The sequence below is a fragment of the Rhea pennata genome, chromosome 5 (assembly GCF_028389875.1).
Source record: "Rhea pennata isolate bPtePen1 chromosome 5, bPtePen1.pri, whole genome shotgun sequence".
NCBI classification, from domain to species: domain Eukaryota; kingdom Metazoa; phylum Chordata; class Aves; order Rheiformes; family Rheidae; genus Rhea; species Rhea pennata.
Window position 1 is genome coordinate 35,965,960 of NC_084667.1, and position 144,179 is coordinate 36,110,138.

Here is a 144,179-nt window from a genome sequence, read left to right on the forward strand (position 1 = left end):
TTTATGTCTCTGCCAGTCTGTATACTTTAAAGAAGATAAACACACCTACTGTAACACAATCAGGCATTCCAAACTAAAGCTCTTCAACTGAAAGCATCATCTCCTGCTTGTTGAAAAGCCCTTTTGCAAAAGCTCAGCATATATTCACTACTCTACTTCACACTTCTTTTTTAGAGTAATTGCTTCAGTTTCCAAAATACTAGTAAAGCTGTCATGTGACTAACTGAACTACTATACCATTAGGCAAAAGTAATTTTACCTATAAATTATTCAGATTTCATCTGTGATTATCTCTTCGTATGAGCAATGTTTTCTGTACAGGATAACTCTTCTTTTTTAGGGAATTGCAGCACGATAAATAAATGAATAAAGACTCATAGCAGTGTATTTCACCACTTATGCTGTGAAGCGTTCCTATCAGAAAACTTGGAAATCACAATATTCCCCATGGTCCCCCCAGTCCGCATTAAAAATAACTAAAGACTGTAGTCACATTTTTTTTCAAAACATGAAAAGCATTTTATGCAACAATGCATCACATGAGACATGAACTCAACAGAGCTTACAAATATTCAGCATTACCTCTTTTCATAATGTTACTCTAGCTAAGAGGCCTTACTGGTGATAGCAGATGCTCTGGTATTTTTTAAACCTAATTTTTAGATTAAAATTCATGATAGCTCACTTGCATAAATAAATCAAGGATGCAAAAGTAAAGTTTAAATATCCATACACTGCTACTGTCATTTTGCCAAAATGACACACAGCATTACTACAACGTCTTCTGTAATACAGTAACTGAGAAGAAAATTCACCTTACTGTATAGATGGGAAAGGTAAATGTATGTGTATGTTGTGTGTCCATGCCTAACTTCTTTAGCATTACTGAGCACCCACAAATCCTACTAAAAACTATGGGAGAGGAAGATAGACAAGATCTCTCAAAAATCTAGTCTCATATGCCCCATACACGGCGCATGCACACCCAGAGCTAATGAGTATCTGTCGCAGTGAAAACAGATACCTTGTCTCACAGCCAGCTGACAGATATTAATGCCTAATCCGATTGCAATAGCTAAACCTGCCTATATGGGAAAGATGCTAGAAATGTTGCTCTGATTTAAACTTCTATACAACATTAATTACTTAACTCATCATACTGATCTTGGTGGTCTTAGAACATATTTTTAAGCATTAACACTCAACCTGTCTGGAACAGTTTTGTCATACAGTGCTGTTCAATCAGTAATTTTTTTATAGGGGGAGATTCATTGACTTAATCAGTATTTTTACTGAAAACAGGCCTTACACCCATGGCTGATGTTCTATTTGAGCAAGACAGAGAGAGAGAGAGAGACGGACAGAGAAGACCACAAAGTATAAAATACATTTGCTCAAAAAACCAAAACTGCCACACGTTTCCACGTTATAATCTTGTTCTCTGTAAGCATCCAGTATAGCTATTCTTACATAATGTTAGCTTTTCTTCTGGTGCAGGAACTACAGGAAGGTCCTCACTTTCCTTCTCTGGCTCTACTTAGTCCCTTAGAAGCCCATGTAAAATCATAGAATTGGTAAGGTTAGAAGGGATCTCTGAAGGTCATCTAGTCCAACCCCAAATGAGTGGCCCATACAGGGATCAAACCTGTGACCTTGGTATTATTACACCATGCTTTAACCAACTGAGCTAAACCTAACCCTGCAGGAGGCAACCACTCTGTCAGGCCTTAGGGAGAAGGGGGACAATTACTAGAAGAGCTGTAGAAAAAAAAGTTTAGGAGTGCAAACTTACCCTGGTGGCCATAATCATAGAATCAATAAGGTTGGAAGGGACTTCCGGAGATCATCTAGTCCAACCTCCCTGCTCAAGCAGAGTCACCTAGAGCATGGTAGACAGGGTTGTATCCAGGCGGGCTTTGAATATCTCCACAGACGGAGACTCCACAACCTCTCTGGGCAACCTGTACCAGTGCTCTGTCACTCTCACAGGGAAGAAATTCCCCTTCACATTCAGGCAGAACTTCTGTGCTTCAGTTTCTGCCCATTGCCTCTTGTCCTGTCGTGGGACAACCAAAAAGAGTTTGTCCCCGTCCCCTTGACACCCTCCCTTCAGATACTTGTACACATTGGTAAGATCCCCTTTCAGTCTTCTCTTCCCCAGGCTGAAGAGGCCCAGCTCTCGCAGCCTTCCCTCATAGGGCAGATGCTCCAGCCCTCTGATTGTCTTCGTAGCCCTACACTGGACTCTCTCCAGTAGCTCCATGTCTCTCTTGTGGTGGGGAGCCCAGAACTGGACACAGTGCTCGAGATGAGGCCTCCCCAGGGCTGAGTAGAAGAGCAGGATCACCTCCCTCGACCTTCTGGCAACACTCTTCCCAATGCAGCCCAGGATAGCATTGGCCTTTCTGACCACAAGGGCACATTGCTGTCTCTCATGGTCAATTTGTCATCCAGTAATACTGCAGATGCATGACGTTAATTGTTAAAACAAGAAAAAGGTGAAGATTAAGAGAGATGGTAACCGGTACTGCTTTTTACATATCCCTCAGAATAGCAAAAAATATTATTTTGTGGTCTTCTATAATCAGTTACAATACAATACAATATTGCCGTTCAGCAGCCCCTGTCTTGTTACATGTTTTTTAGGTACTTATTTTTAGGTACCTCCACTTGAGTGTGCCTAATAAAAAAGACCCTTTCTTTTGGCCAGTGTATGCAACTACACTTTTGGGAGTGTATATGCGGTGGCAGGTGAGTAGGACCCACAGAGTCTTCTACACACAGGCAGATGACTGCCATGTACAGCTGTATGAAGAATTCACAACAGATAGCCTTTGATGATTGCTGTTTTTTTTTTGTTTTTTTTTTTTGCATTCACCAATTTTCTATTTTCTATGAACAGATTCAAAACAATTACTGGGCTGCAGATCACTGTTCATGACATCCAGACTGGGAACAGACAAGTGTAATAGCTAACATACAACAGATTCTCCAGCCTAATTTATGAATCCTCGGAAAGAAATCCACACTCAACACCTAGCTGTGTAAGTCTCTCTCATGGTGACAAATTCACTTTACAACTTGATTATCATCATTAGTATCAGGAAAGTAAGTACTGATAGTAAATGTCTGCATAGTTAAAAGAGAATGATGCCAGGCTCTTTTCAGTGGTGCCCAGTGATGGGGTGAGAGGCAGTGGGCACAGACTTGAAACTCGGGAAGTTCTGTCTGAACACGAAGAAAAACTTTATTTGTGAGGGCTGCCCAGAGACGTTGTGGAGTCTCCATCCTTGGAGATACTCAAAAACCATCTGGACACAGTCCTGGACAGCCTGCTCTAGCTGACCCTGCTTGAGCAGAGAGGGTTGGACTAGGTGATCTCCAGAGGTCTTGTCCAATATCTCAACCGTTCTGTGAATATTCAAAATTAAAAGATCCAGATTTCATAATACCTGTATTATTATACTTAGAAGTATAGTTAAGTGTTTCAGTGTTTGCAGATGATAACAAGGAAAAAACAGGTTTTGCCTTTGCATCCATAAGCATATTTTTGTCCATGATTCATGCATTGTGTGATTCCGCTGCCTCCTTTAGCACAACCTCATATGGCCCAGCAAATCATCGCCTCCACAACTTGCTGCTTTTTTCTTCCCCTGTGGTCTTTCATATACTAGGTCTTGTCTGATTCCCTCCTTCTCCAATAGAGCTATTTCAACACGTCCAGCTGCGTGAGCTGTAACCCTGTCCTTGCATGTCTGCTTAACAAAGTGTTGGAGGTTTTATGTTGGCATCTGAGGTGAGCATGAGAGGCTCAGGAATTTTTTTCTACTGTGTTTGTTTTTTTTTTTTTGCTTTTTGGGGTTTTTTTGCTAAGGATCTGCAATAATTTGGAAAAAATTCTGTTGAAACTTCAGAATTACAAAGAGAGGGTCAGTAAGTGATGGTGGTGGTGGTGTTTTTGGGGGTTGTTTTTTTCAATTCGAGGCCATGCTGCTGGACTGCTAGCTCTAGGAAGGCATCTGTTCGGATACTTCTTGATCGGCAAAACCATTCCATAATGGAAGTACTTCAATAGGTCTGTGAAATAATAGTCAAAGCAATTGAGATTTTTCTTCCACTTGAACATGCTGCATTGTTACTATAAACTTGTCCACAAGTAATAGATTGCTATTTTTATGTTCTGAAAGAAAAAAAAAAGTGTTGGGGTTTGAGGGGTTTTTTTTTAACTTTATGTGTCAAAGGGATAGAGTTCTCCCTCCCTTTAGACACTTGGAAATACGATGGAGGGTGGTAGTACTGTAATAATTCCATGTAGTTCCATGCAGTTCCATTGCAGTTGTTGTAATGGCTGATTTTTTGACAGAGTTCCTTCTCTTTTGACCACTGACCTGCCACTACGTAAGTCTGAAGTTTTTAGGCAGAACACTATGAATATACTTCAGTCCAGAACCCAAAGAAATGAGCTCTAGGCTGAAGGGGATTTTATGCCATCTAGCAGTAACAGTGTCCTCCATCAGGAGACCTAAAGGATCCATCCAGAAGTTCTGAATGAGCTTACATTTGTTAATCGAGATAAAGGTTTGTCGTCATCTCCTCTTCTTCACAGGCATTAGAACAGTTGCAACAGTCTTCACTTGGTTCTGCCATTAGAGAGAGGGACCAGGTTCCTCCCTAAGGCTGTATGAATTGTAGGTGCATTGCTTTTGACACATCATCAGTGACAGTGGTTAATTTCATCTGAGATAACTGATTCTGCACACCACCTGTGCAGAATGGTGGTCGCTAATGACCTACCAAAAAATCCAGAATAAGAAACACTTTTTGATTACTTCAAATTAAGGTCAAATTCAGATGTGCAACCTATGAAAGAAGGACTTCAGAAACAACTGCTAATTTTCAGAATCTGATTCTCCTCTTACTTACGTTTGTTAAAATGCAGAATTCAACAGTAGTATAATTATACACATATATAAAACCAATAATTAGCCAAAAATGTTCATAATACACCTACTGACCCATAAAAAGTCTCTTCCAACTATCAGCTCTAGAGACCATCATACGATTTTTTTATATATTGGAATGACGGTAGATTTCTGTGCATGGTCCCGAGAGCTGTCTGTCCATGAACTATATCACAGAAAGTGATTGATGAGCATATTCAAAGCACCACGAATAGAAAGTTACTCTCTCTTGTAGCTAAGATAGCCGAGAATCTGTGATTTCTTTATTTACCATGCCTTTCTCAAAAGACAACTGCATAGGAGGAGGAAAAAAAAGTCAAGACAACAGGAGTTTCCAAACTTGCATTTTCAGGTCTGAAAAGTGAACATGAATGAACAGCTGTGATGTGTGCAAGACAGCAGAGCATTTGCCTGGTACTAATGAACAGCATTCCCAGTAACACCAGTTTCTTGTTCTGAATATAGCCATTGAGAGGCTAATACAGGAATGGTGGATTACTAATACAAATTGAAAACTAAAGACATACAACCTTCAGTCTGCCTTTCCTTCTGTCACTTACTTTGTACTGTATGAGAAACATACATTCCTGTTTCCCCGAGATACTGTTCACTAGGGTAGAGCGAGCAGACTCAATTTCGCTGAAAGTAATGGAGTGAGATTATCAAGAATTATTTCCAGTGGGCTGAGCTTGCTACTTTCCTTCTGTTGTGAGAATATAAGTAAATAACTGAACACCTTTCCTGAAAGCTGAGAATCTTCATAGTCATCACCTCTTCGTATTTCCTTGATTAAGCTAGCATTTTGATTTTAGCCGTGCTCAATTAACTCATCCAGGAATTGGTCCAGTCAGAAACAGTTGATTTAAGTGAGATAAACTGGGCATCTGTTTGGAAAAATATGATTATCCAAAATATGCCTTTCATCATGAGAAAATGAACTGTGCTGTCTCCGTATTTAAAAACATACTCTTCTAAATAGGTTACCTTCCTCTGAAAGCTTAAGAAATAGAAACTAGTAACCACAAAATTGAAACTGAAACTGAAACAAGGAGATACTAACCCCAAATGAAGTAACCAGCATGTTAACATTTTAATAGAACTTGAACTTGCTGCTAGCACCTTCATCAAACTGTATAAAAACTGTATTGAGATAATGTGATTAAAAGAAGTAATAAAACCAACCATTACAGCAGTGAGTGAAATGTGTGTGGGGTGCTTGTGTGTACTGATACTAATAAAAATACTACCATATTTAGTCACTGATTTGCTTTAGGAAAGAAAATCAGCTGACAACACTCCCCTGTTTTATCTGAATTACTGAAGATTTTTTTTTGCCTTAAAAAAGAAGTATAAAATACTCATACTTAATACTTAATAATTAAGAGGTAATGTTCATGGCATTGGAGAGTACAAGACAATAAATAGCTTTTGTGGGTGGTTAAATGCCGAATTGAAGCTGAAGCATTTGAAAATCTCAGAAGCTGTTTATTGCAAGTAAGCACCAATGCTGCAGATATTATTGCTACGATACTAAAATATGAATCAAGAAGATACCATAATACTGAAAAGGAGATAAGTCGGTTCATTTTGTTGTTTTTTTCTTTCTACATATAAATGCAAAAGCAGTTGAAAATGTTTTGATGTTACTTTCTAGGTTGATGTGCCATTAGCTAAATAATCTGCAGCTAACAGTAGAACTGAAATATGGCATCTTCAGAGGGGCTTCGGCCCAGCCTTCAGCCACATATGCAGAGTTTTGGAGCGAAGCCATATACAGGTGCAGTGAGGCAGTGCTAAGTTTCTACATGTAGCCCCACAGTTACTGGTGTCCCTGTAGTTTAGCTTTGCATGTAAATGGAGGTCAACTGACTACCTGCTCCAAATGAAAACAGCTATGAATGTCGTATTACGCATTTAAGTAATTACAGTATTTAAAAGCACGTGTTGCCAGATAGAAAAAAGTTGTTTTATGTTTCAGGATGGTCAAATCATAATTTGTTCATAAAATACATGCTCTTGTAATCATGTTTTAATATACCTATTAAGAATGGACAGGACTTGACTGAATCTCAGTCACTATCCAAAACACCCATTTGCAAATAATAAAGGAAAAATTGCCAATAATCTATGGCAAAATATGGACAGTTCGGCTAATTCAGGTAGCACAGATGCAGCATGTGCCAATTTAGAAGCTACATGAAGCCAACAAGCTTCTAGAGTTACTCTAGTTTGTTCTGGAGTCACGGAAATGTTGGCTTTAGATGTTGCGTAGCAATGCGCAGTATATAAAAGAAAAGGGAAGGGAAATCCTTTCTTACCAGGAAAGCAGACATGCAGAATGCTTCCTAGAGGTGCTCATGCAATCCAGATCCAGAAGTGCAAAGAGGAAAAAATACTAGAAGGAAAGCATGTAATAACAGACTTAAAGTAAGCCCAGTAAAGTCATTCCAAAATGACTAAAGACAACTAGTGAACGAGAAATGCTATTGGATCCACTTTTATCCGTTCCATATTATACCTTTTCATCACAATTACTCGAAGTGGTACATTTTTATTTCGATAATGTGTGGAATTCATTACATAGTTTTGCAATGAAATTATCACACTGTGGCTGGGACATCTGCACCCTGTCATTTATCATTCTATTCATTTCTAGTTAATTTAATCCTAATATCTGCCTACATGATGACAGATGTTCAGCTATACTGTATCTTCCATAGTTTTCTGCCTTGAAGTAACTTTAAGTCACTGAAAGAAATGACATCTTTCAAACAGACAACGTACAGGTTTGAGAACTATGCATGTGCACATGTGCATGTATTTGTATGTGTTTGTGTTTATATGCTGTAGCCCTTTTTAAGAAGCATGTTTTACAGAAGTCTTGGGCAGCTAACTTAAAATATAAACATTTTTCATTTCACACATACGGGATTATTTTCAAAATGTGCTTTAGTAATACTCAATTTAATGTAATAATTTTCAGAAATACGCAGTGTTTCTGTTGAATTAACTTCTAAATCTCTTGCTTGAATGGGACAGCTTTTTCCATTATTACTGAGTAGAAGTCATGGGCCAGTGTTCATTTTTGACTTCTGAGCCCCAACCCTCAAAAATCAACAGGTGACCAGGCTTTAGGGCTAATAGTGCTATACTTCAGCTCAGACACATGAATATGGCAACCAGAATTCCATTTCATCATTGTGTTCTAAAGCTGTTTGTATGTTAACAGCATCGCCTTATGAACTTACATCATTGGTCACTTACAAGATCTATGGAGTCTTGTATACATCCATGCAGAAAAAGATGTATTGACCACAAATGCAAAGCATTTTTACTTTTCATCATTCTCACAACAGTTATCTACAAGTAAAGCTCTCAAGGCAGTCAGAGAGCTTTGTTGTCCTTTCTGCTAAGAGCAGACAGCCCCCCATTCACGAGTCTGGATCTTGACTTTAACTTGGACACATTAGGTTTGCTCATTTTATTAATTTGTTATTTTTTAGGCAGCAGAGCACCTGAAAGTTTGGCACTGCAGTTCTTAGGCATTTAGGTTTCCTTTCAGAGGTAACTCTATTTTGACTTAACTGAAGTCATGCCTGTGTCTTTAAGGCCCTATAACTATGTCAGCCAAATCCCTTTTTCAACTACATTCCATATAACCAATAGCAGTATTTGGCCTCTTCATGTTCAAACATCCATTTTGGGGGATAACCAAAAATATTTTAATTGTCTATACTGTAAAAGAGATTCTTCTGAAATCATACTGCTGTCATAGTGAAATAATACTGTCTGTACGTAAACACACAAGTGACATTTTTGGCATTTAGTAGAAGACGGTGTGCAACTCAACACCATATCATTGCTCCATGTAATTCAACACAGTTGGACACTATCTGCCTCGTTAAAGAACAGGACTAGAACACCTGTCTGCTGGTCAGTATTATATCCTGTATGTTTACAGTGGTCCCAAAATCTCTATGCTATCCTGTTGAGCTGTTAGCTGAATAAATACTGTGAATATCTTCTGGTGGCATTATGCTATCCTATCAATGTTACAGGTTATTGGCAGTAGTTAGAGGCCATAGGTTGGGTTAAAAAGGTGCGAAATGTACTGTACAACTCAGACAAAACAGCTAACAACCTCTTTCTAAGGGGTTACTTTCATGCTAATTATTTCCAACACTTTTGAGGAACATACAGGTTTAAATTCTATGCCTGTAAGCTGCCCGATAAGGCACAAGCAAGTTATATCCAGCTGTTGTTTTGGATGACAGCAACAGACTGCGTAATGGACACCCAGATAAATACAAACATGAATTGATTTTCAGTATTAATGATCTAAAAATGGCAACAGCTTTTCAGGTTGTTTGGATGATGATGTAGAGGGTGAAATAGTTCACTTAGCTTATGTGTACCTCTAGTATTACTGCGATTTAGGGAAAAATAGTTCTGAAATTGCTTCTAGCCCTTTGAATGGCTTTCTTTAATGTTTTCACACTTCAGCATCATGATACTTGAGTTTAAATAGGATTCCTTTAATGATGTAGCTGGTTTAAAACTAGGAATAGGCTGAACATAGATACCAGGCCAGAGACTGTCTAACATGTGTAAGTATCCATTTATACATTCAGATGGACCGTTTACTTCTGTGTGCTCTATAAATCAGTCAAAGCTACTTTATCTCTTGAATCTACCAGCTTCAAAAACCAAAAATCATCCGTTACTATGGTGCTGCTCATGTCATAACTTCATTTTCATAGCTTCATAAAAATCAGCTGATGAGGTGTTTCAAACCAACAACAATGCAAAGAACACCAGACTGCTCATTGATTATTGTTAGCTCCTCTGCAAATAATACAGAGTATGACATTTGCCAGCTGTTACTAGTTATTTCTGCCAAAATATGCTAAGAAAAGGCAATACCTGGTATATTCTGGCAAATACATGGTTTCCTGAGTATGTGGCATAAGGCATCCAGCTCTTCAGTAGTGACCACAACAGGTAAGGTGGCAACAGTGGAGCTTCAGTGAATTACTTTAATGAAACTTCACTGTCACCAAAAATCTCTCTAGCCATCAATGATAAGTTTTCAACAGCAGTCCTTTCCCCACTGAAAAAGCGTAATGGGATGACTAGCAGGAATTAAGCCAAATTCCAGCACAGAACGGTTAAGTGTTGGTAGTATGCCTTATACATCTGAGAGGTTTTAGATTTCTAATATGGAATGGATTAACGTTGGCAGTGGGCCTAACACCCTTGTGAGATATGAAACGGTAGCATAAGCCCTGGGCCCTTTTGTGGGTCTGTAGGATTGTTTACTTAAATATATTTACATAGGCTATTAAAAAAACCCCAAAGAAATGAGAACTCCTATCTGAGACTGCTCCTTAGGGTTCCCAGAATGGACCCTTGGGGACAGTTAAGTCTGTTCCACGACAACATGTAACAGGGTTGCTCAGTTAGAAACATATGTACTTGAATAAAAAGTGAGGAATAACAGGAGTGACAGAGAGTTGGTCAAATCAAGATACAAAGTTGGAGATTAAATTGTTAGGGAAGTGAAAATTTACAGAAAGAGTCATGAAGAGGTAACTCTTCAGAGTATACAGAGCGACTTTTAGAAATAAGCATTCAAGTTGGTTAGGTTGGATGGCTTAACTTAAAATTTGAACCTAAGTGTTGAATAGCATTAACATGTTTTCAGTCCTTCAAGAGATAATGTTATATAAGATATGGTTGTCTTGCAAGGATGGTTTATTTAGCTGTGTTGGTTGCGTGGGTGATGGTGGTACCTATCCTCTATGACAGACAGGGTATGGCTGTTACTTGGGCACAGATGATTTGAGGCCTGTTTGTTGAGCAGCTGTTGTTTAACCAGAGCTCAGTGGCCTTTTATGAGATACTCTGCAGAAGCGTATCTTCAGTAATAGATGTCACTTTTATTTATTACAGTTATTCTTCGGTGATGATGTAGAAAGTATTTGACCTCCTCTGAAAGTTTTAAAAGTTGGTCCGGTCTTCTGAATCACAGTAAGATGCAAAAATCTTTTAAGCTTCAGCAGAAAAAACATAAAGCATGATAACCCCCTCTGATCCTCAACTTTCGTCCTTATTCCTGTTTGAGAAAGGGCTTGAATTACATTTAGAGTTGCAAGTTGTTGCTTTTTTAATGGAGAGCAAGAAGGGAAAAAAGACAATGTTTTTCCAGAGTTCACAGGGGTCTTTTCTTTCTGTATATTGAAATATTATTGTGGTTTGCCTTTAGTACGTGTCATTCCCTCATGTATATGTTAAGCAGTACATACTGCCTGAAAAAGAAACCTAGAAGTAAAGCCTCCAAAATTCAGTTCCCAAACCTGAAACTGACTTAGTGTGCAATCTGAGCAGAACTGGTGATGTTCTTACGTAATTCAAGAGCCTCAGAAACAAGCTATCAAGGCACAGATTTGCAAAGTTACTAGAAGCCTACCACATCAGACAAATACCCTAAAACATGTTGGAAAAAAACAAAGGATTCTTCCTCCCATGTGCTAGTTACTGTGTTTACAGAGGCAACGTTAGGTAACGATAAGGAAGACTGACAGTGCTGAGTATTGTAACACATAATTCTTACTCATCTGAGACCTGAGGGAGGTTTCTTAGGGCTTAGTCTTGTCAGGACTAGCTTGAGCACATTTTAACAGCACATCTTTAGGAACTTCAGTCTTCAGTAGTCTGGCATCTAGGAACCTTAGGGTTCCAGGGTTAATAGACAATCAAACAGCGATTCCAAAAAGTTTTGAAGCTGAAAATAGGTATGCAATTTTTTTTGTGGAGCAACCTCTAAATGTCTTAAAGTCCATTCCTGTGAACATTAAAATACACCTTAAACAAATAAATACGTTATTTAAACAACACTTAAAGCCTGATGAAGTCAAAATGAGAAGGGCAAAATATATGCAAGGGGGAGTTTATGCTGTTTCAGTTGGTGTTTATACTAGTATAACTGACAAATCTGGCCTGTGAAAGTCAGAGATTACAGTAGGACAGAGCTCTCACTCAGCCTCCTTTGTTGAAACACTGGATAATTAAAATAAAAAGACACATCTTTTAAAGCAAATCACCAGACTAAATACTCCTGCATGAGTATAATCACACTGATTATAATTGTCATCCATCCTTCTACATATAGGTGCATACATAAAAGAAGTTTTTATACTCCTAATCTTTAGTATATTCGATAGAAAATAATCACAGAAGAAAAGCATAGGACAAATCTCATACCATTATGTGCAACTGTGAAGGCTTGTGCCTAGTTCGGCAGTGATGGTGAGTCTCTGCTTCTATACAGAGAAACTATGTGCAAAGGTCATTGGACTCTTGTCAGATACAAGGCTCTTACAAATCTAACTAAAGTCGGTTGGTAATGAGTCCCAATCCTGTAAGACTCTAAGCTTTATCCAGAGTAAAATAGTAAATAACTCTATGATGGTTACATCTAACATTGTGAAAAACATTTGTCATAAAACTCATCTGGTTTCAAGTTCTTTGCTACAAAACACAGACTTGAGTCTGAGGCAAGACTGAAGTGAGATGATGCTGATGGATGGTTTTGATACATACTATATGAAGCAGGTATTTATATTTCTTTCCTCACACAGCCAACTACAGTTTTAATAGCAAGGGACTACCTGGAGTGCCTTTGTCTTTTTTAGAAATGTATAAAACAGATAGCACAATGCAGCCTCTGTGCCTGCTGGGACTCCACAATGCTATCACAGTATAAATGTATAAAAATGTAGTCATGCTAGAAAACTTACTTTGAATGTTCAGTTTATTCAAACAAGTCAATGGATGAAGATGAACTGGAGAAAAATGCTTGTATTGACCAAAATTGCTGATTCCCTTTAAAGCACGAGAAGGGAGTAGGGAAGATTCTAAAACTCATTTCATGAGATGCACTGCAAACCTCTTAGTTGGTTAGACTGTAAAAATTACCAGAACAATATAAGTTACACAGCATTACAGTTCTTCATTGTCAAGGAGGGTATCCTCATCCGTCTGTAAAAGCCTCCAAATGATGAGGGCACATCTGGCTCATGACAGAGCCTGATTCTGTTTAGCCAGTCATCACACTGAGCACTCGGGTTCTTGCAAATCGCAGTGAGCGTCTCTGCAGGTGTAATGTCTCTCTGCCTGATGGAAGATCAGTAAAACCAAGGAAGGATTTTAGGTGGGCCATTGCCCAAAGGTATTCTACCCTTCCTCACTGAGAGGAAGTTTTCTTTTAGCCAGCCAGGGTAAAGGAGGGAAAAGGAGTACCAAAAACATCTATTTCTCCTCTGCATGAGACGAAGAAACTTGATAATTGTGGACAATAGTCAGTGCATTACCCACTGACTCTAATAGACTCTCTCAAAAAGTCTGAATTAGTGCCCTAGCATGCAAGCCATGAAAGAGAAATAGGAAATTTAACCCAATGTGGACTGCAATACTGTGTTTTCCAAGAATGCATAGTTGGCAGCTCTTAATACATCTGCAGGCAGCTGGAAGGAACACTGAGATAAAGATGAGCCTCTGTTACATTTTAAAGATATCATCAAGTTCTGAAAGATGAGTTATACATTACTTACTTGTACCCTGGGCTTAAAGGACTGCCCAGTATCTCCCATGACATTCTGAATATGAAGACTTTCCAAAATGCAAGGCTTCCAGTAATGACAATCAACCAGACACAATAACAGTAATAAGTCCTTTCAGTCCTATTTCCTGTAACAGAACTGAGTGTCAGAATTTGCTCAGGAAATAGCTTGGAAAATGTGAAAAATCCCATGAAAACTATGACATTTCTTAGTAGTCACTGTATTTGTTGAGAAAATCTAATAAATATCTGAGCACTTCTCGTAACATTTCAGGTTCGAGAACCTTAGATGTATTTAAAATTCTAAAAAATCATAAGGTTTAAAAATAATGCAGGAAAAAGGACTGTAGTCAGTTAAGTTTTCAAATGAGTTCTCTGAGAAATACACAGGTCTACTGTAGCAGAGGACCTGAGGTCCACATACAGCAAGCACTTAAAATCTTACCCTTCAAACGCAGTTGCATGCATGAATTTATGTGCACATATAGTATCACTCAGTCACTCTTATGTGTGAAGCCACGTGGTCTACTTGATTTAGTGTAGGTTGGCTGTTCAGGGCTGTTAAGGTATACCAAGTTGAAGATGAAATACAGCATGCTAAATGGATATGTTCCACTAATTCTTTGTGCAAATCCTTAGGTTTTATTCTTTGTTTTTAATAGTCCTGCCCAAAAATAGTAAGACCACTCGTTTTAAATGCTCTTCTAGATACTAAATACTTATAGAATTCTTAGAAAGCTTCATTTGGTACACTTAACCACCCACTTCAGCTACCTGCACAGTATGAATGCATCTGCTGAGCAACTAGACAACCTTCAGTTGTTCAAGATTCACAGGTTTGTGAGCCAGTAGGTAGCTCTAAAAAGTGCCCTAAAAGTTGATGATTCCATCACTGAATCCAACTCTGAATACATCAGTTTGATGCTTCAGTAACACAAAGTAGTTGCTGAATCTGTTTCATTTATAGTTTGTGACTAAGGGAGACTGAGGGTAATGGCTGACATGTCAACAATAATTAAGAAATATCCTGCTACAAACCCCGAAAGATACTCATTTTTATAAGTAATTCCTCATGGAAAACCTTTAAAAATGATGCACTTGTTCTGAAAATGCTTAGGGCACTCTCTAAACAGATTATATTGCTGGGGGTTTTTTAGGAGTGCGTGACTTGAGGTGCCCATTTTGCCTGTAACTCATAAAACTACAATGCAGTTATGTGAGTGGAACAGCAAGAATAATGTGCAGTGAGTTTCAGTGCCTCTCAAGGGATTTATCATTCAGGCAATAACCTGATTTCTAGTTATAGTCAATTGTAATACAAGCAGCATAACAGTTTCTTTGGCCAAAAACATACATGCATTTTTTTGACTTCACACTTAATACTTTCTTCCATTTTTCTCATTCAGGCCTCCCCCCATTTGGATTCCATAGATTAAATTTCTTTGTCTCTTTAGAGGTTGGTCTTCTAAATAATGTATTGCAAAATGGTTTTATATTGCACAGTGCCTTAAGCTTTTTGGTGAATGTGCCTTACACTCAGTTTTGCTAACAACTGCCTAGAATAAATCATACCACTTAACAGGGTATCAACTACAGATGCAGTCTGTAAAACAATAGCTTGTCTACCTGCTTGTTTTAAAGACGCTTCAATTAATTGGATGTAAGAAGTAAACCTGTTTTCCCTAATTTCAAATAAATGAACATCAGATATTAAAAAGTTGAACTCAGAACAAAACAGCTTACCACCCAGTTCCATCTTCCACTTAGGAGCCAGTGAAAGAAAAAGGAGCAAGGGAAGGCAAATATATCATAGATAAACTAAGGTAAAAACAGAATAGAAAAAAGAATAAAGGTTGTAAGAGAAAACTTGAAATAAAGACACTAATTCAGTAAACATTTACATTTCTTTGTCTGACAATCTTTGTTTCTGCCTAGTGATAATATCTCTAGCAAATATATGGTCTGCTTTTGGACACAAAGTTGTTAAAAACTCTTTAACACTTCAGGTACTCTGTTCATTCAGAAACTCAAATTCCAAGAAGTATAGTTACTACCCATAATAGGAGATGGGACCTGCTTTTCAGGCAATCCAACTTCCCTATGGTTGAACAAATGCTACATGTTCCTGAAATTAAGTTCCAATATTGAAAAGCTCACAGTAATGCCACAACAGCATTACAGTTCAGGGTAAGCAACAGGCCTCTGTAGCTGTTCAAGTGAAGATTATTAATACTATTTTGAATACTGGCAACATGCTCTATGAATTTCAAGGTAGTTCAGAGGCATGAGTGTAATTTCATAGCAAGGTAATGTAATAGATATTTAAATGATTCATCAGATGATTACGTAAGAAAGCTATGGCTGAACTGAAATCAGATCCCAGATAGTCTGAGTATGAAGATATCATTCATCAAGCTGTATTTTTTCCCTAGAAGGACAATGAATGAATTAATGTACTCCTGATAGTCTTTAAAAATGTTTATACATATAAATGTTTTTGTCAGACACAAAGAAATGGGTTAAAGCATTTAAAAATTTAAGAAACCTCTGTATTCTCTCTGCAAATCACAGCAAGTACGATACAATGATCTATATTAGCTATTTCAAAATACTGTTCATGGCACTGCTATTTATAATGCATATCAATGGAAGACAGGCAGTGCAAAGGTCGAAAGAAACAAATTCGAGAACAAAACTCGCCGTCCTTCAGGCAGTGAAAATCAGGACACATAATGGAACAGTCACACCAAACCTCCTAAGGGACATGCATTTGACAGACATTCTGGTGCTATTTTATGGTCCATCGTGGAGTTAAACAAAAAATACTGTGCATAGTTAAGAGACTGACTTTTGCCTACCTTCCAAAAGATGGAATCACAAAGATGGTTATATTTAAATTTCACATGCAATGATTAAGACTGGGCTATCCACAAAAAGCAAGAGCTCAAACAGCTGAGCAAACCTAGCGTTCAGGAGTTCGCTTTGCCCTCATCCCATCAAACCTGATTTTATTTAGAAATAATGTTCTGCCTTCCAGAGATACTGTGTGCCATTGGAAGATAACTAAGAACAGTACTATCACAAGGAAGTGACTGTGAAATAATAGAGACCAGTACATACCAGGATAGATACAGGAACAAGTGGAGTAGCATTCACAGAATCAAAGAATTGGTAAGGCTGGAAGGGACCTCTGGAGATCATCTGGTCCAACCCCCCTGCTCAAGCAGGGTCATCTAGAGCATGTTAAACAAGGCTGCATCCAGGCAGGTCTTGAATATCTCCAGAGAAGGAGACTCCACAACCTCTCTCGGCAACCTGTTCCATGCTCTGTCACTCTCACAGTGAAGAAATTCATCCTCACGTTCAGGCGGAACTTCCTGTGCTTCAGTTTTTGCCCATTGCCTCTTGTCCTGTCACACAAGGCAACTGAAAAGAGTTTAGCCGCCTTCCCTCAATATCCTCCCTTCAGGTACTTACAGACACTGATTGATAAGATCCCCCCTCAGTCTTCTCTTCCCAGGCTGAAGAGGCCCAGCTCTCGCAGACATTCCTCATAGGGCAGGTGCTCCAGCCCTCCGATTGTCTTCGTAGCCCTGTGATGGACTCTCTCCAGTAGCTCCATATCTCTCTTGTACTGGGGAGCCCATTACTCGAGGCCTCCTCAGGGCTGAGTAGAGGGGCAGGATCACCTCCCTCGACCTCCTGGCAACACTCTTCCCCAGGATACCATTGGCCTTTCTGGCCATAAGGGCACATTGCTGCCTCATAGTCAGTTTGTCATCCACCAGCATTCACAGGTCCTTCTCTGCAGAGCTGCTGTCCAGCAGGTCGGCCCCAGCCTGTACTGGTGCAGGGAGTTATTTCTCCCAAAGTGCAGGACTCTCTGCACTTGCCCTTGTTGCACCTCAGGAGGTTCCTCTCCGCCCAACTCTCTAGTCTGTCCAGGTCTCTCTGAATGGCTGAATAGACCTCAGGTGTATCAGCCACTCCTCCCAGCTTGGTGCCGTCTGCAAACTTGCTGAGGAGGCACTCTGTTCTCTCATCCAGGTCATTGATGAAGAAGTTGAACAGGATGGGACCCAGGTCTGAGCCCTGGGGAACTCCACTAAGCACAGGCCTCCAACTAGACTCCACGCCACTGAGGACAACCCTCTGAGCTCTGCCTTTCAGCCAGTTCTCAATCCACCTCACTGTTCACTCGTCTAACCCACACTTCCTGAGCTTGCCTAGGAGGGTGTTATGGGAGACAGCATCAAAAGCCTTGCTGAAGTCAAGGCACACAGCATCCACTGCTCTCCCCTCATCTACCCAGCCAGTCATTCCATCATAGAAGGCTATCAGGTTGGTTAAGCAGGATTTCCCCTTGGTGAATCCATACTAGCTGCTCCTAATCACCACCTTTTCCTCCATTTGCTTGGAGATGTCATCCAGAATATGGTGTTTCATCACCTTGCCAGGGATGGAGGTGAGGCAGACCGGCCTGTAACTCTCTGGGTCTTCCTCCTTGCCCTTTCTAAAGACTGGAGTGACATTGGCTTTCTTCCAGTCCTCAGGCATCTCTCCAGTTCTCCATGATCTTTCAAAGATGGTGTAGAGCGGCCTACCAATAACCTCCGCCAGCTCTCAGTACTTGCGGGTGCATCCCATCAGGGCCCATGGATTAGTCAGTGTCAGGTTTACCTAAATGTTCTCTAACCTGATCCTCCTCAGCCAAGGGAAAGTCTTTCTTTCTCCAGGCTTTCTCTCTTGTCTCCAGGCTCTGGGGTTCCTGAGGGCTACCCTTAGCAGCAAATACTGAAGCAAGGAAGGCATTCAGTAATTCAGCCTTCTCTGTATCCTTTGTCACTAGGCCCCCCCCCCCCATCATTCAGCAGTGGGCCCACATTTTCCCTAGTCTCCCTCCTGCTACTGGTGTATTTGAAGAAGCCCTTCTTGTTTTCCTTGACATCTCTTGCCAGATGTAATTCTAAGTGGGCCTTAGCCTTCCTCATCACGTCCCTGCATGCTCTGACAGCATTCCTATAATTTTTCCAAGTGGCCTGTCCACTCTTCCACATTCTCTGTACTTTCTTCTTCTGTCTGAATTTTGTGAGGAGCTCCTTGCTCATCCATGCAGGTCTCCTGCCCCCTTTGCTGGGCTTCCTTCTCCTTGGGATGCTCTGTTCTTGAGGTTGGAGGCAGTGATGCTTGAATACTAACCAGCTCTCCTGGACCCTTCTTCCTTCCAGGGCCTTAACCCACAAGATTTCTCCAAGTAGGTCTCTGAAGAGCCCAACGTCCACTGTGCTGAAGTCCAGGGTTGCAATCCTGCTTATTGCCTTACTTCTTCCCTGCGGGAGCCTGAACTCCACCATTTCATGGTCACTGCAGCCAGCGCTGCCCCCAACCTTCACGTCTCCAACGAGTCCTCCTTTGTTAGTAAGGACACGGTCCAGCAGGACACCCTTCCTGGTAGGCTCTTCTACCATTTGTGACAAGAAGTTATATCACTGATGCACTGCAGGAGCCTCCTGGACTGCTTGTGCCTTGCTGTGTTGTCCTTCCAGCAGATACCAGGGTGGTTGAAGTCTCCCATGAGAACCAGGGTCTGTGATCATGAGGCTGTTATTTCCAGCTGTCTGTAGAAGGCCTCATTGACTTCCTGGTCAGGTGGTCTGTAGTAGACACCCACAACAGTGTCCCCTATGTTAGCCTGCCCTTTGATCTTTACCCGTAAGCTCTCAACAGCCTCCTCCTCCACTCCTAGGCAGAGCTCGATGCATTCCAGTTGCTCTCTCACATAAAGAGCAACTCCACCACCTTGCCTCCCTGGCCTGTCTTTCCTAAAAAGCACATAGCCATCCACGACAGCGTTCCGGTTGTGTGAGCTATCCCACCATGTCTCCATGATTGCAGCGAGGTCATGGCCCTTCGAGCGCGCACAGACCTCCACCTCCTCCTGTTTGTTCCCCATGCTGCGTGTATTGGTGTGCAGGCATTTCAGAGAGGTGGTCATGCCTGCAGGTTTCCCAGGAAGGGTGTACGGGGGTCCCCCATCGGCCTGTCCCACAAGCACATCCCCAGCTGCCTGCACCCGTTGGAGGCCCCTCCCCCCAATCCAAGTTGTGTTTTATTGTCTGCTCTCTCTATAACTCTCCCCTTCCCCCTTCCTACCTAGTTAAAGCTCTCTTTACCAGGCTCGGCAACCTGTTGGATTCCAGTCCCCTCATTCCAGTTCTTTCACGTGGATAAAGCAAGAAGGATTAAGCATAGTAGAAACTAGTTATTTAGAGGCACAGGACTTTTACAGGACAAAAAAGTCCTTACGTCTCTTATGCACAGTTTTGCTCTGTGTGGTTAGGAGAAAGAAACTCTTTCTCCCAGAGTAGCAGTAGAGCCATGTGGATGGCAATCGCAGCTGCTGCATCTCTTCTTCAGTGGACATTCACATTCGTCATCCATGTAGTCATGGACTGCTTTGATCCATCTGCTCTCTGATTACAAATCTTTCTTTTCTGTTCAGCAGAGGGTAAACTACATCAGGCTGTATAGTGATGTCCAAAAGTAAGAAATTCTGTCTATCATCTCAGGTTCCCCATGTCTTGCCCTGGCCTTTCATAACAAATTTTCTCTGGTTCCATTATCAGGGCCTTCCTTGGATTCAAACAAGTGTCTCTGAAGCTGTGGCCATCCTTTCTTCTCACACGGGTACCATTTAGCTTGCCCTGCAAAACCCTTTTAAAAGCCAAAGCACGGCTGCCTAAGCACTCTTGGTAAGGGATTTAAGAATTTGGCTAAGGTTTTCTTCCTCTTTTTTTCTTCCTGCAACCCTCCATTCTCACATCTAGGCTTTACAGTTGTGATTTGATAAAACATGCAAATTAAGCTCACTTTTTAGGTATTTGGAGTGGAATGTTAGCCTGTGCTTAAAATTGAGCACAGGTGTAGAGTTTTGACAGACTTATGATCAACACTCAGACAATAATCAGAATTGATGTCAGTTTATCAGGGGCCTGTGTAGCCTGCTGAAGTGCTCATGTTATGTATCAGCAGTTGTGTTCTGTGGATCACCTCAGAAGTTACTTTTTTCCTAGATCAGATAACAAAACCTATGGTTATAGTAATTAGTAATTATTGTAATTATTCTAAAAATAGCATTAAAATTCTTATTTTTACATTAAAAATGTTGCTGTAATGGTAGAATTTCCTCTAAAGAAAAAGACACATTTCATTAAAATTGAAAGGCATCATCAAGATTCTAAGCAGATTATTATAAAAATAGAACGGTGCTTTAAATCTTAACTTAGAGTCTTTTTTTTTTTTTTTTAATCAAGCCTTGGTTGTTTTTTCAGTTCATGAAGAAACTGAGACATGCAAATGGCATTTTTAGCCAGTAACTCATACATTTAGATTCTTGGGTTTAGGTTTTGGAAAAAATGCACCTAGTTGTTTTCTTATTACAATACTGCTGGTTTTGTTCACTGCTCCATGTTTTTCTTGGAATGTGGCAATATGTGGAATGTTTTAAATTAGGGGTTTTACTTTTTACCATCCAGTGTCTACTAAGTCCATCATCTAATTCTAAAATTGTGAAGCAGCAAACATACACTTCTAGTCAGCAATACATATATATTTTTACTCCAGAGAAATGCTTTTCTGTTCTAAGTTTACTGCAGAAAGTTTCAGAGACAAAAGAAAGGCCCATTGCCAAACCTAGATTTGCTTCTTTATAATAATACTTTAGGGCTCTTGAAATATCATAACTAAATATTGTAAACTACTGAGAAGTTTCCATCAAGGCCATAATCAGTAATAGCAGTTACTAAACTTCAGCTGATACAAAATCAGAATCTTTTGCACACAGATGTTTAAAATGAAATTATGGAATAAATGAAGGCATTAGATCGAATGCAAATACTAATCAAAGTCAGATTTTTACTCTTAATTATAAACAGTTTTTGAAATACAAGCCATGAATTATATTAAAAAGATACAGGATATAATCCGTGCTACTGCAACCCACTGCATATCTTACCACCCACAACAATCACTATTGTCTGCTGAATGCACATTTCTGTTTGGAATATGTTCTGACAAACACATTAACAGTGTTGAGAGAACCTCAAGAGGTTTGGGTTTAGGGTTTGGTTTGAATAAGAAACTTAATGTATGTTGGAATTATAATTTAATACTTACCTGAAGCCCTGGAAGGTTACCCATATGAATCTTAAAGCCAGAATGGTTGGTTTTGTGATTGGGTCATTGGGCTGGGTTCTGCTCCCAGGTCTGCTATGCATTTGGGCAAGTTACTTCATTATTGAGAGACCTCTAGTCCTAAATTTGGGGCTAATACCACAGTGTTTCACTGTTCCCTTTTATGTTTTTCTCTGTTTAGATTCCAGGAGCAGGAACTGTCTCTTACCATGTGTAAAAACAGTGCACAGAATTTCAGAGTCCCAATCACAACTGAATCTTTTAAGTACTACTATAAATACTACTAGCCATGCCTAAATGCTGCTTCTTTTCAGAATTAAAAAAAAAATCTTCTCTCTCCATCCATTATTTCTTCAGCAGTTCTGGATTCCACAGCTTGCTGTCTTCTCTAATGTTTTTCTGGAAAGAAAAAAAAAAAACGGATGGCTGTGAAGGTACAGACGTTTTTTCCCCATGTTTTAGAAGCCCGTAGTCAAAGTGGACTCTCATGCTGATGAAGAAGAAGGAAATCATTCCCCACCTGGTCTTTTAGAACCCTGTGAATTGGTTATTGTCTTGAAGACCACAGACTTGTACATCCCAGATTGCACTGAGTGTGTGTTTGAGCTGTCCCCTCCTGTTCATCTCTCTCCCATTTCCCTCAGGTAAGGGTTTATAATGGTTTACGCTCCAGTAGTTTCTAGCTATAGAAAGTTCTGAGCAGGTGCATGTGAAAATGAGGATAGTTCTCATCTAGGTAGCATGGCTTGATTATCTCTGGAACTGGCACTGGTGCACTCTCAGGGTGATGGGCAATAATACTATCTTATGGGTAACATATCTTTTTGTTTTCATCTGTTAAGAATCAAAAAAAAGACCAAAACATAAACACTCAGAGGGTCCAGCTGACAGGGTCGTGGGCAGGTGACTGAACTGCCATCTACAGCTATGGATATTTTATTTTGAAACACAACATAGATGGGAAGTTCTGCTCTTTGAAATCCTGTGCAGATACCTTCACAACAAGAGAAATTCTTAAAATTTCTCACTCTCCAAGCACCTCTGTGTCAAACCAGTCACCCATCCCTCTCTCCCTCTCTTCCAGCAATATTGTGTTTGTAGATAACGAAAAATAAAGATTTAAGGGTTTGGTTTGGTTTTAACATAAGACCATAGTTAGGAATAACAAAAGTCTGATGGTTTATAAGTAAGTTCTGTGAGTGACATGAGCCTGCTGTGTCTATTAATAGGACTAGTGTTACCTTGAACTGCTGTTGGACTGGATTTGTTACTAGACTTACCCTCATTGCACACATTGATATGTGGAACTTGGAAAATGAAATGAGCAGGTAAGATGGTACTCGTTCTGTTCTTCCTCATATTTATACTTGAACCTTTAGTCAGCTTATATAATGAGTAACAGCTGCAGAATAGGCAGGATCTATTAAAAAAAACAACAAAATGACACATTTCTGTAGTATTAACTAATGTTTTCATGTGTGCACACACTAGAGATGATTGTGCAGAAATACTTTCTACTGTGAACATTCAGCTTTTCAAAAACTTTGAAATAATCTGACTGTCAGCTGCTTCTCACTCGTGTTTTCTTGGGAGGCAGGGTTTTCAGCACACTCATCCAAATTGCCCCAAATAATTGAAGAAAATAAAATAAACTGAAAATGAAGATTTAAAACAACAACTTTATTCCTAATAACACGGTAGCTGATGGTTTTCCTTCCACAAAAAGAGTTACTTTTTCCCTTTTATAAGCCTATTCCCAGAAGGCCACTAGACAGATGATACTCATGTTTGGTATTATATTTTCCTTATACCACTTTTCAGATATCCATATTTCTGTCAGAAATGCCATTTGCAAATAGGATAGAAAGGATTTTTAAAGAACAATGTGAAACTTACACCCGCATTCAGACTCACAATTCACATTTGCAGAATTTATTGTATATCAAATAAATGTGTCTTTCATAAAGACACTGTTTTTTCTTTATAGAGCAATGATGCATGGAAATTTATTTAATCAAACAGTTCTTTGTGTTCATTTCCTATGATAGCACTAGTACAGTGGTTATTAGAATAGTATCATCTAAACCATATGGAAAATCTGGTTAGGAAGACAGCTGGTTGTTTTTCAGTGGGGCGTCATCACTTTACAAAAAAAGGTGAATTTCCTTCTTTGGAAACACATTTCAAGATGAAGTTTGCTCTCAGTACACAGCAGTCAAGGGTCTTTCAGCTCTGTACTGGAAGCCATACAGGTAGGCTTCTATACGTGAGCTGTAAAGTGCTGCTCAGTAAATGTTTCAGTTTCCAGACAAAGATCAGATTTTCAATACCAGTAAAACTGAAAATTTCAGTTAGTAGGTGAGCTACTTCATTCCAGTATCAATCTATAAGCAACTACCTACATACACCGGAGGAATTTGTGATAGTACTGTGGAGGGAGGAAAACATGGTAGAGATCTTTTCATTGACCAATACACAATTTCAGAAACGCAAAAATGCACACACAGGTGTGCCTAGTTTTCCCTGCTTGAAGCTAGCATGGTAGGCAAAGAGTATCACATCATCAGCCTACATGCTGGAGGTGAGATTCCAAATTCTGCCACTAAGCTTGGTTCCACATAAAACATGGTAACTTAAGCATGGTGAAGATCTGAATTTTATTAAGCACTGAATAACAAATGAGCCAAAGAGAATGTGAAACATGGGACTATGCTGCTCTCTGGTTTAGGGCACTTTGCCTGGGATGTGAAAAAACATAACCAGGTTCCAGTTCTTCTTCAACTTAATAAATAAATAATTATGCAAAATTGAATGGAAGCCTTGTCTTGGCAGGTGAGGAAAAGGTTTCCTCATTACATTTCCGAGAAAATGATACTCCAGTAAAAGTACCTAACCTTCGGCTGAAACAAAGCAGAGTTAAGAGCTTTTCTTCGAGGGGTGGGACTAAAGGCATAGCTGTTCCTTGGCATTTTACGTTAGTTAGTCTGGACAATTTCCTCCACCTTGCCTTCCTTAATCCAATTTACATTTTTTTGAATTTTACTCTTTGGTACTTAACTTAGCCCTTGCATTGTATCCTAAACTTCATATGTGTCCTTAGCTGTCATCCTAATCATAATGTATAATTTACTAGCTGCCAAAATATGTAGAAGAATTGTGTTAAAATAAAAAAGAAAGTTACAGTCATAAGTTTAATTTGTGATTCTCCCTGTGAATACTTTATGAAATATATATTCTTTTGATCTGGACATGTCAATTAATATTTGGCACTTGCACATATCTTAGAGTGCAGATGCCTCAAATATACTTTTTCAGTGTCCTTTGTGCTAAACAATGCAGAAGCACAGAAAAGAAACAGTTCCCACTTCAACAAAGTTCCCCTATATGCACACAAGGAAAACAATGAGAGGCAGCTGTACTGCATATTTCAGAGTTAGGTTACATTTGCTTTAAAAAAAAAAAGAAACACAGCTCCTTTTTTCATGCCAGAATCATGCTGCTAAGACACTGTAGTATCACAGTGGTTTTTCTATTACTATTTTTTAAGTAGGAGTGCAGTTGACACATCATTGGTTCCTTTTTGAGATTTCAGTGGCAAATGTTCAGACGCATTATACATGTGTTTTTGATTTTTTTTATATATAGTCTGATTACAAGATGAGGCTTCAGCCCGAAGATGCCTTCATTAATTAAATGATGTATCAGTTTAACTTAAACACACAAAATTTACTTACAGTACTATCTTTTTGCATGTTATCCAGAGTTTAAAAAAAAACAGGAGGTGGGAATGTAATTTTATTTTTGAAATGTAAGTAGAGCAAAGAAGGAGGTTGTGTCAGAATGTACTCACCAGTTCTGTTGTGGGCTAAAGAACTCAATTTTAAAAGGTCTTCTTGGGCTGTGGCTTTTGTTTTTTCCTACAAGGACTGGGGTCCAGTTGTCAAAGGCTTATGTTTTCACACTAGCGGTAGATAGACACAATGGGCAAACTAAAGGAGGTTTAGCCACCATGGCACTGTATGTCTTCTAGGGCCATAACTAGCTCTCACTGCTCCAGGGGTGCTATGACTATTATCTTACCTCCCAAGAGGCTTTATGAACTCCTGCTGCAGAAATCAGGGTACAGTTGTTGAAACCTACTAGCTGGCTGCAGGAGATTCTGAACACTTGGGGCTGGACAAGTTAGGGAGGCCACGTGACAGAGGATCACTCAGGCACTACTTCCATCCACTGTTCTCTGCTAGTAATACTGTCACAAAGGGCTGTCTTTTGATAGCTTGAGCTATCTCTTTCAGCTGTTGCAATGACCTCATGGTTAACCCCTTCACTTGCTAAGGCAGCAAAACATCTCAAGCCTTGGAATGCGAGTGGCTTCCCCCGTTCCTCCACTCCCCCCCCCCACCGTTCCCAAGGAGTCGGCTGTCAAAGAATAGACTGATACAAGGTGATTGATTTTTCATTACGTATTTTCTATGTTGATGTCCTAAAGAAAGACTTTTGTTTCTTGTATGTCTGTCTGTAGCATAGTAGTATTTATAACATATTTTGTTACATCAAGTTCTTCATAGGGTTTTCATGTTAAACTTCTCTAAAGGTACAGATCTTGATGAAGTTGCTGGTTCAGAATATCAAGTTGCTGGTCAAATGTCAAGGTGTAAGCCTCTTTAACATCACTGGTTAAGTATGCCTTGTTGGATTATTTAACATTGGGAATAGAAAATGTTCTTGAGCAGCATGCCATCGTGTTGAAAACAGTGCCCCTGTGTGATGTTGGTTCTCTGGTACCTAGAGTGATGCGAAGGAGCTCACACTTCAGTTGATGATTTGAAGAATGCTATTTTAGTAAAAACTGCACTAAACCACAGCCTTCTGGTATCTTATTTACTCAGTGCATAGCTGGACTCTGTTCTTAAGGCGGTTTCTGCATTAGAGCCTGTGACAGGGCAGTGTTCCATACATATCAGCAATAGGACTTAGCAAAAACTAAGCTGAGCCCTCTCACACTTGCTTGTTATACCTCTGGTAACTCTGTCCCTTTGGGATTTGTTACAGGAAGACAAAGGGGAATCTCTAGGCTGCCTTGCCAGTACTTTGGTGAAACACTTGCCTCCTGTCCCCTGTTCACAATTTCCACCTTATTTCAAGGACAGCTCCCATTAGGCAATCACTGAAAAAACTAACTCTTTAGACAGTTTTACATAATTGAAAAGTCACTCTTTCTTTCTTGCTCAGTTAACAAAGAAATGGAGAGCATTCCTATTTCAACTACAGGAGTGTCTTTGCAACCAGAATACAGACACTGAGATAGACACATCTTTTTCCTTCAGTAAGGGTGCTCTACCAGGCAGAAAGCAGCATAGAGGCGAAAAAGAACAGAAGAATAGGCACGAATGATAGTTTTTGAAACTTTCTGGGAAGAGGATGAAGGGGTGATGTGAGTGCTATACTGTTATCCAGATGATATAAAGTCTTCTCTAATGGGGACTCATTTGAAAATATGAGAACATAGCTGAAAACACGATCTAGAACTCAGCATTGCAAATTTGTATGGAAATGTCCAATGGCCTCATCCCTCAGCAACACAAACATGCCCATTCTGAGCGGTCTTTTTATAATCTCTTGAATCACATAGATTCAGCGGGCACCAAAGTCTTAATCTTGTTCTGTATCCTTTTTTTTTGGGGGGTGCGGGGGAGGTGGAACTGAGGTTAGAAGGCACCTCTAGTGATCATCTAACTCCCAGGCTCAAAGCAGGGTCAGCTAGAGCAGGCTGCCCAAGGCCATGTCCAGCTGGCCTTTGATGTCTCTGAGCATGGAGACTGCGCAGCCTCCCTGGGCAACCTATGCCAGTGTTTGACAACACTCATGATCAAGAGATTTTTTTCTTATGTTTAAGTGGTATTTCTTGTGTTGCGATTTGTGCCTACTGCCTCTTGTTCTGTCAATGGATGTCACTTCCCTCAGTGAACAAAAGACTGCCATCTATGCCTTTATTTCTGCCCCAATATGCTACTGCTTAGATTAATCAATACTAAGAATTACACTTTTTTTCTTGTAGGGAAGATGGATTACTGGTTTATTAAGCCCTAAATCTTGTGATAGATGTGAAGTAGTCTTTCTTTTCTCCTACCTTCTAATTCAGTGGAAGTCCAGCCCTGACCCCATCCTAAAAGCCATAAAAGAAGAACCACAGTAAGAATTGCTTTATACTAATATTGAATTAGGCATTCATTAAGGGTATGAAGCCTCTCCTCCTTCGTTAGGCTTCTCACTACAACCTTCTCCACTTGTCTTCTAGTAGCATTTCTGTGACAGGAAATAAATAGCATAGGCCTTCTCACAGAAGGCCACAGTCTGATCACTAGAGCTCTCTCCATGAGGAGTTATCATCTCAGGCTCCTATTCCCCCTGCTAACTATCAAATAGCTGAGCTATTTAAAAATTAAAATCATATTTTTTAAGTATCTGCTAAACTGAGATCTTTTCCTGGTAAGTTCACGGCTGGAGTTAATTTTTATAGCCAGGTTACCAAACAAAATGAAAATACCAGGGGTTTATAATGGAAAACTTAACACCACCTAAAGTATAATGGAGAAGGCATGCTGCTGTAATAATTCTTTTAAGCCTACTGAAACTAAGCAATGTTAATTATTAATCAAAAGCAAGGCATCCATTTTAAACATTTTTTTCAGGGAGATATGCTCATTTAATATCCTGCTACTATGTATTGCTTCTTTGCATCAGTAACTGTCATTCAAAGCCAGCAACCCATACATGACTGTGAGGACACGGATCAGAAACCATATCCACAATGCAGGTGACAGAACCTGACAAATACATTGAACCGATCAGCTGTGCAATCTCACTGTCTTCCATTGTGCCTCTTCCTCCTCATGTCTTTGCCTGTCCAAACACACCATATTTACACAAGCTGCTGTGGGCTTTTTCTGCGAATAGTTCAGTGAGCAGCCCTCTCACTGAACAGTGTAGCAAAGAATACCTAAGAAATACACAGTAGGCCAAAATTACATGATGTTTGTTTTAAACTCATGGATACCATGCAGCTTACTCTAAAGGCTATTTTGTTCCACAGAGTTCTTCTTATTTTTTAGCTTTTGTTGTAGAATATAAACAACAGTTTCAGTTTATGTCTACCTCTTACCTGGAGGAGGTAGACTTTGATATGTGACTCCTTACATCTGAAGAAGTATCATCTGGGGAGGAGAGGTGAAAAAAGCCCAATCATGGAATGACAACTGTAGTCAATAAAAGCTAACATGGATTTTAAAATGGCACACAGACAAAAGTTTTAGAACGTATGCTTAAAATGGTCTTATTTTAGTGTTCGTCTTCTCTTACTACAATCTTGGTCAGCATTCTGGAACGATATATTATTTTCTGTTCTCACTACAACCTTAAGGTTGCTGTGAATTAATTGTATGCTTCTTTCAGGCCTCATTATAGTCTTCGACACAAGAATGACTTTTCACAGAAGTGAGTGCCAGGATGTTCTGATTCTCATTGAATATTCTCATTAATCCATTCTTAGGACAAAGACTAATGATAAAGAATAAGCACAGATATTAATTATTTTATTTCTCATGGCAATTCTGGGGATGTAATGAGAATGGAATGATCACTGTTTTTTGGTTCTTACAGTAAGTTTTTTTTTTAAGTATAGAAAAATGTTCAAAATTAATTTATTCTTGTAATTAAACTGCGATAAGACCAGAAGCTTAAAACGCACATTAATTCATTCTGGTGCCAATTTTAAGGACCCAAACCTGTAAGTGCCAATTAGAGTGCACAGAGCAGAGGATACAGGCCAGTGCAGAACAGAGCATCACAAATGAATTTTTGGAAAATTTATACACAGAAATAAATAAAGAACAGTGTAGCTCCAAGATGATAACAAGAGGTAATAACATTACGTTACAGGTTATCAGTGTGTTGACACTTCTGTTCATTTCCAGTGAATCTTAAGTGATGGTAGTTGTGCACTGACAGCATTCTTTACAGTTACAAATGTCTTTCATCTCAATATGGGTGCCATACTGACTTTCACTGTAATTTGTAACAAGTAACAAAGAGTTAGACTGTGCCTCATCAGACAGTCTTGTTATCGAAGACAGCTAATGCTATATCACTGTTATTTTTGAAAAGCTTAGCACAGAATAAAATCCATACAGCTTTCATGACAGATCCATTGTTGGGCAAACAAGTAAGTGCTGGACACAGGACAAACACCATCACATACATTCGGAACAACATTAAGGAAATCTAGGTTGCTCAAGTTGTTCAGAAGAGTACTAGGCCCTGATCAACAAGTTGCCTCAGCAGTTTGAGATGTGTAGATAGAATGCTATAATCAAAGCTAGATTTCATTCAGGTATTAGAACTGTAATCAAGAGAGGCAGATCCATTTGTCAGGTAAGTCATATGGCCCTCATTCAGCTAAGTTCATCCAAAGCAGTAAACTGAAACTGAGCCTGTATTTAAATCTTGGTTTATTCAGTGCAAATCTAACTTTGACTCCAGAGAGCACAAACTGGATCTTCTGCACTGATGCCTTTGGTCTGCAAAATGAAAATGAAAATAATAAATTTATTTTACCTGCCCTAGCCATTCAGGATGTAAAGTCTAAAAGGAAGAGAGGTAGTGTACACACTGTTCCTAATTTTATTTTGGTTTTGTTCATGTTCCTTTGTTGGATTTTCAGGAATACTCCAGCAAGCTTGTTGAGGAATGGGAATGTTCACCTATTCGTTGAATTTGGAGTTTGATATAAGTAACACTAAGAGTAGTGGAAGCCTTGAAGGCACCCATGTGCTTATGTGTAATGCTATAATCACAAAATTCTGAAATTCAGCAGTATCTTGATCACATTTAAAACTTAAGATATTTTTTTTCATCCACTTAGGAAACAGAATCATAGTGCATGACCCATTTATTTAATCAAAACAGCTCAAACATCAGTTTGTACAGGCTACATATTTGCATTGAAAAAGCCACAGACCAAAAACTTACTTTCCGAATAATTTCTAATTATGAATACATTGAAGAAAATTGTACTTTGCAGCCAGAAAAGGGGTGGAGATACGCAAAGTATTGTTACAGCCAAATCTAACTTCGCATCCATGCCAGAAATTTCCCCAATTTCTGAATAGTGTGATATGCACGCCAGAGTTACCTCTGATGTTATTTTATTGATTACCATTTGAAATGCTTTCTGTGGTGAATGTCATTTTGTGTCTTTTCATATATATTCTGTTGCTAATAAAAACACCATGAGAAGGCATTAAGTAGAGTGCTTTCCCACAGTACTGTAGCACTAACTAGGAGAGGCCAAACCAAGTGTGCCTTTGGGAGTAGGTAGAGAATTCACTGGGACAGGTAAAAGCTTAGAAGATTTTGCAACAGTAGATGCCAAAGACTATGAGAAATATTTTTTGTTTATAAGTGAGTAGTAGTTGAAATAAAAATTTCAAACTGGAAATTAAATTTTAAACAACGTAAGTGCCTCAGAGAACCAGGCTCTAAAGCAGTCCCTTAATGGGACTCCAGCACAGCCTTTATTTTTTAATGTGAAGAAGGGAAAGGATTTGTCATTAAACTTTAAAAATAATCAAAACAAAAATGCTTTTTGTTTTTGTGGGCTGGCAGTGCTACTAAGAATGATTGTGTTACTTGGGTGGGTGTCCATCGGTGAGGAGAACTTCTAACAGGAGCTAGATCCAAATCCAAATTTAAGCTTGCCTTGGCTTTCCTGAAATCTGTAGTTTTTCACTTACGCAGAACTGCATGTCTGAATTATCTGCTCTTTAAACAGTAACATCTTAACCAATGGTTTGTGTATAGGCTTTTATGGACTTACTGCTTTTAGAATATGAAATAAAAAATGGCATGCAAGACAATTGTGTTAAATGGAAGACCAACACTTGTTGTCATTCCTAGGATTTGCTGTGAGAAGTATAACACACTTTAATATAAATAATGAACATTTTTATGCTAGACAGTTACCCAATTCAGTACAAACCTGAGGAAAACTTAAATGGCCATCCTCCCGCTCTGGTAGCCAGGTGTCAAAATTTTCTACCTTGCATAAAGTTTGCAAAGAAGGGAAGATGTTACCACTTTTTGCCTTCCTTCTTTTCAGTTTCCCTGAGTAATGCAGCTGTTGTAGTAAGTAGAAACATAAAGAATAGAAACAGAAGATAAGGCACTTACAGCACTGAGGAAATAATGTCCATTCATAAAACACAAAGCAAGCCAGTCTAAGATCTCTGGAGTAATCCTTAATGTTGGTGGCCCCAAACATCAACATCAAAGCTGTTAATAGAGTAGGGTATCTTTTAAACCAAATCTTTAGGCCCTGTTTTAACTACCTCTACACCAATAATGAGAACTAAATGAAAATAAATGCCTAAGCAATACTCCTTGATCCACACAAGGTTTAATGTATGCTGATTAGCATCAGTAATTCCAGCAACAAAGTTACGTCTTTCTGCTCATCACTGGTGGACCTGTTCTCGCAGTATTGCTGCTGCTTACTTTAGTAAGAAAAGTCATTCAGAAGTTAAAGCTGTGAGTGAATGTACTGTGGTGTACATAGTGCATAGTTCCCATAAACTTAGCACGCAGGAATTTATTTCAGCAGCTACAGCTTTCAGTGGTTCATCAGTTTTGTTTTGCATGAATGTAATACACCTCTTAGCCACCAAAAGCTTACAGTACAGGACTTGTACTGAAACAAAACGAGCACTGTAACAGCACTCACATCGTGCTCCTGAAGAGGGGTGGAAAAAACCCTGGTATTTATTTCAAAGTTTTCCAAGCAGTTCAATGGAGATGTAGATCCCTGAACATCTTTACAGCAATGTTAACATCCTGGTTGCACAAGGTTAGTAAAATTACAGTTTCAATAATGCAGCTCTGATTATGTAATACAGTGATGCCTCCTCCTTTTTCACTCTCTTAAAAAAGACACCACAGAAAAGGAAAGGCTACCAAAATGCTTCTGTATTGTATTGTATATTCACAGATCTAATGGAAAAAGAAATGCAGCGGCCTAAAATGAAATGAATTATTGAGCTTCAGAGATAGTCTTATTTATTAGAAAAATCTATAAATGAGGGAGGAGATAAAAGTCCTTTCAGTTCTTCAAAGTGCAGAGAGTTGTGATTTTGTTTGGGTTTATCAGCTAACTTTCAGGAAGAAAATCCCAATTCACTACTGGAAATTTTACCTTACCTAAGCATAGAGAATTTGGTCAAGTTTCTTCTGTACATACTAGCTTCTTTATAAAATATGGGTCTGGTTTCTGTTGAAGTCACTGGGGTTTTTGACATTCATTATGTCAAAAGATGAATAGCCAGTGGGTCCTAAGCAGAGAATGTAAGGGAAAAGGCATACTACCTTTTACCCACAGTACAGTTCAGATCAAATGCTGTGAGCTTCAGGGGTGCATACCCTGATCCGCTCTTCATGCCTACTACATTTTTATTCACAATTACCACCTTCTATAGTCAATTTTACAACTACATTTGTATGTTAGAGAGGAAATCTAATACTAACCATGGAATGTTATCAATAATTGAGTAGATCAAGTGACTTTTATAGCATTTTATTAAAAAGAAAACTATTCAGGTAAACTGACAAGTCCAAATAGGAACAGGAAACCCGAACTAAGGGCATATGTTATGAATCATGGCCAGTATCCCTGCTAGGATTGAGACAGAATCACCAGCACAAAATGAATTCAAATCAGTTCACAGGGATTCTTAAAGCTAAAAAGGGAAGCCAAAATGTTGACAGCTTTATTGGAGCATATAACTCAAAATAAGCACCAATGTATTTTAAAAGACTTCAAGACTTATTTCAATATGAATCTGATTCCCTTCAAAATACTGTCAAACTTCCTAAATAATAACACTTCATACTAAAATGTAGGAGGTGTTGATACTTTCATCAGAATGAGGTATTTTGTTAGCTTGGCTAAAAGCATCTCTTCAGTAAGTAGTCCACTAATGTATGTTGAGTTTCAATAGCTTTTCATTCATTCAGTATTGCTGTGAGCCATGACTCTACAGTGTTCATGGCCATCTAAAAATCTACGTAGTCATGAAAAGATAGTGTTATGTTTTTGTGTAAAATAAGTACAGCTTAAAATGCTACGCTTCTCTGGTTCTCTTTATGTACAGGTCCTTTCTGTGAAAACTGTGGAATTTTGCTGAAGAAATGTTCTACAGCTGTAAAGACTGAGTACAACAGAGATATTTATGATCTGCTTTCTTTCCACAGTGCATGTGCCTAAATATGTATACACACACACACACACACACACACACACACACACACACACACACACACACACACACAAAGGTCTTTTGATCTTTCACTCGAAAGTCCGAAGTATTTGGTAGAGCACTAAAAAGCATTTTTTGTGGCCATGCAAGGAGTACAAAGTCAGTGTTGTATGGCCTTTCTACTGTATCCATCTGTGATTGAGGGGTGAAGGAGAGACACTGGAGTTGATGTTCTGCATAGTCCCTCTTATGCCTGTTTCTTTTGTGGTTTACTTGCCAGAAGTTTAATTTTAAAATGTGCTTAAATCAACATCCATCTCTATCAAGCAAGTGTCATGACAGGGGTACATTACAGTTAACTGACTTAAAGCACAGATTAGAAATACAATGAAATGTAGAATATATGAAAGTTGCTTTATTGCTATAATGATATGATAAGTTAATTATTCCATCATGGAAAGGTAAGATATCTGCAGTCTCACATATACAGAATAGATCACATTCTGAAGTCTGGATTTATTGCCAGCTTTAGCATCTTAGTAAGGCGGAGTGATTCTCCCTTAAACATTGCTTCTTTTAGATTATTACAATGTAATGAGTCCTCAGAATACTACTGGAGTGAAAAGAAAGTCATTTCTTGTTAAGCATGAAAGTAGAAATATCTCAACTAGGTTATTCTATTAGATGTCCCCATAGATATAGTGGATTATTTTAAGCTCACTGAAGGGCAAAAGCTTTTTCAGAAAATGCTTTACTACTTATGTTGCAAAGCAGAAGTCCAGGCTGAATTAGTGCAGATTCATTGGGATAGAACACGGTTCACTGCACCCAGTCACACAGCAATTTTTTTGATACTTGAGATGTTCCTCTTTCTCTGTCCTTTACCACTCTTTTTATACCCCCAGTTGTCTCCTGCTTCACCATTTATTTATTTTACAGAAATTTCATTTTGAAATGTACTGCAAATACCATTCAAACTTGTCACAGTGTCAACTTTGCCAACCAAATGTCTTGATAGGGATACAGGACAGGTTAATTAGCTTTACAAAAACTATCAAAATAGGAAGCATGTATACAACATTCTAAAACATTACATATAAAATTGTAAAATAACTGCAAGATTTTATTTTTATTTATTTATTTATTTATTAAGTTGCGGGGGCAGAAACAGTACTGACAGAGCTTGAACATACTTGCATTTGCTTGGCACGCCATCCAAGCCCTCGTGCCTTGTAACTACTGCCACATCTGCCTTCTAACCACCTTTATAACCAAGGTGTCTTGTCACAGAATATTGTTAAAAAAATCAAGGTCAGATTGGCAGTTGCCAACCTCTTCATCCACATAGTAAATCCTGGTTATTCTAGAGTTACAATTCATTTATATAATCTGATTGTTATATACTTTACAGAGATTTCACACCTAACAGAGTATTTTGATAACTGGATGAAAATGAAATTAATCATCTCTTAGGTGTGGTAGCCAGTAAATAAATAAATAAACTGGCAAGCAAGCACAAAATGGAGATGATAGCTGTAGACCTACGTAAACCACTCATTATGCAGCGAAGACAGTGAAATAGAATTAGTTTTTCCTCAGCACTACTTGTCTGTAAATAAATGCCTGCTAGTTTCCAAAAACAAAAAATTTAGATGAGAATATTTCATGTCAATGAAAGTTTCCTCACAGTGTTCTTGACCGGTCAGTACGGACAATAGATGTAAAAATCAGCTTGCACTAGTAGCAACCACCAAAAAAAACATTAGCTGATTCAAAGATGAGCAGTCTGTACTCTCAGGAACAAAGACTGAGGAGAGCACGCCATTTCCATTCTCTTCTCAATTGCCTGTGCTATCCTCAGTACTGTTTTCCACTGGCTTTAAACTGGTTTTCCTGTCCTTCATCTGCCACAAAGCCTCAGAATTTACCATATCTCAGTGGCTCAGAGGTGTGGGCTGCTGAACTTGAAGAGCTTTCCCCAACAGCCCCTTAATGCAATACATATGAACTTGCCTGTACAAACTATTCTGAAGCTGCTGCTGTTTGTGCTACAGATCAAACTACTGTCAATTAATATCCATACTATTGAAGATTTTTAATAGACTTTAAATGAGAAAAAAGTTCTGTAAATTTTTTTTCTCCTCAAAAATACTTAAAGTCTTAGCAAGTGCATTCATCAAAAAAAGAAAAAAAAGTATTATCTGTTTAAGACTGTTAAAAACAAAACTTGTTTTTTCCCCCATTCTCCTCAAAAGTTTTCTACAAGGGGGGAAAGGTCTTTTCAACTTTGGTAGTAGTTTTTGTCTTCATATATGTGTATTCCAAATAGTAAATTACTGTAATTACAACTCAAGTTTATATAGCCAAATAGAAACACAAAGCTACAGATCTTCTAGGACCATAAATGTTCTTCTTTATAAATGTCTCATTTTCATATCATTTTTTAATTCATAAACAGAAAATTTTAGTAGCTACTGGAAGTCATCTCTGCTTTCCTTTTCACTATCAGTAGAGTCTGAGATTTTAAGTGTCAGCTCTGCCTACGAAGGTCCAAATACAGTACAAGGATTATCTTAAAAAGTAGATGCCTGCGTGCTGCATCTCTGAGAGAGCTTTCTAGGAAATCACAGAAGAAACTCCAGGAAAATAGTTTCATAGACAGTGCAAAGACGATGACTTGAATAAGTCAAACTAGGAGGAGAGGCTGCAGGCATCCTGGACATCAGAGCTAGGATTCAAAATCGTCTTGATAAGAGACATATGGTCTAAAACATAACAACTGCTCTTGATGGGGAATGCCCAGTGTTCTAAACTCGCTACAAAAAAAAAAAAAAAAAAATCAAGAGATAGCAGTTTTGCCAAAAGCTATCCAAAGGGATGGATGTAGATCATTAGTCAGCAATATCACTGTTTTGGGGTGGTGGTGGGGAAGAGTACACCGGGGTAAGCATAAACGGAAGTATCATCAGAAAGAAACGTATGTATTCTTTGCACTTGACTCTGGTATGGCCATGGTCTGGTTTGGACATTACTTTTGAATAGAAATCTGGGCAGCCTACATTTGGTCTATTGGAGAATAGCAAAAATAATCTGGAAAACATGATCTCTGAAATTCAAAGATTAGAAGAACTAGGATTGGTTAGTCTTTAAAGACTTCAGGGGATATAAAAATGCAGTCTCTAAATACATAGAGCTCTAAGTAGAGAATAAAATAAGTTATTCTCCTTGTCCACTCTGGGTAGGACAAAAACAATAGACTTAAACTGCATCAGAAGAGAGAGACAGGTTGGGCATGAGGGCCTACAGCCTTCCAGTGGTGAGGGCAGGTTAGTACCTGGATAACTAGGAACACTGTGGCATCTCCAGGTCTGCAGGATTTTTAGACAGTCATTTTAGGTATATTCAATCCAGCTTAGAGGCTGGATTTGTTACCTAGTTCATATTAAATGACATATTTAAGGTCCCTTCTGGTCTTACGTTTTAATGAACATTAATGTCTCTAAAGCTCCAGGTAACCCAACCCAACCAAAATTTATACCCACTAGCAGCAGGGTAATTACCGACAGAAAGCAAGACAACTGTGAGAGAGATCCAGTATGATAATGGAAAAGGTTTCCAGTGAGCAGCACCCAATACCAGCTCTTGTATTCTTTGCTCTGTCTAGCTGTAAGGGCCCAGCTAAATGATTTCAAAATCCCTGAAGCACATGTTTGGAGAGATGTGAGGACTTCACGGCTTCTAACAGCAATTGGGAACAATTCACCTAGGATTAAACCCTTACACTGAAGCTTTGTCTAATTTTTTGGCCCAGTGGTAATTTTTGAGGTTTCTTCATGGTCTGATGTTTTTTTCCAGAGGAATCTACCTGCTGTCTACACATTTGGGAGGAGTTGTAAAAAATACAAAATCTATTGCTTATAGCATACCCAGAATTTCTCTATAAGTACTACTGATTTTATAGGGAAGCCTTATTGCATTCTTCTGAAGCTACAGTTTTGTGACTACCTGGTTTATATAGCCTTGAAGCTATGTTTCAGATTTCAAAAAGGCAAGAGAAGGTGAGTCACTGTTAGTGAAAGGATTGGATTTTGCTACTGGGAACTGTTTCTAAAATAGTTTGTTTCCTTTTCTCCTACCAGATGTTTAAGGAAAATCCATGTGCTTGTTTTGCCTGAAGTTCTTACAAAAAATATAGTAGCTGTCTTTTCTGCTTACTCTTAGCATGAAGACCACAGATTCAAAGAACTAAAATTGCATTTGTAATGCATGTGTTCACTAACTGAATTTAAATACAACCTTGATTGTCTCCTTCTCAGTATTAGGAACCTGACTCTGTAAATAGTGCTTGAATCAGAGCATGAAATGGTACCCACTTCACCCTGCCTTTAGCAGAATTACCCTGATGCTACCAGTTTAAGAGTAAAATAAGGTTCATTATTTATTGCTCTTTTATTTGGTGTTTTACTCTTTGTGTGACACAAATAACAATAGAATTACATGTTACTCACATAACCTAGTTCTTAAAAGACCATAGGACTCATGCACTTGCAGTAATTGCCTTAAAGGTATTTTTATTTTATGCTTATAAAAATTACCGTGACTTTGAAAACTCAGTGCTACTCTACAATGTTAGTTACATTTCTACTTAAATTATATTTGTATATGCAAATGCAATAGGGAGGAGGGTTCAAAAAACTGGCAAGTAAATCCTAGTGCACTCAGAGGTAGAAATTATTAGCTATATATCTATTATGATTAACAATTAAAATGCACTCTCTGATATTTCCTGTGTCTTAAGATAAATAGAAGCTTTTGTTTTCCTGAAATAAAAAGCCTTTTTTTTTTCTTTTTTTACTCCTCCCCTCCCCACAGTAAATGCCTTAAAAAGGGGCCACATCATTCTCATAGCACAAAGCCAGAGAAATTTAAAATACGCTCATCACATACATCATCAAAGAATAAGTTAAATTCATAAGCCTCATTTATGAGACATTAATACAAATATAGATTAAAAGATAGAAAATTATACTTTCCTATTATGTATTAACTTACATGGGGAACTACACAGCAAGATGAATAACAAGTAAGTGGGGTGGCTGCATGTAAGTTTTAAACCTCACCTCAAAAAGTCTGTGCTGAAAATAAAGGCATTTCAAGCCTTTCCACTGGCTGAGACAGGCCTTAGTGAAAGAGGGACCTGCTGAGATGGCGCGGTATCAGCTGTTTTAGGGGCAATATACGTCTGTTTTAATTGCACTTTATCTTCAGATATATATAGTCTAACATTGCTGATTTAGAAACAACATTTTTGGTTGGTCTGTATAAGAACAAAACAATGCACCAAACTCAGAAATGTGACTAGATGTCCTGGTAAGGGTTTAAGCATCCATGAGGAAGACAAAAATTCCAGTCACAAACAAACAGACAACATCAGAAAAGCCTGTTTGCCTAACTGATGTTGTGAGGAAGAAAGGATGGGTTTGATTTTTTTTTTTAATGGAAACATTTCTTCTTTTTTTATTTAGGCTTCACACTTTTCCTGGGGCCTCTGGGCTCCTGTCCAGGCCGAGATACTTCACAATTGACTTTGATTTTCTGAGGTAAGTGATCTGTCGCTTCCAGAGCGGTTATAGGAGGGGTCAAGAGGGAGGTGGCGCAGTATGGCCTCACTCTGCCTCCTGCCTCCCTGACATTGTACATGCTAATGCAATGTGAAGTAGCACGTCTAAATAGCCTGTCAAACTTTTTTGATGTTAGCAAACCCACAGATGGGATTCATTTCCACACTGTTCAAAAAACGTAAACGATACAAGGACATTAAAGGGCATTAAACTACTTGATGACATTTTGGTCACATTAATGAAAAGTGGCGTTTATAAACCACTAGGAAAAACTGGGGGTAGGGAGAACAGACGGGGAAGAGAGAGGAAAGGAGAAGTGAGATGGGGAAGAGGAATTAAAATCAGTCCAAAAAAAAAAGAACCCCAAATGAACCTGAACAGTCTCTGGACATTATCAAAGAAATTAGGACCTTAAAAACGAAATAAACGCCAGAGAAAACTTCTCCTGTATGCTAATACTTGGGTGTAAAGGCCCACCACAGGCAGGCATCTGCGAGGAAGCAGTGTAACTGCCTGTTCAGGGCTACGTATCAATCTGGTCACTCATCAGAGAGTCCTTTCCCACCTATGGCATCGCATCAGTGCCAGTGATCCAGGTGTTACTGAACGTAGGAAAGGGTATTAAAATCCTCACCAGCTTAGTTCCCCTTAGCTGAGGCTTAATTTGACATTCAGTAACTTGCATGAAAAACCTGCTGCAGTATTAAGCATTAAGAGCATTAAGTCACATCACAGACTCTGCAGCCAGAAGGGAGTCCAGCATGCAGGTCAAGAGGAGAGCTATCAGCAAGCAAGCAGCAGGCTACACAAAGCTCTGAGATCCAGTCTTGCCACTTCTGTGGCCTGTAAGGCACACTCTAGTAAGGAACAGGGCTCATCTGTGTAAATGGGATAGGCAGCTGCTACTTCAGTGGGCTGCTGCACGAGGACGCCAGCCTTGCAGAAAAGGAGGGCAGACAGGAGACATGCTGACCTGGCTACACCACTGCCTCTAGAAGCTGTGGCATACTTTTTTCCAGCATTTGTGGTTAAATCAGTTGTTAATGACAAAGGCAGCCCTCACTGTGTTTGCTTTCCTGCCCATATTTGGATCCTTTACAAGCCCCCCCCTTTTCTGCCCTCTCCTCCCCTCTCGCCATCCCCTCCCTTTCTCTGATAGGAAATGCAACCCGAGATGTGCGAAAAACAGTGCGCACATTGTCATTTAATTGGCCCCTTGCTCGGGCGCATCGGGCCTCAGCGCGTGTGCTGAAGGGTGTCTGCTCCACAACAGGAAAGAATAAACCCAGGCTCAAATCATAGGAAATTCATCAAATATGCTTCTTAGAGTTCTGTCTTTCAAGGTCTGTTTCCCTGCCATATGATCTCTATAAACCAAATTACTGCTGGCCTGAGTACAAGACTGGAGGCGCCTGGGGCTAACATATAATGAATGCCAAATGCGTGTGACAATAGACTGATCATGGAGAAGAATTGAAAAATTTTAAGTAGTACTTTTATTTCATTTATAAAAAGCAAACTGACTACACTTAATTCATTTAAAAGGAGCCAATCATGTCCCTGCAGTTCCAGACCCAGGTAACAAACCTTTTCTACCAACCCCATTAAAGTGCTAGGGCATGAGATATTTTGGAATAAGGCTGAATAAGGTGAAAAACAGAAAAAAAAAAAACATTTTAGGTTGGGAGTTACACATCATTGAATTAGTTTCATTTTTCCTTTTATAGGCCTTTGTAAAGATTCTGCCCTTACCTTTAAATGCAACAAGAGGGTAAATTCCTTCTGCTGGAGTGTATCATGTCAGAACTGTTGGATTCTAGAAAAGTAAGAAATCTGCTTAAAGGCTAGACTGATACAAGATGAATTATTTGTATTAATTTGTGCAATAAACAGACCAGAAATTTTTATCCCAACATCGCCAGTTATTCTAAATAACCTAACAACTTCAAGTATTGCTATTGCAAGATCACAGAAAATGTGAAATCTCCAGAAGGAAAAATATTACACGCTGTACTACATACAGAGGATAATTAATACAGCTTTTTAGGTTTTAGAAAATACTGCACTTAGAAGTGCAAGTCAACTAACAGACTGTCTATAATCTATAAATGCTTCCATATTCACAGACATCAGCAGTCTTAGAGCTAGAAAAAAGTAATAATACATACATATTAATGCATCACGTTTTGTCCTTTGGGGAGTATATTTTTGAAAAGGGCCAAGGCAGCAATAACAGTCCCTCTAAAAACTCTAAATGCCGTAATTGTTTTTTATGAATTAGAGTGCTAATATTAATTAATGATGAATGTTTTGTATATGTAACTATGATGAATATAGCCAAAGGAAAAAAAATAGCTTGTCCTTTAAGTTGACATACAAAAAAATGTTGCTGTTTAAAGGTTTGGAACTGGTTAAATACAGGATTATTTTAACCACATTTCAATGAAGAACATGAAATATGGCCCATGAGGTCATGCAATTTAGCAAAACATTGCTTTTCTTCCATTTTTTTTCCAAGTTACGTAGAAACAAAAGCAAAATTGCCAGAATACCTCTTTAGCCATATTTTAATCAAACTGGCTGTAGCTAATAAAAAGTTTTTTTCTCTAGGGCACCCCACAGAAAGCATCTAAAGAGGAATCAACCTGCATTCCTTGCGTTCCTCTTGAGAGCTCAGCTGTGTCGGGCATTCTGGGAACACACACGAACACTTGGGTGTCAGTCCTTACTCCGAGGAGCTGTTGGAGCTCAACCCTGTACAGAGTGAGAAGGAGATGAGAGACAAGAAAGAAAAGAGCTGCCCTGATCCACCACCACAGAACAGTTTGCAGGAATTGCAAAATGTTGTAAAAAAAAATTCCTGTAATTTGGAAGTCTAACTCTAATCTGAGTTTATTACACAGAGAGAGCAGAATTCATTCCTTAGGTACTGTGTGTGACTGTGGCTGTAGAGGGCAGATTCTGTTCTTCTGTCATTGTAGATCAGAAATAGCTCTACTGATGTTAGTAAGAAATAACTGATACAAAAGCCGCTAGCAGTGAGACAGGGATCAGTGCTAGAGTTTCTATTTGTAGAGTTCTTTAAAACCACTGTGGAAAATGGAAAATGTTTGGTCTGTGAGCAAGGTAAAAGCTTTTTCAAGTAACAATACAACAAAATTATGCCTTCTCTATTTTCCAGTTGAACAAGTGTAGAATTATTTTAAATTCAGTTTCCGGTACCCATTCCCACCCACAAAACCTCTTTAGCCCGGTCAGAGAAATAGGAATTTACAAGATAATTAGCTTGAACAGAAATACGTCAAATAGGTGGTTCTAAAATTCTTGTTTCTGATTTCATTACATCGATACTGCACAGGATGCTAGAATGTGGATTTACACATGACTAGTCACTTTGGACTATAGTGACAGCTAGTCGTGAATCACATTCTTTGTATTTCCCACATAGACATTTATATACAAACTAGACTACGTCTAAACCAATGTAAAATAAGGCACAGAGTGACTACAAATCCTATTCTTCAAGTGCAACAAGAGAGCAAAATATTTTGGATGGAGAGTTGTACTATCTTGCAAAATCCCTCCTATAATTTTAAACTAGCTTTGCTTCCTTCCCCTCACTGAAAGCTCTTTCAAAACTCACAGTCTAAATGTATTCATGACTAAAATATCCATTTCATCTTGTACCAACATTACCATATTCATCACCTGGTTTACCTTAATGTCAGTAAGCATGCTGTTCAAACAAATTTAGGACTGACAAGTCAGCCAAAGGGAACTTTTCTCCCCCAGCCAGGACCACAGTTTGCCCTGGAAAGAGGGAGGCCAAATAGAAAGTCCATCACATCATCTGCAAGGCAGCGTGATAGATAATGCTGTCCCTACCCAGCTACTTTGTCTACTGTTCACTGCCTATGAAATGCAGGATGCTCTAAACTTTTCAGACTCACTGCGTCAAGTCTCGTAACAGTGCCTGTCTCCGGATCATGGACTTAAAACCTGAGAGAGAGTTTGAGAGTACTAAAATACTTTGTTTGCAAGTGTAGCATACTGCTGTGTTTGAGATACAAGGCATCACTAAGTCCACAGAGATTCGGACATACATTAGTTTTATCAACAACTGTATAGTACAATTGAAACATCATTACTTGGAGTTGACACCTAAAGCTTTGACAGTCTTACCTACTTACGCACATGCTCTTGGCAAATTGACTGCGTAAACAGTTGGCAACAGATACAGCAATGTTTAAAAACAATCTAGATTATCTCACATATATTTGGTCTCCTTCTTTAGAAAGATGCATGCTTAAACTACTTTGTAAACATTCAGAACTGGAGAATTTCAAACTTTTTGTGTATTACATCCTAAGTAACTGTGTTAGGAGTATTATGAGGGCTGAAAATTCAAGTCTTCTAAGAGAATAGAAGTTGCCATTAATTCAATCTCCTTAAAACTTCATTCGTTAATTTTCAGGAAGATCCTACATCAAAGAATACAAAGGACTACTGCTAGTCAAAGAACAAGCAACTGTTCAAAATTTTTATTTTCTCCTGGCTATTCAGTGTACAGTCTGTGGCTTTATTCATGGAGTACTGTCCAAGTCCTGTTTTGAAAACAGAACTATTAATTTCTCCATGGAATTCTGGTGATGCTTATTGCTATAGTATTACAAGGTTTCACATTAGTACCCCTCTATGAGTTGAGCACATACTATCAACTCAATCTTCAGGATGGGAAACTTTAGCACAGAGAGAGAAGGAATCTGCCTTACTTCGGTTCTAAATCTCGGGTTCAAAGTGCCTGATTTAGACTATTTAGCACTGTGTTCCCTTGACCAGTTGCAACTGCGTGAACTTCAGCAAATGAAATTGTTGTGTCTCAAGTTAGACACACCAAAAAGACGACAAAGGAGTAACTACCTTTAAAAAGCACAGCTTGACTGAGATACGATAAAAATGCTGTGGTAAAGACCAAGAATCCTGTACCTTACTCAAAAGAACTCTTTAATCCTGCTTGCAGTCTGCTACTGAATATGTTGAATACCTTCCACTGCCACAATTTAAATACATGAATCAGGAACTCTAAACATTAAAATTCGTAACAAGATTTACAGAACTGATGTAATGTACACTATTAACACAAAAAGGATGATGTACAAAAAAGGTTTTAGTAATATTGTGCATGTTTCATTCATATGCCCAGGAATCATACTGTCTAAATGCTCTTCTAGGTAAGTGGTAGATTCTCAGTAATCAAGAGATGGGCTTTGCTGTGTGAGCACAGCAGCACCTTGATATTGAGTGACCTCTTTTTATAGTGAAATTCAAACAAACTAGCCCTAAATTAGCCCTACTACTACAAAAAACAAACTACCTTGCCCTAAGCAGGTGATTTCCTAGGAGAATATAATGATCATGACTGATTTGGCTAGCCTAACTCCTTTTTGTTAATAAATAATAAATGAACATTGCTGGGGAGGACATGATCACATTATTAACATAAATTTCTCAAAATTTATTAACCTAAATGATTGAATCTTTTTTCAAGTTCTAAGTTAAGCACCAAGTTAAGCAGTCAAGTTTCTTTTCAACAGCTATCTAATCCAGGAAGGGTTCATTGAACTGCTTCTTGTATTACTGGAAAATGCTTAGGATCCCAGCTTAATCAGTGGTCTCGGAATTGGACATGCCCATCTCCAGACCTGCAGTGTATGAGGAACACACTGGAAATGTACGTTACATCTGATCATTGTGGAACTATTTTCCTGGAATGAAAGGTAGCAGGAAGTTGCTCAAAAGCTGGAGCCATAACTAATCTTAATCCGCTATACAGCAAACTTTTAAGATTCCATTCAATAAATATAGTTTATGCCTATGTGGCTAATACCTTGCAGAATAATTTTTAAAGCACCGATGATGGAGGAGCAACAATCTCATTTCTACTCTTCTTCTCTTCCAAAACATACATAAGCAAAGTTTTTTGAGGGAAAAAAAACAGTAGAACTCAGAGGCCCAAATGAAGGCTGGGGCCAGCTGCAGTGCAGAGCTGTCTGAACACAACTTGGAAAGAGACTCCACTCTGAAGAAACAAAACTGACAAAGCAAAGGTGGCAAAAGATGGGAAGACACCAAAAGCACAGTGAGTGAAGGAAGTGACCAAGCTGTCCATCAGATAACAGGCTACAGGTTTTCTGAAACCTTATGTGCTGCTGTTCTGACAAGTGGCAAACGCTGTTACTTTCGTCATTCTCTTTCTAAAGGAAAACTCATCAAAACAAGGTACGGTCAAAGCTCTGTCCAGATACAATCACCTACATGTTAGTTTTTCAGGATTCAAAACTATCTTCTGTGAATGGCAATAGTAAAATAAATTCTTGATTTAGTGATAGAGATTTTTTTTTCATGAGACAGGATTGTACATAGACATAACTAACATTAATACAATAATACACACACTCTCCTTTGTAAGCTATGCATTATTCCCTATTAGTTATGTCTTCATGCTCTTAGACACTTACTACCTCAGCCAGGGAAGGAGACTTTGTTGTTTAGGAAAACAGGGTTTGTGAAAGAGTGTGTGGATTTTCAAAATCAAATTCTTCACTCAAATAAGTTCCTTAAGTTTGGGAAAAACAGGACATACAAAATAAGGAAACTCAATTCCTGCTTTAAGTGTATAAAAGCAAGCAATGTTAATCCAATGCATAATCTCAGTTTTGATAATAAATTATCACCATTAATACTGATAAAGACTTGACATTTATTGGTGTATAGTAATAGCTGTTAAAATTCAGCTTTTAACAAAGTTATCAAAATACTGTGAGAACAGCTGACAAAATTAACATTCTAACGGCAACCATTGAAACAGTAACTGTTGTACAGGCTGATTCTGGAGCCAATCCATGAACTATAGATGATTAAGAAAGAAAATTAAAAATCTGCCTTCAGTGCAGGAAGTGTGGAAGTTTAAGTTACACACATACAAAAACCTAAATGAGTCAACAAATACTTTAAGAGAGCCAAAAATTAGTTTAGTTGAACATGGGGCCCCTTGTCTATGCAGGCTTTTCAGATAATGTTTTCCATAAAAGAAATGTAGAACCATTTAATGCTCAGTCACTATGTTTCTGGGGATATGTCTTGGTGTCTTGGCTGCACTATGCTTAAGAGTTTAGACCGCTACTGAAGAAGGAACAGTCCTCTCCCAAGGTAGTTACAATTTAAATCTTCTGTTAGGACGGAAAGTTCATTTTATTGTGCTTTTTCTTTTTTGCCATTGTGCACCTTGGCAGTCTTCAGTTTCTTCCTACTCACTGTGAGCACAAATGACAATAGAAAGAAGCATGTTGTAGCTGCAGGACAAGTACATGAGTATCTGGACTTTCGAAGACCAAATGACGAAGCAAAATATTAGAAAGAAGCTCTTAACAGATCATGAATGCCAACATTTGCAAAATCTGTGGTCATGGGATGAACATTTGATCAAAAATGACAGTACATACAATAGAGATGCAAGATTTTTGCAATTTATATTATAATGGCCCTAGGAACAACAGGATTTTATTATGTAGCACTTACTTAATGCTTAGTACATTTTAGGTTCCTGTACCTCACTGGAGTTCTTCCATGCTATTGTAATTACATAAAAAGTTAGAGTTTCTGAGAAATAAGGAATCTCTTTTTGAGTGTATCCACTGCTTTTAACACCCACAAAATTTTCTTGCCATTTGAACACTTGCCCTTTAAAACTAGTCAGTGTGAATTGCTGGTTTTACTCATCATACATTTTTTCAAAGCATATATTAAATACTCTCAGTGAGATCTTGTCACCTCTTCCCCACCTCATTCCCCACTGAAGTCAATGTCAGTTTTGTTACTGAAATCAGCAAGATTGGGATTTCTTTCTTTCTCATTAAAAAGTATTCAGACACCACAGGTCTTTTTGTTTGGCAAGATCCTGTTTCCATTTTATCCAAACCATCAGAGCTCAGGGAACAAACCAGATCAACCTCCTAATGAATTCTGAGACCAATCTGGGTACCCCTCAGTCACTACACAGTCTTGCTCACCTGACTCAGCCTTTACTGTTCCTCACTTACACCATTCTTTCTTTAAGCATTAAACTAAAACAGTGGAACAAATTCTGTTTCCAGTGATCTTAACATAAATTTAAAGGACCTGTACTTACACAGCTGATGACCCTAATTCCTCAAGTAGCTTGAACCTAAATTACAATTAAAAAGTGCTTACACACCAGAAACACAGTTTGAGTACATCAGTTTGTCCTTAAAATGTATGCATGTCAAAATCTTCCTATACAGTGTAGCAATTGCTCTGTAAGCAAAATCGTCCAGTACATAGCTCTGCACACGATGGAAAGAAATTGGGCAACTGTCAAACTTCCCTTGTCTTGAATTTGAGAATCTTAGCTTTAAAGATGGCATGTCACAGCCTGTGAAGCCACCAAGACAAACTAGCTGTTTTACACAGAGGGTAATTCAGTTAGTGATTTCATGGCCATTTCGCTTCCAGAAGTGTTATATATGTAACTGGGTGAGGCCACCCACATGGTCTAGTGTTGTGGTCTGGTTGCTCTGTTGGAAAAAGCAGTATAAAGTCAGCTTTTTGGCTTCTGCCAGCAGATCCAGATGATTTCAATTTGTTCAGATTCCACTAGAGTGGTCAGCATTACTTTGACAGTGCTGTGCCAATAGGCAACACTGCGGCCTTAAAAATTTCAATACGTGCTGGGATCAGGCAGAGGTACAGCTATCTGTTTTACAATCCATTACCCATATGGCTTCTTAAATGTAGGTCCATTAGGTAACTGCCATATATGCAAGTGTTTATTGTGTGGCTTATATTCAATAAACACTTTCTCAAACTCACATTTCTATTGATGGAGTAAGGAAAGATTATAACAATAGCCATACCTTAGGGGACCGGACATTGAGTTTATTATTAAGTAGAGTTCAGAATCCTGAAACTTACAGTACCACATTTGAGTGAACTTACTCATTAGCAGTTAAATCAGTAAGTGCCAAAAGACTGACCCAACAGTTTTTATGGTTGTTTCTAAGTAACATAAATTGTGTATGGAGAATAGTAATACTACAGAGGAAATTTTATTTTTTTAACTTGTGTTTCGCAGCCTTGCCTATAAACATAAAAGACCTCAGGATAGTACAAGATTATCTGTTGACCACAGGACAGTTTAAACATTCAAAAGGTGTTCTTTGAATTTTTGGATGGAATTTTATTATGCAGTAAAAGAGAGGAAATCGTCTTGGCACTTCTGATGTTCCTGGTGTTCAGCAAGTTAAGCATCAGCATGAGTCCAACCTCATATTGGCAAGAATTGCATGTTCTCAGAGTTTCCATCTACTAGTTGCCATTTCATTAGAGAGATGGTGTGTGGAGAACAAATGGGTTCTCTTTCTAGACATTCGGGCTGTTGTATAGGTTGTTAAATCATCAGAGGAATTAAGTGTTTTAAAGCTATTCTGGACTCAGACTACAGTGCATGACATATAAAAAACATTTCTTAGCAAAGTACTGTTTGTACTTGGAAAAGTAAATAGCATTGCTGATGCCACTGATGAACTCATTACCTGCAACAAAGTTTCCAGTTTTTGGAACTAGACTGGGAGGAGCAGTTACTGTTCAGAACTGACATCAAATACCTTTCATTTTACTTCATCACCTTGTCTTCTTACCTTTATCAAAATTCATAAGGATCACTCACAGAAAGAGAGATGCTTTTACAATGAAGTGTAATCTACAAGGTGAGTGCAGGAATCAAGATAAAAATCATTTCCTGACACTCCAATTTAAGCAATCAGGGAACAAACCTATCAGTTAAAAGTTACCCAACTGGTATGCACACACATACTTTACTCATTTTTAGTAAATTTATAGGCTTTCTCAGCCAATTAAACAGCTTGTGTTTACAAAATTGCTAAACGCTTAGAACATTTTACAGACCTGACACTGAACTGATATTCTACCAAAGTTAGTAACTCTTATGCATAATACAAGTGTGTTTTATTCCCCAGTAACATCTAACCTGTTTATCAACAGGAAACCAGTATCATCTCAGTGTCTTTGCTAATTATTTGTAGAAGATAAAGACAGTAAGTAACTTTGAGATGACTGTGAAGAACAGGCCGTTACATGCAACAACAAAAAGACTGAACAGGTATCACTTCTCCTCCTAACTTGGCAAATACTGAGCCAAAGTCCAAGTATAGTGTAAATAAGCAAAGTTATTACAGTAGTTCCGTCTTGTGAACAAAGCTAGAAACAGGTTTATGAACTCTACAGCTGCTGTGGCATTTCTCAAAATTAACTAGGGAGAATCACTAGTTCCAGGATCTGAAATTCTGCCACTTTTAGGAGGTATGCAAAGAACACAAACATACATTTGAAAAAGTTTGAGAAAATCACAGGATACCAATATTCTCTTTCTGGTATAGTAGGAGCCCACAGCGAATAAATTATGTCCCTACCCAATAATCAAGCATACAAAACCAGCATTATTCTTCAAATACAGATAGAACCTGATAGACATACAGATCAAGTCACCCATACAGATCAAGTCACCCAAGCTGCAAGAAGTTCTCAGGGATAGGAAGATGGGCACCTAATGGCTCTAAGCATCTAACAGTTACATTAACAGCTAATTTTTCTACAGTTATCAGTGACTCAGGAAAGATGCTGGGTATCTCTGTGTTCACAAGAAGGCAAAGGTACTAACTCTTTCTGAAGTCATTCAGCACTTTTACCTACATTTACCATTTAACTATTCCAGTAAAAAATGTAAACCAGTAGTCTGTTTATTTCCAAAAAAGAACAAACTCGATTTACATTTTATTAGCAAGGAAAGTTTTCTGGTAAGAGTTCTCATCTCACTGGAACTGAAGAGCTGCCAGCTGCATAGGAAAACGTGCTTAAAGAAAGATCACTTTGGAATAACTTAAAATATCCCCATATCCTTTCCACCTCTTTATGCCTATTTAAGAAGAGCGGCAACATACCAAATTTGGACTCCTATAAAAGTCTGAACAATGTAATACCTATATTTAGCTTACTGGCTAAATATAGGCTAGTCTTTGGAGTATTTGTTGCATATATACCACATATATGTTACTACAAGGAGTAACAACTATGTAACATCTGGCATTTCTGTATTCCAGTCTCCAAACACGACAAGTAAACAAGGTATTTTTGCACAAACTAAAATGTACAGTGCCTAATAGTACATTCAGGCTTAACTTGGGAAATGGTCCAGTAGTTAAGACAGGCCATTCTGTCACTTCATGGATACAGAACTTTGTGTAAGCACTGAACTCTAACTAAAATTTCAGCCAAACCTTTCTGATCTACTTTGTGGCAGTAAGCCATTGGAACAGCGGACTTCGCATTTTTGCTCTTTGGGAACAGAAATGTTTCTCTTCTTAAAGGTCCTAGATGAAACAGTTCTAGTACTCAAACTAACAAAATTTAAATAAAATAATATTTAAGGATGACTACAGAGGAAATAAGTATCGTTTAAATTGTATGACCTAACAAAGTCCCAGGACTTTAAAAAGAAGATGAACATGCTCAGCCAGTGTGCCTTAAAGGATCCTACGAAACGACATCATGCAAACCACCTTCTACCTGTGATTGTAACAAAGGAAAAGCATTTTCCTTTTCCCTTCCCTAAGATGAAGAGACTTCGGATCCTCAGTGGTGTCATCAGTGCAATGAGAACATACCCTGCAGGAGAATCTGGAAAAGCTGTGCTCAGACGGTAAGCACAAGAGACTGCAAAAACTGTCACAAAGAGGGCATCCATCATTAGGACTGGAACAGGAGGAGGACTGATGAGGACAACCAACCTATGACTTGTTCCCCCAAAAGACAGGCGGTAATAACAGGACAAGAAATTATTGAAAGCTTATAGGAAAGGAACCTGAATACAAACAGAGCTTAAAAAGTTGCTAGTCAGATTTTTAAAACTGCACCTTTGTCTAAGAACTATTTCAATGCTGAGCACCGCATAAGGAATGTGCACATCAAGCTTGTTTTCATGGACTTGTTCTTTTAATCTGACTACATAGACTTCAGTATCAATACTATATATTCGGAGCTGACTGAAAAAAAATCTGTGCAATTTCTTGCCGGAAACAAATCATATGCCTTGAATAAGGATTAAATGGATAACTCACAAGTCTCTAGGGAAAATATGTTGTACAGACTATTCCTCATAAGTGAGGATTAATACCAAATCCCACAGGAAGTCATGCACTGCAGTGTTTGTTTTCACTTCATTTCATATTTACTGGCAGTTTATACTGTTCTTTCAGCTTCTGTTAAACAGATATTGTAGCATGACAGATTTTTCAGCGCATGTAACATCATGGCTCACATTTTGGCCACCTGATAGTATTTACTAGGTCTAATTGTTGTCTAGTGGGTCTTAGAAAATTGCAGATGGCATAAACTCAAGTTTACTACCTGGAATGTCTCCTAATATAGAATTTTTATGCTTAAAACATTTTCAAACTTAATATGGTATTGAGGTGGCAGCTGCTGTCACTGCTCACCATTTATCTTAGTGTTGATGTTCTCACTCTCAAGCAATCTTCACTCATTTTTAAATCTCATTAAACCTGTGTATTTTCCGTATATCTGTATATTCCCCATTGTTTTGGATAACAGTTTATTTTATGCCATTTCTGGCCAGCTCTGATTGCTTTTTTTCATCTTTCTCTACATTTTCAAAATCCAGTTCTTCCCTATCTTATCTCCAGCTTTAGTCCTTTGAGATCAGAAACCAACTTCTCATTGACACAACTGTGAAAGGGAAAGAATGTCATACAAGACCAATGTTCAACAAAACCCAGTGCTGATGCTACAAAAGTCATTTTCTTCATAGCTTCCAAATTGGAGGAAATGCTAGAGCTATCTATTATTCTACTTAGAGATAATTTTAGATATCTTTGCAGTAGGCAGAGAAACAAATCCAACAGCAAGCAACTCCTACTAAGAATTTCCTCATAACTTTATTCTAAAATTGACTGGATGTGACCAGGAGCACCATGATCTTACTTCAAAGTTGGCCCTGCTTTAAGCAGGGGGGGATACAGGTTTGGATTAGATGACCTCAAGAGGTCCCTTCCAACTAAGATTATTTTGTGACTCTATTCATTAACTAGAATCCACCTATCTCTAATCATGAATTTGTGATTATAGCCATAGAAATATCTAATTTATTTAGCAAACTCGGGTAAGAAGAGTCTGATGTAAGAATGGAAGTATGCGCCAAAATGTCCATTAGCAAGTAAAATGAAAAGTCACCTATTACCTTCTCAGAAAGGGGAGAAGAGGCTGAAATGATCGTACCACCATTGCTTTTTTCACACACAATCCTTCAATATGGAACCTTTCTAACAAAGCAGCAGTAGGGATGGGGAAGAGTGCCTCATTTGCAACAGAGTACCATAGTTCATGTGAACAGATTAGAACCAACCACTTTACCTGCTAATGAGTGCCAGTTTGTTAGACAAATCTTCCTTCACGTTATATAGGACTCAATATTTGTAAATCCCTGTTATCTTTACAAAATACTCACATGCAATGTTACATCATTTCATACACCACCAGTATTTGTGTGCACATTTATCATCTGAGATTTTTTAGGTTTAGTCTTGCCACCTTTTCAAATTCTCTTTAAATTAGAGACATTTTCTTTCTCAGTAAATTGTCTTGGCATGTGTTACTGAAAGGCTATTGCTACATCTGCAGGAATTTTGTATAGGTTGTATCCAGTCTCTCCATGAAAAAAGATCATGGAGTGACTGCAAAATCTGAAATACATGTGATCAATAAATGACATTCTGTCATCATACAGAAAACGTCCTTATGTCAGAAACAAGTCAATCTGTCCATCCAGTATTGCAACAATGAGCAAGAAACCTGTGCCTAGAAAGGTATAATTTTAGGATGTGATAGTGTAGTGTTATCTCTGCTAACTTAACTGTGCTATTTTAGTAGCACAGGCAACAGAGGAGCCAAGAAGCAGTATCAGACTTTACCATGTACTAACATATTCGTGGGACTGGTAGTTGCTAGCATGGGCTAACACTCACATTGCATGGACCTTAAAAAACCTTCAAAAAAAATCCTATTCAGTAAGATCATGTGTGAGCCTTCCCTGCACTACTCTTTATTCAGTGATTATGTGAAAAGCCCAGCAATATTTTACTTTACTTTTTTTTTTTTTTTTTTTTTTTTTTTACTATAGTGGTTTTTATTGCAAACAATAAAAGGAAGTCCTTTATGAGCACCAGAGTTGGTCACCTATAGTCTTTCTCTCATCAGTGTGGCAAACAACCGTAAATGCTTAAAATGATACTGATTAGCTGAATTTAAGAGGATAAGGGAGGTAGACAAGGAGGATGCAAAGGGAACACTGCAGTGATCTGAGCAGTGATTTGCATCTAAAATATTAAAGGTTGCCTGGGACCAATCAGCATTAGCATTACCTACCAATAGAGACTGTTTTTATTTGTTGCTTGCAGGTTTGGAGTAGGGGTTGGCTTTTTAATTTCCCCCCACCACCACCACTACTAGATTTTCCAGGAGCAATTTTAACCACAACTTCTAGGCATTAAGAAAACAATTGGATATAGGATTAAGAAATTATGTACATCCATCTATACATCATCAAAATATCTTTTGATCCTATAAAGACAGGCAACAGTATTCAAGCTTTGAAATTGTTTATGAAGTAATCAGCATTAATTTGTTCTGTTCAGATTTTAATTATATTCCATGTGCCTTCCTGTGAGGACACTACCACAAGTATAGCTGTCAGATAGAAATTTAATTTGCTGGTAGATGACTATATACCTCATGAATTATATATGAAACTTTGTCTCACAGTGACTGTTGTTATAAGACTCTTTCATCATTTGTATGTTTAAACAAACCACAATAGTTTTTAAATAAGTCTGATCAGCAGCAAGGAGATGATGAAGTGCTAAGAACGATTTCTAAAATACTGTTTGAGGCATATTTCTTATTGATACGTTTTGCAGCAATTTGGGTCATGTTCCTCTGCTCTTAGTTGCTAGCAGAATGATGGGCAGACCATGGCATTCACTTTCAAATACAACATTGATAGCTGGATTTACATTTCTTTTTAAGACTCAGCTTTTGCAAACAAGCCTTAGATTTCAGACATAATTCTGTTATTCAAATGGGAGAAGAGTTTGATAGCTATGCTAATCACTTTTATCTGAGAAAACATAACTAATAGCTTGGTTTATATTTGCCTACATTTATGAGCATAATTTTAGCACATAATTTTATTGCACTATAAAACATAATACCGCATTAGTCGTCCGCTCCTAAAAAAAAGTTACCTTAGAGTGATTTGCACTTAAACCTTCACACCACATTTAAATGACAGTATCATTTTAAGATTTTGATCTTTTAAAATTAATTTTTAAAAATCTCATAAAGCAATTAATCTTATAAGGCCCTTTTCTATATAGATATTTGGTTAATGTGTTTAAGATATTCAAAGCAGCATTGATCAGAGCATTGCTTAGAGTCAGTTATTCTCATGTATAAATTGGACTGAACACAGATAATTTGTTTTTACATTGCACCAAAAGAATCTCTCAAAATTCTCCATCCACATATACATTAACAAATTACATGGAAGAAAAGAGGAATGATCTACACAGTCTTTTTTTTGCATTCAGTGTTTTCAGCACTGAAAACTGAAAAGGAAATAATGCCTTTTAGTTTTAGAGGGTCAGTTAGTATTTTTAATGGCCTATAAACAAAAAAGATTTGCTCAAAAGAGATTTTGTATTATTGTACTTAATATTTCCTCTTGGAATAGTTATAGTTAATAATGATATGACAACTGTTTCCACGATAACAACTCTGTCGATGGACACACCATTGTTATTAATATAATTGATATTAATATAATTGATATTAATAATATTTTGCACATATATATAGCACCTTTCCTCAGAGAATTTGAAAATACGTTTGCACATTTCACCTTATCATTCCCTTGGAGATGGAAGAAGTGAGGTACAGAAACATTGCACCCCCTGTGATACCAACAATTGATCCAAGACAGAATGTGGATTTTAATGGACTCATCCTCTAGCTAGCAAAGAGCTCTTCTAAAGAAAGCCCTGAAAGAGTCCACAATTGGTCTTGTAGTTACCTGTAGTGTATCATGTATTTTTTCCCACCTCTCTCCTCCCAAGAAGTTTTCTTATGCAATACACATTATTGTCAAACTAATATCCCTGTTCCCACAGAGATCCAGAAGGTAAACCTTCACCGCATGAGTAAGTCCATATACTTTCTATGTTAAAATTTAAGCACATACATATTAAGGGGATCATAGTTTTGCCTTCTCGAATGTTACAGAAACATTGCTCTGAAATGGCTTGCTTCTTTACTGAACGTAAATGAAACCATACCACTGAGCTACGCTTTTGGTACTCAGTTTTGATAAGGTTTCTTTTATTTGTTATTTGATTTTACAGGACCTTGGTGCTTGTGGCACATTTAATATAATATATTGCATTAACTACACTTGCATGAAGGGAGAGGAAAAATGCAGTAAGAATCCTATGGTTGTGAGCTGGTCTTCATCTTGCAAAAATATGGCTGCAGAACCTAGGAGACTGCTAGTGAAATAACCACTCAACACTGAAGGATTTGGCTTTGTTCCGCCAAATAATGCTATAGCATATAGAATTTGTCCTTACCTCGGTATATGAGGCTGAATTGTGATGGATTCCATGTAAGCTTGATGACAAAGGACACTGCGACACAGAAATTGTATTTACACAAGTTTGTTCATATTCCTTCAAAACTAATACTAGACATTATTTGTGTAAGATTACATTAACATCACCATTAAATCTTCCATCAATAGATATTAGCTTTTTGATTCGATTTTTCTAGAAACACTTTTGATTTCCTAAAAATGCTTACACAGAAAGATTCTTTTCAGGAAAACTTCAGCTCTAAGTCAATGTCTGCTCACCCATATACAGAGGAATGACTGAATTTTTTAGATAGGGAAGATTCGTTAGAACTAGGATGCGCCCACTTCATAATTGTTGGATATCTTTCCTTCACTTACAACCCCAAAATATTAATCTCAGAAAACACAGAGTATAGGAGTCACATACTTCAGCAAAAAAATCAAGAAATTCCAAATGAAGACTGATGTACTAGCCTTAATGAACACCAGTGTGTGCAGTGTGAAGTGGAAGAGGATTACAGTGGGGGAAAGGCCAGAAATGAGGGCAGAGTATCATCCTTAAATTCTAGTTCCCTGGGTCTCTTTGCCTTAAGCAAGTGCTGTACCACTGCAAAGTTGCACTTGGCTCTGTGCTATGACTGACAGGAAAAAGTCACTAAAACAGCATTTTTCCTTGGGCCTTTCATTGGAAGGTGGACTTCATTTAAAAAAAAAAAAAAAAAAAAAAAAAAAAAAGTCCACCTTCAAATAGAAGGCCCTTTTTTTAAAAAAGAATAAAAATCATTCTCTTCAAACATCTTCAGCAAACAAAGCTCCTCAAAGCCACTATCTGTTAACATTACTGGATTTGTTAAATATACATAATTAGACATGGGTAAAATAGTAATTATATTTAGGATTTTTATTTTTTTTTAAACTAATGTTAGGATCCGTTTTTAGGGAGCAAGCCAGAAGCAATGCCAACTAAGTGGTTTCCCAAAGGATGAAAATCTTTTATTTAGTTATCACATAAATGTCTTTGAATTGAGATTACTGGTAGTATCATTTAGCATTGAAACTATAGGAGCCAAGTCGGGGGAGAGCTCTACATTTTACAAAGGTGAGTTCAACCATTAGGTTGGAAACAGGGCCTGCTGTTGTAGCTATTCTTTCAGCAAGTACTTCAAGGGCCTCGCTTCAAAAGTAACAGTAACTGAAAAATTCTATTACGCACTAAAGACTCAGCTTCTAGGTCTGAATCTTAACATTGTCCTCAGTGGGAATAATCTATCACTTTCAAATAGCCTTAACAGATAGTCTATAATAGACCAAAGCTTTTCTGAAATGAGGATCACAACCACAGTAAGTTAACTTAATGCTGCCTGATACTTCGTATATGTCAAATATCAGCACCCTAAATAATTAGTTTCACACTCACATTCACCTGCAAAAGTAGTCATTCTATTCTACGAACAGGAAAGATAAGGTATAAGGTTATAAAAGTCTGGCAGCCAGATTATACAGGAAGTCAGTAGTAGATTTGGGAGCCTTGAACATAACAACGCAATATAATACAGACAGAATAATATCTAGCTAAACAGCTGTTCTTTTAGCAGTTAATAGTTCATTCAGTTATGTAAGAACTAGGTTCATGTCCAGAAGACATGTATTCCAGTCAGAAAAAAGTATATAGCAACTGGAGTATAATAATAATGTAAGAAATTAGAGAAAAAGGAAGTTAGGAAAGCAATTAGATGGTCCATCATAGACAAAATGATTTCCTAAATGGGAAAATGCTTTTGTCTTACCTGGCTGGCTACTCTGCATATTCAACATGAAAAATGCTTCTTGACATCTGTTCTGAATTTTCATTTTGTTTCAATATATGCTCCTTTGGCCTGTCATTTATGTCAGCCTGTTAACAACAACATGAAATGACAAGTTCTAATCATTTAAATGTTGAAAACTGACCACCTTCTTTCCTTTTTTATTGTTAAGAAAAGGTTTCAATAGCATACTGTTTCCTGTATGTCAGTTAAGTGTCCCCTAATTGGAGTCATGTCATAAAGTTCAGTGAGACACACCCAAACAGAGGTTTCTAACTAAGACAGTATAGGCTACAAGACACAAAGACAGAGGGACGTTCAGACTTCCAGAGTGGAAACTGGGCTTGCTAGAAGCACTGGTTACCCACCCCTTTCCAGTGGAGAAAACAGTTAACTCCAGAATGAATGCTTATTTGTGGGTCTGTCCTGCACTTCCAACATGCCCGTTACTATTCTTACCATCACTCTTCCGGCTCTGAGACAAAGCAACTCTATAGCCTGAAAAGAAGCCACCGGTGCAAGAGTTGCTCAGGTGACTCTCCTGAGCTAAGAGTCCTGCCGCACCAGCTCTGTACCAACACAGCAGCCTTGCTGTGGCTGCCAAGAGAAACCTCACAGCTTTACTGCAGGGTGTAGCTGCTGTGTTTGCATTGCATACCTGGGAGCACCTAGGGACTAACAGTAGCTAACAGGTGCATGGATGATTCCCTGTGTTTTAAAATAGTTAAGATTCCCAACAATGGTCATTTTTTCTGGCCTGATGAGGTAGCAAACTTGCCAGTCAATCTGTTCTGAAGATCAGGTGAGCCTCTGTCATCAGCCATTGCCCATAATGAGAGCAGGGCTCAAAAATCTAGACTTACCTTCCCACAGCTGGGCAGTCATGTTAGCAGTCCATGCTAAGATATGTATATGGATATATGAGTAATGGAATATACTCAACAGGCCACATTCCCATATGAAGATAAGGCTTTTATCAGCAGGCTCTTTTACTAAACTAAGGCTGGCACACAGGTCAGCTTGCTGTAATAGTTCATCAAGAATATTAAACCTTGGTTTATAGTCTTTTGCTCTGAACTCAAAACAAGCCGGCTGCACCTTGAGTTCAGTCAGGGTCAGGTCCTGCACACCTTTTTGGCTTTCATAAAAGGCTAAATAAATTTAACATGAAATCTGATGACTAGTATCAATTTTAGCTTACCCACAGACTAGTTGTTAAAACATTTATATCATTCTCTGAGATAAGCATATATTTTATATATGCTATTTGCTAATCTTACAAGTCAGATCTTTAGGCCTGATTTAATGGAAAATAAGTTTGACATACAGTATAAGAATTATCTCCTAACCGGTAGCTAACAGCATCATTATTTTACTTCCCACAAATGAAATATGGGTATCCAGAAGATTTTTTTTATCCTCTAAGAAAACTGACATAATGTTTGTAACTGGAATTTGCATCTACCCTAATAACAGCTATCATTGTGCTGCTCTGCCACACTAAGAAGTATATCTGGGAGCAGGCTCAGATTTCTCCTTTTATCTTCTGCTTCATTTGACCTCACCAAATGGAGCTTATTACTGAAGGACTCCATAACGAAGGCTTTTCTCCTGTAGCAGAATTTACCCACATTTTCCAGTTAATCTAGCAGGCAGACTTACAGGTTTTCACTTGCTACAATTCTAGGACTGAAAAAAATCGATTTATATGTCAGGTATAACCTGATCAGCACAGCAACCACCCCCCTGCATGTCCACTGGTGCAGACTTGACAGGATGCATTACAGAATCATTGCTGCTGTATTATAATCTAGGCAGGTTTTATATTGGTGTTCACATATTAACCACAGTTGGAGGCTATACCCCATCTGATGATCTCATCTACTATGGTTAGATTCTCTGAATACATTAAGATTTAAAATTACAGACTTTTTAAGGTTTGGTCCTTTTCTTTCTTTTTTTTTTTTTTTTTTTTTTTTTTTTTTTTTTTTTTTTTGGGATTGTGTAGAATAGAGGATCCTTTCGCAGAATTTTGCAAAGCCAGAACTGGTGATGCAGAGAGATGACTGATAAAAAGCAACCTAAGGAGGTCTGTTCAAGTGCTGATTTCCAAGAGTAGCTAAGCAGCAAAATGTATCCTTTGGAAAACTTGGTAGGCTTTACCTAAGCTGCCTGAACTGCACTGATTAATTAAAATATACTATATACTATAGTGTATATATACTGTATATACACTATATAAAATATACTATAGTTTCTGAATATTAAAAGATAAAATGTTCATAGCATAGCTTTGGTCTAGCTCTAAATGTAAATTAAATTAACACTTCCATTTCTGAGTTTGATCCAAAGTCTACTGAATTCAGAGGGTGATTTTACATTAACTTCACTGGACTTTGGATCAGGCCCTACAAGACGAAATCATGTAAGACCAGGAAATTCTTTTCTTTTTCTTCACTATACCATATTTTTGGAATGTTCTTCTAGTAGTTCATTCAAGAAGGAGCCATATCTCAGCAGAGGAAAGCCCAAGAGAAACAATTTCACTGATTGCAAAACTCAGCCAATTTTTTGGTGCAGGCTATACTTTTGTCATGAATTTTCACATTTTTAGAGTACAGTCCTCAGAGGGAAAAAAAAGAAAGAAATAAAAGGTGTCTAAGTTGCTGCTGAGTTAGAGCCTTAGTCATAAAAATACTGTGAAAAATTTAGTCTGTAGGTAACAATGAAAAAGTTAATGCAAATAGTCATTGACTTCATTATAGAAATCTTTGGCAACAACTTTTCCAGACTCCTGTTAAGTCTTAAGAGAAAAATGTTTCAGCACAGAACCACTTAATCATTTATATGAATGAAAATGAGTGCAAACAGAATGCTGAGATGGCTTTAAGATCACCTCTTTTTTCTTGTACGGAATATCCACTATAATTACATTTTGCTTGTCAGTTCATAAATTCTGCTTATTACAAAATGGGCATTATTGATTGCTTTTTAAAAGTACTAAAACTAAGCTAAGAGCAGTAGATCTCTCAGCAAATTCAAAACATACTATCTTCCAAACTAATCACTGGCAAAAGGACTGTGGAAAAATTATCCAAGTTTATTGTAAGCCCCATTCAAAAACTGAAGTTACCATGAGTTTTAGGTTAGTAACTTGGCTTTGAGTTTAGCATGTTTTAAGCCACAATGAAAAAAAAGATAAACTTATTTGGCAAAGCCAGACACTTTTAAAGCCAATATCCTGTAATTGTTTCCTCATTTGGCCTGGCAGCTTAAACAAAGATTTTTTAAAAACTACGACAAAACACTGCAATTTTCTGACAGAAAGAAATAGAGGGGAATAAAGAAATCAAGGTACATGTCTTATCTGTGCTAAATGAATATGTAAATTATGTATGCATTTGTATGTTCCCTGTTTTATTCTTCTCTTAAATAGGAATCAATGAAAAGAAATCTAAGAAACTTGTGAGAAAAAGCCTGAATTGAAAATTTTCTTGGTTTCAATGCATGCACACAGTAAACATTTAATACAGTTGACCCTACCAATGCAGAAGAGCCAAAGTGGTAACAGGCAGCCTGTGAGGACTCAGCCTCTTTGAGATCAGCTCATTAAACATCACCAACTGAGATTAATACATACTGGGCATATCCTTATTTAGAACTAGAAAGAAAGAAAAGTGATTAGAAGGGATTTAGAGATGCCATTCTCATTAAAATAAGGTTAGAAGCTGACATCTAAAAATAGCTAGAGGAGAAGGAGGGGAAGGAAAGTCTTACAAAGGAGAAATTAACAATATTTGCTATTGGATTAAAACTAAACAATCTCAGAGCATACTCAAAGTTTTACTTCTGTTGCTGTCAGGCTTGAACTAATACCGAAAGAAAACATTAGGGGCCTACTGATCTGGCTGGGAAACAATGCCCTATTCAAAGTTAGTATCTGTTCTAAGTATCAGGACACAAAATTAACTGTCCTCTACTGGGGAAATGCGGAAGGGTGGGGGGCAATTTATACCAATGTCAAGCCAGGAAAGCAATTTTGTATTAACTGAAGTTAACAAAATGGAATATATACCTAAGTATTTTAAAAGTGGGAATAATTTAAGAACTTTATAAATAACTTTATAAATATCTTGGCCACACTTGGATCTAGGAAGCAATATTTTACATGTAGCAGCAGATTTTCAGATTTTTTTTTTTTTTTTTTTTTTTTTACAGCTTTAAATCCAAAGACAGGGCTGTACTCCACCAAGAAATAACAACAGCAAACTTTATGCCATTGTGGAAGTAGCAAATGAAATTCTACAGTATTCAGAAAACAGCTACATAACAGAACTGTGATCCAATAGGTATGATGGGGCAGTTGTGCTCAGAACAATTGCATTTATGAAGCCACTGACATGGTCACAGTGTTAGCTGAGTGACAGTTCTTGGTCACTAAGCTTTCAGAGACACTGGAACAAATTCTACACAATTATCTGTGAAACCTGTTACATGGAGGAATATGTAAAATGCTTTTGTGGTATCAAAAGGACAGACTTTGGCTCACACTACTGCACCCACTGCACCATTCTGGTGACCTAAAGAGACTAAAAAGGTACCCTGATTAGGCAGGGGATAACTATATAATAAAGTTATATGATTTGCCAATATACCACTATTGAATTCAGAAATAAACTCTCTGTATTTTCAACGTTAATAATTCAAGACAGAATTCTTCATGTGCAGCCTATTAAGAAACTGCACTTTTAGTAAAATAAAATTTTCTCAGGATGCAACATGAGCTATATATATCTGGCCCAAGAATGCAGGTTGCCTCTAGAAATAAATGGCAGGAGATTGCTGGAAAGTAGGTGCAGTTCTGCTGATCTTCTCTGGACTCCTAACTGGAAGGCACAGGGGGACAAGAACTCCTCTGTGCTCAGAAAGCCAAAGAGACCTAAGGTCTGTCCCTCCCCTTTGGCTCTGACTCAGTGCTAGTCCCCAGGGAGCCTGGGGAGGAGGACAAGAAGAAATCCATCTTCCTCCTATCAGTAACTCAGTTTTGTGCCCTGTGTAGACCCTTCAGTTACACAGCAACAGCTGAAGGAAGCTGGGAGTTTAACCAACCTTCTATGTACTTTGGGACACCAAACTAGAGCACAGCTTTTACATAAATTGGTATTTTCAGTTATTTCATGCAGTGCCTATCTGTCTCCCAATTCTGATACACACTCCCATCTTCTATAATATTTTCTGCCTTGTACCATATGAAAAATTTTACTAATTCCCGTAAGATTTTTTTTAAAGTTAGGGAAATCCGTTATATCAAAGACGAAAGGTTAGCCTGTCACCATCCCATTTTATTTTAATACTGTTAACTATCCCTTTCTTAAAAATTTTGTAAATAGCAGAGGTAGAGGTCTGTACATGCTCAGATAACCTTCATCACCAGCACCTTAAATGAAGACTGTATTTGCTATTCCCCAGCCATCTAGTGCCATTCACATAGGTATTAAAAGCCCTTGAAACAAGACTTCCAGCTTTATTTCTTTCACTGTTCTGCAGTAAGCAGCTCATCCTCCCAGTGTGAGCTCATTCAGCTCTTTCAATTTTAATTCCACCTTGGTTAAACTTCTATTTCCATGTTGTTAGTCCCTAGACATTTTGCCTTTACCTTCATTCAACAACTTCATTCTAATTACTAGCATTTCCAATGCAATAATCCTGATCTAAATAGGCTATCATATTAGGCTACATTAATGCAGGAATATTGGATGCTTCTGCAACCATTAATTATATTCTGCACAATATCACATAAAATATTTTGATAAACTACCAAAAGAGACATGAAATGGATTTGCTGTGAACAAAAAGAAAACATTACAAAACCTTTTATCTGCTTGCATGTCACCTGCCAATAAAACAATACCTCTACATGGTTCAGGTAAGAGAAGCTTAAGCTGCCTGTGCCCCCAAAGAACCACACTGAGTCCAAAATGTGTGTTGTAACTGCAGCAGTTCTCTGGTTGTATTTTGCAGAGGTATGTCTAAGTATCAGTAACAGTAATCTGTCTACAGAATCATATGGCGTTAACTCCAGTAATTCTGCTCAAGTCAGTACACTCTGGGAGATTCTAGGCCGTATATATTCATAACATCTCAGCTGCTTGGACATAAGCACAGGGTGGAAGCAGGGTTCTATTTAAAATAAAAAAAAATTCAGGGTAAAACAGCATTATTCTTCTGAACAGACAGATGAATCCTGTTAAAGCATAATTCTTATTAGCTTGGTTAAAGAAGAGTAGAAGAGTATACTCATATAGTTAAATACATAATGAGAAATCAACTAATTCTGTAGTGTACACTGGATCTTGTATGATTCCCTAATCATATTGCTAACAAAGATTTTTCCCTTGTCAACTGTGCTGAAAACTCAAAAGGTTTTCTAAATGTTAGTTACAACCACTTTTACAACACTTTTTCCCCACATATCCATGTTTTTTTAATAAGCTATTTTGTGTTTGAATAGAACGTGTCAGTAGAACCAGCTCTGCTGTGATTAATTACAAAGCTGATTAAAAAAAAAACCCTTTTGTACAGGTAAGTCCTATGAGGCTGTCTCATATGTAAATTAGAGAGAAATTTTATCAAGGAAGGAAATACCAAGTCATATTAACATGTTTAGTAACTTTGATTAAAAAAGTACAAATACTTCACTATAAAGAAACAGAAAGCTGGAAATTAACTCTTCTTTCAAAAAAAGGAGAGAGCTACCTACTCCATTTTGATAATCTTCTTGACAAGGAAGTCTGTTCTTACAGACAGCCAGGTGACTAGATGAAAACCTCAGCACTGGGCTCAGGATAAGCAGAGTGAAATGAGAAATTTGTTAAGAGTCTGTGTGGGGGGGGGTTGTTTTTGTTTTTTTTTATATATCATCAAGCTTTGAAGTTACAAGTCAAAGATGGAAATCCTGTTGTTCAAAAAGGTATAGACTAAAAAAAAAAATCTAGTAAACACCATGCCAGTGTCCCACTGAAAAGCAATCATGATGTTCCACAATGACAGAATCTCTAAACTTTCTGGGAAGATTCTGGTTTTGTTATTTCAGGGGATGATGAACTAAATTCCCATAAAATGGAGTAGGATAAATAAGATCTTGTGTAACTGGTGGCTCCAGAACAGGCTCCACTTAGAAAAGAACACAGGGATAAACAGGGCTCAGCACTGGGGCTGGTAAAAGGCTGTTCCAGTTAACAGAGACTGCAATAACAGCTTCTGTGCTAGGAGTCTGGCAAAAAGCTTTAGAGAACCTGTCTTTTTGCTTTCCTTCATATTTTATATATATTACACATATGGAAAATGCAGTATGTATTAGCTTGTAATTTTCAGTCCCAATCATGGTCATCACACTATGCATGTGGGTAGTCATGGCTAAGAAGGGATATTTCAGATCTTATTTAATAGTCTCTACCCTTATGCTCTGGCAAGGAGATCTGAGAAACATTACCTTACAATGTTAAGCAGTGTTCTCTCTCATAGAACAGATACCACTTCCAGTGCAAATATATGTGCTTACAAGTTTAAATGTTAGCTGTCAGTAGGTACTCAAGCATGAAAAGTTAACATTTGCTTTCCATCAAGGCTCACGTGACTAACGCTCAGTGGCTTGAGTGCTGGAGAAAAGTGAGCACAGAAGGTCCTTGACACCAGAGAAATAAAGCTTTTTTAATTTCAAATAAAACTTTACAGATGTTGTGGCATTTTCCCAACACAATTTAAAGAAAATAACAAAACCCAATTACCCAAGCCAGGTAATTAACTGAACTAGTTGAAAAGGTTTTTCAATTGCACCTACATCCAAGGTTCTTTCCTCTAGTGGTTAGTTGAAAACCACAAATAGATGATGCTGCATGCGGTGATACCAAGGACATTGCTCAGCAGTGATTCCCCTAAAAAACCAAGAAGGATTCAAGGCTGGTTCTAATCTTGTCTTCAACAGCAGAAATGCAGAGTTTTTGAGTAGATTAAAAATAACTAAATGATTCAACAGATGGGCAATCCAGTATGGATTCAAAAATTTTCTTCCTTCCATCACCTTTTACAAATACGTGATTAATCTAACATTTAGGTCATAAAAACTGGAGATAAATCTCCATGTTAAATCAGCTTTCATCTTCAACTGCTTAGAAATTTTTCATGTTGCAGAACAAAATGATCTAGACAGATTTTTCTAAAATCAAAAGAAAAAAATATAACCTCTTGCGAATTTCTTATTGATACATAACTAGAAAACAACGTTATTTTCTCTTTTTTGTGAAAAAAAAAAGACTAGTTAAACACATTATCCAGACTGACCTCTTCGTTATCAGGTTTTAGCTTGCCTGTACCTCGGATAACAAGAGGTGTGAATAAAAATTTTATATAGAAAGTGATGGTAATTTCATTCTCCGCACCTTTTGTGTCTCAGATGAGGTCGCAATATTATAATTTTCTTCTCTAGTTTTCCTTTGGAAACTTTTTAATTTTTTCCTCATATTTATTTACCAGAAATAGTAAGTTTTAGAGCTGGGCAAGTGTTGGAAACTTTTGATATTCTGATTGGTTTTTATTCCTTACAAGTAATAAAAGTCAAAATATCTTTCTTTTAATGGAATTTTCTGTCATAAAATTCAAATATGGAAATGTTACAGTGTTTCTTCTCAACATTTCTAATCAAAATTAAACATTCTGGCATTTCCAGATCAGACTACTTTGTTTCAATGTCATGAATGAAAAGCAGTTTGCCTATGCTGTGCTTCCAGCTCCTGTACTAAACCATGGTTCTTAAGATACACTACCTTATTTCATTCCAGTTCAGAACGACTTAGCACTTTCAATACACAGGCAAAAATCAAAAATGTCCGTATGTAATTTTTAGAAACTAAACAGTTATGTTAAATAGAAGTTCTGTTAAATAAACTTTTAAATGTTAAATAAACCACTTGACAGATCATCAGATATCTCTACTGAAGCCCTCTGAGTTAAAAAAAAATTGCCTCTATTTGCAATTATTCAGCTTTTTTTTTCCAAACGTTTCAGGATCCATTACAAAGACTGACTCACTTATACAGTAAAAAGGAGGCAACTAACATATAGAGTTGGTTTCCTTTGTCCATGGTTACTCAGTGAACCAGTGGTAGACCAAGTGCATCATCCCAGCTTTCAGTACTGTGTCAATGAGGCAGCTCATTAGAATTACTTATAACAAAACCTTTATATGGAAATATAAGCAACCCACTTACTGCCATCTCTATGCCCAGAGGTCCTCACTATTAATTTAAGATGGCATCGGGGAATTAAATTCTAAGTAACAAAATCTCACAATTACACCTGATGAAACAACAGTTAACTTCTCAAGCTCAATGTAAAAATTCCTCAAAGTTCCAAAATTTTAAAAATTCAAAAAAGCATTCCAGGAGAAAGCAGAAGCCAAATGTAAAATGGAAGACTGTAAACTGATACAAACACTTAGCTGTAAGTCCTGGAGATTACAATAGAATTATAAAAACACTGGCTCAGTGCTAAACTTCAAAAACCCACCCCCAAAAAACAACTCCCTCTCCCCCAATATTAGGAATGTTGGGGCTGAAGGAGTAGTGGTAGCTGATATGCTGGAAGCCAGGGCTATCATTCAGGAGGACCTCAACACGCTCAAGAAAATGGACCAACATGAGCTCCATCACATTCCAAGACAATGCAAATTCTGGAAGAAAAAAAATGTGCAATAATATAGGCAGGGAACCAACTGACTAGAAAGCAGCTCTGTAGAAAAGGACCTGGGGTCAAGTTGAAATGAGTCAGCAGTGTGTCCTTGTGGCAAAGAAAGTCAATTGCCTACTGGTCTGCATTAGGAGAAGTGTAGGCAGCTGGTCAAGGAAAGGCACTCAAGCCCACCCATGTGGCTGTATCTGGGGTACTGCATCCAGTTTAGGGCAGTCCAGCATGAGAGAGAAACAGAAAAACTTCAAAGAGTCCAGAAGAAGGGCCCTAAGATGGCTGGAGCTGAAGCATATAATACACAAGGAAAGGCTGAGGAAACTGAATTTATCTAGACCCAAGAGAAGGCTAACGAGTCTTCTAGTCTTCCATTATCTAAAAGAGATTCACAGAGATGATGGACACACACTTAAATTTTTGAGAGGTACACAGCAAAAGGATAAGCAGCAAGTTACAAGATGCAATAAGGGAAAATCAGTGTTAGATATGGGGGGGAGGGGGAGCACTGGTAGCAGTTAAGCACTGGAACATGCACCTAGCAGGCCTTGGGAATCTCGGGAAATTTTCAAAACTTGATTGGATAAGACCCTGAAAAACTTGATCTAAATTTGAAGTTAGCTCAGCCTTAAGCAGCAAGTTGGACTAGATGACTCCAGATGCCTCTCCAATCTAACTTTTTCTGCAATTTTATGAACTAGTCAGAAAAGAAAAGCCACCAGACCCAAAACATTATTACTCCATGGTAAAAATCCATTATTCACCTATTCCCACTATCATGTGCTGTTCTGGTTCTCAAAAAGGATATTCTAGAACTAAAAATAGGTCTTTCTACATGGAGAGTGAGTGAACAGATTAGGACTCTGCAGCCTGGAAGAAGGTTACAACATTGTCAGTGGCATAGAAAAAGCGAGTAGGGATCACTTGTTCATTGTTTCTTCTAATATAAATATGAAGGACTATCAAACAAACCTAGAAAAAGCAAGTTGAAAACCAACAAAGGTAGTTCCTCACAAAACGGATGGTGAACCAGTGGAATGCCTTGCTGAGAAAGCAAGGACATCTAAACACCTTGCACTGGGAAAGAAATCTGCCCAGAGTCACCAAACAAACAAACAAACAACATGAGGCTCAGGAATTCTGAGTTGAAAAACAGCGGCTAAGAGAAAGCTGAGTTAGAAATATCATGTATCTTTGTCTTGTTCTTATTCTGTGCTTTGACTTACTGCCACTGTGGAAGACAAGGAGGCTGGGCTAGATAGGTCCTTGATCTGAATCAGTGCAGCCATTCTTATGATAATGTCTTACAAGGTTCCTAACTCGGTGTCCACTTAAATCCTAGCTCTGAAACATTTGAGTCTTAGTCATCAGTGAAAAGAATAATCTTTACAGAATGGTCAGAATTCTTTGAGTTCTTTATGAGAAATTCCTGCAAGATACACACATGCCCAGCAGCTGGAAATCTCACAAAGAACCTAAGATAGAAGTAGTATTTTGATATGTATTCTGTAGTCTTAGATCATATCATTTATTTATCTAAATATTTTTATATTACAGGAATATGTATAGAAAAGAATAAAAACACCAGAAGATTCAGCCACATGAATAAGGCTAACAAAGATATGCTGATTTATGTGAGATGAAGATTTGAGCCATAGTTCAAAGCAATAAACCTACTGTTGATTTATAGCAGATGCTCTGCGACAGCACTAAAAATTACAATAGAGTGTGTACTCAGCAAACCTTGTAGACAGACAGATGATGAAACATGATTAAACATATGAAGCAAGTCGAAAAGATCACACAGTACAGAATGTATGTAAAAACAGTTCATGCCAGTTGTGTTAATATACAAGTGTTGCCACTTTTACTTATGTGATCAGGCAAAGATGTTTGTTATAGATGAATAGAGCTGATTATTGCTGATTACAGATGCACTAATTAACTCAATTTTATTTGTTCCAAAATTCTATTAATAATCAATTCTGAAAGATTTGGGCAGTCATGTGCAATTTGACATATTTTTAATCACCATCAGAGGAAAATACAGCAGTCACTTCAGAGAGAGAATAATGAAGAGACAAAAAAAAAAACACACACACACAACAAAAACCAACTGTTGGCAGAGAACCAGTGTACCTAAAATAGGCTACTTTTCAATCTAAACAGCTTGCTAATCACCTTAACCATCCTGACAGTTCAGACAATGAAGATTTAGAGTCCTACCCATAAAACAATGTTTAAATGAGAGGTGCAGAATTGTGCCAGAGTTCTTTTGCATATAAGCAAGGGAGACTGTGCTTGTGCTTTATAGAAAAAAAAAATACTAAAAACTTGCCCAGATGTATGTAGTCCTGTTTTAAGCGAGCATCAATAATAAGTCTGGAAACACCTTTTCTTTATCTATAAAAGGACTGACAATATAGTCGTAGTTGAAGTTAAACAAGGAATGATTACTTTGCTGTTATATGGTAGCTAGAGTTATACCAGTATTTCCTTTTTAAACACTTTCGTGCCAAAGGCTGAAACTAAGCTCTATCTTGAAATCTCATCTCTTTCACCATTTCTGGACAAGCACACACAAAAACTGTTTGAAGTAATGCAAGTCTAAAGAGAGAAAGTTTGTTGCATTGAAAAGCTTTTAAAGATTTCACCTTGGGGAGGAAAAAAAAAAGAAAAAGAGCGCAGCTCTGGCCTGAAGAAAGGCCCTTGGCAAGACATTAGTCCATAGTCTGCTCTATTATTGGTAAGCATTTCCAAAGGGAAGTAAATAGTGTAGTCAAGCTACTAAGATTCCTACAATTGCAGTAACATTTTCCTCCCAACTTTTGCAGGATTTCACAACCCAAGGAAGTCGTAATGATTTATCACTCTCAAAAATGATTTTTTTAAACTGTCTCTGCAGAGATGTGCACCAGCTCTCATCTCCATTGTATCACACTTAGCTATTCTGTCTCAGAGAATTTAGCAAGCCAAATGAGGTCTGACATAATGTTCATGTCAGCAGAAGTTCTGAACCAGACACAGATTAGATAAACTTATCCTATAGAGATCCCTGAAAGACTTAAATACAAAAAACAAAGGACAATGTTTTAACTGTATCTTTACTGCACGTTATATTGATTTGTTTTCACACTAGTTTGACCCATGCATACCTCTAGGACCTGCAATAGATTTGCACTAGTCCTTGCAAATTCAGTTCCACTTCTGCCACTACCCTTTTATCCAGGTTATTTCATGGGAGGAAAAAAAGGTACAATGAAGTAATATACTATGCAAAATCCTCTCATCTCAGTTACCTACAGCACTATGTCTTCAGTCTGACATTCTATTTAAAATCTTCATTAAAAAAAAAAGATATACTAGAGACAATAAGCAATAACTGTAGCTAACAATGGCACACAAGACTGAAGAATCTGATAAAGCAAACAGCAATAAGAATGGTTCAGCCCAGTGAACTTAATTCGTAAAATCACATGGAAGACAAGGAAACTATAGAAATCTGACTGCATATACTGCTGAGGCACTGCCAAGTTACCTCTGAAAGTAATTTCAAGGATGGAGGAAACCACTTGCGCATGAGACTTCACTAAATCTGTGTCTCCTTATACACATCTAATCTTTCCCTACATTTTGTCCCTTTCTCCACTTCACTCATTCACAGCTAAGAGGAAGGCAATAATTAGGCAAGGGAGTGCAAGTCCCTGACATGTGACTAGTCATGCCATTGTCCTTTATGTACAGGATTTAGGGGTTGGAGAAAGACCTTTGAAATTGGTGAATCCATTCACATTCTTAAGGTCAACCCCATAAGTGCTTCTTGGTTTGGGGCCATACTGTTTGACACCTTGAATTACCAAGCCTATTTGTTTGAAACAACTTCCCTCCTTCAGTCACAGGAAGGAGCGAGGCAAACAACAGTGAGGATGCAAGACAACAGAAGGTGCTCTGGCTTGATTAGAAAACATACCTAGACCAGCATAACTCTTCCAGAAAGTGTCCTAAGCACAAGGGAAAACGTATTTAGGAAGGACATGAGGAACAGATGCTCTAAGACTTTCCCCCTTCAGCTCCAACAGCTAACTCTATAAACAATCCAACTTCACTTAGGTTCCTTAGAGAAGTAACCAGAAATCCTGCAGGTTCTGAGATTCTTGCCAAAGGAATCAGAGAACATTTCCAAGCATTTTCTTTGCAAACTGGATGCAGAATAATACAAGTAACAACTGATGCGGGCAAGCCCTTGTGTCAAAATTTCTCCCAGGTACTTGAAAATCCCATCTGTTACAGCAAGAAGTACAGCTAAAGAAAACAGGCATCTTTCCTTGGCGGTCAGGGGGAGTGGGAAGGAAAGGCTGGAGTTGAGTTATTATTATTATTCTATGCTTTTTTACATGAACACACAGCACAGATATATGTGTGACTTCCACTGGTTCACAGACTTGCTGGCCTGAAAACTTTCTCCCAGCCTACAGATATTGGTGCTTTTCAGTTTTACTGAGCTTTATAGCAGTTCTGAGCTGTTGATGGATATGTCCAGCCCTACAATTTCTGATAATCATTAGAAATTTTTAAGCAAACTAAGTTCTGTCTATTACAATCCCAGCATTAATGGGCTCTGATTTTCATTCAGTCCCTCTGAACTATAATAATGGGAACAAATAGCGACCAAGGGCACAATGCTAAAAAGAATAACGGCTTAAAAAAAAAAAAAAAAAAAAAGTCTGTAACTGCAGAAATTTGAGGACAGAAACCAAACATCAGGTGCCAAACACCATTCAGACACCAAAGAGGAACTGATGGTTCCAGTATGGATCAGAGCCTAACCATCCCCAAACATTGATGTCACGGAGCTGAGTACAGCTGTCTAGCCCAACAGAGACAGCTTAAAACTGGAAGAGAGAGCTAACACTGTGCCAACAGCCACTGCAGGGCAGTTTAGACAAGCAAATGTAATCACTTGTAAATCCTCCTAGAGTAGCAGGTTGAAATACCTCAGTGTTTACAAAGAATGCCACAGGCGCCACATGGACAGAGTTACAGAGGTCCTGTTTCATGTGTCGTCTTTACAGTGGAGAAATACAGTGAAGAAATGTACACATAATTACTGCAGCCATTCATTTCAGAGATTGTTTAGCTAACAAAACATTTATCTGGAAAGCTAATAAGATAATAATGCACAAACCTATAGGTGCATAATTTTATGCAAAAACAGGGCTGATATTTTACTGAAGATTTGGTCTGTCACTAGAACAACAGTCAGCATTCCCTAAGTAGCCTTCATTATACTTTCCTTTAGGTTGGAAGCTGTTGACAGAAGAATAGTCCATGCAATACCTCGTAAAGGACAAAGAACTATACTTTTGGCATGCTTTTATAAAACCAAAAAACAAGCCTTATCTGTCTGCCACGTTGCAGCAGAGGTAGTGAGGGCCTGTCACACAAACCATCCGATTTAGAGTTTTCTTTCCTCAGTAATGGTGGTTTATTATACATCCTTGTCTAATATGAAATAGTTTTGTGAAATAAACCAAGCATGACTCCTATTTGGGTTACAGAAAGGTCTGATTCATTTATAACTGAATTGCTAGAAAGGCTTATGAGCAGCCAATTAGTAATATTTGTATTTGGATCTGCCAGTTGGCCCAGAACTGGAAATGAATATTAGTTTCTAAATAAAAGGCTGTAATGTTCATGGATTAAAAAAAAAAAAAAAAAAAAAAAAAAACATAAAATCCTTGAGAATCACTGTCTTGAACAGAACATGCCTGAAAACTAGCCAGATAATTCTATCAGCCAAAACTGCTCAAGATGTTTCCTAAATGCAGATTCCAAAACTGATTCTGCATTCCTCACACATCCAGAAGACCTGATTTTTACTTCCACTAAGTCCTGAAAGAGTAAGAGGAAAGAATGGTGCCACACACAATATCTACGCAGAGGTCAACAAACTGTTCATTTGCGTTTGTAAGCTTTCCACTTGCCTTTTGAAGATAGCATTTTCCCCACCTGAGTCCCACTTTTCCTCAGGTAGCAAGTGAGTCTCAATAGTTGGATTATCTTGAGAACTATAAGGAAATTATTTGCAAATCACCAGATAGCTAAGAAAGTAGGACAGTAATTGCATCTGATGTCCTGCATCTTCCCCAAAACTACTAAAAAAACCACACAAACACACACTCAGTCAGCACTGCTTACAAGACAGGAACATGGGCTAGGATTATCTACCGCACAGATAACGGCTTCCGGGGGTAGTATCACTTTTCATCTATTCATCTTTCCTCCACATCCTCTCCACAAGCCAAATGCAGGACAGTAGAATGGGGTGCTGCAGGAAATGGGGTGCAAGTTCAGGAAAAGGAGGGTAGTTTTGAGTTTCTTCCATGATTCTGCAGAGACCGCAAAGTTCTTTTGGCTTGTCACCCTCCCAATTCTGAAGTCTGACAATATTCAGTCAAAAATTAAATATGAGGAGAGAGATAGAGTAAAGGAGAAACACAGAAAGAAGCCATCACAAAATAAAAGAGAAAGAATACCAAAAAGAGCGTTCAGTACACAGTAAGAAACTTGGATGTGACTTAGGCAAGTACCTCTTTAAGGAGTTATTCTGTAGCTCCTTGTCAGAATATGCATTTTGCGAGTTATGGCAATTTCTATTTTTTTCATTTAATAGAAAAGCTAATAATTGTTGAGGCATGATGAGGCTTAATTCTATGCTGTCCTCAGGCACTCATACTCCTGGACTGTATGTTTTTCCTCTTTTTATTGAATGCTTTTTTAAATAGTGAACTATTTAAAATGTACTCTATGTTCTTACTACAGACTGTGCTCCCTTTTAGGTTACAAACTTGAGGAGAAGTTGTATAGCCAAAGGGTTTTTTTTTTTTTTTTTTTTTTTTTTTTTTGAGAAATTCAAAGTAGCACATTTTGCCCATGAAGAATGCATTCACACTTTCTTGAAGTAAATTACAACAAAATCGTATATAATTAGAGCATAAACTTTAATGTATTTATACCGGTAAGAAATCCTAAAAAAGAAAAACGTTGTGTAATGCTTAAAGGGGTATTTGAAAGCTTTTAAGTTAAGCATCATTTAAAACAGATTGTAATTAAGGATTTTCCTTTTTTTTTTTTTATTACATATTAAGGTCTCTAAGAGCAAAACTTCCATAAATAGTCAAGAATAAACTACATTCAGACCTACATATAAGCACATTTCTTGGCAAAGACAAATGAAAACTGTGATTGCTGACATCTCTTTGAAGGAAGATTTTCTTTTTTTTTTTTTTCCTTTTTTCTCTCCAGCCCTTGTTTTATTTATATGTCTCTGCACACTTTTTTATTTTTAATTATCCTATGGAAAAGAAGGGGGAAAGGAAGGGAAAGAGATCTTTGTTTTCCAGCTGAGACAGTGAAATACATTCCAAAGCTGCTTTTGTTTTTAATTTACAGAAGCCCTCATGTCTAATCTACTAAGCCAACAAATAATCTGTTTGCCAGGTTTTACATGAGAGTCATGAAAAGTGCACACAATTGCTGACTTTATTCTTTTTTTAGGATACAGATATGTTCTCTGCCATAAACTTGAAAGGATCCTTTTGGAAAACTTTTCACAATGAAATTATTTTTAATTATACATTTTGTTTCCCAAGAGTTATTTTGTTTTTATCCAGTTACTTGAGTACCTTCAGCTTTCTTAATAGCAACAAAAGCTTTGTTGCTCCCCTATCTGAAAGATAAGGCAGTTAACTCTGTACCCAAGCTCATGAAAGCAGCTGTTTAAAACAGCAAAGAGGAAGAGACTCAGAAATTGTGTTTTCCTCTAAAATAAGAATGGAGTACATAACCACTCCCACACATTCCCATATTCTGTAAATATTACCATTTCCATCCTTCTGAAAAACCCTATATTCTACTTTTCTTAATATTTAAAATGAATCTCATTACCTATAAACTTAGTGTATATCCTGAGATTCATCCAGAAATTATGGAGAAAATGTGGAGACAGCAACAGAGCAACACAAAAGTATAGTGTTTCTACATTGCTTTAGGTATCTCCTGAAAAAAATCATGTATGCAGGAAAGGAAAAAGCACTGTTTTACAGAAGAATCTTGGATGGCATGATCTACTGCAAGGAAATCTCTTCTAGTGCAGAGGAGTACAATACCACATTTTATTTCCTTCCCTCCTCTCCATCCTGGTGCATCTCTTCCACTAAACTACTATAAATCTAGCACAGCAGTATCGAAGAACCTTCAGGAAGGAAAGGGCACTGCCAAGCTGCCTGCTTGCTTCCTGCAGAGTGGGTTTCACTGGGATTTGCATAGGCAATGTCAGGGCTAAGACGGCTCTGTGCTTCTCCAGCAATGCTTACATGTCATCTACGCCTCTCCTTCTTTTAAAGGATATAGGCTTGAGATACACTGGAGTTGGTAAGAAAAACAATACAACTACTGTAGTTCTTGTCTTAAAAATAATCCGGTTTTGATATCATAGAGTACTCATTTTGTATGTAGAAGTGGATGTCACACTGGAAAGAAAAGGGATCAGAATGAAAAATGTTTCCCTTTAAAAACTCCTCTGCTGCAGGATGTGCATCTTCCCTTCTACAGAGTCACTCCCTCCACCAGTACCAAGCCTTTCTATTTCATGCACATTCCCAGGCCATTGTGCCTGAAAGCTAAGCAGCTGCTGGCTAAATGACAGTATGCAGACTGACACAAAGTAAATAAATAGGGAAAGGCAATGGAGACCTACAAGAGAAAGAAAATGATGGCCAGGACGACCTTTCTAATATGCTAGACACATGAGCATGAACTCAGGGGGAGGGGCAGATGGATTACTGATTTAATTGAGCTATATTTGTTTTGTTTTTAAATATATATGGAAGGATGTTTGGAGTTCCAACCTTTGGAAAGGAGCCTCTAGCTCACCTCAATTAGAATAAAGGTATCCATTGTCTATCAGCTGCATGAGAAAGGCTTTGGTCTCAGCTACGTTCCTCCTGAATTGCAGATGTAGTCAAATACATCATTCTTCAGTTCAAAACAAATAAAATTTTAGGTATTTGTCCAAATTTCTTCAAACAGATATCCAGCAAATAGAACTTGACAGGTAGGTGTTGAAAAGGTGTAGGAAAAAATCCTACCACTTAAATTTACAACTTCATTGAATTCTGTTTTCATTTAAGAGGCATGTTTTCCAGAATGCCTTCTACCTATTGTATTCACATTGAGGTCTGCGTTACTGTCAACCCACTCCCATGATGGTCATAAAATAAGGTGCTATTCTGTACTAGTGAAAATTTCAGAATTTAGTTCTTCACAATTTTAAAATCACCACAAAATTTTTAACACACTTTTTGTAGTCCTCCTAGAGTTCCTGTTTCCTCTACCCTTAGCATTATATTACTGCTTGCCTTGCCAAGTAGAGCAGATCTCCAAGTGCTGCTAGTCAATTTCTTGAGCAGAAGCAACCCACCGCAGATTCACAAGGTTTTCTTAATTCGTCTACTCAAACTATATCCACAAGTCCTTTTTACTCAAGCAAAAAAAAAAAGGAGTTACAAGCTGTATTCACTGGATCTTTCTTCTTGCAGAACTATCAGTGTCCCTTCACAAAGTAATGTTTTGCTAGAATCTCCACCTTTCAAATACCTCCCTCAACGCCCCTGACTGAAACATGGAGTTACAAATTCCCCCTCCGACTTGCATGTTGTTAAGGAGGAAAATCCTCTCCAAAGTGATTTACACCTAGAACTACATGGGGTCAGAAAGTGAGCTTAGGTATCCACCCTCTTTCTCCATAGTAATTTGCTTCCACAGCAGAGAAGACTAAAGCAATGTTTGATGCATCTGACAAAGAGAAATCACTGAAAAATTCTCTTAAAGGAGGAGAATGGAGATGCAGGGAAAGGTTCAAGACACGGGTTGAAATAGGAACAACTCAAACATATGACATTGCCACAATTTTCCTAGTATTATGATGACTGAGGAAACTTGCATTGTCCTGTAATTTCCTTCCACTGCATCCTTCAGTCAATGTAGCCTCATAAAATTAGTCTGAACAATTGCAATAAATTGGTTTGTGAAAAACTGAGTCTGCTGTCACATGCCCCCATTAATGATACATTTGCCAGTGTTCAGCAGCTCCCAGGATATGCTTATATCCAAAGACAGTTAAAGAAAGAATGTAGCTCCCCTGCCCAGTCAGGCTGCTGTGCCTTTCGTTTAATTTCTTTTTTCATCTCTTGGCTTTACATACCCCTTGAGGCACATTTCTCCAAAGTGAGAACCACTCAAATATAGTTTACATTACCCTACAGAATACTATAAAGAGGCAAGAAAATTGTCAGGCAAGGTGACAAGATTCGCACCAAAAATCATTTTGTAAACTCTCTCTCGAGATGTTGTTGCAACAAACCCAGAGGAGGAATTCTACCTCCTTGGCAGCCAATAATGGAGAAGGTGACAGAAGAGCAGAAAGGGAAAACAGGGACTCCCACATGCACTCGGGATGCTTTTCAGATCCTCAGCTTTGTCTATACTTAGCCTCTTAGATGACTTATGATCACTAGTCTCGATTGCCAGTGCAATTGTTCACTCAATTCTGCATGTTCCTTGATGCGTTGGCTACATTTTTACAGATGCCATCATCACACTTTAACTGTAATAGTCATCTGTTTGAATTGTGCTATTACTATACCATGCTGCCAGCCAGCTCTTCACCACTGAAATGTCCAACGCTGACAGCACAACTGCCTTGTGCAACTGGCTGAAATCAAGCCTAGAAACACCTTTCTAAGAATAGTTCTTAACTGACGGCTGCTTTGTAGAGAGTGATTACACCCAAAACCCAGTGATGGGGGGCAGGGGGGGGAGAGACGTAACAGACAAAAAGAACGCCCAAGAAAGTGACAAATTACGGTATGGACAGATAACTGCAATCTATGGAGTTACCACTACTTAACAAAGTCTCACTTACTAGCTGAGCTTCACTAACTGACCACAGCATACTTCTTATTCACTGCAATTGCAAAAAAAGTAGATAACTTAAAATGAGTTGTAAGTTTAAATCATGAAGATGTTTTAAGCTAATACCTTTTATCTTGGAATTACTGGAAGCTGGAAGTGTACACACAAGCAACTAGTAGCAACTCCTTAAGCTGCAAAAGCCTGGTCCTTCTTTGCTAAATTGCTATGCCAATCTGCTGCAAATTAGTGCTGGAATATAATTTCCATTATCCTAAAAATGGAATTCTCATGTGTGCTTAAAACAGACATGATGTCAAATTTTCAGCTGGAAGGTGGCATCCATGGTAGTCAGTAAGACTGAATGTACAGCACCCACAGTTTCTGCTTATGAAATGAGACCAAGCAGCACATGTCTGTGTCTCTGCTCAGGAGCAGGTGCACCCCCCTGTGCACGTGGACTAGTCAGGCCTAGTCTCCTGACTGTACAGACCTACTTGCCCACAGGCACCTAATGCAGTACAATACAGCTTCCTCCCTCCTTGTGCAACCAATTTCCCTTGCAAAGGGAATCTAAGTGCACAAGGCAGCTGTACTTCACATTTTATTCTGCCCTCCTGTTAAGCTAGGAATGCCTGTGTCCTGAAGTGTACACATATTCAGCAGATATATTGAAAAAACCTAGTCAATATATTCAAGGTTTTGAGACATATCAAAAAGTATGAGACTTCCAGCTCAGGCTGAAAATTCACACATTTGGCAGTGCTCCACAGAAAATGAGGTGGACACAGGAGATGGTAGATAAAAGATTCTGTTGCTTTATCTTATTATGACTATACAACTCTGAGCCCCTGAAGTTTGATTTAAGTCCCTCTATGTTCAGCACTGTATTTTATTTCTGCAGTTACCCTAACTGAAAATGAGTGTTTAAAAGAAATCAGTCTCCTCCCCTCAAGTACGCAGAAAAATCACAAACATAATTTCAGGACAAGAAAATAGACAGAACAACCTCAAGCAAAAAAAAAGACACTGCAACCAGGAAGGAGAAGATTCTGATATCTGATAGTATCTAAAATTATAGCAAGACAACTTATGGGAAAAAAAAAAAAAAAAAAAAAAAGCAGTCAAAGTTAGTGGCTCATCAAAAATGATTTCTGTCTGATACTAGCAACTCAGTGCACTCTCCACCCCTCTGACAACTCATAACAAACTTGGCTCCATTTTGCCTTTCCCTTACTGACATGGATGCTTCTGCTAAACCAGGGCAATATTGTGTCATGTGAGGCAGCCTGTGAGTAGGGACAGGGAGGGATTTAAAACACAGAGAGGAGACTTTTCACTAGAGGACACCTACAGGGGCCTGCAAGAAGTATTCTCATCACTGCATCCTGCTACAGAATGAAGCACATCAGACACACACTTCTGTGTCTGCTAAAGTACAATCAAGAAGAGAACTGTGCTTATGAGGAAGCAGCTACTCTGGGAACAAACAACAAACATAATCTAACCATCAAACTATTACTTTTTAAATGATTTTCCCCACTTTTCATTCAAGATACTCTTTAAAACTCATTCTTCCCATGGCATTTTTATTAGCTCAAATCAGAGCTTAACCAACTCATCATGTTTTTCCACAAGCTATTGTTTGGTGATTTTTTTGGGGGGAGGGGGCAGAAATTCTTAATATACTTATATACTTAGATTAGAACATGCTTCTTTACAGCAATTAATATTTAAAAAGTGTAAGGTAGCTTGAATTCCTATCTTTGAGCCACAAAACATACAGTATGTGGACAGTGGCAGTACAAGCTTCTCCATACTTCTCTATCGTGTGATATCTCTTCCCATGTTTTCAAACAATGAGTTCTCCACTGAGAACTACAATGCAAGAGGCCCAATAAGACAGTGATAGTCCTGAAAAGGCCATTGCTCTGCACGAACTGTTAAATGATAACATCTAGCAGCCGACACTCACCAGCACTGAGTTACTGAGGATTCTGCTCCTCTAAGTGAGAATTCATCCTGTCCAAGTCAGAGAGCTGCCCCATCTTGACATGGACTGAAACTACTTAATTTTGAATAAGTGATGAGCCATGAGTGATAAGATTGGTAAGCCATGAGTGATGAAACTGAGTCAGAACAAAGAGCCTAGAAAGTAAGCAAATGAAGAAACAGGTACTTAATACCTTATATCATAAAACAAACTAGTCTATATAAACTTAAGAATTGGTCTGTTTATCACATTTTTTTCCTGCTTTTAAATCAGGAATTTGGCTGCCTTTTTAATCTTAGGAAAGCTATAGGGGGCATGAAGTTGTCTTACATTCAATGGGAAGCCTACTCTATTTAGTTCAGTTAAGAATGGCAAAGCTGTGCAACCATTTTGTAGCCCATGTGAAAACATCTAAGCAAAGCATAGAGAAACACAATATCTATATGTCACTAAGAAAATAGTGCTGTATCACATTTTCTTCAGTGGTGACAAAATTCAAACTAAAGCCTCCTTCCCTTACTCCTAGTTTCAGGGCACAACCTCATCAGTTGCACCATTACAGCTAATTGGTAAAACAGTTAACTGAAAAAAATCTGTATTAAAGAAGCTGGGTTGGATGGGAGGAGGATTTTTTTTTTCTTTTTTTTCTTTCTTTTTTTTTTTTTTTTTTAACTGAGGTCAGCTCACTGATCCAGGTTACAGCAGGATCACACAATGACGTGCTTTGACACAAGTAAGAGCAAGAATTTAAGTCTGTCTCAACACTGAAGCAAGGTCATCAAGGAATTACACTTTTCACATACCCAAAGAGAAGGTAAGAGAGTGTAAGAACAGCTTGGATAAAAGGAGCAGAACACTGTCTTTTTATAAAGCCTATTCACTTAGCATTCATACATCACACGCTACATCAAAATACCCAGGACGCTACACTGGAGCCAATTGCACTGACTTGACAGCATAACTGACAGTGCATTCTGTCCAATTCAATGGATGAATCCTACAAAGTGTATATAGGGAAACAAAGCACAGAGGAATCACGTATCTTTAAAACAGAAATATGGCAAATGACAAAGCTGCTCATGCAGGCAATCTCAGGTTCCAAGTTAGCACAGAGGTTAAATATTCTTTAAGAAAACAAGTTTACCTTGTATGCCTTGAGGATCCATTCACCTTCTGTCCTTTAGCTGCTTCCGCATGCCACAACCAGGCCCCTCACCACCAACATTCCCAAGATGGTAATCGCTCCTTTAGCCCCTTACCCTTGTCTGCCATTTCTCCAAAGGACCTTTTATCTCATTCTTTGTTTACTCCTCCTAATATCCCATCTCCTCTGTATCTTGTCCTTTACCTTACAATCCCCCTGAATCTTCACAGTACAACATTAAAATATGAGTTGTTGTCCCATGTTAAATTCAAGATAGCTTATTCTTTTTTTCAGAACAGCTAACATGAGGTAGCTAGATATTAAGAGAATTGGACAGGCTAAGTTTCCAAGACTCCAAGCAGTCACTTTGCCTGCTAATGGCAAACAAAAGTCAATGTGTTATAGAAATTAGAAATTGCTATCTTGTCTCATATGAATTACTGCTTTGTTTGATCTCAGAGTAAATAAAGACTAAAAATGGCTGGTCAGAGCTGCAGAGCAAAAATCAAATGTCCTCACACCGAGTATTTATTATAAATGGCTCCAACCACTAACTATGGCAGCTGCTCAGTGATGACACACTTGACAATTTCTCAGTAGTTGAGAAGGCGGTGGTGGGGGAGGGGGTTGTTTGGAGTGGCAGGTTCTTTTAAAAAAAAAAAAAAAAAAAAAAAAAAAAAAAAAAACCCCACCAACCTCTCCAAAACACACACAAACACACACACTCTCCCCTCACACACTCCTCCTGACACATGTGAGAAAGAGAACCTGAACAGTACCCAAAGGCTTGGTGTAGTCAGCGGAGATTAAAGTCTGCATGTTCAAAGAGGCACTAACCTGAGTGGGTTGGTCAAATTCTCCCTAAAGCTTTTTGTTCTGGGGACCCCATAACGGACAGGAGATTTCTTTTGATATTCATATTTCAAAGAACACACTTTTGTGAATATTTTCAATAGAAGATGATAGCATTACTGATTTATACAGATTGCATATAAACCTACACATGCATATGTACAAACATACACACATAGCATATACATATGTATATGTAGAACTATCTGTAACAGAGGAGGAGTTACTTTCATTTTGGGTTTTGTGCTGCTCCCTCCAGGAGTCTGTTCTTGATCTTGACAGAACTGAGAGTTTATAATGAATACTTTCCCAGCTTTTATGGCTGGTATCAAGGAAACACCTGGGAGCATGATTTGCTCACTGTGGTTTTGTGGGTTTTTTGTTTCATTTTTAAACATAGTTACTATGCTGTTTGCCTCTAATAAACATTTCTATTGTGTTTTAATATTTTATTGGTTTAGGCAAAAACAAAAGAAAACAAGTAAAGAAGAGGGTCTGCTGTGCTTCTGCAAGCAAAAAGATACAGAAGAAATCCCAAGATACTCAGACACCCAGCCAAAGTCAAGTGATCTGTTGCTTACTATGCTACAGACCAGCAACTTTTGACATTTAGCAGTGCCCCATTTTCCCAGTAGCCACTTTTATGGAAAGAGGGATACAAGAAAAGGGGGTTACCTCCTCAGGAGAGCACTGACTCCTACTTAAAGTACTTGCATGATCCTCAGAATCGCGGCATTCACTTTCTACCATATTCATCTCCACAAAAACCCTAGAGATTCAGAATATATTATTCCCATTTAACAGAAAGGAACTGATGCATTAAGAAGCTAAATGATCTATTGGGGGTGACATTTGAAATTTCTGGCAGAGCATTAAGAGTCACAGATAGAGGGCACTAAAAATTTGAAATACAGCATATTTTGTTGCATCAGTTTAATACAACTAGTATTAAACCCAGAAAGAGTTATCACAATGAAAAAATACAAGATCTACTGCACAGTAAACAAAGAATATCTGAGGGAGAAATTTAGAGACACAATATCCCATTCATTTCACTTTAAGGAACCAAGTCAGCACAGCCAGATAACACTCAAATGCTACACTGATGTGGTAACACTTCCATTGTTGGGACTTCCCTCCTCCTTTCTTTCTGTCCACGTTGTCTGCTTAAGATTCAAAATCTCCTTGAATCTAGATACTAGACTTAAAACTATTTCAAGATCCAAACTGTTTCCAGTAACAACTAGTGTTCTAGTTAAGGTACAGAGATTAGAAACAAGACTAGCTGAAAAGGATCATCTAAAAGACGTATCATACCTTTTCAAATGTTTATGACTAGTTTCAACTGACTATCAAAAAAAAAGAATTGAGGAATCTGGTACCTCAACGTAAAATCAAGAGTATCTATTCCACAGATACAAGCTTTGTTATTTAATCTAAAGAAAGAATTTGCAGCACACAGTCAAAGCCCTGGTTTACCACCTTCTTTGCACACCTGAACAATTAACGTAAAAAAGACAACAGAGTGAAATCTTACTGTATCACTCCCTTACAAAGGTAGAAATGACACCACAAGGAGGAAAGCAGGGAAAATTCAGTCCATTATCCACAGGTAGATTAGCTGGAAGAGGCTATTTCAAGGCCACTGAAATGCTTACACAAAAGCCGTAGTGCTTATGTGGACAGTTCAAGACCACAGTCATGGTGTCTGTAAATCTCCACATCCTCCAGTAGGTCTGCTGCTCTTGCTGAGTGTGAGAGTTTTGCTTCCTATGATACCCTGTATTTTAGTCTAGCTCATCACTGGAAAGAAACTTTGCTGGAAGTTCAGTGTTCAATCAATTCTACAGCTTCAAATGCGTTTTAAAACCGGTATACATGAAAAGGGAAATAAAGGGGAGCTTCTAATTCTGTCTCTTTATGAATACTTATGAAAATGTGCGATCAAAGCCTCTTTCCCTGCAAGTAAATTTCAAGCCTCCTGCAGGACTCAAAAGAAGAGTATTAGAACTCAATTTATATTTCAGTTAGCATAAAGCACATGTTCAGGAATTACTAATCAATGGTTTTGCAACAGGCTTTCCCTGAATTTGGAGGCTCAGAAATAGAGCAAAGCAGTCTAAATCATGTCCTTCTCCTACAGCCACCATAGGGGAGAAGGGTTTTCAAGAGGGTAATAAGCATTTCAGATCATCTCTGTCACTCCTCCAACAACCAGCTGTAGCTACCTCAGGTATGTGAAAAGTGTGCTTAAAAGGAGGAATGACTCCAGGTTAAATTTCACCTCCTGAAATCTCCTTGCTATAATGAACATCAGCCAATTTGGTATCTATCAATCCTCTCCTTACCTCAAAGTTATTGATCATGCTGCACATCTGTTCGGCCACATCGGTTTAGTTTCAGGACACAATTCTTCCCAATCACAGCCACGACTTTAGGAGAAGAGTTGTCCTGTAGGACCAAACACAATTCCTAAGTTCTAGGTTTAGTACTCAGCTGCTCTAAGAAGGAGCTGCCAATATAAATAAATACTAAGGTTTCTTGCCTAAACTCTGAGCTGTCCAGATGCCAAGCAGGCATGTCAGCTCAGGCACCATGTCATGCCTTAGATACTATACCCGTTCTCCCAAGGACAAGCTCTTCAGCAAGGCAAGCTGGCACTTGAGGAAGAGGGCTGCACTAATACAGATGTATAGCTCCCAGGCCTGAGCTAGATAATATTCCCACAATAAGAAGGGCAGGCAGAGGACCATGATGCACCCACTAAATCAAGAAGTGGTATGAACCCTTCTGCATCATCCTTTGTCTTTCATACTCATATAACTAGTAAGCAATTTGAGGAAAAAGTAATAATATTTTATGCTGTTCTTCCCCATCTATAAAATCTATGGAGAGTGAGTGAGTGAGTGAGTGTGCGTGTGCGTGTAGCAGCTACAGATGTGATTAGTTTGGGTGAACTTATCTTTCCAGAGAGCTGGAAGTACCACAACATGAAAAGCAGGAAAGGAACACATACAAACAGACCTGGAAATACTTTCTTTGGATGCTAATCAGAAGCAGGAAGGAAGAGAAGACAGAGGAAGGTAATTAAGTGAGAGTTAATTAAGACATTTCTTCCATGTAGGAGAAGGGGAGCTCCTGCTAGCAGGAGAAATAGTTTTGAAAAATACCCACATCTGTCTAATAGGCAGTACTGTTAAAGGAAACCAGGGCACTAAATTCCGGTGAGATGGTATCTCCTGACTATCTGAACCTTCCGAGGTGCCACAAAACCCACTGATGGCAACAGGGAAATGAATGCATCTCTCGTTACATCCACTCAAACCCCTTCAACTACCAAAGCCTCCCACAAATAAGGAGTCAGGAACATCACAGAACTCAAAATAAGGGAACAGTGCACTTTGAATTTTGGGGCATGTAATCTTTTCACACTTATGTACATATATTTTGAGAAAAAGATACGACAAGGTGGGATTTCAGGAGAAATAAAGTTACTTCCCAGTTCTGGCATAGACTCAAAGCATGATTTAAACAAATCACTTAGTCTTCCTGAGTCTTAGTTCCCCAGCTGTAAAAACTGGGCAGCAGTTCATTTATTCTGTTTTGTCTCATTTACATAGGTTGTAAATGCTGGAGGGCATGGGCCATCTCTTATTATGGATTTGTGCAGTGCCTACTACAATAGAGATCTGAACAAAGCAGGGCTTAAGAGCTATCTGATGTTTGAAGTACATTCAAAGGTATATTGTTCCATGTTATGTATGTCTGCCAGTCCTTCAGAGCTTATTACAGTGAGTGCTAAATGAAGATTTATGATCCTGAGTATAATTTAGTGTCAGAAATCAAAGGGTCAAATAAAATATCTATTGATAATTGCCCGTCTTTCCTCCTTTCCCATGTTGTTTGCCAACAAATAATGTGCGTAGGAGGGGGAAGAGGAAAAACAGAAAGCAAGTCTGTCTTTGGTGAATAAATAACAGTGGAAAAAAACTTCTAAGAAAGCTCAGTCTAAACTCTAAAGCCCTAAATCACCTACAAAAAAAGTTTCCATAAATTGGCATTAATAAAGAACCACCCTCTTGCTTTGTCTGAGAGAACGAGCCACCTTTTCTAAAGGAGAAATGCACGACAATCCAGAAATCCTATTAATAATATTAGAGTCCTGAACTTTAATGTATTAATGAATGGACGTGCACCCATGCTGTAATCATGAATTTCAGCACTGCCTTTGATGCTTCATTGGGCACAAAGCTCTTACAAAATGTTTGAAGTGTCTGGCTGTGTAATAATGATTTATAATTCTCTTGAACCAAAGCAAAATTTGCTAGTAAAAATCATTTTTGAAATAAAAAATAAATTGTGACTGGAGGGTCTGGGTTTGTTTCAAAAAGAGATCACCCACAAGCAGCAAATTATTTAAAAAGCCACTGGTTCTAGTGTTTTGAGATACAGAGCGTACAACTCAGAATTTCAAAGTACTGTTAATTAAGATCAGTTTATTAAAATGTCAATCTTTTTAACCAAAAATGAATGAATACTAGCTGCAAGTTTCCTTATGTTCAACTTTTCATGAAGAAAATTATTTTCGTTCAGCTTTATCCCTCTTCCTACTCTCCCATTATTTTCTCTCTCCTATGTCAGGGTTTACTTGTAAGATCAATGCCTTTTGCATGTCTGTTGGATTATTTTTCCCCCTGCACTATGAAAAACAGTCTCTGAATTATGTTAAAACAGCTATGCTTGGTGTTTAAAAATAAAAGCTTAAAGTTTCAAGAATTTTCTTTCTTCAGCTTAGTCCAACACCCACTAGAGTCAATGGAAAGAATCTCACTGACTTCAGAAAAGTTTGAATCAGGCCTGGATTTGAAATAGATTGCGTAAGTTTATTGTCATGACTGTTTCCACTCCAAGATTTTCTTAAAAAAAAAAAAAAAAAAAAAAAGTGAGGAAAAGTGGCAGACAGAAATGAACCTGGCAAAAGTATTTCCTTATCACTCTCAGAACAGTTATTTTTGCAAAAATATTTAACACTATTAAAAAAAATGCTAAGGAAAAAATATGGACATGGTACAGCTGGAGACATCCCTCTGTTTTTCTCCCAGGAACCTGGAACCAAGGGGTGCAAGATGGGGGGAAACAACCTTAAATAAACCCTAGCAAATGACACTTATTCTTCTTTAGGTCCAAGAGGCCTTTATTCATTTTGTCACTAGCAAGGGCATTTCAAATTCAGATGCTGTACCCATCTTTAGCTCCCTTTGTGCCTTGGAGCACCCAAAGAGACACAAGGAAAGAAGGCAAAGTTCTCCTCAAGTTCTTTCAAGTCCTCACACCAAGTAAGGTTTTTTTTGTTTGTTTTTTTTGTTTTTTGCTAAACATTCTATCTTCAAAAAAATAATAGTGCTTCTGAAAAGTGCTATTGAGACTGTTAACAGTTTCAGGTGCATGTTTGGGCTGAACTGCTCACACCAGCTGCAGAGCTGAGCAGAGGCATAAGGTGCCTTCTGCTTCTCCAGTGCTAGAACAGGAAGTGGAGCCAAATTTCTTCCCCAAGTAAGCAGCACCTAACCGTAAGCAGCAGACACTTGCATTAGGCCACTGCCATACCCTCCTAGCGTACCTCTGCTAAACTGAATTCAAAGTATAGCAAAATTTACCTGTTAAAGCCAACAGCAAGATGTCTGTTCTCTCTTGAGACAAACCACAAGAATGGGTAGGCACTCACAAAACCACAACCACTGTATAATGAAGAAACTTGTATGCACCTGAAACCCCATCCTACGTGTTATTGTCACAGTGGTCAGTTCACAGAAAACTGAAACTTTTGGCTCTTTTGTAGAGTAATCCAATGTTTAACTTCAAAATGTGGGACTGGGGTGGGGGGTTGTTCTGCTTGTTTTCAAATAAACATTTCATCATAACCTTCCCTATGTGGCCCAAAAGAAGCTTGCTTTAACTATGTAATAGACAAAAAGAGCTCAAAATAAAAATATATAGAACAGAAAAGAATTCTAATGAAAACCCTGTAGGGCCCCAAGTAGACTAGATGCTACTCACAAGGCAGTCCCATCCTAGACCAAACCACCCCCAAAAAACAAATTGTAGAATTCTGGCACAAAGTCTCAAACACAACTGCTCTTTTTCCGGTATTTCTGGGGGAAAAGTTTACATTCTACCCTCAGTTTTATATTGATTTTAGATGCAGACATTCATTTAATTGCATTCCTTAAAATCGTCTTCAATTACGAATGCCTCAAACTGGAAATAACTAGCTGGATTTTCAATCACACAAATTAAAACCTATTTTCTCACTTTTCCTCAAAGGGATGGACTTCTGATTTTAGTATTTCTGATTTTAACATTTCTGTTAAAGATTATGGTTTCATTGCCTCTGCAACTTTTACAAGGAACTCCTCTATTTTTAGGGTTAGAATGAAGTCATGCTACTGCAAAACAGAGGCAACAAACAGTGATTCTCTGTGGTGGCAGATGAGTGAACTCCAGAAACTTGAAAGCAGAAGACAAGAGCAGAGATATCTGTGGCACACAAAACAAATCCCTACGCACTGTCAATGCAAACAAGAAAAGTATTTCACCTTCTGTCTTAACTTGACTATAAATTGTTGGAAAAAATGTGTGCTAAGATAAACCACCAGAAAGAAAATTACACAAGGAGGAAGGTAGTTCCTAGGACCTAAGGTGAGACAGAAGGAATACTGCCTTTCTCCCTGGAGGACTCTTAGGATATTATCAGGCATATTGGATAAATACTCTTAGCATAAACAGAGCAAACAACATCTATGTCCCCACTTTTGTCTCTTCAGTTCTTTGCTTCAGAAATAGAACAGGATTTTACTGTTTGTCTACACCTGTCCCCCCTGCCGGTGAGCTTCTCTTTCAACTTCCCCTGTTACTAGGACAAATCCTGATCATATCTTTTATTTCCATTATATGGACTCTCACAAATCCACTAGAAACCAGGCTAACACATGCCAACTCCTCTTCCTGTTATAAAGGAGTAAGAGAGCCTCAACTTTAAATCCTCTACTGACAATAGGAGTCTTGCTGTGGATTTCAGCAGAGCCAATATTTTTCATGAATTGAAGATATGATATGGCTTATTACATTACACCCTATAAAGCAAAGGGGCTTTCCTTCCTTCACCATGTGCAAATAAATTTTTAAGACAAAATATTACAAAAAAAAATTACAAAAGGCTTGTTACATTTATAGCAGTAACTGAGATTTGTCCCTCAGAAAAGCTATAATATCAAAGTGAGCTGCAGCACCTTATCCAGCCTTTCGATTCACAGCAATAGAAAGACATTATGAGATCATGAACATACCTATCCTGCTGCTCTACAGCACAGTGACTGATTCCACATCCTCCTAACTTCACTGAATTCTGATATGTGGTTTGATGCAGTATACTTCTGTCCTCGATACACTCTTCATATGTCAGCCTCAAACTGGAATATTCATACAACTTTTGAATGAAGCTGAGATGTGCCACTTCTGGTCAAATCAAGAAACCTTTTTAAGGTAGGCGGACTAGCCACATGCAGTGCTAATATATACACTTGGACGGATTATAAATTCTGCTGGTACAGCTACAATTATTGCTTTCAACAAAGGTGCTCTGAGTTATCGCAGCAGAAAGTAATCCTCAAAAACATCTTATTTTTATTTAAAAAATAAACACTTTTAAATAAACATATTATCTCAAAAACCACGAAGAGAATTCAGATGCCCCATAATAATAATTCTCTCGCTTGAGAGAGGTAATTCTCCCTCTCCCCCAAAAAAAATTATAATCAAGAGAAACCAGCAGCTTAGGAAGAGCTTCTTAAACCACATCTATAGCAGCATTTGGGTGCAGAGCCATACTGAATTATCCCAAGCTCATTGTACACATTTCTGGGCTCTTCCTCTTATTTTATAGCATAGTCAATATTATAGAAAGCTGTGGACATATAAACATATACACTATTCAAGGACTCTGTAGGCCGTACTCCAACATGCTAGCTGTGACATCTACCTCTTCACTGTTCTTGCTACTAGAGTTCAAGATGCTTGCTGGGAACTAGCCCTATACATAAAGAAAAACTAACGTATTGACTCCAAGAACGTATCGGCTGTTATCAACCTATACACATCTATGCTGAAAGAACTACATATAAGTCTTCGTTTACTTTCACAGAGATGGAATCAAAGAGCAAAAGAAACTCCATTTACATAAAGCCGCCCCTGTGAGAAGTTTTTGCTTTCACTCATGTGAAGGGGAGGGTGAATATTTTTACTCTGAAAAGTTATTTACATTAATAAATACAACAAAAAAAAAATGACCTGTGGATTGCTCATAATTATTTCATTCATATATATGTATGCACCTGTATATAAGTCTTGAACCAAAGCAGGATACATATGCTCACACAAAGTTCAGTCATGTTCTTAAACATGACCTACCTTCCTTTAGAGGCAGATTCATGATTTTAGCTCAAACATATTACTGATACCTTCATTCCCTGTTTGATTACCAAAAACCAAACTGCATTGACCTTAACTGAACTTTATGTAAATTTATATAAAACGCTTGTTGCTGCGCATCATGTTTCATACAGATTAAAATGTGTCCTTCTATATTTGAACCAGTTGTATTAAGCACAGAACAGGTCCTGTTCAAACTTCTGTTTGTAAATCAGGAATAAATAACACAACACCAGCTCCTACTGTGCTTCCAGTATATGAATAAAGACACTGCTAACCCTTGGAGGATTCAAGGGAATTGATAACAGAATGTACTAAGAAAACTGCCTTGGATCCACCACTGGAAAGAACCAGAGCTCTGACTGCTATTTTTGAATTTAAGCAGCAAGCTACTCTAGATCCTGGCCTATTTACCTAGCCCATCTTCTGACAGACTTCTAGTTTGCAGAGGGAGGAATTCCTTGTCAGCTGAATTCCTCCATGTTTCCCCGGGGCAGAGACAGAACTTGGTGTAACGCAAGTATATTTTCAGAGTCAGGGGATTTAGATTCCTCTCAAAGAAGTCAATGCAATTCTCACTCAGGAAAAGACTAAGTTTTCAGGTACACTTGTTTTGCTTTCACTAGTGGTAGAAAATCTTATTATTCATCACTCCAAAACTTTTCTCATAATGCAATATATTTCTCTTAACTGCTCCTATATTGTAATAAAGATTTTAGAAAAATTACTGATTTTTTCACAGCAGTTATCATATGAGAGATACAAATACTCTATGTTTTAAATGTTTCACCACAAGTATCTGCAGATATTTAGTATCCATCTGATATGCTACAAACATCCCACCATCTTGGTAACAGTCAAGCAGCATGCAGTAAGGTGAAATACGAATCTGGTAATTTATTGTTTAGAAAGCCAAACAGATTTAAAATACTCACTACAATATTCTAGGTTGGTCACTAAGACGTCAATAGGACTGTATTCTTGCTGCAAATAGAATTTTTATAATTTATACACACACACAAACACACACACAAAATCCCCTGTGCAAAAGCTGGAGCCAATTCAAAAGGTTTCACAACAACTATTATACACCTAACTAGATAAAACAGGAACAAACTGAGTGTACCTGAATGTTGAAGATGCCCACATTTTGAAGTCAAATACCATCTCTGTTACAGTCCCTCTTTCAGGTACCTGCTTGAGCATCACTAACCAGGAACCAAGAGTCTCTGCAATCAAGATATAAATAACTGAAAAGTATAATGAAGTTATTTATTGGTTAACACACACAAAAGATACCTAGGATTTAACAAGCTGTGAAGCTAAGTGTTGGCACTCACCACCACAACAGGGCTCCTGCAGAGTTCTTGCTGACTGGGTGGGATTGGGCAGGCACGGCCAGCTCTGCTGCCATGGCTCCCAGGACACAGTCTGGGGGCTGGGGGAGAGTTGCCACCTTCCACCGGCTCCAGCAACAAACACTCAAGCCCAAAGTTTCCCCGACTAATCTCCAATCAACCTCCCTTTCTTTTCCCTTAAGGATTTTGTATCTTTGCATGCTGGTGTTTTTCCTTAAGAATATTCGAGCTTTTATCAAGTCTTTCTCAAGAATCCTGCATCTCTCCATAATTTTTACCATTCTTATCTCTAATTTCTCTACAGATTTTAATTACAGGTTTTCCTCAGCAGTCAGAGCTCAGGTTAAACAACTATACTGTACCAGAGCTGGGCCTTGAATACTTGGCACACAGGCAACTAAATCCCAGAGGCTGCTACCATTGGACTCATGAGGAAATTAGGAAACTAAAGGAAATTAGGAAATTAAACAAAGCCCAAGTAAATCCATTTTATGATAGCATGTTATACAAACATTTGGAAACGTTATTGAGCTGCATCTCACCATTTGTGAAGAACAGTGACACAATATAGATTTATACCATGTTCACGAGTTTAGTCTTTCACACCTTTTTTGTTTAATTGAAAAAGGGAGTATATTATGTAACTAAGATAATGTTGACACTAAGACAACTAGTTGTAACTAAGACAAGAAACTTAAGCAAAGGGGCAAGCTGTATCCCAGGTACAGACTTCTTAAGGTATGTACAGCTTTCTCTGTACCTCATTCTCCTATCTGGAGGAACAGAAATGCTTTACTCACAAGTCCATGTGCAGGTAGTACTAATACATTGTATGCATCTCCTAAAGAAGATGTTAAACTGAGAAGAGAGTGGAAAGCTTTAGCATCTTCATACATCAGTGCTCTCTAAAAAATAAGAAAAACTACTTTCCCTTTCAGAAAGGATACTCTGAGGTACAGTGCTTTAACATTTAATATTTGCAGATTCTCAGGTAGAATGTATTGGCACTACGTAAGTCAAAGTATTATTCTATTACTATCTATTTAACACCCAGTTAAACATTACTTAACCCACTGGCATAAGTCCAATGCATCCCCATTAAGTCAAATATTGCTAATGCATTATTGTTTAAATTAAGCAGTAGTCTAAGCAGCAGTAAATGTCATTCACTGTCATTAGGGTAAATTGGTTCCCTGGGCAACATCCCAGGAACGCAGGTGTCCTGATTACATGGGTCCTCATTAAATGCAGTATACAGCATTTCTTCAAAAATGGAACTCAAGCTCATTGTAACAAAAAGCTCCAGTATTCCTTTGTGTGGAGAGGCAAGATGCACAACAACTACTAGAACATAGTGTGCCCATCTCCCTGCAGCAACTCCCACATCCCTTTACAGAGCAATGTTTGCCACGGCTCAGCCACAAGTCCAGAGCATTGGAGAAGCTCCACCAAAACAGAGATCTACGTGAAAACAAGGAACCACTGAAGCTGGCATCCCCAACAGACAGTTCTGTATGTGACTGAAACCTTGAAGTCAGTAAGGCTCAGCACAGATGGAAGTATTGCTCCTATAGTAAATTGCAGGACCAGACCTTTAGATGATTGAATCACTTTCTATTTATCAAGGATTGTGTCTTCTGTGAAGATCCTACTATACCTCAGGGGGGCTAAATAATAATGAGATATACTGTATCTTGCACACCTGAAGTATTACAGATCAGCTGCGATAACACATTCATGTTCCTATTGCATTTTTCAGTTACTAATGTGACCAAATAGCCTAGAGTGTATTAGCTTAATAACCATAAAAAAAAAATCAAAGATTTACACAAACGTTGTACTTATTTCTTTCTTAAAAAAAGGCTTTGAAACACTGACTTAAGTGATTTCATTTCTGTTCAAGAAAGGATTCATACATTGGAAGAGTTAAGAAGTAACAGCAGTACTGAGAATCATATGAATTGTTCCTGTTAGTGACTGCTTTATGGAACTGAAGGACAGCAAGTGATCCTTACCGTGGGGTTAGCAACACTATTCCTATTTCAGTTTTTTTTTCTTGACAAAATGAACCATATATATGACTTACATAATGCATCACACTTTTCTGCTGGACTTCAGAATTTACATTAGTACCAGAAATGTGAGTTACACTGTTTAAACATTACAGGTATCACCCATTAAAATATTTATTTTACACATTGTCCCAATGTAACCTTTTAAACAGAACATTTTCAGCCCAGAGAAGCAGTTCTTTCCAGAGAGCCCTTTCTGACATAATCATATATTGACTGAATGACACTGGGAGGCTTTATTGAGTCTATCTTCTATTGATAATGAAAACCAAAGCAATGCTTTCTCTGAATCCTACAGCAAAGTGAGAATTTAATGCCTTTAAATGTGGCTGTGCAGTAAGCAAAAATATTTGTATGTAAGAATGAACTGGAGAAACTGAAAGGAACAATGCAGACGTAAGAAGAATGAAAGCATTTTACGCAAATAAAACTTTAGAGGTGCAAACTGACTCACTGCATGAGTACACAGAGAACCCCCCTAGGAGGGCCGTGTTCCCCCATTATTCCTCCCTGAGGCTAGAGACACACATCATATGGTGAGAAGTGAAAATAGTGTTTTCCTCCTTCCTCTTGACTAGTGGAGCCAGTATGACAAAAATACAGCAATCCTTATGCAATCAGCTTTTATACCAGAAAGAAGGGCCAAAAAAAAAAAAAAAAAAAAAAAAAAAAAAAAAAAAAAGAGTTCTGAAGGTGACTGCTATGAGTAGGTTTGGATTATGTCTTAGAAAAGAGGTATATATGGTAAGTCACTCTACCTAATTCTCAACACTAGTTAAACTCTAACAAATGTTTGCAACAGAATCACAGGTAACTTGAAAACTTGTCTAGTTTTAAGTTTTGTTTTAAGGTGAGGGGTTGGGGTGGGGGAAAGAGTGTCTCCATAAAAAGACTTGCTAAAAGACTTGAGAACACTAGAAACCCAGTTTTAAGTAAATCAAAACAAAGGAGTGAGTCACCAGAGGGTGCTATTAGAGAAGATCTTACACATTTGCCAATGTCTTAATATGCCAGTAGCTAAATGTTGAAGGAAATGCCAACTTCTTAGTTGCTGGGAAATTGTGTTATATATCGTAGCATACTAGCAATGGGATCTAGCATTGCCAAACACAAACATTTAGAAATCTTAAGTGAGGCCATAATCAAGTGATGAGACTGAATCAGAAATCATGAGATTTGAAGTATACTTGGTGTGGGTTTCTTCCTACTGATTTATTCATTTCTAAAATTTACATCACATTCAGATCTCATTTTGAGAAATTCATGTGGAACAACAAAAACAAATAAAAAAAGGGAGAGAAATAAGAAGCGAGGGGGAAAGAAAGATGTACTTGTTACCTCCAGATCTAAAGAGGATTTTTAAAAAAGCAGTAAGCAAAGCAGCAGCAGCTGACATAAGGTTCTCCCTACCCAAGTCCTCTGCACTGGGAGGCTTCCTAGATACAGCTGCTGCCCAGTTTCATGAACAAAAAACAACCAAAGCATAATACAAGGCCTGTATTCAAGGAATTGGATTGATGTTTGGAGAACTGTCATTCAGCTTGGATAACTGTTATTCAAAAAAAGTATTGTCTCAGTACCTGGAATCCATATGGATAAAGGAAAGGCGAGTTTAATTCTCAGTTATATTGCAGTCATTTGGAAAAATTATCTAATGAGGCAACACTATATACCTCCAAAGGTACACAGGAAACAGCCTGAACACTGCCAGACATGCACCTATGCAGCACACAATAGGCCAAGTCCGAATGATTTTGCCAACAGTCCAGCCAGAGTTCAGCAAACCAAACTCAGTGCTGCACTGGTTACGTAGCAGTCACTATTTAAGTCTCCTAGTTAAAGGAAATCTAGCTTAGCTAGAAGATGTGATATATATTGACTACACATATACCAGTATTTCTTACCACCTCAGTTCCATATCTAAAAATTGAGAGTAGTCCTTTTTCTTCCTCCTCATCTTAATTTTCATCTGATGGCAGTAAGCTACCTAGGACAATGTCAGTGGTGCTTGTTTTTTTTTAAATCAGATATATAGAAAACACCCATAGTAACATTGCTAGATCATGACTGGTATTTGCAAGCACCACTCACTAACAAATCATAATACAGTTGTATGAGGCAGTTGTTGAAATGAAGCATCTGCAGAGTTTCCTACATGTGGAAGCCACCCACTACTGTGCTGAAGGTGCTTGCAAGCAGTTAGAAATGCACGTTGAACTGTGACACGCTGCATAAAAGAAAAGGTTCCGTTCAAACTATACAGTCTGGGACTGTCATCCTGTGTCATCAAAACATCCTGAAAGTTCAGTATTGATATAACCATGCCCCACAGCAGAAATCACAATAGTACTGGTAAAATGTAACAACATGATGATTTTATTTACTATATAGAAGATTGCTACTTAAATAAAAGTATACACTGCAGCCTATTCCTAACAAAATGGCAGTTTGAGTTCAAGTATCTGGAAACAAACTTCAGTGAGAACATGCCAAGACATTCATACAATTACTCTATCTGGCTATTCTACTTACAAATTAAACAAAACACGGACGAAACAGTGGGTGTATCACAGATCAAAATGGAAACAATTAGACAAAAGAACAGAGAAACAAACATAGAATGTCATATTCTTAAATCACAGAAAATAATTTCACTAAAAAATAGCTCCGATACGTTTTTTCTCAATAGTATTGCATTACTAAGTTAGCACTTCCTACTGCTGGACCTTAGGAACAATGCAGCCACTCAGAATACATTCAGCCATGTTTTTTTCAGAAAAAACAAAAGTGGGGAGGGAGGGGAAGACAGACAGAGAAAAAAAAGACAGAAAGTGCCACTTGGCACTACAGAGCCTATAACTTCCGCTGCTAAAACACCAATGGCTCTGTATTTGCCAAGGAGACCATCATATTGCAATTACTGGAGGAGGGGATTTCCATCTGCCTTTTTCCCCATAAGGGCTCTGGCTATTTTCAGAAACTATGTGGAAAACTGTTCAAACACCCTACATGTGTGAACATCGTTCCAATGAAAAGCAATCCTCATTTTCACATTTGCTGCAAGGATAGTCAAATTATTCCCATACCTGTTTTTCAGATGGGCCAAACCCCTGTGTTTCCTGTTGAGCTAAAGAGGTGCAGAACATCCGATGATCCATCCATCAGAAATTCTTGGACTTGCTGACTTGATAATGTATTTGAGTGCATGGGACTGCTGTATCCCACCAGGTGATAAAAGTTATTCTCTCCGGTTGGAAAGCTGATACATGCAGATATCTGACTACAGAATGTGTTTACAATCTTTAAGAGGCTTTCAGAACAGCAGAGGTTTTCCAAAGCCAGACAACCCTCACAGCTATTGTAACGACCTGTTTCAGCAACTGGGCATCTGTAACAGTGCTCTGAAGTCTTACAAAGGCAGAACAACAGGACTCCAACAAATAACGACAGAGAAAACACAGTAAAATAAGCCCAAACAAGAAGGAATGAAAAGAAGAAAGGTGGCTGGATCTGGGCATAGGTCAACTAAAGTCCCAGGCATTGTACTCACCTCCGCATGCTGAATATCTGGCCCTAACTCCTCCTGTCTTGTCAAATAAATGGAGAAAGGGAAGGCCTGAGCTTAGAATATACAGCACTTTGGCATGCCTCAACTCTTGTAAGAGAAAGCAGTTCTCTACCCCATGGCATGGTCAGGGCTGACGCAGATGAACTAGGAGAACCAGGGAACTGTAAATCAGTATCCCCTTCTTTCCACGTGCCAAGCAAAACATAGCAGAGAAGAGAATCTGTACCCCGTTCCTTTGATATCCTAGTGGGCCTACATCCTCATTTATTAAAGAAGTCTTGTCTTTCCTGGCCCTCTAGGCAGCCTTGATGATTACACAACACCACAACACCATGCATGCTCTGAACTCTCTTCTTTACTCACTCACTGAAACACCATCTCTACTCATAGCTTTGTAGGACACTCAACATGAGTTAAAACAGTTACGTGGGAGTCAAACACTACGCATGACAAAGGAAGGCTGTGATTAAAAAAGGAAATTTGCAGGGTTGTCAGCTGATACAAACTATATCAACTATTGTGTTTGCAGTATCATGCTGCATGTTTCAGTACTTGAAGTCATATACTATATACTTTGCTGATTGATTTGCATACCGTATCGATCAAGGGCTGTATAATGCATTTGATTTGTGGCACTTCTGCATAATTTTCTGATTAAGTTACTTATTTAACCTATTGACCTTTATACTTAATTAAAGAGCCTATGTAAATGTTGAGCCGTAATCAAGTTGCACACTACTGAGTAGAATTTACATCTAGCAAAGTTTACTTATTCTTTAAGGCTTTACACTGACACTGTGTGGCATGCAATGGACATTTTCATCCTCTGCGATTTAAACCTCTTAAGCATCTCACTGTACTTCAAACAAATTTCAAACAGAACTCCCATGGGCATTTTAGTCATAAAAAAAAAATTTACATGAATATCTACATTGAAAGTCTAAAAGAAAAAACTGCAAGATGCAATAAACTAGATCCATGTATCTAATTCTCATGCAAAGTCACTCGTATTAGTACTCGAACATCCAAGGACTATGTACTTAAGTATTGCATCAGATCCCTATTGCATACACCTGTGTAGCATATACCCAACAAAAAGTCTTAGCCCTACAGAGGTGGTAGCACTCGGCACTGCTCACCAGTCAAAATCCGGGTTAGAACAGAACTCATTATTTTTCCCTACTGATTGAGATGCCTATTGTGAAGTCCTAATCTGAGCAAATTAATTGATCAACAAATCAAAAAAACACCCTGTGATCAATGCAATGTATTATGTTCTGTCTATTATTTTTGAGAAATGCAGTTTAGTTTTAATAATTTACGGTACTTGCTTGTTCTTACTAACTATAATACCGTATTTTACTGACTGTGAAACTAGAGCAGATCTTGATAATTCAGTGCACAAATGAGCTGCTATATTTTCAGCATGTGGAAAGAATTATGCTGATAGCTTGCAAAGTTAGCAGTTTGACAGCAGATATCAACCAAGAATTTACAGGCTGTAGTTATATCTTCCTTATAATCATATATCCCTCGTCTTTCCCTCCATACACCCCAACAAAAGCATGAAGATTAAAGAAGATACTGTTCAGCAGTCACTGAGCCAAAGAGTATGACAGTGCTTTGCCCCTTGTGACTGTTCTTATTGCACCACAACATGCAGCCAGAACAAAAAAAAAAAAAAAAAAAAAAAAAAAAAAACCACCAACTTGCTCAGTTACTGATGGCTTTAAGACCGAAAAACAGCAGGTACAAATACAATAATTCAACATGAGCCAGTGAATTAGGGCTGAGCAAGTTTTACTCCAGACAGACTAAACAATGTAAAAGACATTTCCAAATATCAGGAACTCAGTCTCCAACTTTTCTATACTACAGTTGCTTGTTTTCTAATACCAGTTTGCACTGAAGTTACCTGCAAGTAGGTCTGCTTTCACATCAATCTTCAATTCTCTTTTTTCGGTTCAGAAAGCCTTTCTCAATTGGGGATTTTACTTCACTCCCCTTGTTTCCATGTGGAGAGCAGGAACTGCCAAGCATTTTTCAGAAATACTCCTCTTCCCCCCCCCCCTTTTTTTTTCCTTAAGCTACTGAAACCCTTCCTCAGTGAACAATTCAATAGCATTCTGTTGACCACAGGTATCCCTGGGTTAAAACCCAGGAAGTGAAGCAAATGGAAGAAAGAGGGTTGACTCAGATCCATGGAACTGATTCTTCCTGCAGTGCATGCAAAGAAGTTCATCCGCACTTGTGGGCAGAGCACAGGGAGAATTTATCCCTATATTATGCCATAGGGCAACCAAGGCTAGAGCCTATCAGACTTTCAACACAGAGAATCTACTGGCACTTATCACATGCAAAAAATGGTAGCATTTGGTAGAATTAGCAGTTTTCCCTATTCTTTCCTCGCTCTTCCACCTTCAGCTTCACTTCCCGTCTGCTTCATCTTGCCTTCTTTCAAGACATCTTAGTCTTAATTGTGCACTTTACCATTACTCTGTAAACTAGTTAGACTTCAACTCTTCACAGCATTGCTCCTTCTTTTATTGGTTCCTTGTAACATGTTCATGTAGTGCTAAGAAATTCAGCTACCAATCTTTCTGAGGTAAGTGTTTCTTACTGGTAAGAGAGAAAGAGACAATGAACTACCATTTTTCTACCTTTCTCATCTAGTTTAAAAAGAGACATGACTGAGAAGCACTGAGGAAAAAGATCAGAATTAAAACTGAACTAAGAATATCTGAAAAAGGGCAACAGCCATAACAAGAGTGCTTTAAAGATGAATTATTCCTACTACAAATCTGCAGACCAAACTGAGATGCCAAAGTGATACAGAACATATGCACCCTTGCTATTGGGATGGTAGGAATGTGTTCCAGTGTAATCCAATGAGACTTATCAAAGGGAAATAGTCTCATTTACTTACTAGGGCTAATCTTGGTTCCTTCGTCCCTAAGCTCCAACAGGACAAATATCAAAGTGAAAGCTCACATTCCTTCCGTTGTCAGTAATGGAATAGCTAGCTGTAGCTTTCTGCTAGCCATGGTTGTAGGCAATAGAGGCCTAAAAGGCAGTTACCAGAGTACATAAAAACTCCATGTTTAAAATATTCAGCTTGCTCAACAAAGAATGCACCTTGATTAGTAGAGCATATTAAATTTCACCTACTTAACTTTGCAGCTTGATTAGTGAAGTATGCAGCTTAATCAGCACAGCATGCAACTCATGTGACAACATGCACCACCTAAAACTGAAACTATAGTAGGACCCAGCAGAATCCCCAGTGTAAGTGTCTTAGTAAAACATGCAGTACAGGAGATTCAAAGCAGGATAACTTACCTATTCAGTCTGCAAAACTGCCATTAAAATGTTTAGCTCAGAGAGCAACTTTGCAGCTTTGTGAGGTGTATGATCCAGATAGAAAAGTTTTGACCTTCCAGAAGCAGAGGCAGTCAGTCAGACAGCTTCTTTCAGTGCAGAATCAAGCAGTGCACTCATCAGCAATGCTAGTGGGTATGACCACAACACTCCCTTGCTCATCCATGGGCAGTGCATAGCCAAATCCAACTCTCAATGATTAATAATTAAGGATACTTGAGATAGTACCATGTTTTGGATAGCCAGTAATGCTATTATCCCAGGGAAATTAGGGGGAATGTTTGAAGATAACAAGTGTGCCAGCAATTGAGATATAAAAATTATCGGTACAATTTACCAACTGGCAGGCTAACCACAAGAGTTAGAAAGGGGTTCAACTCTACACAGTTAGGATCTAGAAGCATTTCAAACACAAATAAAGTTTACATTTTAAATAATCCTAAAGCTGAAGACTGCTCAGTCTTCTAAACTGTTTTTATTTGGACTGCTTTGCTGCTTAGAAATAAAAACAGAAATTGACATCATGAGAGGTAACTTTACCTTCAGTAGAATATAACTGTCCCTAAATTACAAAGAAATGCAGTTATAGCTGTAGCTATCACGCTACACAAGTATTTTCTTAATAACTTTTTCTTTCCACAGTCATCCAATATGCTGTGAATACATGAGATGAATTCACAATGTTGTTATTTATGGTACAGATTTTAAGACTGCTGTAGTCAATGGAAATATCTGTTGTTGACTACAGGAGAGTCTTGCATAATTACTGGGAATATTTGGTATTTATTAGGGAATAAATGTTACCAACTGAGGCACCTACACTCATACCATTCTTATCCCAAGTCCTTCCTCTTAGATACTACACAATCATTGAGAAAAAAGAAAATAGCTATGTGTTAAACTCCCAGACGCTCAGCTGTTTCTTAACTTGAGTGCATGCCATTCCCATTTCAACAAACCTCAAGCTATTAATAGTAAACGTTTTGAACCGGCAACTTCTGCAACAGTGAGAAAAACTGTGGTACCAAACTACAACCGATAGACAAATAAGGTAGAGAGATCACCACACCACCTACACGCCCTTTGACAAAAAAAAAAAAAAAAAAAAAACAATAAGAGAAAAAAAATCTTTTGAATTCCTCAAAGCTGCTCATTACTAAGAAAAACATAAATACAAAATACAAAACACTAGTGAATTTTGATTGCGGAAGTTTCATGATAGCTCCTACACAACAAATACTAATTAAAAAAAACAAAAAAAAAACAGCTCCCTGATTACCTTGATCCAGGTAAGACTGAGAAGCTTCATTACTCACCCACGCTAAGCCATGTATCTATCCAAACAACGTAGTAACTGAAGAGTCCTAGACACAGTTCTGACGGGCAATGCCAGTACGAACAGCGAGGATGCAGTGCTTTGCAGTTAGAAACTCAGGACTTCAGCACCCAATCTGTAAATCCAAAGGTTAATTTTCAGGCAGAATCCTCCACATTAGACCTTCCTAGACTGGGATTCTTAACCAATGGCATTCTATCATATTTCTGAACATAGTCTAAAATAGTACTTTGAAGTCCTAATCCCGGTCCATAAAGCACTGGATCCTCTTCTACTATAAGCCTCTGTTAAAAAATTTCAATATCCCTTATGCCTATTTACCCTAAGCATTCAGTCTCCTGTGCCAGTGACATGGTCTGTCCCTGTTAATCGCTGCACTGTATCTACACATATCTTTCATCATATATTTCAGACTAAGTAGCAGAAACTTCAACTTCTTCATCTACTTTAAACAATTTCACTTGAAAAAGAGTAGTGTCATATTTTTTAGCATATATATATATATATAAAAAATTATCTTCTTATTGAACACTAATTGGAATAACAAATTAAACTGTTCACTTTCTAAAGCATTCAGTTTAACCTTTACCTTCTTAGGAAGTCATAAGATGTTTTCATTCTATGCACTTAAGCACGAAAATCTGCAATAGATATATTTAACATTAGATTAAGTGGATTAGGATAATATATTACATAAATATTACAGGTCTGGGTTAATTCAATGCCACTGTCCACAGCACTCCCAACTCCAAAGGCCCAAAACCTTTAACTCTAAAAATGTTAGTACTCCAACAAAGCAAAGTATATTCATAAAGTACTCCACAGGAGACACATCTTAGTTGATAAGAAGGAAGATATGAAGGTGTTTTACCTGTTTTTACTCTCATTGGTTTTAAACCATGCTATATTCATATATCCTGTGCTGCCATTCAGAGAGACCTGGACAGACTGGAGAGCTGGGCAAAGAGGAACCTCCTGAGGTTCAAGTGCAAGCGCAGAGTCCTGTATTTAGGGAGGAACAATCCCATGCACCAGTACAGGCTGGGGGCTGATCTGCTGGACAGCAGCTCTGCAGAGAAGGACCTGGGAGTGCTGGTGGATAACAAGTTGACCACGAGGCAGCAATGTGCCCTTGTGGCCAGGAAGGCCAATGGTATCCTGGGCTGCATTAGGAAGAGTGTTACCAGTAGGTTGAGGGAGGTGATCCTGCTCTTCTACTCAGCCCTGGGGAGGCCTCCTCTCGAGTACTGTGTCCAGTTCTGGGCTCCCCGGTACTAGAGAGACATGGTGCTACTGGATAGAGTCCAGCGTAGGGCTACGAGGATGCTCAGAGGGCTGGAGCACCTGCCCTACGAGGAACGGCTGCGAGAGCTGGGCCTCTTCAGCCTGGAGAAGAGAAGACTGAGGGGGGATCTTATCAATGTGTACAAGTACCTGAAGGGAGGGTGTCAAGGGGATGGGGACAAACTCTTATCAGTTGTCCCATGTGACAGGACAAGAGGCAATGGGCACAAACTGAAGCACAGGAAGTTCCGCCTGAGCGTGAGGGGGAATTTCTTCCCTGTGAGAGTGATGGAGACTCCATAACCTCTCTGGGCAACCTGTGCCAGGGCTCCTTCTCTGGAGATCTTCAAGGCCTGCCTGGATGCAACCCTGTCTAACATGCTGCAGGTGACCCTACTTGAGCACGGAGGTTGGACCAGATGATTTCCAGAGGCCCCTTCCAACTTTACCGATTCTATGATCCTCCTACCAAATAGATAGTAATATGACTTTGGGAAGCATCCCACCGTTCTGTTAACTTGGCAGTCAAAGGATTTTGCATAAATTTTTAGTCATTCTGAATTGTAAGGAAAACATTACAGTAGAAAGATCAATGTGATAACATTATTTGAAGTATACTACTTCCCTATTTGAATTATTGCCAGTCATTCCCTATCCATTCCCGAAACCACAGGCATTAAAATAGCAAGTATCTTACTGACATCAGTTGGAGTAAAGCATAAATATTAACCTATCATTTCTATATTGCGTATTATATCTGCAAAACTTCTGTACTAGATTTTTACATGAACAATACAAAAACCATTTGAAAATTATTTTGGAAGAATAATACAAATCTAACATACATTCAGATTATATAATGTATCCTAGTTATATTGTTTGTAATATCCTTTTCCTTTACTGCATTGTCCAAGACTGTGCTTCGAAAAATGGTGATTTTCTGCAAGTCCTTAGTTTTGCTATTTACACACCCTCTATGAAATCTGCCTATTTCTCTAGGCAAGGCAGAGACTACACATCCATTTATTAGCTTAGGACTGGTTAAGAGTTGGAGGTTATTCTCAACTCTCTTGTTCTAAAAGCTCAGCTATCAAAAACAAGCCCAAACACAACATGTGATCAGCACACACTTCCTTACACACTACCATGGCTGGCAGAGGCAACACCAAACCCCAAATTAAGTGTGAGCAGTATTTGAAAACAATCTTTTTAAAGTGTCTGCATTGGTTTTTTACATCTTTTTCATGCTGTAACATCCCAGTATCACAGTTACAGACCTTGAACCTATGAGATAGGAAATTACAATTTCACTCTGTCAATCCCACCTTCATAAAACAACTTTATTCGGTTAAGCCTATTTTCTATGCTTGGGAAAGAAAGTGAAGCCAGGTCTTCATCCAAAATCTTCATCACGAATTTACTTCTCCTCCACTTGTCCCCTTCTCTGCCCTCTCTGACAGAGCACTTTAATGGCCATCCTGTTCATTATTTCATGACACTGGCTTGAGCCCGTTACCTGCATATAATTCACAAAGATTTCCCAAGGGAGATTAATCAGGCCCACAGTGACTTTTTATATTAACAGAATATAAAGAAGAAAAAAGCAGCAATCCAGGTCCACATCAAAATCTAAGGGAACTGCTGCCCCTGACTTCACTCATCAGCTGCCTTGGACTAAACCCAGGAAGAAGAAAACTAAACTGGGGGGGGGAGTACCTATATTTGTTATTTTGGTTCAATCTCATCTCCTCCTCATACTAAAAAGAGGTAAGAATAATACAGTAGTTACTATGATGACTGGTAAAATTTACCAAGTCTTTCCACACCACAGTAACGTAGGAGACATAAAAGGACAGACACCTAACACGACTGAACAACATCTAGCCGTGGCTATGGCCTGGGCAGAGCAGAGCCGGGGAGGGGAGGAGAGCTGGGCAGTCTGCGTCATCAGCAGACTGCTGACAGCAGAGGGCTGGTCAGAAGTTCCTGTAGACCCAAAGCATTTCAGCTCTTTCCTCTCCCACAGGTATTTCTGTGACTAGGAAGGGAAGTAACTGCAGTACCACAGAACCCACCATGTGGTGTCTGTTAGCAAATGTTGACTTTTTCATGGCGACTGGTGTAGGTACATCTAGATTGTGTATTTAAACATCACAGTTTTGTTTTCATTTCTTGCAAGAAACATTTGACTGAGGTTAATGTTTCGTATCAACAGAGTAAAAATAGCTAATTCTGGGCCCAAAGGTCATACACATCAGCACAACTTGAGTTCTGAAGTGCTTTTAACCTTGATTTTTCCTTGTAAGCCAGGTCCTTTAAAATATACAACACATTTAACCCAGTCTCACAAGCACAGGGAAAAAACATTTTCAGTTTCTTTGGAAGACCATAATTATTTGACAGTCGAAGGGGTCTTACTGTATGCGAGACACAATACTTGCCAGGAAATACATAAGACAAACACAGTTCACTTTACAGAAAGGAATACAAATCAGAAATATCAGAACACAGAAAGAGGACATCGTCCCCATCTGATTTATTAGATTTTTGGCACCCCAATTAAGTTCTGACAAGCTAGTATTCCGGGCACAGTAAAATATTGTTGTTCCACTAGGCTTGCTCCAATGTTTAGTCATAAGATCCATACAATAATAACAGAACAGTGGCCTATCTTGACCAACAGTACATTAGTTATTATCTGCAGCACAAACACCTACCACTTTATACTAACATTTTGGCAGTTAATCTAAACATAGCACTTAAAGCTACATCATAATTTTGAGATCTAACTGGGTCATTTTCCTTCCAGCTGGCACCAGTAAAAAGTATTTTATAACAAAAAAAAGTAAATGAAACTTTCTTTACGAGTTTTTTTTTCCCCCCTCCTTCATTCTTTAATGGCAGGAGCACAAGTATGATTTCAAGCACACACGACATTTTTCAAGGCCTGTTCGTGGTGATGCTAGCTGGGTGAATTACAATAAGATTTATTGTGCAGTGGTGTATGTCTAATTTTCCATCTACTGCTGGGAGCTTCAGATGGCGGGAACTAACAGAGACGCCCATTATGCACAGCCTGGTTCAAACTGTGGTTTTGGTGCAAACTCTCGGGGACAGGAACTAACTGCACACGCTGGCAAGAGGACAGAGAGCGCTGATGAAAAGAACAAAAAGCACGTTTAAAATGGCTTCTTAAATATTTGGTATCCCATCCCTTCTCCAAATTGCTTTTGTGGCAAGGAGGGGGAGGGAGCTTTAAAGTCCCAACTATTTCCTGTAAAAATTGGGTCCTATTCAATGGGTATAAAACAAGGCAGCTAACGACTTCTCGTTATTGTAGCAAGTTCCCTGCTGACAGGATTCAAAATGAACAGAAGCTCACCAGAATAAAGCTCTCAGTACTTCTCTCTCTCTCTCTCTCTCTCTCTCTCTCTCTCTTTTTTTAAGTTATTGGAAACACAGTTCCTTTTAGAACGACCAACTAGAGACTTCTTTCCTTTACCTTCCTCTGCCTCATTCTGGTTTTCTTAAATGTCCCATGCAAACTCCCAGCTAAATTGACTGGACATTTTCCATGCCAAGTAAAGGCAGGGAGAGGAAATAATGGAAGGAAGGGATGAGGAAAGGGGAAAACCAGAATAGTTGTAACAAGAAAAATCGACGGCCTGAAGGTAAGAGGGAAGAAAAAAGTGCCTCTGCAGCTCAGCAGTCAGTAAAAGGTAAATGCAGATTACTAGGTTGGCAGGTCAGGGGAGGAAGCCTGAGGAAAGAAAAAGGTTAGAAAGAAAGATAAAAGAAATGGGAGTGGAAAAATCAGTATGAATTGTATAGTGGGAGGGTACAGCAACAGAGTAAATGACTTATTCAGAGCAGAGCTGAGATCCATCTTGCTGAGCCACAAACTTCAACAACATCATTGTAATACCCTGAACACTTAATCTCACAGACGTAGCTGCAGACAACCTCCACAACCACACTCCTCCCTCCTCGGGAAGGGCCTGTTAGGGAGAGAGCAAACCATACGACACATCATGCTTCTGCTATGCCAGAGCAAGGAGAAAAAGATGACCTGTGTGAATTGCTCCACAACTGGCACTCAGAAAAGGCATTTCACTTTAACAATGCAAATCAGGCAAGAAGTAAAAAATGTGTGACAGCCCATAAACCCTTCCGATCTTTTTAGTCGTTTTCAAACATTCGTACATCCAAACACAATACTACAGTACATATTTCAAGTACAGACTGATGACCTAGGAGTCTTTTTCTACCTTTTAGTTCATATTAGGCACCATTCTCCTAAAATCTGCTTCCAAACTTGGTATCATCCTTTCTATTTTCTCAGGGAGCACAATCTATAACCTGCAGTAATCTGCAGTGTAGTGCTGTAGCTACACATAGGATGGAAACTTTTTTTTTTGTTTGTCTGTTTGTTTTAAAAAGGCACATATCCAGTCTCTCCTCCACCCTGACCCTTTGTAGACAGTAGATTCAAGGCAAAGGGCTATTTTAGTCCCCAGACTTGTATTTATCCACCTCAAACTGACATCACTTATTTCTGTGCCTGGTTACTCAGTTATATTTTTACTTTGTATCAAGCATGGAAAACCAGCCCCAGTAAATGTATTAATTCTACATTATGATTTTTGGAAAGTTTGGCAACAGAGAGAAGAAGCAAGCAATTGGGTGCGGTATTACAATGTGCAGTGTGGTATTTCACTCTCTCTAGAGATCTGTAATTTTATGCATGTTGAAAAAAATGTTAAGGAAACTTAACATATGGAAACAATTTTCTTCCTTAAAGAGAAAAAAAAATCAAAACAAAACACACCTTTGGGCTGTAAGCATTAAAAAACATCAGTCCAAATGGAACCATTTGGCAAACCAAAAGGGGGAATAAAGAGACTACGTAGAGCTAAGAAATAACCATTAATTTTTGTCTGCCCCCTCTTCCCAGCCACGTGTCTCTTAATCATCACTCAATTCATTAGTACTTTAATTGTGTGTCAATATGACCATAAATTCTCTATATGGGCAACAGCAGATGAAGACTCCCTTGGACCACATGGGCTCAAGAATTGAGGACACCACAAAAGTGGTTTTTTCAAACAACAAATGTATAAGAGAACAAGTCCAAAGACAGACGAAGTACAGTTAGAGTTCAGTTAAAGCTCGGTCTCAAAAAGGCAGATTTTCCTCAGATTCCTGCTATTAAAACCTTGCCAAAAATATTTTTCTGATCTCTAATCAAGCAATCAGTTCAACCATATGCACAAGAGCAAGAATTACCCTATGCTGTTACACAGAAAACAGCACAGTATTGTATACTGCAGCGCTGTTAAATGCCCCAACATAGAAATTCAGCTCCAGAAACAGCAAAGCATGTACCTGTAGGTGATATTTAAAGAGAAAACCCACACGCATACTTTCAAGGATATTTAGTACAACATACACATCGTGCGGATTGTCATCTGGAACAGCATATTATATAATATGGTGCCAGACAGGCTTTGCAGCACTTGGATTCAAAAGCGAGCACTAGACATAGCACCTCCTCCACACCAGCCCTTCCCGGGCCAGCAGGAGGGGTACAGCACTCAGCCCTGCAGCAACTGCCTACCCACAGCTGGCCAGTCACGCCAGGGGCTGGAGTTGCGTATTCTTTATGTATATCTTTATCTAGTCTTGTATAAGAGCTAATGGTGACTGCAGCCCTCTTTTCCACTTATTTCTGTATCTAGGAAACCTTCACATTCTTCATGAGAACCTGACTAGCTACACACTGCTCCAGTCGCTACTAGCACAAAATGGCACCGTAAACATCAACTCCACAGGTCCCAGCCAACTCTCTGTTGCCTTTTACACAAGTTGTTCCATGTTCAGAGAAATGGAAGATGTTCCATGTTCCTTGAGAAAAAAGGAAACAGAGATCTTCAGAAGACAGCAACCCAGCACAAGACGTGGTAAGGAGGGACTGATTATCTCAAACATGCCAGGCTCACAGCACTCAAAAAAAAAAAAAAAAGGGGGGGGGGGGCCAGGTAACCTCAAAGGATCCCAACACTGCTTTTTCTAGACTGTCACCCACATCCCTGAATCTTTGTTTATCCTATTTTTTATTTTTTAAGGATTGGTGAGTGCAAGGAGTCAGGGAAGCTGCCCTCCCAAAAGAACAGTGCAAGAAAATGTGGTTGTGCCAGTGCCTCTCTAGAGTTGGCACTGCTTGTTCTCCATAGTTTTATCATAACCCTATCCAGACCAAACAAGTAGGGGAAGACAAGGGTTGAAGGTGCTGTGCACTAGCAAATTTACTGTACAACAGATCCAGCATTTTAGGACATATAATTCCCCTCAACTTCAGGTCTTACACTGACTTCACCTTGGCTAGAATCAGCCATTTGGGCTATTAGTTTATTTTCTACTCATGCAAGAAAGGAGATCCAGTAATATCTGTTGGCAGCTGGGTTTAAATAGGGATGAAAACTATTTGCAAGTTCTTCTGATAGCATTTACAACTCATAGGAACAAACCAAAGTCTTCTCCCAAGAAATGTTACTTGCATAATTTCTAAGCTCAGAAACCAAGAGGGAGGAAATTTTCAGAGGCTGTTAGTCACTCAACTCCACCTGACACTGGAAAATCTCCGCATAGTATCAAAGTTCTCTCTGCCTTTAACCCTGATTTGTGTTGGAACTTCACCAGCACAACACATACAGATAGAAGTACTATTGCCTTCACATTTAAAATTACAGGACCATTTCTCTGAGTAAGTTAAGTACCAAATTATTTTTAAATGCTTTAAGACTTTGAGGAAACCCCACTTTCACAATAATAAAGGACAATAAAAGAAATGCACACTGTTACACTCTATTGCAAAGAAAGCAGAACAAAACAAACCAATAAGCACAGTTACTCAGGGAAAGAATTCTAATTACCAGATCAACAAACAGAATATTAAAAGCACTAGATTACACTATGTTTTTCTTGATACAGCCATACCTAGCCCAGTGAACAAAGTCAGAGCAGACAGCTTACCTGAGACACTACAGGCTTCAGAAACAGAACTGCAAGTTTCTAGGAGTGTTCGTAGTAACATTTCCTAGCTTGGCAGGTGTAGGTCCTCATTCCACAAGAGCAAAACCCACAATCCTCCCTCTTTCTCTTTTATAGGAAACGGGTTTAACAGCTTCCCAACATTGGGGGGGGGGGGGGGGAAGGAAGCCTCTACTGTGGATCAGAGGACTCTTCAGAGGGAGTTTCTTCACTAAACAGAAACTGGAGAAACATATGGAAAGTTTTCCATTCCTAGGGTGCCTTCTTCCTCACTCCCATCTACTCAGGCAGCACCCAGACAGGTCGAGGTGGGGTTTCTCCTTTCTGTAAAACTCTGTGTCAGTATAACAGCGCAAGGATGGTCCAGGCTCACCTATGCTTTAACATGCTAACTGTGCAGTGCCAGCCCAAAACCAGTACACTAAGGGAAGCGTCAATGACAGCATGATGAAGTCAATGAGCTTTGCCATTCCTAACAGTTTGCAAACTATCCAGGTCCTTGGGCCCTGCTTTACACATATTCCCAAGCCTCTGGTACAACAGCAAGCTTGCTAGCTAACCATCCAGAAATTTCCAGTCATGCTTTTCATACTGAAAACCTAGGACTTGGAAAGAGGCAAATAATAGCAAGAAAAAACTAAGAACTCTCACCTTTGCTGTAGCGTGTGGTGGAGTCCTGCTATTTCAATCGGGGTGAGGAGGAGAGGGGAGACACAGAAGGAACAAATAGTCGTCATTCTGATACACTTCTACAGTCATATTATCCACTGATTAGCTCACGTTTATCTTTAAACAAACTATTAAAAGGAATCATAGACAAAAATGACATCTTAAGAAAAAGAAGAAAGTGAGATGGAGTTCCCATCTCTAGTATTCTGGAACACTTCACTGTAGTGTGCAGCATCAACTCATTACTGATGGGCTAATTACTTGCATGAGATTTTTACTTTTGCAATATAGAAAGTATCTGGCTTGAAGCGACTCTCTTATGTCTTCAAGCAGCCCCAGACCTCAGTAGAGCTTTGTGCTTTCTCACTAGCAGCAGAACTGTTGCAAGTAAAGGAAAGCTACTCCCAGAAGTCAAGAGCTGGAAGTGTTTATTATTCATTTTCCAAAAACATCAAATATTTTAAGGCTAGGATTTTCAAAGGGGCCTAAGAGAATCAGGTACTCCTACACCTATTGAATTACAGTGAAATTTGAATACCTCTATTCCTAAGTCTGCCCTGAAAGAGATTTAAGGTGGGATTTCCCCTTCTAATGTACCATTCTCAAGCTTTATTCCTTATTTTGCAAGGGGCACTGCAAGACACAACACAGACTCCTCACTCAGCACCTTTCAGGGGCATCAGAAATGTACCAATTGCTATAAATAAGCAGGCTGTTGTAGGATTGGAGGTTCTCTCAGTGGTTTTTAAATTTTGTTTTTCAATCATTTGTACTGTAAAATACTGTCCTCTTTTCTTGAGGATAAATAACTCTGAAATTCAGGCAGAAGAAATTCCTGATTAACATAAGTCAAAATCCCCCCCCCTCATCAGCCTAACAAGAAATCCATTTGCAGTTTAAAACAAACAACAACAAAACTGGGTGCAGATGCATAATTTCTCATACCAGCATCAATAAAACTAGGAACAGGCTTGTGCCCAGACAGCTACATTTTGGGCATCAACACTGTATTAATTGCACTAGAAATGGAAAAGCAGAAACTCTTGCCTTTTTCACTTAGCTCATAACCACGTTTTTCTTATTTTTTTTCTAGAAAATGAGTGTTTCTCAATTTCAAAGGTGAGAGCCACTCTGTAGTTACAAGTGGTACTTTTTGACTTTCTTAATACAACCCTGTGGCTACAATTAACAGAATAGATAAATAGCAAATCAAATTAAGGTCTGATCCTGTTGTGCTTATAGCTACAATACTTGCAATAAATTGCAGGTTAAGCTGTCGGAGGTAAATGAGGAGAGATGGAAAGCATGATCTGTGAAGCCTGAACTTTAAGTGTGCAGACATTAAAAGCAAGTGTATGAAAGAAGATAAGCAAGTATCAAGAGAGAAATTTTCAAAACTTTCAGATGCAATAGAGATTATTGTAAGATTTCTAACATAGCTGAGAAACATTTTGCACAAAGCTTAGAAAAACAATGCATCAAACTATTATTTCTTTATAGGAGCTCCTCAGCGTTTACTTTCGTTGTTCACATAGGAATAATATTTTCAAAAGAGAAGAACAGGATTTTGTTCTTCTTATTATTTCAAAGTGCTTTGAGATCATTTCAGAACTTCAGTCTGAGGTTTGTGGAGTAAGGGCTGTTACCACATACAGACTTATTGTTGTAAAAATGTACTATTTTCTCCTTTCAAAAATGAGTAAGTAACTGAACTAATTTGAAGACCTTCACAACCCGAGATTCTTACAGGCATTTTAAGACTGTATACTCTCTCATCTATTTAGTTTGTAATTCAATCACAAAGTCCTTGCAGTATAAAATCAAAACATACTAGAAGTGTGTACTGTCTTTAAGTATGATCAGTCTAAGGGTTTGTAGAGAGGGATTAAATCAAGGAAGGCAGCCTTATGAATCATTGTGTTAGGCACATAATATCCAACAGAAATGTTAAGGTTGCATCCTAAGAACTGCTGTGCATTTACTGCCAGATGCTGACCCAACCCTCTGTTTCCAGAGACACCGGTGGGAACAGGATGGGCTCAGAACTTCGAAGCAGCAACCTGCTATTTGGGAGAAAGAAAGAAAAAATAACATGACCATTTAAAAATCATTCATGGTCCTTCACACCATGAGGTTGTGACCAAACAATACCTTTTTCAAAACCTCATGCTTCCTCTCATCACTCATATTATCTAAAGGCAGTGCTACCGAGCTCTTCTATCTCCTCCATAACAGCTTTCCGGTGGCAAAGCACCACCCTGCTTGGCAAGGTGCTCAGTAACACTAGAACTCCTCTTGCCTTTGTTTCCATGCTCCAAACTCTTACTTTTGTTTCTTCTCCTACTGCAGGGAAGGTAGGAAGAGCATTACAGCCCTCACATTCCTAGATAATTCTAGCCTCACTTCAACCTACTCAGGTCAGGCCTATCCCATGAGATCAGAAACTCATACCAGGTGGGGGCACTTAGCCTATCTGGCCATTTGAATCATCTCACAGTCCAACGAGAGTCACATGTGCACGGAGCCCTGAGGGCTGTAACCCACAGGTATCCTGCTCAGACTGCGTAATAAACTGCCTCTGTGCCCAGCTGAAGGTGGTCAGATACTTCTAAGACACATTCCTCAGTATAAAAGGCTGCAGTAGGAAAAAATGAGGCTAGGTCAATATTTAATATTGTAAGTTGAGACATTCCAAATTTTCTCTGACTGCTCACACGTTGTAATTACTGAATTACACAAGTAAGGAAAACCTGATCTTTCCTATACCTGTTCTCAGTCCTTTCTGGCGACACTCTGGCTCTCAGCTGCTGCATGAGAGTCGCAGGGGTCAGTCCACACCACTACTCCGCCCGCTCCTGCTCTGCTATGCAGGCCCTCACTGCCCCAGTCACCCAGCACGGCAGAGGTGACAGGGGAAATGTTTTTACCTACGACGTGTTTCCCCTCAAACCGAAGCAAGCCCGGCGCTGAGCGCCACCAGGCAGGAGCAGGGCCGTGGGCAGCGGCGGAGGACGGTCTTCCCCTCCCGCAGGGATGGAGCTGGGGCGCGGAGGGAGCCTCCGGCCGCGGGCAGCCCCTGAGAGGGCAGCCCTGCCGCGCCGAGCGACGGAGAGGCGGCAGCGCCTACCCAGACGGAGCGGCGGAGCCGTTGCCGTTAGCCTCGGCCCCGCCCCGCCTGGCGCGGGGCGGCCGTTGGTGGCCGTTACTAACGGTTCTCCGCGGAGGCGGCGGCCCGGCGGCGCTCGGAGCTGGGCACAGGCGACGTCTCAAAAATTATTTTCCCAGCGGAGGGAACTGTTAGCCAGCAGCAAGGCGCCGAGGCGCGGGCGGCGCAGCTTTACCCGCGGCGCCGGCTGTGACCTCGGCAGCGGGGCCTGCGCGGACGGCCGCCCCTGGCGGGCTGCTCTGCGGGCCGCGGCCCTCCGGGCTCGGAGACGAGCCGGGGCCCGAGGCGGGTGACATCAGCCTAGAAGACAGCTGAACTTCGCTGTCTTGCTGTCCATTGTGCTTTCCAAAAGTTCCCTGAGTTGGCTCATAATTTTGTTATTTTAGAGGTCCACCTTAAATAACTGACAAATTGTAACTATAGCAAATGATTATTGAACAATTAGTTTATAAAAGATTAATGGCGGTTTTATCATGATGAGTTATTACACATACGCGTGTGAGAAATGAAGTGGTGCCATTCTTAATACAAATTACTGTAACTCAGTGAAGTAGAATAATGTGAATATTCATAATTGCTCCTGTGCCTTAAAACAAGCCTCCTCCTCCCCACCCCCTTAAAATAGCCTAAAGCTGCTAGGATATGTAGTGCTTTCCTGCTGTAGTTGGAGTCAAAAAAAATAAGGAAATAAATAAAAACTGTGTGAGGGGGATTTTGCAGGCTCTGGCTGTAGGAGAAGCTGGAGAGTTCGGCTCACAGACACTAACTCATGGGCTATCCCCCGCCTTTTCTTTCCACCCATATTGCTGTTGTTAAAACTAAAAAAGCTTGCTCGTCTCTCCAGTCACACTCCTGGAAATAGGTAGTTTGCATTAAAAAGTTTTTCCAGAAGCCTTTTTTCCTGCATGATCTCTCAACGTGTGGCATTTCTTTTTCTGTGGTGGGGGAGGAGGATTGGAGTTGTTTTTTTTATTTTTTTTCCAGCACTTACCCTTTGGTTTTACAGCAGCTGTAACTATTCTAGTGGAATTAACTGAAGTCTTGCATTAAGTGTGGATTTCCTGATGTTTGAATAAAAGATATTTCCTTGTGATTGAGTAATTTGATCATTAAGGTCCCTGATCTCTAGATTTTCTGAATTAAATCTGCTGAGTTTTAACCAGATCTTGCCAAAAATAAGAGACATTTAGCATCCTAAATACTTTAGACTGTCTGATAGACTTAGAATTCCATTGTACATAGACTCAATGTTTTGATTCTCTGATTTCCTTCCATTAAAAAAATCGGACTGTCACAAAGCTCCTCAGCAAAGCCCTTCATTGCAAGGTCAGACTGCAAACATAATTGTCAGTCATTTCTTCCTTCTCATCTGCCAAAGCATTACGCTGTGTTCCTGAACAGGAAAGGGATGTACCCACTTGCAGCCCAATCCAATGAGTGTAGATGCTGAGGAAAAAGGAGAATGAACCATAGATGACGGCCAGGCTCTCATGCTCCCCGTAACTAGAGTCTCCTGCTGGACACCAAACTACTGAGCTAGGTGGACAGACCCAGCAGGACAGTTAGTGTGTTTTCAGTTGTAGGTTATTAGTGACTAAATTAGTTGCAATCATACAGTGGCTATGGAGACATCATTATCCATCGTAGGGTCTTGGTGGCAGAGACCATCTTTTCATTTGCCGCTTGTACAGTGCCTCGAAGAACAGGATCCTGCTACGTGACTGTGGATCATAGCATAGCATTTATATTTCCTGATTGCCAAATATAACCTTGTGCTGTGTGGCCTGGCTTAAAAAGGAGCTTAGTCATGTGTCTTCAGTTTGAGGTACCGCATTCAAAAAAATTAAAGCTGGATGTTGCTGAAGTGATGCAAAAGTTGAGGTATTTTTGTACTTATATTTACAGGTTTGGAGCTTACATCCTATTTTTCCAAAGCTAATTTAAAACAATTAGTTGGTTTCTTTACATATCCTGCTAGCAACTAATTAACCAGAATAGTGTCAGAAAACACCCAGATAAACAATACCCATTTATTTTGTAATTTGATTGTGTATTTGAGGAGAATTATTTAAAGCTCTAATAATTACCTTTGCTCTTCATAGCAATACTTAGTGATCCTTTCCTGATGAGCTACAATGCCAACCAAACCTCTAAGCGGGTTTTAATACAAGTATAGAAGCTTTTAAAGTCTGTGGTGTCAAAGTAAATTAAGGTGTCCGTAAGTAGTTCTTAATACAACTGACCACAGTGATTTCTACAGGGCAATTATGTTTTAGTGTGTCAATCATCCCATAGGCATTAATATAAACCAGAACAGCTCTGAAGAGATTTGTTATGGACTGTCATGTCAAAAACCCAAATGCTAACCTGCAGCAGCCTTGATGCTATTAGACCTACCAAGGGTCAGATTTCAATTAATCCACAGATTTAACAGTCCTCCACTGTAGTGGGTCTTGATACAATTAAGCAATAATAGATGACAGGAAGGATACTTCCTGGCAGTTAATGACCAATGGCAGTATTTGAAGGCCCTTAACCCAGCTGGTCATTAACTGCTCAGAAAGACACAACCTGGAGCTCCTATTTTCTATTGTAAACCATATATTAAGGAAATAAATCAATTACTCTTTCCTTCCGCTCCCCCAGTCCTGTGGATGCTGCTGCTGTTGGGCTACAGCTGTAGCAGTTAATTGTCAGGAAAATCCCGGTGCAAGTAACTGGTGGGGAGACAGAGTTTTAATCTGAACCCTGTAATGCTGAAAAACGCTTACAGGAGTCCTGATAGCTCCAAAGGATGCCAAAAAAAAAAAAAAAAAAAGAGAGAGAGAGATATTCTGTCCTCCGTGGTGTGTAAGGCCATCCGATGATAGTGCCTGTGTAAGGCTCTGCCTTCTGTCCTGGGCACATGTGAGCCCCTCATAATCAGGAAAGATGTGCATGCTGACCTGCAGTCTCCAGTGCACCTTTACTCCACAAGACTGTGCTCCTGTGTAGACTCAGCACCCTGTCCTGCAGGGTAGATTTGTGGGTATTTTTTTTAGCACATCTCTAGGTGTCAAATAAGCATTTTGTCTCGTTACTGGTATAGAAAGCAAAGACTTTTTGTATTCCGTTCCTCAACTCACTTTTCATTCTACCTATAACCCAGAACACCATCAGTGTTTCCCAGACTATAGATCATCATTATTCACAGCTGCAGATTCCACCAAGGTAAAGAGTCAAATCATGTAGCAAGGCAGGTGAAAGAAAGACCAGAGAAAAAGCTAAAATTCCTCCCTGCGGAGGGTACAAATTGACTTAAGTAGAACAATATGAAACTACCAAAGTGGAGGATTGGATCGCGTCTCAGGCCTATCATACAAAATTAAACCTTAGACAAAATGACATGGTGCTTCATCTCTATGGGTTCTTGACTCTAGGAGCGTAAGCTGGATTGACTGCTGTCCTGTGCCATAATTCTTTTGTAGACTTGCGTTACGGCCATTTCTGCATCCTGTTGAACTGTGGTGGATTCAGTAGCAGAAATACAGTTCTGATGCTGCCTTCTCCTCCTTAAGGACATTTTATTGTTGCAGTTCGACTGAGTAACTAGTTGGTTGCTTACCAAAAACCAAAGCACTCGCCAATATTTGTGTATTTATTCACTGTAACCTATTTGTCATCAACTTCATTGCATCCACTTTTGACTCCAAAATATTTTATCATATGGCTTCAAAATGCAGAATATCATTTTAAAGTGTTTCACGTGTGGGCATCTCCAGGGAAGCAGGGATTCCTCCCTCCTTGGATGCTCCGGGGTGGTTTGTGCAGTAATGGACACGTGGCCGAAACCTGATGTGTTGCACCACCCAAGTGTTCTGTTATGCTATGTTACAGTACTCTTCAATGTAATTTGTTCTTTTCCTATGAGAACCATGACTAATTAGTGAATCAAAAGCCAATCATAATACACAAATGACAGCAGTTTACAGACATGGCGATATGGCAGCTATAGGTTTTGTTGTTGTCAACTTTGGTTAGTTTGCAGGGGAATGTTATATGCAGGGGAAAAAGGGAGGGCAAATAGAGAAGAAACATGAGAAATGTTTTGTGTTACTTCTGCTGGACGAAAATACTTCTAAGATTGTTGCTACCAAAAGCACTTGCTGCTTACAAAACCTACAGTACACTGCAAATATTATCAAATTGTGTTGGTTATCATGCATGTCTGTTATAGCATATGGTGTTAATGGACTTCAGAGGCTGATAAATGCCTTTGTAGAATGGAAGGACATGGAGAAAACCAAAGGAGGCCAGCTGAACATGCCTAGTTGCATTTTCCTGTCTACCAGTTTCTCTTGGTCAATCTTTAATAATAACTTCAAAGGAATTATAAAAGAGGCATAAAAGAAGTCTCACACACACATCTCATAAAACAAAATTTATCTTTAATTTGTAAGTGTCAACAGCAGTACAAAAGATGGAGTGATGGTGAATAGATTAAGGGTAGAGAGGACAGTCTTGAGGTAAATGAGCATAAATAGGCAGTCTTATAGACACTCCCCTGAGGGGTCTAAACCCCTGTCATGGCATATACTGTATCACCCAAAGATGACATGTTTAACATATCAGGAAAGCACCTTGTGCAAAAAAAAAAAAAAAAAAAAAAAAAAAATCCCCCCACCCAAAACATGTAGGTAAGGTGCCAACATACACCAGAACATACTGTATATGGACAGTGTCTTTCAATTCTGTCTTTTCCATTAATTACTGAGGCAGAGGAGGAGAAGACTCTTAAAAGTACCACTGAAGGATTATTTAATATTTAATTTACCTCACGTCAATACTGCACAACAAAATCCAAGAAGTCTGTTTATGCAATGAAGCAGAGCTAAGAATAACTATTCTCCTTTTTAAATTGAGAACAGAACTTTTTTAAATCAATATCCTTAGCAAACCTTTTTCTCTCTCTTTTTTTTTTTTTAACTGTAGCAAGAGGAGAGTGTGAGATGTGATGGCAACCTTTAAGTTCATTTAAAAACTTTACACTGGACTGTACAAGATTTTTTGATAAACTATTTACATTTTCAGACTTTAAAACATATTCAAAGCAGCAATAGACACTAGTTTTTCTCTAAACGCCCAAATAATTACCGGCCATGGGCCCAGGTAGGTACCTGCATTGTATATAGAATTTCTACAAAGAAAACCTGCCTGTTAAATTAGCCAGTGGGTGTCCAATGAGCAGCCCTCGTGGCTCAGAGCTGCACCCACAGTGTTGCTATAGGAATCAAAGCATAGTACCTTGACGAGAGAGTCTCAGTTGTCCCAACAGCTCTACACAAACTTTACAATTTGAAACAGCAGCTAGCATGTCAGTCCAGCATGTCAGTGAATTGTGCTGATTAAATTAACATAGAGTACAATCTCACAATATACATCACAAACAAATTACAATGTCAGGAAATAAGAGTTACAGTAAGATAAGTTATGTAGTAACAGCTTATAAGCTTGTCTTAATGTAATAAAAAAATTTGTACATGGGAAATACAATAATGAATGAACATAAATGCTAAGCATCTAGTTTGCTACAAGCTGAAGAAAGGTACAAGAAAAAAAAGTTGCTTTCTAGAAAGCAAAACACAAATGACAAAGGAAGACAAACGGAGAATGCACACTAGCAGATCTGCAATGTGCAGCATACAAACAGTTAAATATTTGCACATTCCCCATACTCCAAGAGCACCAAGGACCTCACTTGTGGTTTTTAGAAAGCGGAAATTACAAAGCAAGCCATGTCACTAAGTTGCTTTATAGCTTTCATATTGCCATAAATACTAATTTGATAAGTTTTCCTTTAGCCCAGTTCACCCCACCCTACCCCTTTTTACCCAGCGTGTGAAATCTCAGAATACTTCTTTGTCACCATTTCCAACAAATCTGGTAGTTAAAAAAGGGTGATGGATTAAAATGAAATATATTTGCATATACATATATTTTAATTCTTTTCCTTCTGTAGTAGAACATTACAGTATATCAAAAATGTAGTTTGATCTGAGAAAAATCACAGACATTAATGGGTTTATATAAAAAAAAAAAGGTTTGGGGAAGGTTTTTTCTTTTAAAGGAAGAGTAAGGGATTTTTAAGCATTTTGTAAAGGATCACATGAGGTCATATAGTATTATTCTTTTAAAAGAACATGCTTAAGTGCCAACTTGAATCTTAAACAAGCATGCAGAACACCTAGGGCCCGAGCCCATTCATCAGCTTTTTATTGGGAACACGAAGGACTCGATCACACGCTCTGCCCGCCGCCTCTCTAGTGCGGTTGTTTGCACTGTGACCCTGGGCCAGCAGAGATTGCCCCGCTTAATGCCAACTGGTCCTAGTCACTGCCATGGAAGTACTAACGTGCTTAAAATTAAGCTGGCAGGAAAGAGCTTTACTGGGGGCGGAAGCAGGAGGACGGGGGTTTATCTTGTAGTATGTTTTACGCGGAAATTATTTTTGAAATGCCACATCTTTGATATGACCATAAAGCCAAAATCGGAAAGGCAGCCCAGAGAGAGGACCATGCTTTTTGAACGTATTAGCAGACAGTTGTGTTTCTCCTCAAAGCAGTAACTGCCATCAGCTGAGTGCCGTACCCTCTACACAGGGCAAAGTATTTATCGTGACTAATGCAGCTATTTGTTTTTCACTCCCAGCCCGGAGCAAACCCATTTTTTGCCCACCGCCCCCTCCCTGCCTCTTGTTGCACCTGAGTCCACTGATTTTGGAGCTCATTGTGAGCCCGGGTATTCTCAGCAGACAGTTTGATGAGCTAAATGGTGACACCCAAACAACAGGCAGATCACACTTGGGCTATTTCATCAGAGTCATTTCTCCATGTAAACCTGCACCCTGGGAAGCAGTGCTGTTTCCATTAAGACTTTAATGTTCCGTTTTTATGAAATATGAAGTGATCTATTCTAGCTGGTATCAGACTTTCAGGAGTGTTCTTCTCTTGAAAATAAGTATTTTATACTTTTCCAAAAAGAAAATATATTGTATCTGTTAATTAAATAAACTGTTCACAGAGAAAATATTATTACTATATTTGTGCATTACCTGAAAGGAGTTGTTATGTTTTTCAGAGTTATTTGGGGGGACTCAAACACAATGTTTAAAGAACAATTCCACAAGTCTCTGTGTGTGTTGTGTGAACTTTTCCCCCGGTATTATAGCCTAATATGACAATATCATGATTCAATAAATGTAGAAAATAAAGGTTCAATATTATTACATCTTGGCTGCATTGCAAGGGCTGTCTTAGTCATGAAAATCTTTCCAGGAACATGGTTTTGACTTCAAAATGCCATTTTTGCTGGGAGCTAAAACATTTCATCAGTTTTGCTTGGATTCACAAAACAAACTGTGTTTCCTATTAGCTGTATCAGAAATTTGGTATGTTTGACGTATCAGCTTTCCAAAGAAAAAGGAAAAAGTATTCCGTGTTTGAGGAATATGCTATTAAAATTCAGTGAGAGCACAAGTGAGGCTTCTTGCTGTCCCAGCTACAGGTCCACAATACTGCGCTCACACTGCGGGTGTAAATTCAGCATCTACATGAGGTACAGTGACTTGTCAGCATTTAATATGGACCAACATACACTGATATACAACAAAAGTAAATACATAACTTATACTTCACTAAGTATCCATGAACAAAAAATAAAATTCTATTTCCTATGTTATATTTACACAATTTAAAAAAAAATCTAAAATGAGATGGTAAATTCATCAAAAACTTTGTTTTGAGCTCCGATTAATAAAGTAAAAAATGTTGGGTTTTTTTATCCTTATGATTGTCCTTCGTTGATTTCCACTGACATTTTAGAGCCAATGTCGGCTAATAAATAGAATAAAATGCTCATATGCACAATTCAGATTCAAATACGTTCCTCCCACTCACCCAGCCAATAAATGTAATTTTTACCAGCTGGCAGTTCCTGAAGCGCCAATCATTTTCGAGAACGTGGCTTTAACGTACAGAGCATCAGCACTGAGGCAGGGCTGGAGCTAAAACAAAGTGTTCATACATACATGTATTTTGCATAAATAAATGAAATAACAAGACATAAAAATGACTCAAATCCGGCAACTGTGAGGCAGGCCCACACGAGTCGAAACAGATGACTTTTGTTCATGTAGTTTTCGTACAACAGTTTCACATTAGTCAGAAGTGATAAAAAATACCATTTATATCCAGTGCTTATAACACTTACGAAACAACATCTGTGAGTGTGTGTTTTTTTGTACTACAAGCAAAATCAAGTTTCAGTCCTAAAGAACAGTCCTTTGTTCTCCACAAGCCTGCAGAATATTATTTTGGCATGGTCATAAAATTTTTAAAAAATTAACCAACTAATCTAAATGTTTGCCTTTGTGCAAAAAATAATTACATAAAATACAATGCTAGCAATACAGCATTCTACCTATGCAACAAACCAGAAAAAAAGAGAGCAAGAGAGAAAGAGAGTGACATGGGGAGAGGGAGAGATACTTCTAACTGGAGAATTATGTAAGACATTAATAAATAGTAATTTTTAAAGAAATAATGGCACCCTCCCCCCACTCTGAGCTGAATGTATTAAAAACAGTTCAAATCCCCAAGCAATTATAAGAACAAAAAACTCTTTCTATCAGTACCTTAGCCAGCTTAAAGAGGGCGCTCACCAGCTAACGACACAGCATTTGCCTTTAAAGTCTTGGCTAGACCAGTTTATTGCTTACTAGACATGGACTCAGAACACATTTAAATAAATATTAAAAATATAGCATTTTGTTCCAAATTACAAAATGGCCAAAGAAATTTGACCACTGTGTTTCTATGTCATTATCTTTATAAATTGTCCTGTAAATTGAACAATCATCTCATTTGTTTTGGGGGTTGTTTTTGCACACTTAAATGTGATTCCTACAGTGGCAACACTGGCTATCTCCACTCAAATAGGTATTACTGGGGCTATGAGGAAAATGACAGCTCCTGACACAGCAACTCATCGCCACACCTTACACAAGTTTCTGCAAGATAGTGTGATAGATAGCTCAGGGAGAACTAGCACTAAAGCTACACTTTTTTCATCATCTGGGTCCTAAACAAAGCTCATTTAGCTCCATGGGAAGATTCTCATGGACTTTGAGAGGAGCTGGACTGGGCTCACGCGTACCTGTCAGCCTGAGTCTGAATTTACCACCAGTGTGCTGAGTATATCCCAGCCCAAGTAAAAGCTAAGGGAGCCGAGGTGCCTCAGCACACGGATTCATCAGGCCCACTGCATCTGCATATTACGTACAGTGATGTATTTGTGAACAACAGGAGTGGAGTGAAAAGGGGAAAAAAATAAAGGTGATTTCTTCTCTATCTCTTAAAAGTAATAAATTCTCAGTCTTTTAATATCTCTCTCTATATCTTTCCCAGAATTTTCTCTAGCAATTGTATTTTTATAGTAGTAATACAAATAAAAATTTTAGTTTTTATAGCACCTTTCATCCAACAATCCCAAAGCACTTGACAAACATTCATCAAGATCTGGCTCCCACTCCCTTGTGGCTAATATCCAATAAATATTTTGATGCACCTCTTTTCCCAGCTTTGCAAGTCAGACATTTGTGTGGCCTTCCCTCCCCCACTAGGAGTCTCACATATAAATCACTGCATAAATACACTCTGGGGAGCAGACAGTTCCTTCAGGTGACAACAGGAATGGCGATGTGTGGTGCCTTGACGCATTGTAGGATTGTACAGGCCCTAAAAATTCGTCACGGCAGACTCTATGTGCAGTCTGGATTTTACGTGAGCCTGACGGCAGATAGGTAAAAGCCTACCTTTACATCATCCTGTCTGTCCATATCTGCAGATTCTAAGTATAGAGTTTTACAACTATAAACACATTTTTTAGGAGTATTTGCACTGTATGTACATATAGAAGTACTCACTTTACTTTGCATTACATATAGCAGAGTGTTTCCAAGTGCTCCCTGAATGTCTACTGTTATGGAAACAACTGAATTTCCCATTCATAAGTTTCATGTTCATTTTAGTAGCAGGTGCACTTTGATTTTCATATACCTGTGTATTTTGGAGGAGGAAAAAGAAAGGGCTATTTAAAACATCAATAAGGAATTTTAAGTGTAATGCCACCAACAGTACTTTTAAAAATAAATATTAAGTATTTGGACCCTTGACATTCTGGAATGAATAAATTATTTAAGAGAAAATGTGTTAAGACTGAATGCAAGGGTTAAAAGCAAAGGGGTAGAGAATGTAGTCAGAGGTGGCCTCACACTGCTAAGACAGGCCTGTCCATAGCTGGTGATCGCTCTTTTGTGCTTAAAGTTTCACACTAATGGCACATCAAGAGGCAAAAGCAATTGGGCACATGCACTATGGCAACCATGTTCACTACTTAAGAATATCTTGTCTCCAGATTCCTGAGTACTTTAACATTTTCTGGAAAAAAAAATCATTTTTTTATATAATTTTTTTAAGATGCCAAAGGATTGTCTAAGACTTTACAGTGTCTCCTTTAAGACTTTTTTTAAATGTTAAGATTCAAAAGTTATGAAAAGTTTGGCACATCAGAAGTTCAGCTATACACATGGAGAAAAAAAGGAATTGAGAGACTACTTTTAAAGATGAGCTATGATGCACAGATGTGCACACTTGTGGACTTGTTCTGTTTTACAATATGAAATCTGCAGTTTTTGTTTTCTAAAATAATCCAGAATAAAAACACATTCACAACCTGTAGGCTGGCACAGCATACCTGAGTGAGAATGTATAACCCCCATCTAAAACAGTAACTTAAACCTTTATCAGCATCCAAAAGGAAAAAGACAAAAGGTAAGACTTGTAAGACAGCTATTGATTCATATAAGTTTTCAAGTCCTGATGTCTGATATTTAATATATGTCTTCATCTAAATTAAAAAAAAAAACAAAAACAAAAAACCCAAGTTCATGAAAAATTAGGGAAACAATCTGTCTCACACGTTAAGAAACATTTAAGACCATTCTGCTGATGTAATTGTAGGAGCCACACATGCATGCAGGCTCTTTAAGAACTTTTTGTTCAAAAAAAAAAAAAAAAAAAAAAACCCAAAAAACAAATGAGTCTGAGTACTTTAATTCTGTGAACACTCCTCAGTTGGCACTGACTGCCTCGTGGGCTTCATTTTCACTGCTATAGTCTGATTTGGGATCATCCTCATAGTCCTCATACATTTCTATTTCATCCTCTCCATTTATCATTTCATTTCCAGCAAGGCTTCCGCTGTCCGTCTTCATACCGTAAGTGCTCTGAATGACAGGGATGCTGGGCTCAGGGCTGGCAGAGGTGCTAGAGCAGTCGGATGTCATCTGAGGTGACGGCGTGGTAGTTGCCATGGTAATAGCACCAGGGTAGACAACACCTGTTCCTGTGGTGATTGGAATTTGAGGCTGTTGTCTGAAAGGCAAAACGAGAGGGGGACACGATTACCTTCGTTGGGAGGTGGGAAGGCCTTTGGCAAGTCCTAAGCAAAGCAAAGCGTGTGATTTTCCTAGGAGGTCTCTCTGCGTTCCTCTGAGGCTCAGATGCTGGTCCTGTAAAGCACTGGTTTGCCTTAGCTCCCCCCAAGGACAACTAGAGAGTAAACTTTTTAATAACTACAAGGATTAAACCTTCTGATGCTTTTGCTTATTTTATGCATTTATTTAAAGCATACTGCAAACCATCACTTGGACAGAGAGCCTCAGGCAGCCTCTAGCACATGCGTTGCCTAACAGCCACCACAGACAACTAAGTCCTACATTTAGATCTTCAAAACTCCTGACAAGAGCTTCTGTTTCATGGCTGTTAGTGAGGGGACCTTGAGATTATTTATAAGCACCTAAAAAAGCAGATAGGTGACTGAGTAACTTTGTGTGTCCATCTATCTTTAAGCATGTAATTTACTGCAGAAGTGCTAGGTAAACTACATCACTTAAGAATACTTCTGGTATTTTATTGCTGGCCTTTAAATCCATGATCAGAATGCTATTTGTTTGGGGGATTCAATGCGTAAGATAGCTTTTGAAGCAAAGTACTTCAGAAAAAAAAAAAAAAAAAAAAAAAAAAAGATGTTCTTGTTTGTATGGACAGAGCCTGCAAGAACTAAGACCTCCTGAGGACCCCATGTCAGAGCTGATTTACCTTCATAACGCAAATACAGTGGGAGAGTCAATTAAAGGTACACTGCCTCTACTTCTGGCACGATTCCTCTTCTGATATCTAACTATGTATCACATAATGTCCTTTTCTTGTTGTCCGTGATTCTAAGCATGCTGGAGCAATCCCACACTTCAGCTAGAAAAGGTTTATGTCACAGCCAGTGAGTGTAATACAAACTTTACTACAAGAATATACCTAGTTCTACTATTGAAAATGATGCAGTGTTTCTTGTTACAATTAATATGTATATTTAAATGCTTTCTGAGTTAAGGTCAGGTTGTTGAACCTTTTCCATGGTCAAGTCCTTATTAACTATGGGCTAATTAAATGTACTTCTTACATTTGGATTAATTAACTAATAACCTACTTCCTATATTAAAAGGCTCTCTCAAATATTCTCATATTATTTCTGGATAATAATTTTATAAATATCAATATATAATTTTAAAAAAACTAAGAGGGAAAAAAAGAAGAGTGGTAACTTGTCTGAAGGAAAAGAATCACCATCATACTTCAGATGTTATGCTAAACAAATATGCTTCAATACCAGAAAAAACAAAGTGCCCTGCGAGACACTGTTTTACTGTTGACTTGTTCTTGGACATACATGCCTGTTTACCATTCGAAGAATCATATATTTCAATATTTTCATAAGCTTTTTTTTAGGACAATATTGACCAAGTAGAGATCTTTCTATTACGTAATTTTAGCAGGAGAAATTGGGTCTAAAACTTCATGACCACTGTGTTTTCCTATTCCAAAGTTTCAAAGGACAGAAAAATATGCTTTCCATAAAGCAATTGCTCACAAATTAATACATAACTGGCAGTTTTTCTCATTCTTATCATTAATCACTGGCTGAATCAATGCACAAAATAACATAAACTTATATACCAGACCCTGAATCTTGAGTCTTAATTGCTCACTGACCAAACTCTAGTTTTGACAAATATCACACCACAGAGTTACTGGAAAACTAAAGCCCTTCGAGCTCAGGAACCAACCAGGCCAGTCAAATCATGAACACTCTGTCTAAGATAATACTCCAGAAGCATCATGTACCATTGCTATTGGTGGTACTGCTAGCCCTACTCTTAAAGCTACAGTTTATAAAAATCAAACATCTGTTGTAGAAGTATGGCACACCTGGCTAGCAGCGAGCAAAAACATTGTAGTAATTCATTTGACACAGTCATCATACTCCTGTTTGCAAATGATGATTTACAGACGATTTACAAGCAGCTAGGGATTTTTCACTAAATTTTCACTTTTTAAATGATTTCATAAATGTTCTGTGAAAACAATTTTCAGCCAATGTATTTGCTGTGAACATCTTTCAATACTTTATTCATAAAACTGAACACCTACCTCACACGGGAACATTTCTGTTTTATGATTGGATGTTGTCAAGCGTTTAAACTATTATTGTTAAAAACCCACAGGTACCTCCTCCACAAATGCTTAAGACACAGAAAAATGCTCACATTAATGACTGCTTCCACAAAGCAAAGTACAGAGGAACCCACACATGGTCACAGCAAAATTCTGCATAGCTGTCGCCAAGCCATATGCAGCTAATTCTAATTTGTCCATCCAACAACTGCTGATGCTAACCTTTTTCCTGGTATTTCTTAGAACACATCCACAAAACAAAGAATCCTCAAGCCTGCACCAAAGAACACCACACTATCAATGCCAAAAGCTATTTTGAGAAGAGTTGTTTTAAAAAATAATTTCCAATAGCTCTTCTAATAAGACATTTTGAAAATATTCAGAATGATTGAATGTAAGCTGCAGCTGTGTTATCGGTGACAATGAGGATCAGAACCCTAATATTTCCCTTGAAATGTTTGCCTTTCTAGAAGCGTATTGCCTTTATATATGCAGAAAGAAGAAAAAAATCTGATAAAGATGTGAGGTTTCTTGATAACATGATGGTTTGTCAGTGCTTAGCCCTAAAGGACAGACAAAGATATGGTTAAGAAATTTGTGGTGCAAATCTTTATCCAGTTAGCAAAACTCTTTTGCATATGCACATTTCAATGGGTGGAGGTATATTTGAGTATATACTTTTGAAAGTATAAAGGGAGCAGGTCATCTGAGCATAAGGAAGCAGAATTTAGAGAGATGTCTTTTACTTGAGATTGCATCTGAGCATATGCCAAATTGTAGAATAAATCTAACTAGTATAATAGAGAATTTGATTGGTGTAACAGGAAAGTTAGAGGCTTACTGCATTTTTCATTCAGAAATACAGTTCTTATTTACATGATAAACAAAAATCAAATGTTGTGTGCATGCTTGCCACTGGGCAGATACTGTGAGCCGATATAAATTACCAACATCTCACAGAAGAACTGTAAACATGTATTAACCATACCACCTAAACTGCTAGTGTCACAAATTGCTACCATCATCTTGAACCAGAAAATTTGCTAGCGCTGAGACAGGAGCACCCACACATGCTCAGTAACTCAGCACCTACTTCTCTTCCAAGCTCTGCTATTATTTAGGGATGATCAGGTTGTCCCTGTAAAGTCTGCTCAGGTCCCGACCCTATATCCCAGAAAGCCATGGTTTATGACATCGCAACCTATACGGATTGCATATGCCACTGGAGATGAGTGTTGTTATTTTCTAGGAAATAAAATTTAACAGTGTGAGGAGAAGAGAAGAAATCAAACAGCATTTATTTAAACTCTAACCACTCTCGGTGAATGGAAGAGCTGGAGTTTCTAGCCTGTATTTATATTTTCTTTTAGTTGTAGTTCTTCCTAAAAGACAGTCATGCTAATGATATTTTTTATCACACTAAATTCCACATGCTTGATCCTTGGGTCTGCTAGATTTTTGCCTGTCACTTTGGACTTTGGACTGAAGAGATAGAAACATGCTTCTTTGAGAGCTCCAGATGACCATTTAGCTTAGTTGCACATGGTTCCAGTGTCCACCCAAGGAGGTTTTCTGCCTGGTCGAGATTTCCAGAACCCAGCATTAATCCTCATTTCTCTTCAGATCTGTGAAGAATGGTGATGTACAGCTCGGCACCCTGCCCTTTAAATCTCCTCTTCACACCATCTCCTCTTTGCCAGGGAAATCCTCAGCTGGCCAGTTACAACGGTTCCCTTACCTCCATCTCTGCCAGCATTGCTAACACATCCATCCATTCTGGAGCCAAAGATCTGGCCCAAAATATTTAGGTAAATATAAAAGAGGAGGTAACATGAACATTCTTCAATCGATTGATCTGTTCACACTTTAACGGTATTAATATTATTAGGATTTTCCACTTCTGACTTGTGCAAAAGGAGCTAAACATTTAAACTGGCAAATTACAGTTGTTTTCTGATCCCTCAGAACTATGGCCAGAACTATTTTCTGACAGCTCCTTAGATGGCTGAAGCAAAATCGATTGTATTAAGTAAAATGTTTCTATGCTATACACCCCAGAAACATACCTCCCCATAAGGAGTGAAATAACAGCAAACCTCACAAAAGCACCCATTGTGTACTTACTTTAAGTTCAAGCTACAGCAGTATAATATTACAGCCTCAGTCAAAAACATAGTCTAGCAACATTCAGACTATGCATGTATACAGTAGTTATAAACACCGTAAAGGCTTTGGTTTAAACATCTTATAGTGGTAAAACAAAAAAGAGTTATTGCTTACATCATTTTGCAGAGAAATATCTACACCATACACGCCTATGTAAAGAATTATGTATTAGACTATGTCTATGTATTAGACTGCCAATGACTGAGAATTAGATTATTTTTGTAGGACAAGGCAACAAAACATAGACTATTTTAAGTTAAAATGTCTGATTTATGGCTTATATGTGATCCATTTGTTAGTTCACATTTCTTTATGTGTTACAAAAAAGTATAATTGAAAATAAACTGGAAATCACTCTTCAGGGATTACTTTCTGCTGAAGGGCTAGAAAGTTACCATTCACAATTTCCTATTAATACTTATATTATTAAAAATAACTCACATATTTTAAAGACATAGCTGTCTTCAGAAGGAATTCCCACTAGACTCAAAAGAGCAAGTTGCCTCATTTGGAACAAAATTCACTCATGCACGGGTACAACAGAAGGCCTATGCAGATTTTGGTTTCCATGCTGTTTTGTAAAATACATCGACAATACACAGATTTTTATGGTGGTATATTGCACATATAAGGTTTCTCACAAACAAATGAATTTCTTATCAAATTTATTCCAAGAAATCTTCCCTGAATTCCTTGGCAGTTTTCCTTAAAAAATTAGAACAGAATCTGGCCACTTGTCAGTTTATTTCTGTATGCTATCTCAAAGTCTGGCTATTTTGTATATTGAGATCAACAAACTTCATTATGTCTTGCCAATGGTTATTAAAAATGCCGTTCACTCTGGTCAGCAGGATGGTTTTTTTTCTTTTTGTGTTTACAGGTGATTTTTCATAAAGGTCCAGCTGTAGACATGGCAGGATGAGTCTGTGCTAGCCAGTTGCTCATCCTAGGGGAATTAGCCCTCACTGGACTGCTAAAGCAATATATATATGTTCAGTACAAGAATAGAATGGGAGAGAATACCAAACACAAATACATAAGAATGTATTATTTTCTTGCTATTTATCGTGTCCTCTAGCTATTTATGAGAACGTCTTTGTATCTTTCTCTTTACACATCTCCTATTTATCTTTTTATTCTGTGATGCTAATTTTTTACCATTTTAGCACAGCTATTCCCAACTTAATCAGTATGTTCTTTTTTTTTTCTCTTTTTTTTAAAAAAAAAGAAAAACAAAAAGAAAAAGCAGGAAGACTTCAAACAGGGCAAAGCATTTGGCAGATTTTATTGGAATCTATTTTGTACTTTTGTTCTCTATTTTACTGAAATATTTACTGTAAAGATAGAACATCCTAAAGAACATATTTGTCTCCTTTTTCATTCCAAAAAGGAAACTACATCTCAACTCCTACATCTACAGTTATGAAGGAAGGTTTATGCTGGTTGTTCCATCAAAACAGTGGAAAAATGATGGGTGCACAAGGTCAGTTAGGTACACTGTTCCAGCTGATGCTTTCTGTGCTATTTAAAGGTAAACACAAGGAACAGTAAGGTTAAGAAGTTAATGGGCTCAATTATGGTGTTTCACTTAATTATAATCTGATTTGGATAAAGTGTTACTTTTTATTATCCAGTGGCCTACCCTAGTAAAATTAAGATACCACATAAGCTTTATGCTTCAGTTCAAAAAGCTGTCCTGATTTGTTTTCAAGTTTTTTTTTTTTTCTTGGACTCTTGAAACAAAATTCTCTGAATTTCTTTGTTTAGAGCAAAAGGAATTTGGGGCAATGATAGGAAGTCACACAAAAGCATGAAAAGCATTAAAGAATCTCTAGATAATCACAACTTGCATTTCCTCAAAATCTAAATTGATATCCATATTGAACTGCAACAGGGATCTTATTTTGTATCTGTATCCATCCAGTATACTTCATATCCCATTCTTTTCATTAATTCCTAAACTAAAAGTTATTGTTTCCAGTAAAATCCTTTGCATCACCATACAAGTAAAAAAAGTAATTTACTCTTACTTTAAAGCTCCTTTAACCTGGGTAGAAACTGGGTGCAAAGAGGATTTAGCATAAATATGAATTAGAATCAATCCTTTTGGAAAATGCTGAAATTCCCATGGTCTTTGTGATGATACTGTTTGATGTATAATAAAGACGTTAAATTAGGTTACACCAGCAGTTTCATTGTGAATACTTTTCATTACATTAAACAAAGAAAAGCAACATCATTTATTACATATGCACTTCTAGAAGCTTCTTAAATCTGTCTTTCATATTCACATCTCTATTTAGCTTACGCCTTCAATATATAGAATGCTACTGCTCAATACTGTTTTAAGTTAGCAAACAATTCTTGGATTGTCCACGCTGCTGTTTGAGGTGTGGTGTTTTTTTTTTTTTTTTTTTTTTTTTTTTTTTTTTGATTTCTTGTATAGATACGATTTGGTCTGTCAATCTGCTTTGGAAGACAAGAGCTAGAGTTTCATTCCCTCAATCCGAACACAATTTCTGCTCTATAAATTCAGATTTCTCTTCAAGTTTCTATGTACAATTTCCATGGAAGCCTTTTAGTAAACAATTTCCCTTAGAATGAAGAATAAAAACCAGTGTTGAACTGTAGAATAGAAGGTTATTCTAAGATATTAAAAATACTTCTATTTACTGATTGAAGAAAGAACCCATGTTGTTGCAGGCTGCACCACAAAATAATTGACTGCAACAGGAGTTCTGTATCCCAAGCCAAAAATGAGGGCACATAACCGATGTCAAGGTCAATTATCTGGTAGTAAAGTACCCAACAAAAGGAGACTATTGTGATTAGAGAAATAAGCAGAACATTGTGAATTTGGAAAGGCTGGCAGCAGAGATGGCTCTTGGACTCTTTGCAAACCACCAAAAACATTGTGTGAGAGCACTCAGCATCACAGATGAATTCATAAAAAAATAAGAGAAGGAAATCAGTTATGGTGCAGTTGTTTCACTAGACTTTTCTATCTTCAGCCTGTAGATCTTTCATAGTGCTGCTTTCTGTCCTGAAGTCTAGAAGAAATATTGCTAAAAAGTACACAATGTGTTTAAAACTGTTCTGGGATCTTTTTGTGCCACACATTCTGAGTTGTAAATCTACGCAGTCTATCTATGTGCTACTTGAAAGATTCTTCCTAAAATGTACTTAAAAAAAAATTATATGCCACAGTCCTATATGTAAAAAATCTTCTGGTACCCTCATGATATGATATCATTCATTCACATATGCTCCCACTCTGACCGCTTTTGTTCCTGTTCCTTTTCCCTTCCTTTCTACCTCTCTTGACTATGTTCTCACTGCAGTAATCTGTTGTCTTCTTTTTGCTCTTCTCTTAGTTTAGGAAATGATCTTGAAGTTGTTACCAGCCCAGAATTGACTGGCTTACTACTAACTCACAAAAGGCATAATTCAAACCTTCCAGAATAATAGAAAGTAACTTCTTTTGATGTTAGGGAGCTCCACAATCAATCTTACAAACAGCATTCAGTGGAAAGCTGATAGTTCCATACTCAGTGATATATCTTATGTTTTCAGTAAGGTTTTACAGGTTCAAGTCCTTACCTTCTAAATGCCATTAGCAAGCAACTTGAACAGATAAATCTACCTGTTTTCAAACAACATGCTCTGTCTCTGTTGTGCATTGAAAACAATTACAACAATAGTACTTACCCTACGGTAAAAAACTGCCTCATCTCCTGTCTCCGAGACCTCATCAGTTGTTTGTATTCACCAATACGCAATTTCTTTCCATCAACAATGCAGGTACGTTTTGGTCGGGGTTTATATTTGTAATTCGGGTACTTTTCTAGGTGGATTTTACTTAGCCGTGCCTGCTCTTCATAGTAAGGTTGTTTCTCTTGATTCGACATGGACTTCCAGCGAGATCCTACAAACACAAAACGTCAGTGAACACTCAAGTAAAGCTGGCTTAGTTTTACACATACTCATTCCAACACACCTTCTTGCCATAATAAATAAATTTTAAATACGTTAATTAAACAAGCTGATTTGAATTTACATCAGCCGACACTTGGATTTGGGTGCACAACTTGAGACATGTTAAAGAGACTTGACTTCCAGATATTGCTGCAGACCTAATATATGTAAATCTCTCTCTACTAACTAGATGCAATTAAAATCAATAGTTGCTTCTCAAAATCACAGCTTCATGCCATAGAACAGTTTCTCCTTCATTTTTAATATGACCTTTAATCTGTGAACACTCTGTACCTTTGTATTAGCACACATAATATTATGATTAAGTAAGGTCTGCAGCCATTCTTTGAATTTTAAGAGCTTAACACATTGCCTAGGGATACAAGCTTCTCTGATAGTTTTATAAGAATCTGGTTCATACATTCCTAGTAAAAAACATTAATACCTTGCTATTTAGCAGGAAAATTTTATTCAAACATTACAGATTCAACAAAATTACCAAAAATCAGCAGATACCTGGGTATCTTAAATTTACCTATCTTCTGATTTTAGCTTGGTAAAATGCTGCCACCAGACCTTATTTTAAATCCTATTATGTATATTATCTTCTGGCCATATGTAATACATGTACAGAACTGCACTTAGAAAGTTCTATTTGACTTTCTCAATATAACTAAATTTATATTTAAAAAAAGAAAAGAAAAGCAGAAAGCACATTTATAATTGTATATACCACTTTAGGTACTGTAAACTGTCACTAAAAGCTGCACCAATAAAAAGAATAAAAAATTAATATAGTGTACACAGGAAGAGGAAAAAGTATTCGGATCGCTTGTATTGTTTATAAGGAGCTATCTAAACACTTGAATAAAGAAGGTTTTTTTTCAGGGGATACGAAATGCAGAGAGTAGCTTTTTGGTGTCTTTTAGATGGATAAAACGATTACAGCTGTGGTAAACGTGGGTGGAAGCTATTCTTTTACCAAGATTTTTCATACATCAACAAATGGAAAAGTTGTATAAATATTAACCCGCAGCCAGCAATACTCTGTGTCAGTTCTAATATTTCAAACTCTTTTCTCATTGTCCTGGAAAAGTTACACAGATATTATATGGACATAGACTTATTTGTGGCAGAGCAGATACTGACAGGTTAATTCCATGGTTAGCAAACACTCAACTGCTGGCACTTCTGAAATATTTATGCTGGAAGTTTACATTTTAATGAATACAGTTACTATACTCCTAATAGTTTTTTCACAGAATGCACACAAATAATATAGATTCCCTACAGCTGCCAACACTGAAACACTGCAGGTTTTATACAAAGCTGAAAGGCTATTCATATAACTTACTTATATGGCAGACAAAAATATGAGAACTACTAAGTAAGATTTTGGAAGTTCTTAGACAAAGTAACGTTTATTTCTATGTATTTTTGCCTTTGATTGAACTAACATATGCATTTTCAGAAAATCCTTTGGTAAGAATATATTTGAACTCAAAACTTACAATAAAATGATTACAGATGAAACTTGATTTTTACTTTTATTTATTATGAGTTACATCTAGAATCTGTCTTTCACTTCAAAGACTCAGAAAGCAAATATAGGTTTTAACATTTCACCACTCATTCTCATGTATGTTTCTAATTCTCTGGAGGGTGTCTCAAAAAAGCAATGCAAAATGTCTAAAAAGTCAGCCAATTTATTTGCACAGTAGCAAAACACATGTACTAGTATATTCCCTGATCATCCCAGTGTATACCAATTAATTAATGACGGTGTCTTTTAATTAAGCAATATTTTAAATATATGATGCAAGTGCTTGATTAACTTTTCTAACAACATAACATTTTGAATGAAACATCATTTTCTATCAGAAAAGGTACGTATATATATGTCTCTTGAACTTGCCATATTCCTTGCTGCCTGATCAGACTAGTTTGACACTGCACTGTCTGACATAAACCTTTTATTTTGATTTTGTGCTTTAATAAAATATTTTCCAATAGAGCATTATTACTCGAGATAGCACTGTTTTTACTCTCATTAATTTTGCATTCCTGAGTTCAGGTGACTTCTAAAGTGATCTTGCAATTAGGATCAAGCTACACTCTTGCCACAGATTTAAACAACCTCCTTTCTGAATGCTGCTAAATCATGAAAGCAGTTTGTGAGTCTGCTGTTGAAAACAGACAGAGTTAGGGACGGGGCAGAAAGGGAAAAGCAAGGGAATGAAAACAAGCCTCGTAAGCTCCCCTCGACTCTGGTTCAGAGTCGGTCATGATTTAGTCGTTGTCTTGCGCTTACCTAGGATTTTGCTGATGTTGGAGTTGTGCATGTCAGGGAAAGCCTGGAGAATTTTCCGGCGTTCGTCCTTCGCCCAGACCATGAAAGCATTCATTGGCCGTTTGATGTGCGGTTCGCTGCTGGCTCGGCCCCGCGAATCCCTGTAGACTCGAGCTTCAGCCACAGTGGCACCTCCTGTTGGCCAACAATAATACTGCTGTAGTTTAGCTGCAGAGCCATTCATTGCTTTACTTCCTGGAGCATCAGGGCAGGAAGAAACAAGATGGGTGCAAAACATTATTATGTGTGGTACGCAAGCGCTTTCAGTGCTGTGCTGACTTTAGCCTTATCCTCCTTCTCCCTCTCGTTTGCTGTCAGATCTACAGGAGCGAGCAGGTAATGGCAGCGCCATCAGCCCAGCTCAATCGGCCACGTCCGGTAACATCTGAATGAGAAACAGAATTGCACTGCTGTTTCTCCAGTTAAGGTATGGAGATGTGAAATACTTTCTGCTGGGGATTTTAACATACACGTATGCTCTCCTTGGTCAACAAAACTCAACATAAAAGTTACAACTGAGAGTCTAAACTGATGTCAACCTGTTCACACAAGTAATTTACGACGACTGTGCTGCTTCAGCAACAAAGCACATGCCCAACATTTCATAAAATAAAATTATATACCATGCTCAAGTACATGCTGCTATTTGTATGCATCTTGCTACATTTGCTGCTGAATATTTTAGAGTCATATTTGCTTTAGCTGAATTTGAGATGGATCTGTATCCTGAAGCATTCAATCACATATCTTTCCAATTACATATCTGTAATAAAACCGTTCGCCTTCAACAGGTACGTACGCCCACACTAGAACTTCAGAATAGTGTGACTAGTTTACTTAGCTTCCCCATACCTTTGTGCTTTAATGAATCCCTGTCCTGTCATTACCCACCCTCAATTCAGTGGTATGCATGCTAACTTGACAACAGATTAGCACAACAGGCCTCCTTTTTTGTAAAATACTGCAGGTTGGAGCGTATATATTACGTTGGCTAAAAATACAAGTTAGTTTTTTTTTTCAAAAAAAAAGGTTAGTTCTTTAAATTAAGTAAGACATTGCAGATCTACTGACTTCAGTGACTGGCTCATAAGTTTTTAGTGGGGCAAAAGCAAAGTTTCCTAATTTTGTGTCAAAACACTATACTGTTTTAAAAATTCTGTAGGAAATATATTTACATGAAAAAAGTCCTAAAATAGGGGATGCATAACTAATCTACTACCTTTTTTCCACCAGGTCCACAGTACATTAATTTCATTTAAAATGCACTGACCATACAGGATAAATTGGTCTTGTTTTATATGGTGTTGACAGCCATGTTTATTGTGCAGTGAAATGTAGTGTAGTTTCAAGCTGACTATATCCATCAACGTATGGCAATATGCTGACTACTGGGCCAGATGAAGACATACATTACCCTGAGAGCAAAACACTCATTCGTATACGGCAGTGTCTTCTCCTGAGGATCACCACGGTAATTTATGATGCCTCCAGTGCCATTACTTTACAACTGACACCAATTTGGCAATTTATATACTAGCATGCGTGCACATAAAAGAAGACAGGTTTGTGGAAAATGTAAGATGCAAAACTATTTTAATACTGTTCTAAGTACCATGCTACAGGTGTTCAGCATTTACCGACAGCAGCTATTGCAGTAAGCTTTTTGTTGCAAAAGAAAGTAGTAGTTTTGCTGAGTGATGTACGATTCAGATCTGTGTAGGGCACCAGTTCAGGGGTGCTTATGGTTAATGAGGCTCCGTTCATTGATGTCAGAAAACCTGGAACATTCATTTCACAGGTATCATCTTCCTAGAGAGGATGCATTTATTTAGAAACTGTAATAAGTTACAAATATAGTAAGGCAACATTTATTCAGAGCTGCATGGCTATATAATTTAAGAAAGATTAAATATTTCATGTAATGTTCATTCCATCTTTTAAAAAATACTATAAAATTTGTAATGAGTATGTGGGCAATTACAAACTTGCTGACAAATTAAAAAATGAAAATAATTATTGATGCCAAACTGGTCATATATTATTCAGCTCCTTGACTTACAGTGAAGGAAAGGGAAAAACATGTTTGAACCCATATGATGATCTTCCATCCTTTACCTTCCCTAAGGAGTTTGTCTCTAGCCTTTCTAACACAAGTCAGGCCTGACCCTTCAGTGTGAATGCTGGCAAAGAATGTTTTTGCTAGTATCAAGATTATAGACTTTTTTTAAAAAAATGGATATAATTTTGGTAGAAAATCAGAAAAAGAAGATATAAGTGATCTGTTTTCAGAGAATGTTTTTGTTAGAAAACAATTCTTACTTAGGGTAATAAATTACAAACATCTCAGCAAGGCTAAGAAGCTCTGGCTGCATCTGCCTCAAGCAAGTCCATACTTGAAGGATTTGAAAAAGAAGCCATAGAGTTCGTATTCTTTATGCTTGATCTCTCAGGGAATATTTGCAAGTTGACCCATAGGCTATCGCAAAAATTTCTGCAAAATGAATTTCTGCAAATAGCTAAAAGTAATGTAGTCTTCTAATGATCTTGGAACTACAGAATTATATTTTGCATATAAAGCATAACAAGGAAATACTTCTGTTAGCATATGACACCAGGTGGGGAGCCAAAAATTCTCAGTATCCTTTTAGCTTAGAAATGAGGCCCTAATGATATAAAAAAGCACATATATTCAGTGCATTCTTGCAAGTTAAAACACATAGGAACAAGCTTTCAAACTGCACAATAGTTCTTAGGTACTTCATCATGTCAATCAGATATGTAAACAGTATTTTGCCCTACATGAACATTTCAACTGGTTTTACAAACTCTGGGTTTATTATTTTATTGAGACAGTGATAATAATGACAGCGATAGAGAGGACTGTAAAGTTTTTAAAGAAAAGATATGTAAAACTGCAAAAATGTAGATGTTATTGTTCTGTTCTTTCTAAGAGTGTTTTCAGAAAAGTCTAATAAATAATAGTCAAATATAATAGATAAAAATGCACTACTAATGAAGGGTAGGAATAGAGAAAGAAGTTGGTAATTAAAAAAGTTATCTCTCTGTGGTAACTAATGGTCTATTTTCTAGTTATTGCCCCTACTACAGTCACAGGAGGAGGTCTTGATTTTCAGAACTAGGAGTTTGGTCAGGATTCAATATTATTGCAAAAGCAGTACAATTTGGCTGCCCTAATAGCTGTGTTGGCAAAGAAATCTACTCTTTGGCCTCAAGGCTGGGGCTATCCTAGAAGTGACACTTCGAGCTTCTGAGGGTGTGAACTGCCTTGCTTCCTAGATCCTTTACATTTGCTGATCTTGCCATGCCCTAGATGACTCTTAGCTAAAAGCAAATAGAAGGTGAGTCATCATGTTTTGTGGATATATGTCATGTAATTGCTCTGGGGAAGCTGGATTCAGGACTGGAGTCTAGGGACAATGCCAGGCTATAGAACAGCACAGAATGAATCTAAGAATGTTACAGCTTCCTTGCAGTAATATAAAACAAAATTTTTCTTCCAAAAGAGGCTGTCCTCTAGGAAGTAGAGAAAAGAACCTGATCAGCAACAAGAAAGGCAAAGATTAAGTATTTTCATAAGAATGAAATGTTAAGGAAGAAACATACAGTAACAATTGTTACATTGCTTATTTATTATTTCCTGTATTTATGTGAGTTTCTCATCTTTTACATGATAAGAATTTTAGGGCAGGAACCCAAAATTCTCCTAGCATTTTCTCTGAAATCTTAGATACATTATGGTTAATCCTATTGTCTTTGGGGGGATGGGATTTTACCCTCTCTTTACATACTACCTGCGACAACAGTACCTCAGACTGGGCCTCTTTACATGTAACCAGAATGCAAAGAGTAATAATGGTGACAGGGACAAGCAAAAAGAAACTTGAGGAGAAAGATGAAGAAAGAAAGAGCAAAGAAGTGACAGTAAATAGAAAGATTTTTATCAGTCTCTCTGTTATTCTCCAATTATTCCTCGTGCCTGGACATTGATCCATGTTTGAAGTGATGAATTTCCTTTGACTTCCCCCAGACAGCTAATCTCTGGATACTCTAAACACTGTATATCATCTTCCATAGACATATACCAAGTTAGAGTATATAGAAATAAAGACCATATTTCTAACAGTAAAACTGTTAACAGTAAAACTGGTATCATCACTTATTCATTAAGTTGAGATGACAACTTCTGTCTACCTTGTAAGGGACAGATTGCAACCTCCAAAATATAAAGCCTAGTCTGTGTTTATACAAGTACCCTGCTAGCAGCTAGCAATTGCCGAGACCAAAACCAAATGAACGTGGAAACTTAAGTGAGACTTTGGCTGCTAGAGATGGGTTGTTCCTAACATGGAAATGCCATGAAGATAGGGGGAGTGAAAAACTGGCTTGGCAGTCCCCTTTCCAGCTCCTAACCAGTATTTTAAGTAAAAAAGAAAAATGCAAATCTGAAAAGAATAGACAGACAAAAAGATATGGAAAGTTAAGAGTACAAGAAGAAAATAATTTAGCTATTATTTTGAGCTAGTACATTTAATTTTGGAAAAGGTTATAAAAATTGCTACTTAATTGTTATCTAAGTGACCTGCAACAGCGTTAGGGTAACATTTATCTTTGCTTTGTCCCTTGGCTGCCTTTCACTTTTTTATCCCCATCCCCACATTCAAAAGATTTTCTTTACTTTGTTACCAGCAGGAGAGGCAAAACAAACGGGCATCTCATGAACTATTGTCATTACTGGTGTGTCTTGTCCTCACTATGCAAAGCTAACACCCACGCAGAAACATGACTAGCTCTGGGACTGCGATGCTGGTAGTTGCACAGAGGCACAAATGTTCTGTAGGGAAGTGTCTGTTCATCAAGCCGCTTTCATTCCAAATGCTAAACAAATATTATTCAGCTGGGATTTGAGGGCCCAACACTTCTCACAAATTGCACACCAGTGAATGAAAGGAGGAAAGACCTGAGAAACATATGGCTGATTCATGAAGTAGTGTAATATTTAAATGGTCTTTAAAATATTTCATCTGCAGAGGTTCTGAAACATGCTAAGTAAATACTAAGAGTTGAGAATATACTGTAGCACAGGTTGACTACATTAATGCAACACTCAGTTATGATAAGGCTTCTCTTTTTCCTATTAGAGACGCCATTCTCTTTCAAACATCAACAAGAAGAACCAAAAGGGAATTCCCTAAGGTCAGCTCTGAGGAAACATAAACCTCTAATTCAATAACTCCGCTACTGCACTGAAAAAAAAGGCCTTATTATTGCAACATCCATATGGAGTCAATTGGACATTAATGACTAATCAATCCCTCCCCTTTCTATTCTACTTATAGTGTCACAAGCCATGTTTAGATTAGCCCATTTCCTGCTTAGGATCGCTCAAGATGTCTTTTGTTCTTTCAGGGCTGGCCTGATGGAGGCAGCTTAAACAAACACACGGCCCAAGTGGTGCAGGAGTTATAAACTGCCATATGTGAATGAACAAAGGGGCCATACTAAAGCCTTTTGTGGTATTTGTTAATGTTTTTCATCTGAGTTTAAAAAGACCTAATGACTTTGCGGTGAGCTGATGCATGTGGCTCGTGGCTTTGCAAAATGAAGGAAATTCTAGCCAGTTATGTATCAGCATATATTTTCCAAAGTCTCTTGTTTTCAGTTTTGGTGGCAGCGAGTTTACTTTTTCAGTACATTTGTTTTACATATGCAAGCAGAATTCTTCATCTTGATTAAAGCTGAACACCACTTTTCACAACTATCCTCACAACCTGCATGTACTTCTTTCCCAATTTGAAAGACTGGAAGTAAAATTAACAGTGAAATATCCTTCTTCCGTGTGTAAAATGAAAGCAGCTCTTTGCAGCTCAAGCAGTGGTAGCAGCTCACTCACCAGTGTTCTAAACTGAACTGCAAGTTGGGTCATATTAAATGCTGAAACAATATTTCTAAATAGGCTATTATCACTTCCATGCTCCGCAGCCAGCTATGCCCAAATCCACATTATTTAAATGAATCAACCCCCCTAAATGTAACTATTTTCTTGATGGCTTACACAAACAGTTTAGATTTCTTGACCACATTTTATGGCAAAATTAACCCTTATGGAAATTTGGCATGGAGTACACCTAAAAACAATATAATCACCTATTAAATTATATGGAATATTAACTGAATTAATCAGTGCTTAAGGTTTGACTTCAGCCCTCAATGACCAGCATAATCTCACGAGTGCTGTAACACAAGTGCAGGAGAAGTTACTCTCTGGAGATCCATGAAACACCTAGATAGAAAGGGGGAGGAAGCAGCAGCCTTTAATATAAATTCAGGGAGATACATAAGTGTCTTAATATTTTTCAGTCATGTGCCATTTGCACACCTCAAGACCCTTCACAGATAATTAATTAAACCCTAACAACCCTCCTCTGAGACAGATATTATTGTCAGAAAAAGTAAAACATATTGAAGTTGAACGTTATGCAGCTGAAGCAGTGACACTAGAAGTAAAGGATTATCAGCCATCAGGTCTAACTCCAGTCTACGTCCCCCCTACAGATACCATTGTTTCCATTTCATATTTAATTTCATACATAACCGAGGAAAGCAAAGGCCCATAGCAGGTGAAACCATGGACAAACTACTCCAACCCAAGAGAAATTTCCCTAAAAATTAGTATTACATATCTGACAAGCTCTAA

At 38.2% G+C, this 144,179-nt stretch overlaps 1 protein-coding gene and 1 long non-coding RNA gene across 14 annotated transcripts in view; both read right to left on the reverse strand.

Annotated features, from left to right (window-relative positions):
* Nucleotides 1–21,494: 21,494 nt before the first annotated feature.
* On the reverse strand, nt 21,495–115,055 carry LOC134141580 (uncharacterized). The gene is made up of 5 exons (XR_009958656.1): nt 114,967–115,055; nt 42,346–42,454; nt 41,453–41,516; nt 23,055–23,194; nt 21,495–22,173 (listed from the first exon to the last, which is right to left on the reverse strand). It is a non-coding gene; the product is annotated as an uncharacterized LOC134141580 (long non-coding RNA).
* Nucleotides 115,056–126,115: 11,060 nt separating this feature from the next.
* Nucleotides 126,116–144,179, reverse strand: part of SOX6 (SRY-box transcription factor 6) — a 366,958-nt gene continuing 348,894 nt past the window's right edge. For 11 of the 13 annotated variants that reach the window (XM_062576050.1, XM_062576039.1, XM_062576046.1 and 8 more), the window contains 3 exons: nt 137,426–137,659; nt 134,848–135,064; nt 126,116–126,837 (listed from right to left, as the gene is read on the reverse strand). In XM_062576050.1, coding sequence (XP_062432034.1) covers nt 126,534–126,837; nt 134,848–135,064; nt 137,426–137,659 — 755 coding nt within the window. In that variant the 3' untranslated portion in view covers nt 126,116–126,533. The remainder of the gene's footprint in view (nt 126,838–134,847; nt 135,065–137,425; nt 137,660–144,179) is intronic. The other 2 variants (XM_062576052.1, XM_062576051.1) reach the window with 1 other exon arrangement.